This window comes from Pipistrellus kuhlii, unplaced genomic scaffold, assembly GCF_014108245.1.
Source record: "Pipistrellus kuhlii isolate mPipKuh1 unplaced genomic scaffold, mPipKuh1.p scaffold_m20_p_88, whole genome shotgun sequence".
Classification (NCBI taxonomy): domain Eukaryota; kingdom Metazoa; phylum Chordata; class Mammalia; order Chiroptera; family Vespertilionidae; genus Pipistrellus; species Pipistrellus kuhlii.
In genome coordinates this window covers 38,386-181,411 of record NW_023425593.1, presented here as the reverse complement: position 1 = coordinate 181,411, position 143,026 = coordinate 38,386, and the positions used below count along the sequence as shown (strand labels likewise).

Sequence of the window (143,026 nt, the reverse complement as noted above, 5' to 3'; positions counted from 1 at the left end):
CTCCCCTCCCAGGCCCATGTCCACATCCAGTGCTCCCCTCCCTCCCCGACCCACAGCCCACAGCCAGTGCTCCCCTCCCTGACCCACAGCCCACGGCCAGTGCTCCCCTCCCAGACCCACAGCCCACGGCCAGTGCTCCCCTCCCAGACCCACAGCCCACATCCAGTGCTCCCCTCCCAGACCCACAGCTCACGGCCAGTGCTCCCCTCCCAGACCCACAGCCCACAGCCAATGCTCCCCTCCCAGACCCACAGCCCACAGCCAGTGCTCCCCTCCCCGACCCACAGCCCACATCCAGTGCTCCCCTCCCCGACCCACAGCCCACATCCAGTGCTCCCCTCCCAGACCCACAGCCCACATCCAGTGCTCCCCTCCCAGACCCACAGCTCACGGCCAGTGCTCCCCTCCCAGACCCACAGCCCACAGCCAGTGCTCCCCTCCCCGACTCACAACCCACGGCCAGTGCTCCCCTCACTGTCACGCCCACCTGACGCGCCGTGCGGGGGAGAACACAGCTCCTCTCTCAGTGGCTGGAGATTACACATCTACCAGGGAGAACATACACCTGGGAATGGTGTAGATTCTCAGTGATTTATCCGGGGATTTTGCTAATTCCTAACTTTGAAAAGAAATTGTTACCATCTACTATCACATTGTATAATAACAGAATAAAAAGATTTAATACCAAAGACATGTTAAAGAACATCCTTTACATAAAACACGTTTAGCTTTACTAGTAAGACTCACTCCCCTCAGCCCCCGCAGCCGGGTGTGGTCCAGTCCTCACCCGGGCAGGCACCAGCCCAACCCAGAGGCAAGTGCTGCTCTTTGCCACCTTTGCCCAGAAGGCGAGGAGTTCTCCAGGCGGCGGCCCCGGCCAGCTCCCGAGCCCCTCCTTCTCAGAGCTGGGGAATCGCAAGTGGTTCCAGTGTCTCCCTTGGGGTGGGGTGGCAGGACCCCCATGGGTCAGAGGAGACAGTGGGCTCCAGTGACTTGCCCAAAGTCGTATGGCTAACATGTGGTCCCAGGTCCGACCAGACCGCCCTGCCTCTGAGACCTCGGGTGTGAGATGCGGCTGCCTCTCTGGCTAAAGGACTGGGAGTGAATTAATGGATCATCCAGTCCGGGATTCCCCAACTTAAACACAACAGATCAATCAACCTCCTGAAAAGTAATTATATACTTTAATCTTTTTCTCTGGAAAATGTTTTTTAAAAACCTCTGACACCGTTAATGCCATTCCATAGGAGAAAGGCCATGTCAAGACTAGGATAGAAGGAAATAGTTCATTCCTTCACTAGCCATTCATCAGGCGGCCGCTGGGTGCTGGGGCCTCTGGGTGCCGGTGGCCGGTGGGTGCCAGTGGTGCTGATGGCCACTGAGTACCAGTGGCCACTGGGTGCCGGTGGCTGCTGGGTACCAGTGCCGCTGGGTGCCGGTGGCCTCTTGGTGCCGGTGGCCTCTTGGTGCCGGTGGCCGCTGGGTGCCGGTGGCTGCTGGGTACCAGTGCCACTGGGTGCCGGTGCCGCTGGGTGCCGGTGGCCGCTGGGTGCCGGTGGCCGCTGGGTGCCAGTGGAAGACAGAACAAGAAAACGAGCCATGCGGTGGGAACATACATTCCAATAGCACATCTCTACGAAGAGCTCCTTTCAGTGAGAGAACTGCCCTCGACGAAAGGTGCCTGGACCGGCCTTCGTGGTCTCTTCATCTCTGTTAATTACCTTGTCCTGTGTCATCCCCGCCCAGCCAGCGTTGGGAAACTGAGTCTGACACATCGGTCCACTCCCAAGGAGAGAGCCCGGAGTTCCTCCCACGGAGGAACCCAGATCCAATAGAGCTGCAGTCTGAGCCCTCCTGGGCCTGGGTCCGAGGCTCAGGTGGTGGGCGGGGCCGGCACTGCACCACGGGTGGGCGGGGCCGGCACTGCACCATGGTGGGCGGGGCCAGGACTGCACCATGGTGGGCGGGGCCGGCACTGCACCATGGTGGGTGGGGCCGGCACTGCACCATGGTGGGTGGGGCCAGGACTGCACCATGGTGGGCGGGGCTGGCACTGCACCATGGTGGGTGGGGCCAGCACTGCACCATGGTGGGTGGGGCCGGCACTGCACCACAGGTGGGCGGGGCCAGCACTGCACCATGGTGGGTGGGGCCAGCACTGCACCATGGTGGGCGGGGCCAGCACTGCACCACAGGTGGACGGGCCGGCACTGCACCAGAGGTAGCAGAAGCCAGAGTTCTGTGCAGGCAATTTTGGGCGTGTGGCTCAGCCAGTGAGGGGACATTTCCCGCCTCACTCTTTGCTGCGTTTTCTACATCCTTTGGTAACCCCAGCGTCTGAGCAGCCTCCTCAGCTCTCAGAGCTCACTAGCAGCCTGGGAGGCAGGTCCATTTCACACTTAGAGGGACTCAGGCCCTGGGAGAGGTCACCTGGCAAAGCAGAAATGGTGCCAGGACCCACCTTTGATCCGCTTCCCCTCCGTGGCTCTGCGCGTGGACAGGCGAGAGCCGGCCGGTGGAGCGGAGCAGGCCAGGGGCACGTCCTCCCGGCCGCTGTCCCGCCGCCTGGCTTGTTCCTGTCCCTGCCGTCTGGGTGGTGCCTCTTCACCATCACCCTCCCCACGGCCTGAAGCAGTGGCAGCTTCAGGGAGACAGGTCTGTGTGGCTAATACGCTACTCGCTACTCGCTGAGCTGTCCAGCAGGCTCAGAAATGGCGACAAAAGGACTCAAACACCCTGGAGCACAAGGAAGAGAGAGGAGAAGCAGACGGGAGGTCTGAGGCGGGAGGCTGCTCACTCAGCTCCCCAAGGCCCCGGAGTCCCGGATGTGAGGAGGCCCAGGCCTGGCTGCAGGCTGACAGCCGGACAGCCTGACAACTGGACAAGGAGTGCCGGTGTCCTCCACGCTGCCTGAGAGAGGCGTCCGGCTGGCGGGGTCTTCATGTGTCAGCAGGTCTCCCTGGGCCTCAGGCAGGCCCTCTGCAGGCCCCCGTGGCCGCCTTTGGGGGTGCTTCTCTCCCTGGGCCACTCCCTCGCAGGCTCTGCCCAGCCACCGCCCACGGAGCCTTCCTCGCTGGCCGGAGGGTGGCGCCCTCACCGGCTTCACCTCGTTCCTCTCCCTTCACTGTCGTCATCATCTGAGATGCCCTCCCCGCCGTGGTGCTGGGCCTGGGTTAGTGCCCCACCGAGACCTTTCCGTTTCGCACAGGGAAGTGTCCGTTGCTTTTTGAAGGAGTTGCCTCACCTTTTGTTTAATTCCTCAGGCAAAGGTGCAAAATGAATTTGTGGCCCTGAGCCCATAACAGCAAAGCACAGATGAAGAAGCCGGGCCTGGCTGGGGTGGCTCTGTGGCTGAGCGTCGGCCTCTGAAGCAGGAGGCCACTGTTCAGTTTCCAGTCAGGGCACATGCCTGCCTGCGGTGCAGAGCCGATCCCCAGAGGGAGGTGTGCAGGAGGCAGCTGATCGATGATTCTCATCGTTCACGTTTCAATCTCTCCCTCTCCCTTCTCTGAAACCAACACAAATATATATTTTTTAAAAAGATGAAGAGCCCTAGAAAGCATGGCTGGGATGGAAGCAAGACCCTTGGAATTAATGCTTGGCCATGCAGAACCTTCAACATGTACAATCAAGAGGTAGTTTTGTTTTAATTGTAGAATTTTAAAATTACTTTTATATTGAGATCTGACACATTAAGAGTACATTGGTTTCAGGTTACAACATGATGATTTAGCACAGGAATGTACTGTAAAATGACCACAAAGGCCTGGATAACATGCATCACCTCACATAGTTACAAATTGTTTTTCTTAAGAACTTTTAAGATCTACTCTCTTAGCAACTTTCAAGTGTACAATGCAGAAGTATTAACTATAGTGCTTATACTGAAGAGGTAATTTTTCTACATGGCATTTATTGTGCTATCTATACTAATAAAAGGGTAATATGCTAATTAGACCGGGAGCCCTTCCAGATGTCCTTTTGGACAAAGTCATGGTGGCAGGGCCGAGGCAGAGGCGGTTAGGGGCGATCAGGCCAGGAGGGGAGGGCAGTAAGGGGCAAGCAGGGCTGCAGGAGAGGGCAGTTGGGTGGGGGGACCAGGCTGGCAGGGAGGGCAGTTGGGGGTGATTGGACTGGCAGGGAGGCAGCTAGGTGTTGATCAGGCTGGCAGGCAGAAATGGTTAGTGGCAATCAGGCAGGCAGGTGAATGGTTGGGAGCCAGCAGTCCCGGATTGTGAAAGGGATGTCCTACTGCCAGTTTAGACCTGATCCCACATCCCCCGAGGGGTCCCAGATTGGAAAGGGTGCAAGCTGGGCTGAGGGACACACCCCCATGCACAAATTTCATGCACCGGGTCACTAGTTTAATATATTTGCCCATCTATGTGGCTAGCTTAGTTTCTGTTACCAATAAATGTTGGATTGATGAGTTAATCAGTGCATGCATACAGTACATATTTCTATCCAGCATTTTTCAGACCGCATTTGGAATTTTATGTTCAGTTCAAGGCAGGCAACTCCTTAAGCTCAGAGCTCAGTGCGAGAGGGCTAAGACAGGTTCTGGGACAGTTAGTCTTGGAAGAGGATGCTCAGAGAAATGGTAGAGGGTTTTTTATGCCTGGCCGGCGTGGCTTGGTGGTTGAGCATCCACCTATGAACCAGGAGGACACAGCGCGATTCCCGGTCAGGGCACATGCCCAGGTTGCGGGCTCGGTCGCCAGTGTGGGGCCCTAAGGAGCTCAGAGGCTCAAGGCCCTGCAAGGGGAAGGAACTGCAGGTGGCGGGGTTGATCTGCAGGGCCCTTGCCACGCCCGTAAACAGCCGCAGGGGTCTGTCTAGAAGCAAATGGAGTTTTCTGACTGATCACTTCTTTTTGGAATCGGCGTGCGTATTTCCACCTGCCTGCGTACGTGGTCGCTGGCTTCCTCTCTCAGGGGGTGGCGTCGGCACCAGGTGGCTGGCTCCTCTCGGCGGCGGGCAAGAGCCTCCAGGTGGACCAGGGCGGTTGGTAGCGGAGCTGGCCGGGCTTTGTCAGCTCAGGGCGGCGGGCGCAGGAAATGTCTGGAAATGGGCGGCCTCCACAGAGCCGGGCTGCCCAGGCCCCGCAGCAAACAAAAAGCGGCCCGGCGCTTTCTCCTCGCGCACCAAGTCTGTGCAGCAGCAAAGTGCAGGCCCTGACAGGAATTTCAATTATTTAATCAGAAAGAAAATGAAAGAGGTCTTAAGTGTTGTGATGCGAAGACAGCCTTTTCATAGACCAATCTAGTGTGCGCTCACAGTGAATATGAAGCAAAATGGGAAGGAAATTAAGGCAGCTTCGGCTTAAATCATGTGATTGCAAACAGTAAATTAGTTTCTCGATGTTTTCATTTAAGTGTTTAAGTGGAAGGTTTTATTCCTAATGTAGTGCGGTGACACAGAAGAGCGCCCGCAGCCAGTCCCAGCCCCGCCCGCCCGCCGAGCGTGTGCCCCGGGAGGATGGAGAGGGAGGATGGAGAGGGAGGGCGGGCGCAGCCTCTGCACGCTGAGCTCCTTTTGTTTCAAATTGCTTCCCAAGTCTGCTTTCACAGCCAGCTCATTAATCGAGCAGATGAGCAACGTCTGTTGAAAATGTACTAAGCGAAATGCTTTTAATTTGGAAGGGAAATCAGGAACTGCATTAGTCAGAGCATATAAATGGCAGCACCACCCGTTCAGCTGCTGTTTTGTTTGCCGGGGGCCCGCTGCACTTGTTCTGAGGGACGAGGGCGAGGTAAATGGGCGCCATGAGCTGGAGAGAAGCCTGCGCTCGGCTCTCAGAGGCCTCTGGGTGGTTTTGCGGGGCCAGGCCTGGGGCCGCTGTTGGCGGGGATTGCTCAGAAAGCACTAATTGGGTTGGACTGCGGTGACCCCTGAACTGGTGCAACAAGTGGAGGGAGGACCTTCCTTCATAAATGAGCATCTCTCTGTGTTTGCGATTAGCTTTGATCGTTTGGCTGGGAGCTCACAGGCTGGGTGGAAGGTCAGGCTGTGGTTCATGCTATACAACAACAGTGAGTGAACTTTTACCTCTAGGTCACCCTATGAGGCTGGGACCCCTGAGGGTTTGAGTGACAGGCCCCCCTGCAGCTGCGGGGGGAGTCGGTGAAAGTGTGCCTTAACTGGCTGCTGGCAGCCCTGCCAGGGTTACCAATGCTGGTGGCTCTGCCAGGGTTACTGATGCTGGCTCTGCCAGGGTTACCGATGCTGGTGGCCCTGCCAGGGTTACCGATGCTGGTGGCTCTGCCAGGGTTACCGATGCTGGTGGCTCTGCCAGGGTTACCGATGCTGGCTCTGCCAGGGTTACCGATGCTGGTGGCCCTGCCAGGGTTACCGATGCTGGTGGCCCTGCCACGGTTACTGATGCTGGCTCTGCCAGGGTTACCGATGCTGGTGGCCCTGCCAGGGTTACTGATGCTGGCTCTGCCAGGGTTACCGATGCTGGTGGCCCTGCCAGAGTTACCGATGCTGGTGGCCCTGCCAGGGTTACCTGCCACGGTTACTGATGCTGGCTCTGCCAGGGTTACCGATGCTGGGGGCCCTGCCAGGGTTACCTGCCACGGTTACTGATGCTGGCTCTGCCAGGGTTACCGATGCTGGTGGCCCTGCCAGGGTTACCTGCCACGGTTACTGATGCTGGCTCTGCCAGGGTTACCGATGCTGGTGGCCCTGCCAGGGTTACTGATGCTGGCTCTGCCAGGGTTACCGATGCTGGTGGCCCTGCCACGGTTACTGATGCTGGCTCTGCCAGGGTTACCGATGCTGGTGGCCCTGCCAGGGTTACCGATGCTGGTGGCCCTGCCAGGGTTACCGATGCTGGTGCCTCTGCCAGGGTTACCGATGCTGGTGGCTCTGCCAAGGTTACCAATGCTGGTGGCCCTGCCAGGGTTACCGATGTTGGTGGCCCTGCCAGGATTACCGATGCTGCCTCTGCCAGAGTTACTGATGCTGGCCCTGCCAGGGCACGCTCAGTTTGATTCCCTCAAGGCCCCCTCCAGGAAGTATTCCTTGCCAAGAGACCTTTTTTTTCTCAATTAAACTCCTAGAAAGCTTCTGATCTATGTTTCTGTGCTGGTTTCTGGACCCTGGGTACGGAGCAGACACTAACTTTTATTATTGTTCAACTTTCTTTTTATGGTTGAATGGCATTTTCACTCTTTTTAAAAAAAAATTTTTTTTTTAATGATTTCAGAGAGGGAGAGGGAGAGAGAAACATCAGTGATGAGAGAGAATCGTTGATTGGCTGTTCTCCTGCACGCCCCCTACTGGGAAACAAGCAACCTGGGCGTGTGCCCTTGACCAGAATCGAATCCGGGACCCTTCAGTCTGCAGGACGACACTCTATCCACTGGGCCACACCGGCTTCAGACTGCTTTTCCATCTGTTGCATTTTCTGTAACTTGCAGTGGGTGAACCTGATTGGATGCTGGCTAAACATTGGTGGGGGCTTCCTAGGTGCTGGTATGCCCTGAAGCTTGCACCACGCTAGGGCACCCTGATGTCTGGCTGTCCTCGTCAGGGATGCTCACGTTGGTCACCGGGCCAAGTGGTGGCCTCCTGCTCGCTTTATATAAAGTCGTGCTTCCTTGTTTGGGAGCAGCAAGTAATGTACAGATGACACTGTCATTCTGCGTCACCCAGCTTCTCTCCTTCCACAGCCATGACCCTGCGAGGGCCTGGCCTGGCCCTGGACAGTTACTGCTCTGGGCGGCTCCTCGTAGTGCTCCTGTGCTAACACTGAGTGCTCGCCGAAGGGGTGAGTGAACAAATGCACGCATGAGGTTCAGAGTGAACAGAATGAGGTTCAGAGTGAACAGATGACAATTTTAACTGAGTGAGGAACTGCAGACCTGCCTGTGGTGGCGGCGAAGGGCTGCCACGCTGTGCGGGGAGGAAATGCTGGGCTGCCTGCGGAGCGCTCAGGGCCTCCAGCCTCAGCTTTGCAACTACTTTGCCACGTGACAAACCGCTTACCTTTTCTGGAACCTTTTTGTACAACAAGGAATACAAGAAACAAACAAAAACAAACCTGTAAGGTTCTACCAGCCTAAGTATTCTAGAATTCTAAATAAATACAAAGAACTATTGGATATATAGGCCAGGAACGGTAGATGGAGCTGACAGATCTTGCACTCACTTGAGTGTGGGGTTCCTTGTGCATTCTAGGCTCGTGGTGTTTAATAAGCTTACAGGTTGTCACAGTAACCACCCTCTCCACAGCTTGTTATCTAATAACCAGCCATCTCAACCATTACCAGCTGGGGTCTTCGCCCCATTTCATATTTGTGCCATTTTATAAACAATAGGAAACACTTGTTTCTTTGCCAGCAAAGTCTGCCGGCTGGATCACCTGAGTGGTTCTGTCACTGATGCGTTTACTTTCCTATCCACTTATTCAGTCAGTGAGTCCATTTGTGAGCTCTTACCATGTGCCAGACATTGAGCTAGGTGCTTGGGATATACAGTTTGATCTTCTGAGGGAGAGAAGTTCTTAGAGGCAGTTGCCCTGGTCAGAGTGCCAAATGGTTAGAGCATCGGCCTGCATACTAGAGGGCCTTGGATTCAATTCCAGGTCAAGAGCACATACCTGGGTTGTAGATTCGTCTCTCTTCTACCCGCCCCCCCCCCCCGACCTCCCCAATTGGGACAGATGTGGAAGGCAACCGATTGATGTGTCTCTCTCACATGGATGTTTTTCTCTGTCTTTCCCCCTCTCTTCCACTCTCTCTAAAAAAATCAATGGAAAATTTTCCTCACTTTTTGGATAAGGATTAGTTGCCGTGCAGTGAGAAAATATTATGATGTCAGAAGTAGATGGTGGCATAGAGACAGGGCCCCTGACACACCTGGGCCTTTGGGGGCCTCCAGGAGGAAGCGATTTCTTTCCACGGAGGATTGTATGGACAAGCAGAGAAAAGTGAGTATGGCTAGATAAGAAGTGTTCCTGGCAGAGGGTAACATGTACTGGGACTCGGGGATGGGAGAGAATATGACATGTTAAAGAGCTTAGAGCAATGAGTTTTTATTTTTATTTATTTATTTAAAAATATTTTTTATTGATTTTTTACAGATAGGAAGAGAGAGGGATAGAGAGTTAGAAACATCGATGAGAGAGAATCATCGATCAGCTGCCTCTTGCACACCCCCTACATGCCCTTGACCAGAATTGAACCCGGGACCTTTCAGTCCGCAGGCAGACGCTCTACCACTGAGCCAAACTGGGTTTCAGCTAGAGCAATGAGTTTTTTAAACGTTTTTTGTTGTGGTAAAATACACATAAATACTATCAGAGGATTTTAAGCCCGGACCAACGTAACCAGATCTGCATTTGAATCATGACCCTGGTCCAAAGAAAGGACTGGGTGACAGAGGGAACAGAGACAGTTAGCAGTTAAGACCGTGCCATTGTCATGGGCTGGAATGTCTTAAAGCGGTTTGTACCTTCTGAGCTGCTGTCGTGCACAGAATAACAGAGATATTTGTTGGTTGTTTGTTGGCTGAATGGACTTACTTCTGAAAACACAAAAAACTTACTTTCTGGACTTTCCAGGTCCTTTCCTCTAAGTCTTCATGCATAGAGACTTGAGCTGAAATTTCCTAGGCTACACCTCTGCTCACACACCCTTCACTGGCCCCTCTGCTCACCCCACTATCCTCAGAAGTAAAAAGAAAGCCTCTGACTCTCTTTCAAAGTACTTACCAGCAAGACCACAGCTACTTTTCAAAACATGACTCCAAATCCACGCCCGTGATGCAAGCTCAGGGGCTGCAAACAGTGTGTTCGTCCTCCCACCCTGTGTGAGTACGTGTGCAGAGCAGAACTACCCTGAGCAGAACAGTTCCATCGCCTCCATTTCACCCGTACAAACTCCTCCGCCCTCAATGGCCCCACTCTAATACTGCGTCTTGCATGGAGCCTTCACTCATTCCTTATAACTGATGGATGATTTCAATAAAATTTTATAAAAATTAAAGCAAATCGTTCTTCATTGAGAGTACATAAATTTCCATTCTTTGCATCAATGTATGAGAGTTATTCTTTGCTAACAGAGTGGATTTTAAATCAATCAGATTAAAAAATTTAATTCAGTAATTAATGATGCTGAGTGTAATTAAACTTTTATTAGTCTTACTTTTAGTATTATCATAGTAGCACTTTAAAAATGTTTAATGGCCATTTATATTTTCGTTCCTTTTAAATGTATTTTTATTGATTTCAGAGAGGAAGGGAGAGGGAGAGAGAGATCAAAATATCAATGATGAGAGAGAATTATTGATCAGCTGCCTCCTGAACACCCCCTACTGGGAGGGGACTGAGCCCACAAACTGGGCATGTGCCCTTGAACCAGTGTCTGCTGGCTGATACTCTATCCACTGAGCCAAACCAGCTAGGGTCATATTTTCTTTTTTGTGCGAACTGTTTTGTGTTTTTGTTGTTGTTTTCGTTTATACTTTGCCCATTTTTAAATGGTGCTCTTGATCTTTTTCCTTACTGATTTGTAGTAATTTTTAAAAAATATGTTTTTATTTATTTTTTATAGAGAGAAAGGGTAGAGAGAGAGACACATTGATATATAAACATTGATAGGCTGCCTCCTGCACACCCCCTACTCGCGATCAAACCTGCAGCCCAGGTATGTGCCCTGTTGGGCAATCCAACGGAGATGATGTTCAACCAATTGAGCCACACTGGCTAGGGCTGCAGTAACATTTTATGTATAACAGATTATTCCTGTGCCTGGGATATGAGTTGCATATATTTTCTCCCAGTTTATTGTTCATCTTTTTTTTCTTTGCTATTAATAGCTTTGCCATAAAGAATTTTTTAAGTTAATATAGTTAATTTTATTAATATTTTCTCCTATGGCATCTAGGTTTATATGTTATACAAAAATGGCTTTTCCTATTTTAAATTTTTAAAGAAAATCTCTCCAATATTTTTCTTCTGCTTCCTTTTAAAATTAGCTACCATCTTGATCATTGTAAGACAAATTCAACATTATACTCTAATAGTGACAACATTAAACCTTCCATTATTACATATATTTTTGGTCCACTAACTCCACTGTGTTAAAAAACGAGAGTTAGAAGAATAAAAATCAATTTGAACTCATGAACAGTATTTTCAAACAAAATATAAATGATCTAGCATTTAAACAAAAACATACCAAAAATTTAGTTCTGCACATGAGATCCTTTTTGGGAATGTTTACCAGCTTATCTTTGTACCTAAAAATAGAGTTTGAAAAGGTCTTACAATCTCCTACATCAGAAATTTACAGTATATAGTGGTAGCAAGGTATACCCTGTTACTTTCTTTCTTTCTTTCTTTCTTTCTTTTTTTTAAGTATTTTTATTGATTTCAGAGAGAAAGGGAAAAGGAGAGATAGAAACATTAATGGCGAGAATTGCCCCTTTACTTTCAAAACTATGCATACTAGTTTGGTATCACTGTTAAAAGTACATTGTATCATTAAGTGCTAATTTTTAACTCTGATAATAGAATTTGCTTTAGAATGGAAGAAAAGAATATTTAAAAAGCATTTGTGTTAGCTTATTGTTTGTTTTTTCCTGATAAATGTATTTGGCTACTCTTCTGAGACTTGAGGAAAATGATAGAATTCTAATAGGAAACTGATTTAAAGGTCATTCAGACTCTACTATATACCTCTTAGAGGATTAATGCTGCTATACGGCCCTGGCCAGCTTGACTCAGTGGCTAGAGCATTGGCCCGCCTACTGAGAGATCCTGGTTCCATTCTGGTCAAGGGCACATGCCCGGGTTTCGGGCTTGATCTCCAGTAGGGGGCGTGCAGGAGGCAGCTGGTCAATGATTCTCATCACTGAAGTTTCTATTTCTCTCTCCCTCTCTCTTTCCCTCTGAAATCAATGAAAATAAAACAAAAATAATAAAAAATAGAAAGAAATGATGCTGTACAATCTCTCATATTTCAAACCTTTAATTACTTTAAGGTCTTTCTTTCTATCACAAACTTAATGAAGCATGTTTTGAATTGAGATGCCAAAGGCAGTATAGAAAACTTCAATAGGGGGAAAAAAAAAGAGAGAAAGTTTTTGATCTTAAAGACTGGCCCAGTCCTGAATGAGCAAACTGGACGGGCTTAGTCCTCCTTATCTGAGGAATGCCGTGACTTAAGTGCCCTCTCCTTGAATGTGCTCTCATGTGAGCTCACATCCCATTCCCCAGTGTAAAAGAAGATGCATTTGCAGGAAGCATTCATGACTCCATTCCTTCTCTATACATGTCATCCACTTTGGTAGTGCTTAAGTAAAGTACTCAGATAGAAGGTAAGTTGAAACAGGCAACAAGCAATATAATACAAAAATGTTAGGAGTAAAGTGTGTTACTCAGATGCCTCTAAAATACATTTCTCCCTTTATTTTGAAGGCCACAGTGTAGGCAACTTGGCTAATGGAACCAGTCTTTTCCTTTGATCATCAATAGGGTTATCTCTTCGGGAAACCAAGTCCCAGCTCAGAGGACAGTTTCAGACGAGACTGACATGAAAGAGAGTCCTGTTGCTTAATTATTTGATCCCTGAGAAACATCTTTCTTCTCTTTAAATTAATTAGTAATTCCTCAGCTGAAACTATAAGCAGTTCTATCATGTCTTGCAGATCGGGGTGGGAGAGAAGTTATTTGATCTTTTCTTTTTGCTCAGAGCAGTGAACAGAATCTGATTTTATGTGTCAGCGACAGCTGGTAGTGGGTGACAGACTTTTAGTCCAACGAGAATAAAAGATTAATGTAATGTGAGTGAATTTATTGAGTCTCCTGAGGTTGGGAAGATCGTGGTGAGTAGCCTGGAATATAGTAGATGTTTAGTAAATGCTTGTAATTATCTAATATAATGGACGGAGGAATGGCAAGCATTGACAATGTCTGGACTAGCTTCAGAACTGCTTTCCATTTTCCCTGTGTATGTCAATCTGCATGGAGAGGGAGAAAAGGGATTGTGACAGTTAACTGGCCATGGGCTGTCCAACAGGTAACCAAGAGCCACAGGTGGCTATTGAACACTTGAAATCTGGCTGGTCTGAACTGAGATGTGCAGAAAATGTGAAATACACACATTTGCTTCCTGCAAATGCATCTTCTTTTACACTGGGGAATGGGATGTGAGCTCACAGGAGAACACATTCAAGGAGTTTGGAGATTTATTATTAAAAAGAAATGCAAAAGAATCTCATTAGTAATATTTATATTGATTACATGTTGAATAATAACATTTTTTTGATATATTAGGATTAAATAAAATCCTATCTAATAAAAGGGTAATATGCAAATTAACCGTCACTCTGTCACAAAGAGGCAGCACCCATAGCCACAAGATGGCAGCTCCCAATCCTCTCAGCCCTGCTCAAGTCCCCCAGTCCCAGGGGGGCAGCCACTGAGAGCCGGCAGTGTGAGCAGCCTGGTGGAATACTTGCTTCGTTGCCACGGTGACAAGGCAAGCATTTCACCCTGGCTGAAGAGGGCCTCTGGGCAGCGGGCGCCATGGAGCTGCCAAGTGGAGAGGAGGCACCCGGCTGTGGATGGGCCTCTGGGCCACAAAGAGCCTCTGGGGAGCGGGTGCGGAGAGGCCAGGCACCACAGAGAGCTACTGGCGCACAGATTTGTGCGCAGGGCCACTAGTATATCAATATTTCACCTGTTTCCTGTTTCTTCTTACATTTATTTGTTTGTTTGTTTGTTTGTTTGTTTTTGAGGGTGGGAGGGGGACAGACAGAAAGAAAAAAGCCAATGGGTTGCCTCCCCAATGCAGCCCTAGGGGATCGAGGCTGTAAACAAGGCACATGCTCTTGACCAGAATCAAACCTGAGACCCTGAGGTCCCCAGCCTAGGCTTTAGGCACTGAGCCAAACCGGCTAGGGCTATTTCTTCTTACTTTTTAAATGTGACTAGTAGAAAATGTAAAATTACCTATGTGGCTCATATTTTTATTGAATGGTGCTGCTCTAGACTTTATAGACAACCCAGGCAATGAAACACTTCTGCATTTAAGGGGCAAATTGAGGTCCAAAAAGCCAGGAAGTGTCCTTATGGTGTTGGGGCTACTGAGCAGTTACAAGCTATCTAAAAATGTGACATTTACCTTTTACCTGGCTGCCTCTGTCACCCACTGCAGAAGTAGGAGGCCGGCATGAGTCCCTTGAGAAGGCGAGGCTGGGCTCTGCGCATCCCGGAGCTTCCCCTGCTTCTGCTCAGGAGCCCCAGCACCATAAGGACACTTCCCACCTTCTCGGACCTCAAGATTTCCCTGAGCGCTCTGAGGGGAATGTGAGGCTCAACCCCAAAGGAACCTCTCCAGGAACAGGACTTGCCTGGACACCTGCCCACCTGAGTGCTGGGCTCCGGTCCACAGGCCATGGCAAGCCCGGCTGTGGTTACCGAAGCATCTGGGCGGAGGGGGTCTCCCTCATCCAGTAGGGTGTAGACTTAGGAATTCCTGTCTGCCTCCACTTCCCATGGATCCCCTATTCTCGCCTCGGTCCCCCCCAGAGGCCTGCTTTGGTGCTGCTGGCTGTTTACCTTCTCAGCCATGAGATTCATTCATTCATTCACTAGGAGCCTGGTGCACAAAATCTGTGCTGGGTAGGGTTCCTAGGCTTGGCTGGCAATCAGGGCCTATCTGTGGGGTGACCAATGGGATGATCAAACCTTCCCCCCACACACCTGCCTTGGCTGGCCTGGGGCCAGTGGGCTGTGGGAAGCTCCTGCATTGAGCATCTGTCCCCTGGTAGTCAGTGTGCATCACAGCAATCCTTCATTCCAGTGTTCAGTAGATTTGCATATTTTTTAATTATATAGAATTTATTTGTTTATTTATTAAGTATATTTTTATTGATTTCAGAGAGGAAGGGAGAGGGAAAGAGAAATAGAAACATCAATGATGAGAGAGAACCATTGATTGGCTGCCTCCTGCAGGCCCCACACTGGGGATTGAGCCCACAGCCCAGGAATCAAACTGTGACCTGGTTCATAGGTCCATGTTCAACCAGTGAGCCTAGGAGCTTTTGTAAAAATTAAATTTATTGGGGTGACATTGGTCAACATGAATGTAGAGGTTTCAGGGGTGGGTTTCTGTTGCAAAATCTGTGTATTGCACTGTGTGCCCACCACCCAAAGTCACATCTCCTGTCATATATTAGGACCCCCTTCTCCCCTATCTCCTCCCTCTGGCAGTCCCCACACTCAGCCAGGAAAGGGGGAGGGGAAGTATAATAGAACTCCCCTGCAGTCCTCAGGTCCCGCCCCTTCCCATAGCTATCTAGTTCTCACTTCTCAGGTTCCTGCTGAGCCGGCGGTGCTGGGCTTCGGAATCCAGTCCCAGAAAAAGCAGGACCCAGAGAGAGAGAGTGAGGAGCGGCCTCCTCCTCCCCTGCAAGTGGGCAGCGCAGGGCCGGGAAATAGCCTCAGCTTGGGGGAGACCGGGGAGCTGAGTCCCCAGTGGGTGAAATAGGGGAAGGAAAAGGACCCAGAGGACCCCCTCCCCTCCCTTCTCTTCCCTCCTCCGATACTGTGAACACTCTGAAATGCTTTAGTCCCCCGATCAGCAAACTGCGGCTCACGAGCCTCATGTGGCTCTTTAGTCCATTGAATGTGGCTCTTCCACAAAATACCATGGCCTGGGCGAGTCTATTTTGAAGCAGTGACATTAGAAGAAGTTTAAGTTTAAAAAATTTGGCTCTCAAGAAATTTCAGTCCTTGTACTGATGATATTTGGCTCTGTTGACTAATGAGTCTGCCAGCCACTGCTTAAGGCTAAATTCTGAGAAAACGTCTGCAGTGCCTTGGGTCAAAGGTAACTGTCTCCCAAAGACGTGTTTACTGGCCCTGCTCCCAAACAGACACTTAACAGTCTTCCCTTTGCACCATCCGAGCAGAAGTTCATCCCCACCCCAATGAGGCTCAGTTCCCATCTCCAAGGCTGAATGCAAAGCCGCACTCTTCCTCTGCGCTGGCACAGAGAAGAGGGTGAGCAGGTATGTCCTCAATAGCCCCTCAGCCTTTAGGGTCTTAGGAGACAGGAGTCTGAGCCTCCTCAGCTTCTCTCTAGCGCTGTGGGGGATGACTGGACGGGACCATGGCTAAGGACTACAGCGCAACTGCTGGAGCCTGCATTTTCCCTCTCAGTGGCCTGCTCTCCATCTTCGGCTCTTACCATGATGAACTTAAAACAAAAATCACATTTCAGACTTCAGGACAAAGCACTCTGACTTTATTTAGTTGCCTACCTGCTAAGATCTCATTTTAAAGTTATTTCCCACTTCTTTCTCCTTCCTCTGGCTCTTCTCTTCTGTTTACCATTTTTACCAGGTCATCCATATGGAACACAGAGCTCCCACTTCCTGCGGCACTGTAGTTTGGGGCCTAATTGATTCCGGTAATTAATTTGTTTTACCTGCTAGATCAGACAAAAATTCTACCCAGGCGCCCAAGGATTAGCACTTGGCTCTCTAACGCCTCCTCTAATTATCTAATAGCATGGGTTGTGAGGACTCGGTGTCTATTAAGACACTTTTGCTATTAGCAGTGGTGATTGGAATTGTGATGACAACTAGATTTCAACAAATTAGAGCTTAAAAATGGGGAGATGGAAGAGAAGTGGCTTCTTTTAATTTCCTTGAGTTTAACACCAATAATTAGAGCAATTTTTGGAGATGGAAGCCAAAGTTAGCCCGGCTGTGCTGCAGATGATCAACTTCATTTTAGCAAATTGACTCAAGGGAAATAAATGTGACAGATTAGAAAAAGACAAACAGGAAAACAAATATCGGGAGGGAGGGAAATGAAAAGAAAGGCTGGAAAGGGAATGGGAGACAAAAAACCCTAGCATAATTATACTAGTACTAGTGGCCTGCTGCACAAAATTCATGCACATTAAAAGGGAATTAATTAGAGGAAATATTTTAATATTGCTATTTGCCTTTTGTCTATAATAGAAGTGTCAGAGATGAAAGAAAATTAGTAAAATGTATATGAAAATCTCTCTCCTGTCAGAGTCTGGGGCATTCTGTGGGACTCAGAGTCATGTTCCCGCTCACCCACATGCTCCTAGAAATCGAGCAATACCCAGACCCTGATCCAGCTGGCCCCACCCCTTCAAGCCCCACCAGGCAGGGGGTGCAGCCTCAGGTCCCCCGACACACACCAAGCAGAGTTGTTGCCTGAGATCCCCTGGCCTGGCACCCAGGCAAGAGGTGTGCTTTGAGGTCCCCCGTCAAGCCCTGCTGCATGGGGGGCATGGCCTGAACACTCCCAGCCCGGTGCTGGGGTCGGGGCATGGCCCGAGGTGCCCCAGCCCAGGCTGAGATGGGGCACGCCTTGAGGTCCCCCATCAAACCACGCCGGGCGGGGCATGGCCTGAGGTTCTCTGGCCCGACCTGGCACCACACAGCCGCAGGTCCCTGCAGATCACTCGATACAGGAACCCTGCCTCCACTGTGGGTGCAGCCATCTTGTGTTATAGGAACCTGGCCTCCGCTGTACGTGCCACCATCTTGTGATGGCATTACAGTGTGAGGGTCAATTTGCATATCACCTCTTTATTATATAGGATGTGTGTATGCGGGAGGGAGGGGAAGTTGAAAAGGGTAAGTCTAGCAGAAATAGCAAGCCCTGCGAGTGGAGGGAGGAGAAGATAATGAAAATTTGATAGGAGGTGGAGACTGGCGATAAGAGTAGCCATGGACAGCCAAGGCCGGTTTGGCTCAGTGGATAGAGCTGACTGAAAGGTCCCAGGTTCGATTCCGGTCAAGGGCATGCACCTTGGTTGCAGGCACATCCCCAGGAGTGGGTGTGCAAGAGGCAGCTGATCAATGATTCTCTCTCATTGATGTTTCTAACTCTCTATCTCTCTCTCTTTCTCTCTGTAAAAAATCAATAAAATATATTAAAAAAAGAATCCCTCCCTTCTCCACATTGATCAAAATTTAAAGATTAAATAAAAAGAGTAGCCATGGACAGATTTACACAGACCATATTACTTGACTGATGCAGATATAACTTACCTCACACCACTCTCTTTAACTGAGGCAAAGAATATTATGATCATCATTTTATTTATCTACCTCAATAATCTAGTCATCCCTCAGCCATCAATTTAAGTTGGGTCTATCAGAAGTGACTCTCTTCTCACTTATCCTTTGCTTTCATTTTTCTAAATATTAATTTTTTAAAAATACATTTTTATTGATTTCAGAGAAGAAGGGAGAGGGAGAGAGAGAAACATCAATGATGAGAGAGAATTGGCTGCCTCCTGCATGCCCCCTACTAGGGATCACAACCTGGGCATGTGCCCTGAGCAGGAATCAAACCATGAGCTCATCTGCTTAGTCACACCCTGCAGGGCCATTTTTCTACATTTTTACAACTCAGACCCGAATGCCAAAATAAGTGCCTTATCCCTATTGCTTTGGGCCTTTTAAGTGCTTTTAAGAGGAGTTGTCCGAGGACAGAGACTTTGTCTTTTCAGCTTTCTTTAAAAACAGCTGGGAGCAAACAGCTCCTGCAGTTGGAGGGCCAGAAATTAAGGTGGGAAATTTAGTAGGAGCAAGAACCTGGTCCCCTTGGCCCTCCCGGTCCGGAAGGCCGGATTCAGCACCGCGGACAGCTCCCCGCCACGCCCCGCGTCAGCGCCGCCCCTCCGCTGCTGGCAGCCTCGCCATTGGCTCTCCTGGCTCCCTCTCCAAGCTGCCAATTCTCCTACTCTCAGACCCAACCTACCCAGGAGCTAGTCCTCTCGCCTCCAGCGCAGGGGTAGCCCGGGACTGGGACGGAGAGAGCCTGGAGATCCGAGCCTCGAGGGGTGGTTGTCGGCTCCGGCCAGGCGTGCTGAGCCGCTGCTTGCTCCCTGCACCTCCTCCTGGGCCTTCTCTCTGTGTTGGGGGGCTCGGATCAAGATGAACCTCAACTTCACCTCCCCGCTGCACCCGGCATCCTCTCAGAGGCCCACGTCCTTCTTCATCGAGGACATCCTGCTGCACAAGCCCAAGCCGCTCAGAGAAGTGCCCGCCGACCCCTTTGCCAGCTCCCTGGCCTCCCGGGTGCCTCTGCTAGACTATGGTTACCCCCTCATGCCCACCCCCACCCTCCTGGCCCCTCACCCGCATCACCCTCTGCACAAGGGAGACCACCACCACCCTTACTTCCTCACCACTTCGGGTAAGTGACAGGGGGTCTCGAGTGTGGGGAGCAAGAGGGCGGGCCTCCTATCGCAGACCCCAAGCCGGGAGCCCAGAGAAGGCCGCAGCAGGCAGCCTGGCCCTCGCCTCCCTCCTGGAGAGAGAGGCAGCAGCGAGGGCTGAGGCTGGGGCCAGCAGAGCTCCAGGAGGCCTGCCCACCGCGGTGACTCCTCTCACCGTGCTCTTCAGGATGATGGGGGAACAGCGGGCGAGGGGGGCGGGAAGGGGTGCTGCTCTTGGTGGCAGGCGGTGCCAGGGTCTTCCTGGCCACCGGGTCCAGCTCTCAGTCCCGCCCCATGCCTGCCTGTTCCGAGGGAGACCAGGCCTGTCACCCTAGCACAGACCTCAACTTTGTCATCAGACGCTCGAAGGCCCCTCGGTGCTGGGCGCTCACCATGCAGCCGCCGCGGAGGGAAGGAGGGGGGATTCTGAGGACCGATGTCTGGGCGCCGAATAAGGGAGAAAGGGAAGGAAAAAAGAGGGAGCGAGGCTGCCGGGGTCGGGTTCATCTTGATCTGGCTGCTCGTTAACTCTCTTACTCCCCACGGCTGCCTTTCCGGGGTCTTAGCTCAGCTCCCTCCGCGCTGCTGCCGGGGAGCTCGGCTCCGAAGCACCCTGGGCCGGAGCCGCAGGCCCAGCGCTCCGGCCGGTGCAGGTGCTGGGCGGGTGCCCACGCTGTGCGGCCTCTCTCCGGGAGGAAGGCCGCACCGGCTGCCGCAGACAGTCTTTCCTGAGCCCGGGGCCCCAGACAGGCCTTCCTGCGCCCGGGGACCGGGGCCGGGGAGACCAGGCCGCTGTGAAGCGCAACCACAGCTCAACGTGTGTGCGAAGCGGGACCCGGCGAGGGCCCGGGTCGGAAGGAGGAAAGCCCGCAACCAAGCCCCAGCGGCTTCGGCGCCCCCCGCCAGCACCTGTGTCCCCCTACAGGCGGCCCGTGCCCCCCCCAGGCAGCTGGTGACCCCCCGCTAGCGCCCGTGTCCCCCTGAAGGCACCCGTGTCCCCCCATAGGCGGCTCGTGACCCCCATAGGCAGCCGGTGTCCCCCCGCCAGCACCCGTGTCCCCATACAGGCGGCCCGTGTCCCCCCATAGGCGGCCCGTGCCCCCCCATAGGCAGCCGGCATACCCCCGCCAGCACCCGTGCCCCCCATAGGCGGCAGTGTCCCCCCATAGGCGGCCAGTGTCCCCCCATAGGCGGCCAGTGCTGGGCGGCTGCCCCTCCGTTTGTCCCCGAGCCTCTCCGCTGGGAGCCTCTCCGCCCGGGAGCCTGGGCCCGGGAAAGTGCCAGCCTTCGCTGGGGTCCGGGAAAGAGTGAGAAAGCGGTGAGCACATTAGAAAGAGGGGCCCCGGCGCCCCGAGTCTGACCAGGGAACGCGCGAGGCGGGGCTGGTCTCCGCGGCCCGGGGCCTCGGCCGCAGCGGGAGGCCCGCGGCTTCGGGGCGGCGCGGTGAGTCTGGGGCGACACGGCGGCCGCGACCCGCCGGCCTGGAAACCCTGCGGAGGCCAGGGGGACCGGGATGCGGAGGGAAACGGCTCCGCGCCGCCTGATGTTTGCCAGAAAACTTGATGTTTGTCAGAAAACTCGGGTGCGGCGGCGGAGGACTGGAGCGCGGGTTAGGAGAGCTCAGTAGCAAGTCCTCGGCTGACCACACGCCCGTTTCCGTCCCGCCGCCGCTGTTGGGGTTTCTAGCTGGACCCCCGCTAACCGTCACCGAGGGCACACCCCCCCCACCTGCCCCGCGGCCGCAGGGGGCTGGGGCGCGGGCCGAGGGTGTGTGTGGGGAAGTGCTCGCCCTGACGCCCCTCTCCCCGCAGGGGTGCCGGTGCCCGCGCTGTTCCCGCACCCGCCGCCCGCCGAGCTGCCCGGGAAGCACTGCCGCCGCCGCAAAGCCCGCACGGTCTTCTCCGACTCGCAGCTGTCCGGCCTGGAGAAGAGGTTCGAGATCCAGCGCTACCTGTCCACGCCCGAGCGGGTGGAGCTGGCCACGGCCCTCAGCCTGTCCGAGACGCAGGTGGGCGGGGGGGGGGGCTTCCCCCTCCCCTCCCCTCCCCTCCCCTCCGCTCCGCTCCCCTCCCGCTTCCCCCCTCCCCTCCCCTTCCCCCCTCCCCTCCGCATCCTCCTCAGCACTCTCCGCACGCGCTCACCCCGCACCTGCACCCACGTGCGGGGCCGCCGCTGGCCCGTCCGCGGCGCTTCCTCCGGCGGGAACCGCGTTGGGTCCTCCCGCCGTCCGGGAGCCGCTGGCCGGGCCGGCCTCCCGCTCAGGGCGGGCAGAGAGGGCCCCGCGCTGGGCGACTCGCAGCCACCGGGCGACGCCGCCCCCGCGCCCCGCGCCCAGGTTAGATCTTCGGGGCCGCGTCCGCGCAGCGGGGAGACCGCGGAGAGCGCCCCGGTCCGCCCCCTGACGCCCAGAGCTCCGGCCGCCGCGGGCGGGAGTGACGGCTCTGTGTTCTCCCGGAAACCAGGTGAAGACGTGGTTCCAGAACCGGCGGATGAAGCACAAAAAGCAGCTGAGGAAGAGCCAGGATGAGCCCAAAGCGCCGGGCGGGCCCGAGAGCCCCGCGGGCAGCCCCCGAGGCCCCGACGCCGCGCCCGCCGGCCCCTTGGTGCCCGCGGAGCCGGAGGACGAGCTGGACATCGGGGAGGAGAGCGCGGCGCCGCGGGCGCTCTGAGCGGCGGAGGCGGGGGCGGCCGGGCCGGCGCGCTCCCTCCGCCCGAAGGCTCGGCGGCCCGGCGGCGGCTCCGAAGGCAAATATTCGCTCCTGTGGCCCCGCCACCGCCACCTCCTCCCGCTCTGCCCCGCGGTGCGTCCACCGGCCGCTCCTCCGCGCCGTCCGCGTGCGCATCGGCCGGCCGGGCTCTCCCCGGCCCCGCCAGTCCCCGCCCCAGCCCCGCGCCCGCCTTCTCCCGGCCCCGCGGGCAGAGCGACGGCCGGCTGGCGGGCCTCCGCTCCACCGGGAACCGCGGAGCCGCGACCGGCTCCTTCTCGGTCCGGACGGGGCGGACGCAGGATGCTCGCCACCGGCCCCCATCCGGGCCCCGCCGTCTCCAACCCAAACCCCAAAGCCTCTCCTCCTTCCGGCGAGGCGCGTCCTTCCCGCTGCCATCTCCTCGTGCATGTGGGTCTGCCCGGCCTTCCCGGCTCGGGGTCGGGCGCCGGAGCTCCCCGTGCTCTCCCCACCCGCTGGGCCCCGACCCCCTGGACCTCCCCACCCGCTGCGCCCCGACCCCCTGGTCCTCCCCGCGCGCTGCGCCGGGCCCCGCGGTCCTCCCCACGCGCTGCGCCGGGCCCGCGGCTCCGCGGTGAGCGGCCCCACGGGGAGCCGCAGGACCTTGAGCAGGAAAAACGCATCGAGCGGGTTTGCTCCCCGACTTTGCTACGCGCCGGTCCCGCCACTTCCCGCGCCCCCGGCTCCCGCACTCCTAGCGAGTGCCCATCGGTGCAGGGGACGCCCGCTCCTTCTTCGTCTGAGGGCACGCGGAGCTTCAGGGAGGCCGAGGCCGCGGGGGCTGCCCGTGGGGTCTACTGCCGCCCCCTTCCCGCCCCGGACGTCGGCTCCTCCGGGCTCTGGGGCTCGCGGGAGACCGAGAGGTCTGGGAGCCGCTCGCCACGGCGTCCAACCGTGCCGCTTCTTCCCGCCGCCCCAGGGGCTCCGCCCCGCCGCCCCGCCGCCCCGGGGGCTCCTTCCCGCCGCCCCGCCGCCGGGGAGGCGCCGTCCCGAGCCCCCTGCAGCCCGCCCGCCCGGTTCCCATTCCATCGGGTACTGTCTCCGCTCCGCCCGCGCGGACGGGGCGGCCAGGGAGCCTTTGGACTGGAAGGCTGAAGAGACAGGACGGTCTCCGGAGTTTGGAGCTGAGCTGGGGATTCCCCACCAGGTTCCTCTGCCCCGGAGCAGCCGCCTCCGCCTCCCGCTCCCCGGGGTGCGCGTGCGGGGGAGTGAGCCGAGGCCGGAGCGGCGCTGCGGGCGGCTCCGCGGGGAACGCCGGCCCCGGGCTCCGCGGGGGACGCCCTGAGACGCGGCGGCGGTCCGGCCTCGGGAGTCACCGGAGCGCAGCGCGTGGGACCCGCCGGCCGCTGCGAGGCCTTGGCTTCCGTTTGTAAAAAAAACGCCAGGACCCTGAAGCGCAATAAAATGGGGCGTGCCTGTCCGTAGACAACAGCGGTGTGAGTTTACATTGCATTTAATCTCTTTTGGGTTCTCATGTCTCTAAAACGGTGAATCCTAAAGGTCCTTCTAGAAGTTCTGTGAGCTCATGAGTGTAGGAGCAGTTTTTTTTCTTTTTTTTTTTTTCTGTAGGCTTGTTGGGGGGGAATCATTATCTTAGGCAGAGATAAGTCTCAGAGTGAGACCTTTATTCGTTCTGCATCACTTAGGAGGTAAAACTGTTGCTTTAAAAACATAAGCATCGTATAGCTGCTTCTATTTCCCAAAGTTCTTTCTAGCTGTTAACAACCTTGTGAGTCACAGGCAGCAAGGTTATGTCCCCCTTTCCTCCGTGAGGGAATGGAGGCTCTGCAAGATGGTCGGATTTGCCCACGAAGTCAGGACCAGCTGTATATTCTGACTCCTGTTCATCCCCCTGCCCAGTCCATTTGTTTCCTAGTAACGACGCATTGATTGGCATTTTGCCTCTATCACTTTATAGGAACACCTCTGTCGTTTATTTAGATTGGGTAGATGCGTTATTAAAATAAATGTAGGCTCAGATTTCTCTTTTCTTTTCTGTGCAGAGGATGACAGTACTGTCTTAAAGCAGGGGTTTTGACAAATGCTTTATAATAACACAAACAACTTGGTCTGAGGAAAAGGTGGTTTGTGAATAAGAATGTTCCTGGTAACCTGGAAGGAAAATAAATACTGTTACACCGGAGCAGGGGGACCTCAAATTCTTCCAATCCCAGGAAGAACAGCTACTAAAAGGGATTTGGGGAGAATTTTTAAAGTGAACATTAAATAATTTTTATGTTTTGAGGGAAATTTTACAAAATGAAATTAGATGGTTAACACTCCCCCCCGCCCCCCAAGCATCAGAAATTCCTTGTTTCCTTCTGTCCTCACAAGAAGGGCAGGACTGGCTTTGGGTCTAAGGAGCAGGCAGGTGGCCAGGAAGCTTTGTGAGCACGGGCACAGCTCTGCTGACGGGCAGGAGCCCTGGAGCTCAGGAAGTGGCTGTCCGTCCTTGTCAGGAGCACTGACCAGAAAGATGCTCACTCCTCCACCCGGTCCGCCCTTTGCTGCTGTTCCTGGTGAGATTCAGTGGGAAGCGAAGAGCTGTGACCTGGAGCACCACTTTCTCGCCAGATTCCCTGAGATGGTCGGCCAGCTGTTCAGCTGCAAAGTTCTCTTAATGGTTCTTCTTTTTTCTTTTCTTCTCTTTCCTATTCTCTTCTTTTTCCTTCCTTCCTCCCTCCTTCCCTTTCTCCCTCCCTCCTTCCTTCTCTCCTTTCCTTCCTTCCTTCCTTCCTTCCTTCCTTCCTTCCTTCCTTCCTTCCTTCCTTCCTTCCTTCCTTCCTTCTTTCCTTCCTTCCTTCTTCCTTCCCTTTTTGTTTCCTATACACAGGGGGTTAGTGACAGTAGGGGCTAGACACAATTTAATGTAACATGATCACATTTTTATTTTTGGCCTTCAATACTGATTAAGCCTCTATAGGCTGAAAAAGGTGTTTTGCCTGAATTATCCAGTATTTTGCCTAAACTCAGTTTCACTTGGTGATGAAGATCTGACAAAATCGTGTTCATTACAATACACTAAAGAAAGAAATACATAGTTAAGTCTGATTCTGAAGGAGCAAAATACCTTAAAATAGCCAAGGAGGGAAAATCATTCTATATGTAATCTTAATTTTAGTAAATAATTTCTTTCATATTTGTTCTTAATATTGTTTGTGATGGATTTCATTTCATAGATTTCAGAGAGGGGCTCTTGATAATATTTCTACTCACATGACATAATAATATAAGAAATGAACAACACACCATTTAGCCCAGTATTAAGCTGATAGTGGTACTAAGAAATATTAATTGGAATCCATGACACCACTTGTGTGGATGTATTTGATAACTAGAAATAAAGAGATAAGAAAACAAAGAGCGAACAGAATGCTTCCTGGTGCTAAGAGAATCATGCAATAAACATATTTAGTTGAAGCAGTGACTCCTGGTTTTCTTGAAGTGGGCTCAATATATGCGCAAAAATAATAAGTTAATTAAAATACTTTATATTATGCTTGTTATATTCTTGGAATCACATTTTTAAAGAGAATGCTGACAAGTTAAAATTCATCCAAGGTTCAGGAAGCTGGATAGTAAAAGGCGTGGAAAAAACCAAATGAAGGAGCATGAGCTTTTAGCTTGGAGAAGCAAAGCCTTGGAGAGGATGGGTGGGTGGTGGTGGGGAGTAGCTGTGGTAGTTAGTTGTATTCCAATGGTTGCAGGCTCAAGTATGAAGGGGCATATATATATCTATGTTGGCACGCTGAGAGAACAGAACAAGAACCAACGGGTCGTTCTAGGAAAGCAAGCTCCTGAACGACATTTGAATGCCTTCTTCTCTGAAACCGGCTAACGCCGCAAAGCTCTGCACTCCTTTCACTAGGAAAGCTTGAGCAGGAGTTGGAAGGCAAAACATTCGGGATGTCCTATTATGGACTTCTTCCTTAGGGGGAGACGGGGCTGAATACCTTGTGTGGTCCCTTCTGACCTTTAAGATCCCAGTATTCTATCATCTTTTTATTGGAAAGGAAATATCATTTCCAACTTATCAAAATTACTTGTCATCTCACTAAGAATAAGATTTAAGGTTATACACTCTTATTTAAATAACTATATCCAGAACATTTAGAAAAGCCAAGAGACACACACACACAAAGAAGAAAAGTATATTCTTCATTAAAGAAATCTAAAAATCTCCATTCTTGAAAATAAAACAAAGTGACGTTCCACTGAGTTCAGTACAAAGATATAGTCAGGAAGACATCGTAAATGTTAGAAGAGACATTTGACAAACTCTGAGCCCTTCATTTTATAAGCAAAGAAATTAAGATTCAGATATAATGAATATCTTGCCAAGGTCCAATAGACAGGAGCAAAATTAAAACTAATGGCCAATTTTAATGATCACACCTTATAACTAATTCATGTTTTGATAAAAGTGACAGTAGGACTATTGTCCTTGTATTATGTAGAGAAGAGGATTTTGCATAGCAATTTTAAATGTAAAATTTAAAAAGATTTAGCTTGAAATTATCTGGTGAGATCTTGGATCAGTTTATGAAAAAACCATCTGATTAAGAATAACCCGAAACTTAAATGGTTTCCTAGAAGGCACTGAGTACATGAGCCCTGTTTTCTCTCAAGCCAAGAGAGAAACCAGTGGACTGTTTCAGAGAGCCTCATACATTCAGAAGGATAAGCTAGATGATCTCTAAGCTATTTCAAATCTTGACATTTTTATATTTTCAAAATGTTGGCCTACTCTCCTTTAATTGCAGACGAGGCAACCAAGGGCAGAGATGTTGACTTGTCCAATGTCATACAACCTACTAGTATGGTGAGTTATAGAATTAATACATGTAGAGGTCAGAAAAGTGACTTTTAATAAGTATTTAGGAATGAGATGAAAATCTGAAATGATTCTCATGTTTTCTCTCCAGTCATATTCTCTCTGTTCTATTTTTTTGTGTTTTTAAAAATAAAGGTTATTTTTATTAGAAACCAAGAGATCAGTTTTTTAAAAAACTTTATTTTCATTGTTGACACTGTCACAGATGTCTCTTCTCTCTTAGAATTCTTAGTGTGCATACCAGATAGTTTTTCCTCCGTGGTTGTGTTTATAAAATCCTTTTCTTATTACCCTCTTTATAATATTGTGTAGCCACAATCGGATTTGGCATCATAGCCACTGGCTAGATGGCTTAGCTTAGAGTCTTAAATTCTAATCTTACTTTTGTTAATGATTGAATTACATCTCTTACTTGGCATCTGAAAAACAAAGAGAGTGCCTTATAAGTCAATACAGAATGGAGAGGGGAGCCCTAGCTGGTTTGGCTCAGTGGATAGAGCACTGGCCTGTGGACTAAAGGGTCCTGGGTTCCATTCAGGTCAAGGGCACATGCTTGATCTCCAGTAGGGGGCATGTAGGAGGCAGCCAACCAATGATTCTCCCTCATCATTGATGTTTCTATCTCCCCCCTCTCTCTTCCTCTCTGAAATAAATAAAAACATTTTTTAAAAAGTGGAGAGGGGATGAGAGATAAGAGACATGAAAGTACCTCCTGTGAGATTTTAGAAAGTGCTAGAGGAAGATCATGAAATACAATATGCATCTGAACATATCAGTTTGGTTCTTGACATGATACTTCATAGAACTATTGTAAGAACATGGTTAACCAAAAGGTATTGGTCTTGTGCTCCATTACCAGTGCTACAAAAAGGGTTACTTGTCTCTTTCCAAGGAATGTTTTTTGGAAGTTCATCTTATTTCCTTTGTCATTGTCCTCCTGTGTGGACTAAAAGAGGACATGCGGGCGCTGGATGAAGCAGGAGTCAGAGGTGCCATTGAGGAGCTCCTGTTACTGCCCCTCACCTCGCCCACCCACACCCTGCCCAGCATGTTGTTACCCCTGACAGACATGGTCCCGTGGAGGGAGGGAAGTGAGAACTCATGGGAACCTTCCATTGCCTGTTCCTATACAGAATCTACCAGGGAAATCCAGGTTTTAAGCTTCCATTAAAAAATTTTAGTTTAAAAAGACACAGCTTATATACTTCTGAAACAAGAGTAAGCAAAAGAGTTGTTTAAAAATATTGACTAATTTAACCTTTGGGGATTATCTGAATATTTGGTGCATCCATTCTCTCCCCAGACTCCATGGCTACTCATAAAGGGGTAATTAAGTGCACCTGCCAATATCCCAGCCAGAAGTGAAAGAACAGCTAACTAGACTGTCTTCTTCCTCAGCGCCTGACCTGGGATGAGAAATGGACTGTAGAAAGCAATAGGAATAAGAGATAGAAGGAGCTCCATAATTTACAGGCTAAAAGCAAAAAGCGAATATGTTATGCTTGCTCTGATCTTTTCCCATCTATTTTTTCTCCTTCAATTCCTAAGTTCTCTAGTTTTAACTTTAAAATATGTGAGTTTTATCATGCACTTGCGTTTGTGTATTGATGTGCAGTGCTTGAAGAGTCACAAAATTCTGCAAGGGCTATTGCAACAGGGAAGCAATCCCCTGTCCCTCCCTATTCTCTCCACACAGGCAACTGGTCTCACTAGTGTCTGATTATTTTGGTATCTACTTTATGTTTCCAAATTATTTCACTGAACTGATGCTTTTTGGTATTTTTATTTTAGGAATTATCTAGTACTTTATGTCATAAAAACAAAGATTTAGTTCTCTTTTCCCCATGCTCTCAATATTGCAATTTTAGTCAGATCATAATTATGACATGTAAGTGTAATCCTCAAGGAAATGAGGTAATCAATTATGGTTAGTTTTCTTGTTCTGCAAGACTTTTTGTTTTTCTTGGAGTTAATACTTGTCCTGTTTTATTCTTAAATTTTAGTACCTGCTACTAATTTAACTCCAAGCTCTTCACATTTGTCTATATCCTCCACCCCCCAAGATATTCCCGTGTTGCCCTAGCCAGTCTGGCTCAGTGGACAGAGCCTTAGATTCCAGTCAAGGGCATGAACTTCAGTTGCAGGTTCCTCCCTGGACAGAGCCTGGTCAGGGAGCATGCAGGAGGCAACCAATCGATGTGTTTCTCTCACATCGGTGTTTCTCTCTCTTTTCTGCTCTCTTCTACTCTCTCTAAATGTCAATCGAAAAATATCCTTGGGTGAGGATTAAACAACAATAATAAAAATAAATAAAAAAGGCTCTGTTTATAAAAGAAAAAGATATTCATGTGTTGTTAACATTCTGTTTACCTGAATAAATATCTCTCAAAGCCTCTGGTCTGCTTCCTTCTGGGTTCTTGTGTCAGTGCATCTCCCGTCCCTCCATCCTGGGGATGTCTTTCACTTTATCACTGCTCCCTTTGATTTCCTCATTCTTGGTTTAACCCCTCATTTTGGTGATGAGCAGCCTGTAGTTTCCCGATTGGTGTGTGAAAGGCAGGTGTTTTGAGACCACCCTTCTCTAAAATTTTCTTTATTCTAGTTTCATGCTTTATTATTATCTGGCTAAGTATAGAATTCTAAATGAGGAATAATTTTTGAATACTTTTGAATAAATTTGAAGGTATCATTCACTTGATTTTTAGCTTTCAGTTGCTGTTGTGAAGTCTAAAGCCATTTTGATTCTTGATTCTCTGTGTGTCTTGTTTTATTTACTCACTAGAGACCCGATGCACAAAGTTTGTGCAAGGGCCTTGGCCCCCACCGCCGCCGCTGTGGTTGCCTCTGCCTCCACCCCACCCACTGCTTGGCTGGGGCGCCTCTGCCTGTCCCCGCCCACGGCAGCTTTGTCCAGAAGGATGTTCGGTCTAATTAGCATATTACGCTTTTATTATTATAGATTGTATTAAGGTCTGTAGAATACTCTATAGCTATTGAATTGAAATTTTATAATTATGTGTCTTGTTTGGAGGACTATTTTTATTTACTGTCTGGATACTCAATATGCCCTTTCACTCTGAAAACCAATTTATTTCAGTTATGGAAAGATTTCTCAAATTAACTCTTTGATGATTTCTATTTCTCTTTTTCTATGTTTGTTCTTGTTTGTTTGTTTTTTTTTAAATATTTTTTTATTGATTTTATACAGAGAGGAAGGGAGAGAGATAGAGAGTTAGAAACATCGATGAGAGTCATCGATCAGCTGCCTCTTGCACACCCCCTACTGGGGATATGCCCGCAACCAAGGTACATGCCCTTGACCAGAATTGAACCCGGGTCCCTTCAGTCCCCCAAGCCGACGCTCTATCCATTGAGCCAAACCGGTCTCAGCTCTATGTTTGTTCTTTATGGAACTCCTATTATTTTGATTTTACCCCCTGGATATATCCCTTAAATTTATTACTATTTTGCTTTCTGGGAAAATTCCTCAATGGTATGTTCTAAGCTTTGGGTTTTTAAATTTCTGCTACTATATCTCTAATTCACAAGATCTCTTCTAATTTCTTTTTCCTCCTGCTTCTTTTTAGTCATGTTTTGTCCAATATTCTCAGACGCTCGGGAATCTCTGGGTGCATGCTTGTGTTTCAGTGGGAGAAGCAGGAAAGCTAGCAGGAAGCGGTGGCTATGTGGTGGGACTTGCTGACTCTGAGCTTTCCTGGAGGACCTCCGGCGTCAGAAGTTGTAGGTGTTTTCTCTCAGGCTGGTCAGATTCCCGGAGAAGAATTTTCCGAATTCCTCTTTGTAGGCTGAAGGCATTCTGAGGCAGTGGCAGAGATCGCCATTGACCTGTTCCACACTGGCCTCTTCACAGCCCCTGTGCCTCACTCCTGCAAGGTCCCCTCAGAGGGCGGGAGCTGCCATTCATTTAGCTCTGCTCCCCTCCTCTTACCCCCACTTCTAGTGATAACTGACACCATGAGAGCCTGAGCATTTGGGGGTATTCTTTAGTGTAAATCAGATTGATTCTTGGGTGTCCCTTTTGCAAGGTTAAAATTTAGTATTTTTGAAGTCTGCCAATTTTTTTTTTAAACAACCCATTTATCTGTTTTTCCAGTTTTCAAAATCTGGTGTCCCCTTTCCTGTTTTTTGTTTGTTTGTTTGTTTTGTTTTGTTTTGTTTTTTACGTGCTTATGCCTTACAAATACTGTTTACTATGATTTTAGCGGGAGCTTGCCAAGAGAATGAAACAGATTGTATGTGTTTGTGTGTGTGCGTGTGTGTGTGTGTGCATGCATGTGTGTTCAGTCTACTGTATTTATCCAGAAACCTCATCATTTGAATTTCCTGATTGTTTTGCTCTGGCTTTTACTTTGAGTGAGGGAGGTGTTGATCTTTTACCTCGATGTTTCTTTTCTGAAACTGGACTCGTTGAGGTTCAGGAGGATTGCACAGTTAGAGGAGATAAAAACGCTGACTTCATTGCCAAACACAAAGCCATCTTGCCTACCCCGCCGTCAGCGATGCAGCACAGTGGCTCGGGATCTCTGTGTTAGCGGGCATTGGAAGTTAGCGTTAGTCCTTAAGGATCTTTGTGGAAGGTCCCCAGTAATTTTACAGGATATTCTTTAAAATTTCAAGGTGAGGGAATTTATATTATTTCATTTTCCTTGGTTCAGATTAATTTCAAACCTAGGTTCCTAATTCTCTGAGTAAAGAAACAGAAAGAATGCTCAAAGAAAGTAAGACAGAACTACAGAAACACAAGCACACACAGACACACATCACACACACACACACACACACACACACACACACACACACACACACACACACACACACACACACCACACACACACACATCACACATGCTTCTAATGAGAATGTTACAAACAGGACAGGAGAGCTGGAAGGTGATCACTTAAGACATTAAGTGTTTTGTGACACATGGGCACGTCTGCATTTTGCCATGATAACTAGGCCATCAGCTCATTTTCAAGGGCTGCTGTCTTCTTCAGCTCCATCCGCAGATCAAAGAAATGCTGCCTGCCTGCATTTTCCAATCAGAATGGGGATGCTAATTTATACTCTTAATGTGTGATGGCAAGAGACTCCTCCAATTAACTGAGTTCTATAGCCAGCAAAATAAAAGGTATACAAAGAGGCCCAGGCTGAAAGAGCCGAAATTCTCATTAAGTCAAAAGGTCCAGTATTCATTACCTCATGCATCTGAGGCTAAACACTAAATATGGGGATCATCAAAGGAAGTTTAATGGGTTAAATTGAGAATATAATCTAATTAAAATATTAGACACGGCTAAATTGTTCTTTGATATTCATCTAAAGGTTTCATTAGAAATTGGTGCTTGAGGTTTGTGTGATGGAGATCGTCCATGTTACGTAGAGACAACAAATTAGGGACTCCATCAGCCCCGCTTCCGAACGCTGCCTCTGTCTCAGCAAGGCCACCCAGGCTTCCAGGGGGTGACTTCGGTGGATGTTTGGAAAAAGCAGAAGCATAAGGTTTAATCTGTGAGACAAATGCACCATCAAGGAAACAGTCCATTGGTGCCCAGATTACCCCGTGCAGAGAGCCAGGCCGGCTTTATTCACTGTGTGCTCATCCGTTCGTTCCGCTCCCTCCTCCTGTGAGCTTGTCGGATGCTGACTTCCTGAAGGTTCCTTCCTTCACTGTCAGATTTGCCCATGATGGTGTCTGCTATGTGGACATCTCCCGCAGGAGCCGGGACCGCCCTGAGCCCAGGCTGGGCTCAGGCTGTCAGCTTAGTAAAGGCCATTTCTGCAATCTTGTCAGATATCTCCAAGGTTTCACTGAATATGTTTGCGGGAAATGCTCATATCATTGTGATCCTCTCAACTTGTTAGACTATTGAAATGCAGAAGACCATTTATGTAGCTTATTGAAAATTAATTACTTACGTTGCAAAGGGAGAGGGAAAGGGCAATGGAGAGGCAGCAGGGAGACAAAGCCAGCCCCCCCCCCCCCCCCCACCCCCCCCCCGCCCCGGGCATACCCAGAGAGCCCCTGTGTTGAGGAGCAGAGAACTGAAAAAGCTGGTATGTGATGCTTTCCTACCATTTGGGGAAAACCCACTTTCCCAGTTATTTCACTAAGCTGAAATTAAGTAACCAAACCTGAGGAATCGGAATCTTAAGACGGGGAATGAAATAAACAAAGAAATGAAAAAATCTGCTCTCCAAAACCTTTTGCTTTTCATTGACCGAATGTTTGCTTGGAAAGTGGGTCTGTTTTGTTTTCTTATACCTCTGTGAGGAAGCTGGGGTTTTGCTTCATACTCTGCGTACTCGCTCTACAGGGAGAGTAGAGGAAAATGTACTTAGTCTGGAGGCAATGGGGTGAAAGGACAGCTCTGATTGTCAGGTTTTTAGCTATTCTGAGATCCCACTTCAATATATTTTAAAAAGTGGAATAAATGTCTAAATAAAAATTTTATTAGGATACATATTTCTCCTTTTATTTTGCTTTTATAGTATAAAGTTTTGTCTGGCAATATAGACAACTCCTTATAATCAGGGATAGAGAGGGGAATGAGCCACTATGGATAAACAAAACCCACAATATTGAAGGAATTTCACTTTGTGCTATTGTGTTAAATCTTCCCTGGGAAAACAACTAAAGAGGGAAATGGAGTATTCATGCATCTTTTTGTCTCCGTTCTTACCCATTAGGAATAGAAGTTATGAAAACACACTTAGCAGTAGGAGATGTCCTGTAGTGAGCCTATGAATTCTTGAGAATTAGATGAAATATGTATCATTCAAGGTTCTTACTCTAAAAGAAAAGGGAATCATTTAAAAAGATGCTTTTAGGAGAGCAATTTTGCTTTTTCCTTAAGAACTTTATGTTTTCAAATGCTGCTTCTAATATAATGGTCATAGATGTTTTGAAGTACATCTTGGAATTAGCCAAACTAGCACTGATATCTGCAGACCGTCATACAAGTTTAATTCCTTTTCTGCTGTTTTTCAATAAGTAATTAAATAGAATCCCCCCTGAATTTATCTAGTCTGCTATTGTAGACCATTTGCTGTAAACTAAAGTTCTCAGTGAGGTCTAGTGCTTTTATAATTACTGCATGTGTTTCAAACAACTCCCAGATAATAGCCCCCCGGGGGAAGGGCCATTTTCTCACTAAGACGAGGCTGTGCACGTGCATGCTTGTTCTGATGTTTTTTTGTTTTTTTTTTAATATATTTTATTGATTTTTAACAGAGAGGAAGGGAAAGGGATAGAGAGCTAGAAACGTTGATGAGAGAGAAAGATCGACCAGCTGCCTCTTGCACACCCCCTACCGGGGATGTGCCCGCAACCAAGATACATGCCCTTGACCGGAATCGAACCTGGGACCTTTCAGTCCGCAGACTGACGCTCTACCACTGAGCCAAACTGGCTTCGGTTGCTCTGACGTTCTGACGATAGTCCACTAGCCAGTAATAAGGCCCCGGTTGGAAGCATCAGGCATTGGCGCCTCTGCTAGGCTTACCTTTTATTCACTCCTCAACATTGTCTTTTCTTGAGTTGGTTTCTAGATAACTCCCAAGAGTCTCAGTTCGGTACAAAACAATACCATGAAGAGAGCTGTCATTCAATTCGCTACTTGTCGAAAAGGCCCCTGAAAGAGGATGTGCTCAGTGGAAACTCCAGCTGAAACAAAAAGGTGCTATAGTGAGATGATATGTATCATAGTTTAACGGTCCCCGTTCATGGTGATTAGGCAGACGAGGCACGGCCATATATAACGTTTGGTAAAATACAGGCCCTCCATCATGGTATCTCTTAAGTGTAAAGTCCCTTGCTTTCCAGTAGGCATATTGTTTTTACTTCTTAAATATCTGGAACAGAAATACTATAGAAATTGGTCACTGGTCCACATGGGTCCACGCAAGATCAATGTTATTGTCATTGATACAATTGACTTCAAAGAAGCGGCAAACATTGTTTGTCATTCACTGGTTTTGCGGACTCTCTTCCTGCTGGATCATATCGCTGTGAGGTGACTGGAGTCCAGATGAGGGATTATTTTCATCTATTCTGTGGATCAACCGCAAACATTTAATGAATATGCCCTATTTCTTTTTTTTTCTAGCCAAAGTCATTTTAGATGCCATTTGTCACTATTTATTTACAAAAAACTTTGATGTTTTATAGTCTTTTGATAAAAACTTGCATTGGGAGTAAAGATCCTTTGAAATGTTGCTTGCCCATGAACTGAATTATATAACCTGCTCTACCTAAGTGTGGGGTAATGTGTGAAAATGCTGGAAGGACTTAACAATGCTTAGGCTAAGAGAGAAATAGTTAAGGAAAGGTTTTTAAAGTTCTGGGAAAAAATTGAAATAGTATCTCTTTAAATGGTTAACAGCTGAGTTGCTTTATACATGTCTCTTAAACTTTATCAGTGTAGTACTAACAAAGTTGCCAGATTGTACATGTTAAGACTATGATAACATGCGTAGTAATGCAGATTTCTGACTATGGAATTAATTACAGACCTTCAGGTCTGAAAATGAATCCATATTAACTACATACTCCTTGCCCACATGTAAAACAAGAACCTACTCTTTCCATGGACAAATAATCCAGCTGTGCTGTCCTTGGTGTTGAAAGATCAGAATTTAGACCTGATTGCTCCTCCATGACTAGCACAGGGACTGACAGCCCTCAGTCATGCGTCCTTTCTGGGTCTCCATTTTCTCTTCTGAAAAATGGACAATTGAACAAGAAAAACCTGTTTCAAGCTCTAAATTATTTTAAGATACTCTAATAGAAATGAAGTATTTTAAAAATTTACCCTGTCTTTTTAATATAGAAATATGGAAGTGTCTCTATGTGCTTATATTATCTTCCAGAATAACTTTAAATTTAAGGCCGTAAAAATCATTTTATGTTACCTTTCTAAGAAGTCTTTACTATGTACCCTGAAGGTTCCTATGTATTCCTTCAAAATACAAATATATTTTGAAGCCGCTTGAGCTTTGATTTTTCTGAAATAACTCTTCATGTATGACACCAATGAAACATGAGTTGTCACTTTGGTGTTTATCTTCGGATACTTGTTTTCTTTCCATATTTGCAATTCTAATTGCTTCCAGTTTTAAGAGAAGGTTAAGTACAGGCAGATTTTATACCACATCATGGCTTATGTAAAATGTATACAACATAGGAGTAAATCTCCAAAGCTAGTCCTATGCTACCTGTGCACATAGTAGGTCTGTCTTAAATCATTGTTAAAATTGTCCATTTCTGGATATGGTCATCTAATAATGTAATGACTGTCTAATACAAGCAAATAAGAAAAAAACTTAAATCATCTAGAATTATTTAAGATCTGGGAATTTTATAATGGTCATTCAATTTCAAAAGATTAAAAAAAAGTACAAAATATTCATTGACATTCAGTAGTAAACTTTGGAATGCTTTTGTCTCATGTAATTTTTTTGTGTAAAAGCACATATTTGATAATATTTTAAGATATTTGTGATGGCAAAATGCCTAGCAAATTTATATACTTGGAATAAGTAGCTTTAAAAAAATTTCTTTTGTTATTTATTTTTTTGAAATACGTTTTTATTGATTTCAGAAAGAGGAAGGAAAAGAGAGATAGAAACATTAATGATGGGAGAGAATCTTCCAGCATCTGCCTCTTGCATGTCCTCTACTGGAAATTGAGCCTAAAATCCAGGAATGTGCCCTGACTTGGAATGGAACTGTGATCTCCTGGTTCCTAGGTTGATGCTCAACCACTGAGCAACACTGGATGGGGGCCATTTTAATTTTTTAATTATAGTTGGTATACAATATTACATTAGGTTATTAGGCCTTATGTAACTTACTAAGTGATCATCCAGATAAATCTTATACCCATCGGACACCATACATAGTTATTACAATATTATTATTATTATTTAAAAAAATATATTTTATTGATTTTGTACAGAGAGGAAGGGAGAGAGACAGAGAGTTAGAAACATCGATGAGAGAGAGTCATCGATCAGCTGCCTCTTGCACACCCCCTACTGGGGATATGCCCGCAACCAGGGTACATGCCCTTGACCGGAATTGAACCTGGGACCTTTCAGTCCCCAAGCCTATGCTCTATCCATTGAGCCAAACCGGTTTCGGCCATTACAATATTATTGACTGTATTCCCTATGCTATACTTTATATCCCCAATGGCTATATTGTAACAATCAATTTGTACTTCATAATCCCTTAACCCCTTCCATCTGTCAACTGTCAAAATGTTCTCTGGATCTATGAGTTGGTTTCTGTTTTGCTTTTTCATTTATTTTGTTTGTTTTTGTTTTGTTTGTGTGGTTTGTTTTTGTTGTTGTTGTTAATCACCATCTGAGGATATTTTTTCTTTAAAAAATATATATTAAATATACATATACATATACATATATGCTTTCAGAGAGGAAGGAAGAGGAAGAAAGAGATAGAAACATCAATGATGATAAAGAATCATCGATTGGCTGCCTCCTGTATGCCCCCTACTGTGGATCAAGACTGCAACATGGGTTTGTGCCCTTGACTGGAATTTATCCTGGGACCCTTCATGATCCAGGCTGATGCTCTATCCACTGAGCCAAACCAGTTAGGGCATGAGGATATTTTTTTCCATTGACTTTTTTAGAGAGAGTGAAAGGAGGGTTGGGGAGATAGAGAGAGAGAGAGAGAGAGAGAGAGAGAGAGAGAGAGAGCGAGAGAGAGAGAGAGACAGACATCTATGTGGGAGACATTGATTGGTTGCCTCCTGCATGTGCCCAGACAGGGGCTGGGAATTGAACCTGCAACCCAGGTATGTGCCCTCGATCAGGAATTGCACCCATGACCTTTTGGTGTGTCAGCTGATGCTCTGATCACTGAGAACACCAGCCAGGGCAATTTTAAAATTTAAGTTGTTGATAGATGTCTTTATTGCCATTTTATTGTTCATATTTTTAATTGTTTTCTTCTTATTAAAGAAGAGCCTTTAACATTTCATATAATACTGGTTTGATGGTGATGAACTCCTTTAACTTTTTATTGCCTGGAAAGTTCTTTATATATCCTTTGATTCTAAATGATAGCTTCCTTGGGTGGAGTATTCTTGGTTGTAGTTCTTTGCTGTTCATCACTTTGAATATTTCTTGCCACTCCCTTCTACCCTGCAGAGTTTCTGTTGAGAAATCAGTAACTAACTGCTTTTCTCTTGTTGCTTTTAAGATTCTGTCTTTGTGTTTAACCATTTGTACCTTACTTATGATGTGTTTTGGTGTGGACCTCTCTAGGTTCATCTTGTTTGGGACTCTCTGTGCTTCCTGGGCTTATATGCCTCCTAGAGGCCCATGCACCAGTGGGTCCCTTGGCCTGGCCTGTGGCTTCTCACAATCCAGAACTCCTTGGGGAATGTCAGACTGACAGTTTCAGCCTGATCCCCACAGACCAGGCCGAGGGACCCCACTGGTGCACAAATCTGTGCACCGGACCTCTAGTGTGCATATAAGATCTTTGGTTAATCTCTTCCGGCCCTCCCTGTGCCCCCTTCCCCCTGAGATTCATCAGTCTGTTCCATGTTTCTATGCCTGTGCATTGAGTGTCTGCCCCCTGGTGGTCAGTTGCATCATAGCTACCAGTCAAACAGTCAAGTGGTCAGTCACTTAGGTTTATATATATATTTCCTTCACAGGTTAGAGAAGTTTACTGTCATTATTTTTCAATTTCTTGTTTTCTCTCTTCTCCCTCCACACCCCATGATGCAAATGTTAGTACACTTGAAGTTGTCCCAGAGGCTACTTTCACTATCCTCAATATTTTCTGGTTTCTTTTTTCTTTCTTTCTTTCTTTCTTTCTTTCTTTCTTTCTTTCTTTCTTTCTTTCTTTCTTTCTTCCTTCCTTCCTTCCTTCCTTCCTTCCTTCCTTCCTTCCTTCCTTCCTTCTTCTTCTTCTTCTTTCTTTCTTTCTTTCTTCTTTCTTTCTTTTTTTTTTTTTTTTTTGGTGCTGTTCTGATTGGGTGGTTTTTTGTTTGTTTGTTTGTTTTTGCTTATATTCCAAATAGCTTATTTGGTTCTCATTTTCATATACTCTACTGTTAATTCCCTATAAATTATTCATCTGTTAGTATATTAGTGTATCCTTTATTTCTGACATGGTCTTCCTTTTTTTTTTTTAATTCTTCATATCTATGGATGAGGACAATAGGGGACGGGGAGGGGTCCAAGGGTGGGGTGGGAACCTGGTGGAGGGGGGAAGAAATGAGGAACCTTTGTAATAATATGAACAATAAAGATTGATTTTTTTAAAAAATTCTTCATCTGTGGATATTTTTGCATTGTTTTTATTTTAAAGAGAGTGGAAAAAGAGGGAAAGACAGAGAGAAACATTGATGTGAGAGAAACACATTGATTGGTTGCTTCCTGCACACGCCCCAGCCAGGGCATGGGCTTGGGGGGAGTCTGCAACTGAAGTATGTGCCCTTGACTGTAATAGAAACTGGGACTTTTTGGTCCATAACCAAACCACTGAACCAAACCAACCTCATTCTTTTTTTATGGTTTCTATGTCCTTTTTCAAGCCTTTGAAGTTCTCACTAAGTTCCATGAGCATCCTTATAACCATTGTTTTGAACTCTGGATCTGTTTGCTTGCCTCCATTTCATTTAGTTCTTTTTCTGGAAATTTCTCTTTTCTTTCTCTCTCTTTTTTTTTTTCCATTTAGGACCTGATTCTTTGTCTCTGCATTTTGTCTGTTTTCTATGTGTTAGGTAGACCTGCTGCATCTCCCAGTCTTGTTAGAGTGGCCTGTGTAACAGGTGTCCTGTAGGGTGCAGTGGTGCAGCCTCCCCAGTCACTTGAGCGGGGCGCTCCTGTGTGGACTGTGTGGATTGTCCTGTTGTAGTTGAGTCTTGAGTGCTGTTGGTGGCATTGGGAGGGATTGAGGCCCAGGCCCATAAGTTACCAGATACAACTACAGCAGAGGAACTTCTGTTCAGGAGTTGAGCCTATAGAGCAGGACTAGCTTCAGTGGGGCTTTGGTGCCCACCAAGTCTGTCCCCTTGAGTGTGTCACTTGTGGAGGTAAACGATTAATATCTGGTGTGGTTTGAAGCTGTCTACCAGGTGCGAGGTCTGCCCATGGCCTGTGCCCTCCCTGGGGCCAGCCGGCACAGCTATAGAGTGATATGCGGATAGCCACCTGTGCTGGGCTGGGAGGTACCCAGGAGGTGCTAAGCTGCCACTGTGTCAGGCTTGGGGTAACTTATTGAGAGGTATGGAATACACAGACACCAGATCTATTTGTTTGAGAGATTTTAGAAAAGTCCAAATCATGAGGCACGAAAGGCCATTTGTATGGGAAAGCCACTTGGAAATGGTTTGGGCAGGGCAGGATCTCAGGGAATCTGGGCAAAGAGTGTGAACCTGATTGATGGAGATCCACACATAGTGCCCATCTGCCAGCTCTATGGGGGGTGGGGTCTCCAAAAAGGAACAATGGTCACTGCCAGAACATTATTCTGGCAGAAATTTTCCCCTCACTTCTTGCTCTGATGTCAGACAATCCAGTTTCTCCCTTTATGTCCCTGGTTCCTTTCAAGCTGCTGCTCAGCACTGGAGCTCAGAGGGAGTGAGTCTGAGTAAGTCCCTGTGTGAGCCCTTAAGGGGAACTGTGTGGGACTCCAGCAGCCTGTCTCACTCAGCCACGATCCCTGCTGGTTTTCACAGCCAGAAGTTATGGGGACCTCTCTTCCTGGCTCTGGGAATCCTCACTCCTCAGGGGGGACCTCTGTAGCTGAGACATCCCTCCCAATCTTATTTTATTTAAAAAATCTTACTGATTTTTTTACAGTGTGAGAGTGAGCAAGAGTTAGTGTGTGTGTGTGGGGAGAGAGGAGAGGGAGAGAGAGAGAGAGAGAGAGAGAGAGAGAGAGAGAGAGAGAGGAGAGAGAGGAGAGAGAGAGAGGAGAGAGAAAGAGAGAGAGAGAGTCATCAATTTGTTATTCCACTTATTTATGCATTCATTGGTTGATTCTTGTATATGCTGACTGGGAAAGGAGCCTGCAACTTTGGCATACGAAGACAATGCTCTAACCAATTGAGCTACCTGGCCAAAGCCCTCTCGATTTTAAACCACCACACATGTGTGAGGGACCAGCCTGTCCCACATCTCTGCCACTCCTACCGGTCTCAATGTGGCTTCTTCTTTAATCCCTAGTTGTATGATTTCCATGCAGCTAGATTTCAGGTGGTTCTGAATGATGGTTGTTCCGTAGTTTACTTGTAGTTTTGATGTGGCTGTGGGAGGATTCAGGTACCACATGTATCTATGCCGTTGTCTTCACTAGAAGTCTGGAGTAAGTAGCTTTGACAAAGTGTGGCTCAAACTGCCTGAGCTGGTCTCTTTGGACTTGGAGGATTTCTAATTATAGTGATGCTCTTTAATTTTATAGTTTCTATATTTTTTTAAATCAATCTTTATTGTTCATATTATCACAAAGGTTCCTCATTTCTTCCCCCCTCCACCAGGTTCCCACCCCCGCACTGTCCTCATCCATAGGCGCACAGTTTATGTTGAGTCTCTTCTCGCATCCACCACTCCCCTTTTCCCCGAGAATTGTCAGTCCACTCCCCTCCCGTATTTCTGATTCTATTATAATCAACAGTTAATATTTTTCATAAGGTTTTTAAATTTCCTTTTGTTGTTTTTGTTGTTTTTTTAATTAATAAACTTTTATATTTTTAAGAATAAATTTTAAAATCTAATAATTTTAAACCTTGTTTTTTCTGCTCTGGGAACTGAGAAGCAAACTTGTTTACATGTAAACTCGCCCTTGGGCTATCAAAGGGTGTAGCCATTCAAATGTAAATGAATACATTGTTTAAAGATAGCTGCTGGCTGGAATTGGATTACCTGTTCTGGGTGGGAAGGGCTTGTCCTCCCCTTTCTCCATTAAAATTAAGGTGTTAGCTTTAAAACTTCTTTTTGGCAAGAGACCTTAAACTTTCAGAACTTTAAATTTTTCAGGTAGTAAATCAGTTACTTAGCATTTTCTCAAATCAATAATACCTCCACATGCCCAAGGTTACACTTCACACAAAAGACACTTGCAAATAGATCAACCAACCTCATCCAGACCCTACACAAGGCACTCACAGATCAACACCCCAGCGCTATAACAATTCAACACATCCAGATCTAAGCCTTCATCCCTTGATTCAGCAGACCCTCAAGTTCCCCCAAAAGTTTCCAGCCATGTCTGAGAGGCAGCCCTATGGCATGGGCAGGTGAGGAGCGAGCTGTTCTGGGCCCGGCTGCTCCGGGCCTGGCCTCTGTTGCTCTGATCTGTTCCACGACCAGCTGCTCCTGGCCTGGCTGCTGCTGCTCCAGGCCTGGCTGCTCTGGGCCCGGCTGCTCCGGGCCTGGCCGTTCCCAATCTGGCCGCTCCCGCCTGGCTGCTGCTGCTGCTTAGTGATGCTCTTTAGCACAAGGGATTGTTCTACTTGAGTGGGCATACCTCCATGTATCTGCACTTGTAATTTTACTTACTTATTTTTATATTTATTTATTTTTCATTGGGATAATTTTTAGAGAAAGGAGGACACACACACACGCACACAGAGAGAGAGAGAGGGAGAGAGAGAGAAACATTGATGTGAGAGAGAAACATTGTTTGCCTCCCACATGCGCTCTGACTGGATTGAACCCGTATACTGGGTTTGTGCCCTGACCAGGAATCAAACTGCCTTCTCTTGTTGTGTGGGATGACACTGCAACCAAGCAAGCCACCCAGGCCAGGGCTCTCCCAGTTTCATATGTGAGACCTTGGCTAAATTTAAAAATGTTGTAAATATTTTGGAAATGGTATCTCAGAATATACTGGTCATTAGTCCAATTTGAGTACATCTTATAGAAACTGGAGAGTTCCTGCTTTTTCTTTATTACCAGGGATGTAAAAGAGAGAAACACAAGTTGATAAATTTATTTTTGGGTAACTTCATGGTTTTCATTGCTAAGGAAGGGTGCAGATTGTTTAAGAAATAAAAAGATCCCACATAAAACCCAAAGGCCTTATTCTCTGGTTCTTACTAGGCCCAAAGTTCAACTGATTTGAAAATAAATAATTAAACAAAATTTCTTCCTAGAAAGTGCACTCTGGCGCCACGATAGAATAGGGTCCACGTTTTAAATCCTACGCAACACACACACGGACTGCGCCTGTTGAGACGGGTCACCGTGGAGTGGGGAGGCTGGCTGCGCGTCCTCGCCCTGGGCCAGCCCTGGGGTCCCTCCGGCGCTACACGATGTGCAGGACTTTGAAGGCGGCCACGGCCTGCTTCTCCCGCTCGTGCCTGCTCTGCAGGATGCCCAGCAGGGAGATCTCCGGCAACTTGTCTTCTCCAGCAGAGGTTGGATTTTTCTTTTCCTTTGACGCCTGGTCAGCCAGATTTGAAGGTTTGGGTTTGGGGATGGTCTTAGCGTATTCCAAAGCCTGAAAGCATACAGGTGAAATTTTATTTGAAATGGGAGTGAGCCCTGGATTCCTTAAATTAAATGTGGTCTTAGGGAATATTTATTGATAACATAAGGGGAGGCTATTGCTACAATAATGTGGTAAGATGTGTATGGACTTGGAGATCAAATGGAAAATGCAAATAATGCAGTATAATTTACAGCTTAAGCAACATAAACCAGCCACACAAGAATTAGCGATTTAAAGTACCTTCTGTTGTTATTTATAAAGCACAGTCTTATTCAGTGCTTGAAAATAGATTTGCCCTGCGTTTGACCGAGTTAGCTCTAGCAGTCTCGATAAAGCCAAACTTGTCACAAGGAGATATTACAGACCTTTCACCCAAAGAGGACTTGTTACCAATTTAGACCAAGATTTACTCTGAAAATCGCACTGCCATTGTGACACCAGCTGCTCATGCCCCTGGCCTTTCAGAAGTCTGGCAAGTACTTATTAGAGGTTAGAAATTGTTATTTTTCCTTTTTCGTATACTGTCTAAACATGGATACTGGAAAAGGCAGGTTTTCTTTCTTTTCTTTTCTGAGCGATGCCAGTTCTGAAAGGCATTACAATAAAATGTTATCTCTAAATGTGATTTCTAAATCTGCCTTTATGTCAGTTTTCTATTTTCACCAGAGTTTGTTGGTGGCTACCACAGGAAGGGATGGGACGGAGTCCTAGAAGGGGAAAAACGCCCTCAGGAGAGAGAAGCTGCAGTCCTCGCTGTGCGGCAGCGCCCCTGTGAGCCCCTCAGGACAGACGGGCTGCCTGGAATCCCGTGTGCAGCATTAACGGGGTGGGGAAGGAGAGAAAAAGGGGCAGCAGGGTGACTCCGCGGAGGAGGCGCAGGCCTGAGGAAGGCAGGCGGTGAATAAGACAGGAGCTGGTCTGAGAGAGAACATGCACGCACTCCTGCAGGCACCAGGCCGGCCTTCCCGGGCCTGAGCAGGGGCCTGTGGAGCAGGAACCCTTCCCTGCAGGTCGTGCCTGGGTTGGAGGAATATGGCTGCGAGAGAGAGAGAGAGAGAGAGAGTCTGCATTTTATGAAATCATTTTCCTTGGATAGAGGGAGCTGTACGTGACCACCCCCGGGGAGAATGTAGGAGAATGAGCTTGAGAGAAACAACGAAGGACTTGGTTTGGACACGGGCCCCATCAAGAGCACGAAAACACCACTGCCTGAAGGCTCACTTCACTGCAGAGAAAAAACCGACAGCAGAAACCACCAATCCCGGTTCACTAAGAAACCAAACCCCTGCCGGGACCGGTTTGGCTCAGTGGATAGAGCGTCGGTCTGGGGACTGAAAGGTCCCGGGTTCGATTCCGGGCAAGGGCATGTACCTTGGTTGCAGGCACATCCCCAGTGAGGGGTGTGCAAGAGGCAGCTGATCGAAGATTCTCTCTCATCGATGTTTCTAACTCTCTATCCCTCTCTCTTCCTCTCTGGGAAAATCAATAAAATATATTAAAAAATAAATAAATAAAAATGAAATCCAAACCCCTGTTTGATCTTCATCGTGCGGCAATCCCTGAACACTATAGTGAGAAGGAAGCTGATGAGTGAAGGCAATAACCTTGCCGCGCCCTTTGTGTGGCTATCACGCTCCATCCACGCTGTGATGACGGGCAGCTGCAGGAACGGCAGCAGCTAAAACACGCCCTGTGCCCAGCCAGCGCGTGGCCCACTGAGTTGTGAGGCAACAAAGGTTTCCTTTCATTCTAGCGGAGAGGGCGAGGGCGCTGCCCCCGTGGTCTCACCTTCTGCCGGGAGAGGCCGGGGCTGTTCTCGGGCTTTGCCGCCGGCGGGTGGGACAGGAGGGAGAGGGTCTTCATGTTGTACTCCTTCACCTGCTTCGCGTATTCCTTCTGCTGTCTTAGTTTCTGCATCTTTCAGAGAAACAGAGTGACAGTGATGGCTGCTCCTGCCAGCTCCCTGTTCGCTATTAAAGAGTCCCTGGCATTGTCTCAGCCACACAGGGAGGGCGGGCAGTGGAGCAGAGCTGTCTCCACGAAACATCAGACTAGATTAAGATGTTTCCATCAGTTTGAAGAATATCTTAATCAAGCTGATGTTTCTCCCAGAAGCAGCCTCTCCAGGGAAAGGGGTGTGTGTGTGTGTGTGTGTGTGTGTGTGTGTGTGTGTGTGTGTGAAGGGGGGCACGTGGCTGCATACACACCCAGGGGTCCCTTCATAGCGGCTAAATCACATTCAGCCTCTTCTTTGTTGCATTTACCCAATTTATTTTCATTTTTGCTTCCAACTTTGAACTGTACTCTCTTTTTATGCCTTGAGTGCAACTGCAGTTAAAACACATTAAGTGAAGATCTCCTTTCACTGCGGAGAGAATAAAGTGGGTGCACTTCCTGGGCTGGGGCACTCTCACCCTAAGTGTCTCCCTGCAGCCGCCTCGCACAATTACCAGCCGACTCGGGGGAAAGCCCCGCACGCGTGCACGCACGGCTCTCTCCACGCGCCCCCCTTTTCTGCTCGGGCCTTCAAAACCGAACGGTGGACGGATACGAACACAACCTTGCTGAGTGATTTTATTTCACAGCGAGAGGAATGCCCGGGTCTCTGTTACTGGTGATATTTCAGAAGTGTCTCTATTCAGAGTGAGACACTCGAACGAGGGCTGGGTTCTGGGAGGGCATCTTATACAATTTTTGCTAAAAGACAGATGGGCAAATCCCAGCCTGAAGACACACTATATGCATGCCACACTCACTTTGTCTCTGATGGACTCAAGGTCAGGTCCAAGGCCTCCAAGCTTCACATCTCCTTTCTGATAACCTTTCAGCTTGGGACTCTGGAACACATTCACAGAGACAGTTTCTTTTAAGGACTTGTCCGCCCTCACAGTCCTCACAGCCACCACAGCAGGCAGGGGAGGGGAAGGGGTGTATTTCCTGACAGCCCTTCCGCTCCAATGGGAGTTATGGTAATAGTTTCGTTGGTGTTTTGTAGCTGGCTAGCTAACATGTTTTCACCTGTCCACTTCTAAAATTAAATATTTGAAATCTGAACGTCATTAATAAAAAATTTCAAGTGAGCAAAGTGCTATTTTGGTGTTAACATGTTTAATATACTGGTAACATGTACATGACCACTTTGCTGCTGCTGCTATTAATTTATGTATAGTCTTTTAAATATATATATATTTTTATTTCAGATAGGAGGGAGAGATAGAAACACCAATGATGAGAATGACCGATTGGCTGCCTCCTGCACGCCCCCTACTGGGGATCGAGCCCATAAACCAGACATGTGCCATTGACCAGAATCGAACCTAGAACCCTTCGGTTCGCAAACCAATGCCCTATCCACTGAGCCAAACCAGCTAGGGTAGCAAGTCGGTTTTAATGTCAAAAGCATCAGTTTGAAGAATATCTTAATCTAGTCTACAGTCAGGAGAGTATTTGAGTTTTTCCTGCCTGTTACTGTGTTCAAGTGTCATCATCAATTGCCTCATGTTACTTCATGCCTTCAAAGATAAAAACATTAATAAGAGTTAGGTAAAATTAATCAAATCATTTAAAATATCCAACTCACATTGAATCAAAGGAGTTTCTCTGTAGGTCATGCCTAGACTCTTACTGTTTTTTGAATATTATAACATCACTAGAGGCCGGTGCCTGAATTCATGCACAGGTGGGGTCTGGCCGGCCCTGCCCCTGATTGGGGTGGGTAGGGCCAGCCAGGGGTGGGGCTGTTGGTGGTTGGCCAGCAAGCCCCACCCCCTTGTTGAACTCGAAAGGACAATTTGAATATTACTCTTTTATTATATAGGATATTTCTATTTCTCTCTCCCTCTCCCTTCCTTTCAGAAATCAATAAAAATACATATATTTTAAAAACAAACAAAAAATTGACATGCTGCTTATAGCAGATGCCCTTGTGGGGAAACTAAATCTTTCTTTTTTAGTTTGTGAGTTTATTTAGCTTCCTTCCTTGGGGAGGGTAGAGGACAATGCCCAAAGATGGCGTGGATGACAGTACTTCTCTCAGGGCATGTCCGGGCTGGTGCTGCGTTTGGTGGGAGAGGGAAGAGCAGCCCACGGAGGTGGTGGTGCTGTGGGGCCGGGAGGGCACTGTCTGTATCTCGGGACCTGGCATGGTGCTCTTCTCCTTTTGAAAGCTCCTGTGAATAAAGTCCTAAGGCACACAAACACCCAGTGTGCCTTTCCATAGACAGAATTTGGCAGATAGTCCAGAGGCGTAACAAACACCACCTCCATTTCATCACGTCAGATACAGTCACTGTGTACAACTCTCAGACCTCAGCAGTGAACTCATGTCCACACAGGCCTCTTGACGGACTACCCGGAGGTCATACCCATTCGTGTCTCTGCTGCCATTTCCCATTTTGGAGGCTCAGAGCCAAATACTCTTTTCACAAAGACACCGAGCACCGAGCACCGAGGTCTGGCCCATGAAGTATGAGTGACAATTTTCTGGGTTGGGTGGAGGGGACATCTGAGAGAGCTTTTATGTGGCCTGGGGCAGCCCACCCCTTTCCCTTCATCTCCGGTGACATGTGATGTGAATTCTGCGGCCGGAGCTTCAGAGGCAATCTTGCAGCCAGGAAAAGGAAAAAGAATTATACAAACACTCGTTCTGATGTTTTGAGACGTAGAACCACTATGCTAGCAACTATTGTACTTCCTTGCAGGTTAGTTGTAAGGAAAATGAACCCATGTGTTTGAAGTTGCTGTTCATGTTAACTCTGAGACTCATAGCTGAAGGCCACATTTCTATGGTACCACATTTCTATGGTACCACGACACATTTCTATGGTACCAAGGCCACATTTCTATGGTACAGTACCACGACATGTCCATGGAGAGCCAGCAGCATGTGCCTCCGAGGCAACACTTCTACACTGCCAGGGGTGAAAGCTCTGAAAATGGAGCCTGCCCAACGAGAATGACAAATATTTAGTCAAAACTCTTTCTGTGCACTGAATTCTAAAAGGTGAGAGAAGATACTTTCCTAAAGAAGCCTTCGGACCACCGTAAAATCATTAAAAACCAACAACATTGAGGTGAATATTACTCATTGACTGCATTTCAAAACCACACTCTCCTTAAAGAGAGTCACCCCCCCCCCAGCAAAACCACCACAGCTGTTTCTGCCCTTTAGATCTATTTGTTCATATTTTTATAAAATTGCCACCATGATACCATTTATTTAATTTTCTTTTCACTAAGCAGTTTGGCATTACACTGTATTTTGCTATCACTATGTTTTTGAAAATGTGCCTTTTTTGTTGTTGCCTACAAAAGGCATTTACAAAAATTTAAGAATAGTTGGTATATAATCTTATATTGGTTATATTGGTTTTAGCGATTAGACATTTTTATACCTTACAAAGTGATCATCCATTAATTATAGTATTTATCTGTCACCATGCCAACTTATCATAATATTATTGACTATATTCCCTTCCCCTTTTCACCCATCCTCAACCCCCTCCCTTCTGCTTACCATCCCTTTGGTCTGTTTCTATGAGTGTTTTTGTTGTTGTTGTTGTTTTTTCACTTTAAGATTCCACACATAGCCCTAGCCAGTTTGGCTCTGTGGTTAAAGCATGAGTCTGCAGTCTGAAGGGTCCCAGGTTCAATTCTGGTCAAGGGCATGTACTTTGGTTGCAGGCTCCTCCTCTGCCTGGGCCCTGGTCAGAACTCATGCGTGAGGCAGCCAATCAGTGTGCTTCTCTCACATTGATATTTCTCTCTGTCCCTCTTTCTTCCACGCTTCTTCTGGCACCCCCATAATTTGGATGTTGGTACACTTGAAGTTGTCCCAGAGGGCTCCTTCCACTATCTTCATATTTTTGGATTCTTTATTCTTTTCCAGTTGGGTGTTTTTTGCTTCTTTGTATTTCAAATCTTTGACTTGATTCTTACGATCCTCTAGTCTGCTGTTGGATCTCTATATATTATTCTTTATTTCAGTCAGTGTATGCTTAATTTCTAGTTGGTCCTTTTTCTTTTTTTTTTTTTTAAAAAAAAAATATATATTTTATTATTTTTTTTTATTGATTTTTTATAGAGAGGAAGGGAGAGAGATAGAGAGCTAGAAACTTCGATGAGAGAGAAACATTGACCAGCAGCCTCCTGCCCACCCCCCACCGGGGATGTGCCCTCAACCAATGTACATGCCCCTGACCAGAATCGAACCCGGGAGCCTTCAGTCCCTAGACCAATGCTCTACCACTGAGCCAAACCGGTTTCGGCTAGTTGGTCCTTTTTCATATCCTTGAACATCTCACTAAATTTCTCAGAGGTTTCTAGAAGATTCTTGAGTAAACTTATAATCATGGTTTTGAACTCTATATCCAGTCTTTCATCCAATTTTTTCATTTGTGACTTGTTTCATTATCTGTTTATTTTTGGCTGCTTCCCTGTGTTTGTTTCTATGTACTGAGTAGCTGCTAAGTCTCCTTGAATTGATAGAGTGGCCTTGTGGTAGGTGTCCTATAGGGACCAGTGGCTCAGACTTCCCAGTCATGTGAGGTGGACACTCATGGTGCACCCCTTTGTGGGCTGTATGCACAGTTTTATTGTAGTTAATCCTTGATTGCTGTTAGTATTACTGGGAGGAATTGACCTCTAGGACAATTGGCTTTGATGACCAGCTGTGTCTACACTGGAAGATCTGTTGTGCAGGAGACACCCGTATGGGGCAGGACTTGCTTCAGTGGGACTTTGGTGCTCACTGAGTCTGTCCCTTGAGTATCTCTCTTATGGATGTGAAGAGTTGTAATCTGAATGGTCTCACATTGACCACTGGGTACACTGGCTTTTGGATCTCCAAGGTGGTGCAAGGTCAGCCACTGTCTAGGGTCGCCCAGCAGGAGCTACAGAGACATCTGTAGATTCCTTCTCTTTGTATTGGGTTTAGAAGTGCCCAGATGAGGTCCAGCTATGAAGCAAGGCTGGCTGCTGCTGCTGGGCCTTGGGCCTTCTTTTAGAAGCTCTGGGGCTCTCTGACCCAGCTGCAGTTTGACAGGTTTTAGACAGAGAAAGGACAGGCCATTCATATGCAAAAGCTGATGTGCACAGCTTGGGTGGGGTTGTAAATTGGGTGGGTTGGGTCTCTGGGAGTCACTGGGACAGAGCAATGGCTGTCAGTCAGCCCTGCACCAGAGAGGTCCCTGCGTCTCCACGTCCAGCACCCAACAATGATCACTGTGAGCACCTCTGAGAAAGCCGCCCTCATGTTCCCAATGCCAGACGGTCCAGTTTCTCCCCGTATGTGTCTGGGTCCCCCAGAGTCTCGCCCAGAACTGGAGTTCAGAGCAAGCAGTAGCTTGTATCTCCCTCCCAATGAAAAGAGCAGCACATCCAGGTGCCAGCACTTTCTGTGCCGTGCACCTCTGACCAGCCTCACTGTGCTTTCTTCACCTCTCTAGTTGTGGAACTTCCACTCAACCAGCTTTTCCGTAGTTCTGGGTGGTAGTAGTTCTGCCTTTTAGTTGTAAATATGCAAATTGATCATCATTCCAATACACAAGATGGCTGCCCCCATGTGGACACAAGATGGCCACCACAAGATGGTCAGCAAGGGGAGGGCAGTTGGAAGGGACTAGGCCTGCAAGAGAGGGCAGTTGGGGGCAATCAAGCCTGCAGGGGAGGGCAGTTAGGGGTGACCAGGCTTGCAAGGGAGGGCATTTAGGGGCAATCAGGCTGGCAGGAGAGCAGTTAGGCATCAAACAGGCTGGCAGGGGAGCAGTTAGGCATCAATCAGGCTAGCAGGGGAGTGGTTAGGGGGTGATTTGGCTGGCAGGCAGAAGCGGTTAGGGGCAATCAGGAAGGTAGGCAGGTGAGCATTCGGGAGCCAGCAGTTCTGGATTGTTAGAGGGATGTCCAACTGCCCATTTAGGCCCGATCCTGGTAGGATTGGGCCTAAAAGGACAGTTGGACATTCCTTGAGGGATCCCAGATTGGAGAGGGTGCATAAATTTTATGCACCGAGCCTCTAGTATTTTAATAACTATGTATGGTGTTAGGTAGGGACTGGAAATAACAGGGGAACACTTTGTAAAAGATATGGTGTTTTATCACTATGATGTACACCTGAAAACAATCTCTCTATATAAAACCCTAGTACAGTGGTGCCTCACACAACGAACTTAATTCGTTCCAGGAGCAAGTTTGTTATGCGAAAAGTTCGTTATGTGAAACGCGTTTTCCCATAACAATACATGTTAAAAAAAATAATTCGTTCTGTAGCATAAAATATGCTAAGATAACATAAAAAAAGATAATTTTTTTGTTATTATTTTTATTTAGATACATCTAAAAACATAATTTTTTTTTTAAAAAAAACACACATTTTTTTAATTTTAAGACAGACTAAGTAGAGTCTACCGAATCTTGCACATCTTCATCCATTTTCTGCTTTTTGGCCGATGGTTTCATGAAAAACCTGTCCAAAGTAGTTTGTTTTTCTCTTTTCTCCAACATCTGCTGGAAATAACGGACAAGAGTATCGGAGTAAAGATCGTTGATCCTGTTTGCTTCAGCTGAATCCGGATAGTGGGCATTGGTAAACTCCTGAACTGCTTTCCATTTGACCAGGATGTTCTTGATGTCAGCAGTTGGGATTGGTTGATTGTTTGATTGTTGCTCCTCATTATCAGATGACGCTTCCCTTTGAGCATTGTCCTGTTGCTGGACCAGAAGTGCTTGGAGCTCTTCAGTTGTCAGCTCTTCTTCGTGTTCCTCAATAAGCTCCTCTACATCCTCTTCCTCTACCTCTAATTCCAACCTTTGGGCCACTGTGATGATGTCCTTCACCACTTCTGTGTCATCAACTACTGCTTCTTCCTGGGTCCACGAAGGCACAAGCTCGGGCGAAGCAGTCGTGGAAGCTCGGGCAAAGCAGTCATGGAAGCTCGGGCGACTTCGTTGTGTGAAACGAAGTTCGTTGTATGAATCATGAAATGAAGTTCGTTGTGTGCAGCGTTCACTGTGTGAGGCGTTCTTTATGCGAGGCACCACTGTATGCAAATAGACTGAACAGCAGAACAACTGAACCACCAGTCACTATGATGTGTGCTGACCACCAGGGGGCGCGCATGGAACATGGTGGGTGTTGGTAGCAGGTGGCAGAGCACCGAACATGGCAGGCATCGGCTGAGGTGGGATGGTGGAGCAGGTGAGTGGGGGCACCAACCAAGGCGGGTCGCCGGCCGCTGTCATTGGGGTGAGCCTCTAGTGGTCACTGAAAATTCTTTGCTCCCATACACTGTGGTCCCACCAGGCCTTCATACCTGCTGCTGGCGCCAGCCCCACTTGCACTTGCACCGTTGTCGGTGCCCAGCGTGGGTCCCAATCACTTGGCACTGTCAGCGTGTGTGAGTGGTGGCTGCTGCCCCGATCGCCCCTTAGGAGCAGGGAGAGGTGAAGAAGCCCTCAGGGTCAGTGGGAGGGGGAGAAGCCCTCAGGGTTAGGGGGAGGTGGAGAAGCCCTCAGGGGCAATCGGGGCCAGTAGCCAACACTCCAACCCACTGATGGCGCCAGCCCCACTGGCACCTGCTGCTGGTGCTGGCCCCAATCAGTCTGCACTGTCGGCAGATGAGCGGGGTCGGTGCTGTTAGTGCACGGGAGTGGCAGCAGTGGGGGTGGGGCTGTCGGCAGCAGTGGACCAGGGGCCTTAGTGGGAGGGGCTGGCCGGGGGTGTGGAGGATGGGCCGAGATATGGCCCTTTGCCCACCGTAGACTCATGGCCCACAGTACCTTTCAAGGTACACAAATTCATACACTGGGCCTCTAGTACAAAATAATACTAAAAGTAATCTATAATTGAAAAATGTAAAAATAAAAAAATAAGTAATACAAATCATATGGTATTTAAAAGGCAAAAAATGAAACAAAACAAAACCCTAATGCTCTTTTGGTCTAAACCTGGATTATCTGGGTACTATCACATTTAAAAACCTTTGTTAATTTTTAATAGGTGAGTGAGCTCCTATCCTATATAATAAAAGGCTAAAATGCAGATAGACCAAACGGCAGAACAACCGAACACCTGGTTGCTATGATGTGCACTGACCACCAGGAGGTGTGCACAGAACATGGCTGGTATTGGCAGCAGGCAGCAGAGTGTGGAACATGGCAGGTGTCAGGATGGCGGGATGGCAGAGCAGGTGAGTGGGGGTGCCAGACCAAGACGGGTCACTGTCATTGGGGCAAGCCTCTGGTGGTTACTGAAAATTCTTTGCTCCACGTGCCGGAGTCCCACCCAACACTTACACCGGTGCTGGTACCCGGTGCTGACCCTGATCCTAGGTGCTGTCAGTGGGTGTGAGCAGCAGCTGCTGGCACCTGCCCCAATCACTCTGTTCCATCAGCAGGGCTGCTGGCAGACAGGGGATGGGGGGGTAGGGGGAGACTGTGGCAGGAGGGGCCTAGCCAAGACCTGCCCCAGTGCCCACCGCAGCCTCCCTGCCCACAGTTCCTGTGAAGGTGCACGAATTCATGCACTGGGTCCCTAGTATCATATACTTTGCAACTGCAAATTTGTTCTTTTTCTGACTTGTCTTCTGAACCATTGTTTTGCAATCACCAAGTTGCTGTCTATTTGCCAAAGTAAACCAGTAACAAAAGAGGAGGAGAGAACCCCACTTGCATCCAAGTCCTAGATCCAATTTGTCCTAGCGGATGAGAAAAGTGCTGGACCCATAATCCATTCTTCGTCTGAGCAGCTCAGCTTTAATCATCGCACAGACTCACAGGTCTGTCGTGGGGTGTGAATAATCGCTCGCTGCTCCCCAGTCCCGGCTCCCACTCTCGCCAGGAACACACACGCCTTGGTTGGCGCAGAGAAACAGAGCCTCATTGACAGGCAGGAAGAGTGTGGGCCCAAGACTCTGTCCAAAGCTCCTTGCCCTTCCAGGAGCAGCCGCCAGCAGAGCGGTCTGGAGGGAGAGCGGTGGCTAACAGAGTTTGCTCCGGGTGACTGGCCATGAAAAGCCCGGATTTACTTAACTTTGGGTCCAGTAACCTTGACTGGCGCCCAGCACTGCGTGTTTGTTTGATCTCTTTCCACGGAGGCTTTTTAACAGCTTCTCTGAGGTATTTCACGCAGCACAAGACTCACCCATTTGAAGTTGCCCAATTCGGTGGTCACTCAGCCTACCACGGAGTGGTGCAAACATCCCACAATCCGATTGTGGAACACACTCACCACCCTGAAAGGAAACCCCGCAGCCAGGAGCAGTCGCTCCCCTTCTCCCCTACGAATCCAGCCCCAGGCACCCACTAATCTACTTTCCCCCTCTTCAAAGGCCTTTGTAACAAAATAATCCCTAGACTTTACTTTGATTTACTTCTTGGCTGTACAAGACTGGACATTCACAATAGCTTGATGCACTCCCCCCCCCCCCGCACTCCCCCCACCCCTCACACACACACACAAAAGACCAGCAAAGACAGAGCTGTCAGGTTCCACTCCCAGAGGCAGCCACAGTCCCAGCTGTCCCTGCCCCCACCTGGCCCCCAGCGGCTTCGCTCTGGTCTCCTGCGGAGGCTCTCCTGACCTTTGCCAGTAACTCAGCACACTTCTCCCACTGGAGGAGCAACGGACTATGAACTTGGGCGAAGTGTGCCCGACTGGAAACGACTGAGGAGGACATGGCCCTGCTTGGGGGGGGGTGGGGGGGGAGGCACAGCAGGCTCTTTCTAAACACCCTCAGAGGTGAGACACAGGACAGATCAGGCTCAAACACTGTGGGGGGGGGGGGGGCACAGGAAGGAAGCTGCTCTGTGGCTGCTACACTCAATCCACAGAAACCCCTTCTCGGGAGCAGGGAGCAGCGGTGCAGCGACGCCCAGGCTGTGCGACAGCAGCCGGCCCATCACAGCTGCCCAGGGAGCAGCGCAGGGGGGGGGGGGGGCAGCGCACCTGGGGCAGCGGCAGGTGCTTTGGGCAGCGTGGTCATCTCTCCCACTGGCGTCTGGACGAGATGGTGCGGACAATGCCTGGACTCATACGGAAGTGAGGAAAAGGCCTATTATCTACGCATCCTCAGATTTTTAATGGGATTCAGGCCGATTCCCTTGGAGACCACAGATTGCTGATCAGCAAACGGGCAGGACCTGGACAGATCCTCTGTCTGGTGCCTGGCCGCCTGCTGTCCGCAGGGCTCCCTCTGCACCAGCCCAGCTTTGGAGACGCTTCGGGACCAAGGCCGGGGAAGGCAGGCGTGGGTGGAGAAGGGGGACCTGGAGGGGTTGCACCATTTTGGAAGGAAGGCAGGAGGGAGGGGTTTCCAAGCGGGGAGCGGGCTGGGGAAGCAGCACAGGCACTTCCCTCCTCCCTCCTGCCCGTCCCAGCCCCCTGGCCCTGCGCTGTGCTGGCACTGGGCTGCGCAGTGAACAGTTTAGACCATTGAGGAAGGAAGGACGTCCGGCTGCTGTTTGGTCCTTGCGAGCAAAGGCTTTCCGTCATGTAACTTCATCACCACCCCAACCCCACAAAGGCAGGGCAGTCCTGACTGCGCACGTGAGGAAATGGGAACTTAGGTGGATGGGGCACTCGCCCAAGCCCCAGAGTCCCTGGTGCTGGAGCGGAGATGGGCGACGGGAGATGTGAACTCCCACCGGTGGCCGGTGGCCGTGTCCTTACCCCACTCACCCACCCAGCCAGCATGGGGGGAGCTTGCATTTTCTTTCTTAGGCTGGCACTTTCCGCAGCAGGCATGTTTAATGAAGGTGTGTGCACTGTGTTGGATAACACTGAAGGGCCTAAGTCTAGTGTAGACATGCCTTCCACATGCACAGGAAACCAAAGGCAGCCTGTGGCCGGCAGGGTGGCGATTCTTGGCTATTGGGGTGGCCTGAACCTGCCCCCCTGCCCAGGCGTGCCTGTGCCCTGACCAGATCTGCCTCCCTCTTCCCTCTGAGGACTCTCCGGCCCCGGCCCTCCTGCATGATCCGGGTGAGTGCAGGGGAATCTGTCCTGACGTGAGCCAACTGGTACCCCCAGGAAGGACATCGCTACCTTCCCTGCAGCAAAAGCGCCCTCTTTCAGCAGCCTGCAGCCGGCAGGCTGCCTCCGGTCCTCCGATGCGTGTGTGTGAGCTACGTTAGCCCTGGCAGCGGACTGCGGAGGACACAGGCATGCCCACGTGGAGGGTGTGGTGCCCGAGCCCTGGGTGCACTCCCCAGGAATGAGCGTCTGGCTTCCTGGTCTACAACTGTGCTGTTTATGAGGTGCTTCCCGTGCCGATGGCACCGCAGAGCCCACCGTGCAACGATGCTTCTGTGTGTCCTGGGGGGGGGGGGTACTTGTGATACCAGAAACACATTTCTTACAGTGAAACGGGGTCACCCAGCTCCTCACTCCACAGCCAAGGCAGGAAGCACGGCCCAGCTAAGCAGAGGGTGGGAGGGAGTGGAGTCAGGATGAGGAGCAGGGAGGCCCGGTGTGGCTGTGAGGACGCCGGTGGGGCCTGCTGGGCGGTGGGCTGGGCAAGCTGGTGACTGCACCGCGGGCCTGAGGGGTGGGGGGTGGGGAGGCAGGAGTGGGCTGGTGTTTCATAGCCTCAACCTCAGCCACACCGCAGCCAGGCCAGGCTTCTCTCTCTAACGGACACACGGTCTGCCTGGCCCAGCTCTCTGCTCCTCAGAGCAGCCCTTTCCTTTCTTCTGGAGGCCCCGCCCGAGGGTGCACTGACTGTAACCCCCTGCGGGCTTCTCCTGGCTGCTCTGGTCACGTTAACATTCCTCTGTGCCGTCCATCCCCCCCCCCCCCTTTTTTTCCCCTTGATTTCAGAGAGGGAGAGGAAGAGAGAGCCAGAAACATCAATGGTGAGAGAGAATCATGGATCGGCTGCCTTCTGCACGCCCCCTACTGGGGATCAAGCCTGCAACCCAGGCCTGTGCCCTGACGGGAACTGAACCTGGGACCCTTGGGTCCATAGGCTGACGCTTTACCCACTGGGCCACACCGGCCAGGGCTGAAGCCCTCCTTTTTCAAACGACAAACAAGCTCCCTGGACCCGGCCACCTGCCTCCCCCCGTCCTCAGCCCGGGGCCAGCCCGGCTGCGTCCTGCGGGGCTCCCTGCGGCTGGGCCTGCGCCCGAACGCTCCGGCAGGCTCTCCTCTGCCCATTCTCCATCATCCTGAGACTGGCTCACAGCTGGCTCCTGAACCTGCCCACCCCAGCGAGGCGTGTCCGTCTTCTGGCTGAGACCCCTCAGGCATCTCCCCCCATTTAAATTATTTAAATTGCCACGTTGTGCGGAAGCCCTTTACACGGTGCCCCCTTCCCTGTGACTGAACCTGCCGCGACGGCCACGCCGCTCCCTTTACACCAGCACCCCACAGCTCCCCGCTGGGACCCCACGAAGGCGCGTCCAAGCCGAGTGAGGGAGCGCCCCACACGCTGGTAGGGTGCCCCCCTGGGGTGCTGTGGTGAGGTCACAGCTGAGGCCTCCCAGCCTTCCCCAGGGCCACTCAATAGCCATGCTGGTCCGGGTGGGTCGCCAAAGCGGGGGCCTTTGAGGACCCCTCGCCTTTGAGGGTCAGCCCCACTCAGACCCCTCAGCGGGGGCTGCAGCCTCTGCTGTACTAGCATCACCGCGCCCGCTCGCCCCGCTCGCCCTGCCCCCTCCTTCCTCAGTGACCCCGCCCACTGCCCACTCCCTCCTCAGTGACCCCGCCCACCGCTCACTCCCTCCCCAGTGACTCCCCACTCCCTCCTCAGTGACCCCGCCCACTGCTCATTCCCTCCCCAGTGACCCCGCCCACTGCCCACTCCCTCCCCAGTGACTCCCCACTCCCTCCTCAGTGACCCCGCCTACCGCCCTCTCCCTCCTCAGTGACCCCGCCCACCGCCCACTCCCTCCTCAGTGACCCCGCCCACCGCCCACTCCCTCCTCAGTGACCCCGCCCACCGCCCACTCCCTCCTCAGTGACCCCGCCCACCGCCCACTCCCTCCTCAGTGACCCCGCCCACCACCCACTCCCTCCTCAGTGACCCCGCCCACCACCCACTCCCTCCCTCCTCAGTGACCCCGCCCACCACCCACTCCCTCCTCAGTGACCCCGCCCACCACCCACTCCCTCCTTAGTGACCCCGCCCACCACCCACTCCCTCCTCAGTGACCCCGCCCACCGCTCACTCCCTCCTCAGTGACCCCGCCCACTGCCCACTCCCTCCTTAGTGACCCCTCCCCTCCCACTCCCTCCCCAGTGACCCCGCCCACTCCCTCCTCAGTGACTCCGCCTCCCCCCGCCCACTCCCTCCTCAGTGACCCCGCCCACCGCTCACTCCCTCTCCAGTGACTCTGCCCACTCCCTCCCCAGTGACCTTACATCCACATCTCCATCCCATCACAGGCCTCTCCAGGGAGAGCACCCCCTAACACAAGCACCCCCCAGCTCCTCCTGACTGCATCCCCTGAAGCACGTGATCTTTCCTGAGGGTTCTTGGTGCTCCCAACGGGATAAAGCTCCTCTCAGGCCTCATTTCTTCCGAAACATTGCACTTTGCCGTTCCCTCCCCTCATTTCCTTTCTTTACACAGACTCAGCCTTAGAGATGTGGTGCACAGAGCTGCTAGTGCTGCTGAGTCTTCCGAGGGAAGCCCGGCATGCCCCCTGCCATGGGCTCCGGAGCCGCTGAGCGGAGGGCCCGCTGGTCCGGGGTGGGGAGACCGTGGGTGGAGGGGACTCGCAGTGGCCACACACTTCCACTCACTCAGCCACCTCCTCTTCTTGGCTGAGACTCAGCCCTGACTCGGGGTTAGGCGGGGTGTGGGTGTGGGGCTTTTCTGAGGGTGTGATGTGCAAGTGTGTGCCAAAAGGGGCTGATGCCTCTGCAGGTGCGGCCCTTCCCGGGATGGAGAGGAAAGAAGCTGGCCATGGGCATTCCTGTGCAGCAGCCTCAGGAAGGCGCGGGGGAGCGGGATCCGGGGAGGAGACTCCGCTCAGGGGTGACCATCCCCACCCCAGGCTGTAAGGATGCGGCTGAAAACCAAGGTATGAGCTCAAGCTAATGGTTATTTGGTCAAAGGCTGTGATACCTTAATGCTGCGCTTTCTATTCTTTTTTCCTTTCTCCAGTTGAAGCAGATAGCCTTCGGAATTGGTGCGGCTTATTTTCAGCTGGTTCCTTCGGCTTTTCTCTGAGTTGAGTTGGGATTCACTTTCTGTTCTTGGCAGAATGGGTGGGAATATGACCCTGGCCGAGGCCCCTGCGCCGGGCTGCACCTCGGCCAGCTGTGCCAAGGCTTGCTGGTGCTGCTCCATGAGCCGCCCCAGCCGCGAGCCTGGGGCCTCCTCAGGGGAGCTGTCCGGGGAAGGATGGAAGTTCCTTATGGGGAAAAAGCACAGATCTATGAATAAGACCTGATACGCACATAGCACAACACTCTTTAGCAACCATTATTTTGATGTATTTTTTACTCCATAAATCACTTTAAAGACCTTTTCATACATTAATTTCTTAACTCAAAATACATACATATATATATATTTTAGGGGCCCGTCCGGTGCATGAAATCCATACACTCAGGTTGGGGGGGGGGGGTCCCTTACACAGTCCAGGAGCCCTTGAGGAATGTCCAGTTGGCTAGCGGGCCTAAGCTGTCAGTCAGACATCCTTAGCACTTCCATGGAGGTGGGAGAGGCTCCCACCACCACTGTTTTGCTTTCCAGCCATAAGCTCAGCTTCTGGCTGAGCTCCTGCATTGATGGTTTGACCCCTGGTGGTTAGTGCACATCATAGCAACTGGTCGTTCTGCCATTCAGTCAATTTGCATATTAGCCTTTTATTATATAGGATTATTATTGATTTCAGAGAGGAAGGGAGATGGAAGAAAGAAACATCAATGATGAGAGAGAATCATTGATCAGCTGCCTCCTGCATGGCCCCTACTGGGGATCAAGCCTGTAACCCGGGCATGTGCACTTGACCAGAATCGAACCTGGGACCGTTCAGTCCACAGGCTGATGCTCTATCCACTGAGCCAAACCAGCTAGGGCTATTTTTATCTTTAGATTAATCTAGCTTTTATTTATAACTTTCATTTATTGCACTTTAAAAATAAAAAAATAAAAACCACACCATTTTGGAAAGTGAAAGAATTTTCCACTCCAAAATACCTAATAATGCTGGATTAAATGAAACAAAAATCCTTTCACAAGTAGTTGAATTCGTATGAAAAGCAGGGAATCTTCAAAGACAAATCAAACAAAAACAAAACCCTAAAAGTAAAGCAGATTTTGCATAAACTGAAGCTATTAGGTCCAAAACGTCTCCTGAGTTTTAACGTTTGACACGAGCTGGATATGGGAGACCATGTGTGACGGGGAATCAGGTCGGAGATGCCTGTATGAAGCTGCAGCCCTCAAAGAGCTGCACCTCTACACAGAGGCGGCGTGCTGAGAAGCTCATTGGCCAGCCATGACAAACAGCAGGGCAAGCCTACCTGTCTCGGTCTAAGCTCTGAATTGGGGAAAAAAAATTTTCTGTGAATTTCCATGGGAAAATATTTAGGTTAAATTTTACTTTATATAATCATGGCAACTTAACACAAAGAAATTAACATAAAAATGATCCTGGAATCAGGGTGCCTCTGTAGAAATGGGGGAAACAAAATAAAAAGGTTCTCTGGAGGAATACAATGTCACCCCAGGCTGCCTAGCAGTCTACAGACAAGATGGCTGAGCATAAGCTGGCAATCCCAAATCCTAGGATAGATGAGGACATACTCTACCAAGTATGAGAGTTAGCAGACAAATATGCACACACACAAAGCAGTAGAATATTTCTAAGAACTTCAGATAATAGAATGTTAGATAACATTCATAAAGTAAGCATGTTTAAAATCATTACAGATATGAAAGAAGAAATCAAAACTCTGAGAAATATATTTGGAAAAAAAGAACAGGAAGGTTCTAATCAGAACCACATAAAGATTCTCGACAGAAAAATACCCTCATTAAAATGTATAACTCAATGGGTATATTCTCCCAGCTGAGGAGAGCTACTGCACTGCAAAACTCATCAGAGGAAACTTCTCAGAAAGAAGCACAGAGAGATAACAGCTGAAAAATAAAGAGTTAAAAAAGATACACAGTCTAGAATAAAAGAATCTAATATACATGTGTTTGGTGTTTCCAGAGGAAAAATAAAGCAAATATGGAAGACATAATATTCAAAGGGAAAACTGGTGGTAATTTTTCAAAATTTATGAAAGAGATGAATCCTCATATTTAGGGATCATAGAAGAATAACAATTAGGATTTAAAGTTTCATACCTAGATAATTCACTGTGAAACTTCAGAATACTAAAAGCAAAGGAGAGACCTTAAAAACAACAAGAGGAAAACAAACAGATTCTAAACAAAATGAATAATTATATTGATAAAAGACTTTTAAAAGAACACAAACTAGGCGATAGAAAAATAATGTTTTTGAAGAGGTTAATTCTCTATTCAGGTTAAACCAGTGTTTCCCAACCTTCTCTCATGATGAGAATCACCTGGTGGAGTTGTTAAAACACAGATTCCCGGATCCCAACTAAGAAGTGCTAAACTAGAATTTTTGGGAACATATAGGTAAAATTGCATACCTAACTTAGTGCTCTGTATATAAAATCTGTCTTAGAGCACTAGTTAAGTATACAATTTTACCTATATGTTCCCAAAAATTCTAGTTGAGCACTTCTTAGTTGGGATCCAGGAATCTGTGTTTTAACAACTCCACCAGGTGATTCTCATCATGAGAGAAGGTTGGGAAACATTGGGTAAAACTATACTTTCAGATGAAGGATAAAGTGACTGCAGGTAAGTTTACCAGCGCTGGAGGCTGATTCCAGCAGGTCATAAAGACAATCAATGTAAGTAGTCAAAGTTCAAATCTGCCTACAAACAATAGAACAAAGTGAAACAAAAAGTACATATAACTTGAATAGTTTTACAAAAAATTCTATGAAATCTTTAAGTAATGGAGGTATCCCGAAGAATGCAAAATAGGGGCATACTCCCCAACTCCTTTTATAAGGCTGGTATATCTTCATAATCCAGGGGAGATGGGGCCAGTGGCAGATAGGGAAATTCTAAGCCTGGGTCTTTTGTCTTTCTCTCCTTCTTCCCTCCCTCCAACCTCTGGCTTAACTAGAGTGGAGGAGACAGGGAAAAAGAAAAAATACATCAAAAGTGGACTATTTTAGGCAGAAATTGGAGCCAAGGATGGTGTTAGGTAAATTTTTCCTTTCCTCTGACCATGCCATGACCCTTCCACCCCCCACCACTTCCCATCCTTCGGTTCATGTCTTTCTCCTCTAGAAATCCACTTTCGAAAACAGCATTCTTACCATAATATTTCCAAGTTCTTATATCCAGCCTCTGGGTAAGTAGGTTTGGGTTGCTTCTTATTTTCAGTTGCTCTGCTAACATTTACTTTAGAAGCAGACTGAGAGCCTTTGTGACGCAGGGGCACTTGTCTCTTAGTGAGTCCATTAGGGTAGTTCAAGTCCATATGGGCAAGAGTGTTCATGTGTAGCTGCTGGTATAAAATTCTGTCCTCTTCTTGATCTTTGCGTCCTCTTTTTTTGTTAAAATTCATCACCGAGTGGTAGCCAGGAGCATTTTTGTATAATAACACCTTGTCAAAAGTCTGCTGCGGTGGAGTGAATCTGTGGGAGGCTTCATGGGGACCCTGGCCCCTAGGAGCCCCTGAGTGTTGCAAGTCACCGCGGGGGGCAAGCGTGACTGCAGCTGCCTCGTGCCTTCTGGACGCCTCCCCAGGCTTGTTCTGAGATTGTCGTCTGGGAGTGTTTTTCGGGTTCCCCTGACTGAAAACCAGCTCCTCCGTCACCGAAGACTTCCGGCCGTGCCTGTGCTTCTGCTGTGTGCGGGCCCTGTGCCCGGCGGCTCTTCTGGAAGGCTGCTGGCCACGGGCGGCTTCAGGGGGTGGCCCTCCGGGTTCCTGACTTGATGTCGCACTTTCATAGTGAGACCAGTGTTCCTGGTAATGCCAAAAAGATAGTTCTGGTTAATGTGAAGTTAAAAGATCGGCCCTCCATCAGCAGATGATTGGATCCAAAAACTATGGTACATCTACACAATGGAATACTATGCTGCCATAAAAAAGAAATTCTCATCATTTGCAGCAACCTGGATAGAATTGGAGAACATCATGCTGAGTGAAATAAGCCAGTCAATGAAAGAGAAACACCACATGACCTCACTCATATATGGATAATAAAGAACATTATAAACTGAAGAACCAAAAGATAGATATAGAGACAGTAAAGCAACAAGCAGTCAAATTACAGCAGGTAGGGTAGGGAGATCTGAGGGAGATAATAGATCAACCGAAGGACTTGTATACATGCATATAAGTACAACTAATGGACACAAAACTCTGGGGAGGGAGGGCATGTTTGGGGGGGAGCAATGGTATATGTACAAAGATAATAATTTAATTAAAAATTTAAAAATAAAAAAATAATAAATAAATAAATAAAAGATGGGCCCTCTTCACACATTTAAATGACTGTTTCATTGGGAGCTGAGACTCGCAGGGAGGTGACCGTGGCGTTGACAGGGGACAGACTACAGAGCTTCTTTCCTGTCTCCGGCCATGAGAGGAGATGGCCGGCGACTCCTCCTGGGATTTTAGAGTCTACATTTTTTAGAGAAACAGAGAGTTTAGAATGGACTTTCTACCAAGGATAAGACTTTGACTTAAAATCTTATAAAATGAAATGTTACTAAGTTTGGGTGGGGAGAGAAGCTTTACTTCTAAAGAGCTGCATACAAAGAAAAAGCAAAATATTTAAGTTTGTTTATTTATTTATTTATTTATTTATTTATTTATTTATTGTTAATCCTCAACCGGGGATATTTTTCCAGGTGAGGATTAACAAATTTTCGAGCGGGTGGACAGGAATGGGAGACACAGAGAAAAACATCATTGTGAGAGAGACAAATCCAATGGTTGTCTCCCACATGAGTCCTGACGGGGCTGGGATTGAGCCTGCAGCCAAGGTACATGCGCTTGATCAGAATTCACCTCGGGACCCATTCAGTTCGCAGGCTGATGCTCCAGACCGGGTAGGGCAAGTTCACTTGAACGAATATGAATATTTTAAAAATATTAACCAGAAAGAACATGATTTGCTTTACCAACCAAGCACAAGTTTAGTATGAAATACACTTCACTTATCATATCTTTTACTCATGTAGTTCAGCAGCTAGAAATGACCTCTTCACCAAATGGAACAAATTGGATTTTGTAAGAGTCTGCACTCTGATAGGACGTCTGTGAGTCCACAAGGGCTGTTTTGCTTCTGTTCCTTAATGTAGCCTGTACGTAGGCAATCAAACGTCTGGGGGAAATATTTCAACTGCACAACAGTCTTCATGCTTTTCAAAGTCTTGTAACAACAAAATGTACTCCTGATATAATAGGTACACTACATACTAAGTCATTTAGAAATATTTTTCAAGGAATAAAGCACTCATTACTTTGTGAAAAATTCGCTGAGCTAAGAAGCCATTGCAAAGAATGAATAACTGCTCACTGGAGACAGTCGGGTGGCCATATGCATCCGCATGGCATCTACCTGTGCCCATGCCTCCTTCCTGAGCACACGCGTGTGAAAGCTTGTGGTCTGAGTCCACAAAACATTCATCCAAATATGCATGTTTCCAGGATCATTTGAGAAAAAAGGCTTAGAGTAAGTAAGTCATGTTTTTGCTTAAATGGTTTACCCTGCTATGAAGAATGATCAAAGTATTGCAATGAATTCAACTTTTATTTCACTTTCCTGGTATAATTGCTAAGACTCTTTCTATACTGTATAATATTAGGTGGTATTCTATTTTGAATGAAATCTCATTATAATGATAAGGGGGAGACTAAAACATAGAAGAGAGTTTTACTTCTTACCAGATTTTTAAAGTAAGAATGGCTTATATTTTGAAGTTTAGAGTATGTTCTCTTCCGAATTGGAGATTTCTGGAGGATTGGCCAAATTCTGATTAGCTCCTCTAAACTTTAATTTTTTAATTTTTTTTTTTTTTAACCTGTGATGCTCCAAAAAAGGAAAGGTCCTTTTCTGTATTCCAGTTAAGACAGGCTGTGGCCCTGGCTGGGTAGTTCAGTTGGTTAGAGGGTTGTCCTGGTACACACAGAGAAAGGTTGTGGGTTCGAGGGCACACGCAAGAATCAACCAATGAATGCATCAATAAGTGGAATGACAAACTGATCTCTCTCCCCTCTCTCTCAAATAGATGATTTAAAAAGGAAAGACAAGTCCTTCCTCCCAGTCAGTGCCTTGAGCTGCGTGGGAATGTGGGCGAGAAGGCTCTGCAGGTGCCCGCGAGCACCCTTCTTTGCAGTGGATCTGGAAGAAACCCGTTGTTTAGTCTCACAGGTGTGTGCATGAAGCATGTGGCTCTTTTCATGGCTGGCATCACTGTCCGTGACAGGCAAGAAGACCGTGTGCTGGGATCTATAAACATGTACTGATGCTGATAAGGTCGTTCTTTGTCATATCTTTTCAGACTTTTAACTGCTAGAAAAATAAGTGACCAGAAACTATTTTTGCTGCCATCCAACTATACTTCCTTTAGCTCTCTTTCCTCATTTCCACACACACAAAAAAATAAATAAAATAAAATAAAATAAATAAATAAATAAATCTATTAGGAATGTTTTTTCCTGGGTACAGACATGAAATCTCGGTGACAGCAGTGTTCCTCCCAGGGTGCACTGTCAACAGGTCAAGGACTCATCGTTTCACGGAACTTCGTCTCAAGTGTTAAATGTGCTATTCACATAAATGTAAGTGCCCAGAGGTGGCATTTTAGTCCCCAGGAAGGATGACACTTATGGGCTTGATGTGATTTCTCTTACTTTCCCTGTAGCCTACTTGAGATCTGTGGTTTACCCAGGACTTATTAACCTACAATGGAGGCATCAGGTGTCACACGTTAGGTGGTAAGACCTGAGTTCCCTGAAGTTAATACACGAAGCCATTCTCAGGCCATTTAATCTCCGTCAGCACTGAAATCCTCATTTCATCTGCTCTTGCTGGGGTTCTTTTGTTGCCCGCAAGCACAGCCAGCCCATGCTGCATGCACTCAGAGCAACTGCTTAATGGCTGGAGGCTTTCCTGGCGCACACAGAGCGGGGTCCTTCGGCTGCACTGTCAGCGCCCGGGCATCCTGGTGCCTAATGCCAGGATGATGATTTCTTGGTGAGACCCGACCTTAGTTAATGTCTGTTCCCACTGGGCCATCTGAGAGAAGTTCCCCCAGCCCTGTGAAAGGCGGACTAGATGTTTCATCTTTCGTGGCTTTGCTGTTTGCGTGGCACAAGCAGAGCGGAGAATATATGCTCTGATCTCAACCAGGAAGTTCATCATTCAGAACAGGCTGCAATCTAGCTGAGGGGAAGGCCTACAAGTAAGGGTATAAAAAAAAAGTTACACGAGGCGGGTAAAAGCAGTAGGAACATGGAACAGGCTGGCCCCACAACCACATATGGTGATTGAAAAATCAGGAGGGGTGTCTTGGATGTGGAGGTCCCCACTGAGGAGCGAGGGGTCTTACCCCACACCAGATCCCCCAGCCCGGGCTCCAGCTCCAGGAAGGGAAGTCCCCATAACTTCTGGCTGTAAAATCAGTGGAGCCCAGCCGGTATGGCTCAGTGATTGAGCACCAACCTATGAAACAGGAGGTCATGGTTTGATTTCCAGTCCGGGCACATGTCCGGGTTTTGAGCTCGATCTCCATTGTTGGGCGTGCAGGAGGCAGCGGATCAATGATTTTCTCTCTCATCATTGATGTTTCTCTCTCTCGCTCCCTCTCCCTTCCTCTCTGAAATCAATTAAAAATATATTTTTTTTAAAAAATTGCTTAAAATTAATATATATAAAAAAAACAAACCAGTTTCAAGGTGGCAGTAGAGATTTTGGCTGAGTGAGGCAGAGGATGCTGGAGTCCCTCTTAAAGGGCCTGCACACGGCCTTATTCTGCCTCACTCCCTCTGAGCTCCGTGCTGGGGAAGCAGCTTGAAAGGCACCACAGACACCTGGAGGCGGCGTTCTCCCAGACAGAAGTGCTGGCAGAGGCTATTGTTTCTGTGCTTAGACTCCCCCAGCAGAACCAGCAGGCAGGGGCCATAAACTGAGTTTCCCTCAATGTCTCACACTGTTCACCTTGCCCTTGTGATTCCCTGATACCCCACCCCATGCCCCCTGCAGGCCCACCAAAACCACCTCCAGTGGCTTTTTCATACAAACAGCCTGGCTCGGCTCATGTGCGGACTTTCCTAAACCATCTCTAAGGTTCACGCACCCCAAACAAGCAGGTCCTGGCTTCTTGGTGGCCCCATGCATCTTGTTAAGTGGCCCCAGGTCCAGCACTAGCAGCAGCAAGCCTTCGCTCACAGCTTGGCTTGGCCTCTCCTGAGCACCTCCATGCCCAGCACAAGTAGCAGCCATCTGCACGTCACACTGTGGCTCATGCTGGGTGGCTTACCTTGTCCTGCACCTCCCAGGAGACCCCAGAGCCAATGTACCTGATGGACAGATTCAGACTGTCCACCAAAGCACTATACAACCACTTCCCAAGCAACACATTCAAGGGGAGGTGTCACCAGACATAGAACTCAACTGAAGCAAGTCCTCCTACATGGGGTGAGGCCTGCACAGCTGATCCTTAATTGTGGTCTCACCACGCCTCAAAACCAATAGGCCTGGAGGTAAACACCTCCTATTGGTGCGCCAACAGCAATCAACGCTCCAACAACAGGATGGTGCACACAGCTCACAGAGGGGTCATACCTGGCGTGCCCAGTCTGAGTGACTGGGGAGGCTGTGCCACTGGACTCCACAAGACACCTACTACATTAGGCCACTCTACCAAGACCAGGAGATACAGCACCTCTACCTAAAACCAAGAAACAGACACAGGAGGCAGCCAAAGCGAGGAGACAAAGAAACCTGTCCCAAACGAAAGAACAGAACAAAACTCCAGAAAAAGCACTAAACAAAATGGGAAGCCTTGAGTAGATGCGGAGTTCAAAACACTGGTTATAAGGATGCTCAGTGAACTTATAGAAAGAATAAATGAACTTAGTGAGAACTTCAACAAAGATAGAAAACATGGAAATGGAGACAGGAAATATAAAAAAGAATCAGTCAGAAAAAAAGAGTACAATAACTGAAATGAAGATTATATTACTCCATAGAGTAGATGGAGTAGAAGATGAAATCAGTGATTGGAAGATAAGGAAGCAGAAAACACCTAATCAGAACAGCATAAAGGAAAAAATAATCCAAAAAAACAAGGATAGTTTTAGAAGCCTTTGGGATAACTTTGAGCATCATGGGAGTGCTGAAAAGAAGAGAAGAGAAGAGAAGAGAAGAGAAGAGAAGAGAAGAGAAGAGAAGAGCAGAGCAGGGGAAGAGGAAGAGAAAGAAAGAGAAAGAAAAAGAGAAAGAGAAAGAAATTAAAAACATATTTGAAAAAATAATGATGGAAAACTTCTCACACCTGGTGAAGAAAAAGACACATATGCCCAGGAAGGGCAGAGTGTCCAAAACAAGATGAACCGTAAAAAGTCCACATCATAATTAAAATGCCAAGGGTTAAAGACAGTGAGAATCTTAAAAGCAGCAAGAAAACAGCAAAGGAGATCCCATAAAGACCCAGCTGATTTCTCAACAGAAACTCTGCAGGCCACAAGAGATTAACGAGAAATATTCAAAGTAATGTAAAGCAAGGATCTACTGTACACTCAAGAATACTGCACCCTGTAAAGCTATCATTTAGAATCAAAAGCCAGATAAAGAACTTCTGATACAAGAAAAAGCTAAAGAAGTTAATCACTACTAAGACAGTATTAAAAGAAATGTTAAATGGTTTTCTTTAAGAAGAAGAAGAAAAAAGATGAAAATCCTATCTAATAAAAGAGTAACATGCAAATTAACCATCACCCTGCTATACCCACAAGCCACGCCCACCATCCAATCAGGAGTGCGTATGCAAATTAACCAACCAAGATGGCTGCAGCCATAGAGCAAGCAGGAGGCTTGGGTTTCCACAGCAATGGAGGAAGCCAAGCTTTCTGCCTGCCTTGGTGGGCCCAGGCCTCTACTCAAGGCTTCAAAGTTTCAATTATAGAAGATAAATAAATCCCAACAAAAATGGAAGTAGCAATGGAACTGGAGAGAGCAGAAGGCTTGAGTTGCCCCTGGTGATGGAGGATGCCAAATTTCTGCAGCCCTGGCCTGCGTTGGCCTCAGCTCAAGGCTACAAAGTTTCAATTATAGAAGATAAATAAATACCAGATACCAGTGCCTCTACTTGGGTCACCAGGGGGTGTGGCTGGCCTGCAAACCACCACAGGCCCCTTGCCCAGGCTGCCCCACGCCCCAAGAGAACCCCCACCCTGATCTGGGACACCCTTCAGGGCAAACCAGCTGACCCCCACCCATCCACCAGGCCTCTATCCTATCTAATAAAAGAGTAATATGCAAATTGACCACCACTCCAACACACAAGATGGCTGCCCCCATGTGGACACAAGATGGCTGTCACAACATGGCCAGCAAGGAAAAATAGTTGGGAAGGACCTGGCCTGCAAGGGAGGGCAGTTTTGGGCAATCAGGCCAGCAGGGGAGGGCAGTTGGGGGCAATCAAGCCTGCAGGGGAGAGCAGTTAGGGGTGACCAGGCGGGCAGAGGAGGGAAGTTGAGTGTGATCAGGCCTGCAGAGGAGTGCAGTTAAGGGCAAACAGGCTGGCAGGGGAGCAGTTAGGCATCAATCAGGCTGTCATAGGAGTGGTTAGGGGGGTGATCAGGCTGGCAGGCAGAAGTGGTTAGGGGCAATCAGGAAGGCAGGCAGGTGAGCAGTTGGGAGCCAGCAGTCCTGGACTGTGAGAAGGATGTTCAAATGCCCATTTTGGCCCAACCAGGATTGGGCTTAAACAGGCAGTCAGACATCCCTCGAGGGGTCCCAGATTGGAGAGGGTGCAGGCTGAGCTGAGGGACACCCCTCCCCCTGTGCATAAATTTCATGGACCGGACCTCTAGTATGAATAATAAAATGGCAATAAATACATAGTTATCAACATTTACTTAAAATTCAAGTAGCTTAAATGCCCAATTAAAAGACATACAAGAATTGAATGGATAACAAAACAACACCCATACATATGTTGTCTATAAGAGATCCACTTCAGATTGAAAGACACACATAGAATGAAAATCAAGGGATGAAAGAAGATATTTCATGGAAATGGGAATGAAAAAATTTTTAAAAGCTGGGGAAGCAACATTTATATCAGAAAAGTAGACTTTAAAACAAGGTATTATAACAAAAGATAAAGAAAGTTCCAGCAAATCCACTTCTGGGTATGTATCTGAAAAACAAAACAAAACAACACAAAACAACCCAGAACACTAAATTAAAAAGACATTCATATGTTTATTTATAATAGTCAAGATATGGAAGCAACCTAAGTGTCCATCATAGATGAATGGGTAAAGAAGTTGTTCATTATATACAATGGACTATAATTCATCCATAAAAAATAATATCTCGCTATCTGCATGGATAGACTAGAGGGCATTGTGCTGAGTGAAATAAGTCAGAAAAAAATAAATGCCATATGATTTTATTTATATGTGAAACCTAAAAAACAAAATAAACAAACATGCAAAACAGGAACAGACCCATAGATACAGATAACATTTTGATGGATGTCAGGTGAAAGAAGGCATTGGGGTGGGAGGTGTCAAAAAAGAGAAGGGATTAAGAAGTACAGGTTAATAGTTACAAGATACTAATGGGTATATGTAAAGTACAGTGTAAGGAATCCTATATAATAAAGAGGCAATATGCAAATTGACTGTCACACCATCACATAAGATGTCTGCCCCCATGTAGTCACAAGATGGCTGCCACAAGATGGCCAGCAGGGCAGGGCAGTTGTGGGTGATCCGGCCAGTGGGGGAGGGCAGTTAGGGGTGACTGAGCCTTCAGGGGAGGGCAGTTAGGGGAGACCAGGCCTGCATAGGAGGGCAGTTGGGGGCAATCAGGCTGGCAGGGGAGTAGTTAGGTGTTGATCGGGCTGGCAGGGGAATGGTTAGGGGGTGATCAGGCTGGCAGGCAGAAGTAGTTAGGGGCAATCCGGCAGACAGGCAGGCAGGCAGGCTACCAGTTGGGAGCCAGCAGTCCCAGATTGTGAAAGAAACAGCCCCCTCCCCCAGTGTAGTTGATAATATTGTAAAAACTATGTGTGGCATCAGATGGAGACTAGGTTTATTGAAGTAATTACTAGGTTGTACACCTGAAAATAATATAATATTGTGTGTCAAGTGTAATTTGAGACAGCATGGAGGGACCTGAAAAGTATTATGCTAAGCAAAATAAGCCAGTCAGAGAAGATCTCAATTATATGCAAAATCTAATGAACAAAATGAACTGATGGACAAAATAGATGCAGGGACATAGAAGCATGGAACACTTCCCTAATCTGGTGAAGAAAAAAGACTTTCAGAGGGAAGGCAGGGTTTGGGGTGGGGGTTGGAAGAGATTGACTGAAGAACATAAATGCCTATGTGCATAACCCACGGTGCAGTGAAGGCCCAAGGGAATGGTGGTTTGGGGGCAGGAGCAGGGTGGAGGGGGTCAGTGGCAAAAAAAAAAAAAAAAAAAAAAAAAAAAAAAAAAAAAAAAAAAATTAATATTTTCAACAATAAATATAAATTTAAAAAAATTATTAAAGAAACAAATACATGAGTACTTTGAAGTTGGGTTATAAGTTCACCTGATAATATTAAGAAAATTTAGAGCATACTTATCAACTGGCTCTAATATTCAGCATCTGTTCAGATTTTAGAAGAAGGTGGTGTTAGAGGCAAAACCAAATTAATAGCTCTTTGGAAACGTGGGATGCTTACATAGGATATGATCCCAAAGACTGTGAGATTAGTCAAAGATCCTTCACACCTTTTACACTACCACTCATTTTCCTCGCCTACAAACTCGAGAGTAATTTAAGAGTGACATAAAGGAAAATATCCTCTGGTTTTCTCTAACTTTAAAAAAATATCTTTATTGATTTCAGAGAGGAAGGGAGAGGGAGAGATAGATAAAAACATCAAAGATCAGAGAGAATAATTGATCAACTGCCACCTCTACGCCCCCTACTGGGGATCGTGCCCACAATCCGGGCATGTGCCCTGACTGGGAATCTAACTGATGATGTTCATAGGTTTATGCCCAAACCACTGAACCACACCAGCTGGGCTTATTTCATCCTTTTGAAGCTTTTCTTAACTGGAGAATTTCCTATTTCTTTGTTGACAACATGTTCTTTGCCTAGGAAGGATCTGTTGGTGGAAGTGTGTTCCATTTCACTGACCTGCAAGGGTCAGACCCTTCGCTAAGTACTGTGTCTAGTTCTGGGTACACACGGAAGTGGATTTTGGAAGGTCTGTGACAATTCTCAGGACACACAGAATGATTCAGGACAGCAAGATCTACATGGAAAGGTGAGTGCAGAGGGATTGCGTGGCTTATAAATAAGAAAAGAAGATGAGAATGAACACCAATTATCAGTATTTTAAAAATGAAAATACAGAGGCTTAAATGGTCTCAAGGACTGATTCCTTCATGACTTCTTTCTTCCCATGCCCTATCTCTACTTTCTCACCTATTTTTCAGCATCTACATGTTACAAAGAAGAAAGAATCTCTCACTTGATCTCATTTTCCGCTAAAACTTCCCTCTTAACCCACCGTTCAGTACCTTGAAAATGTCAGCACTCCATTCCTCATCTCACATCTCCCTTCTGCACCTGAAGCCACTCTGCTATTCCCACCTCCCATCCGAGCTGCGCTGCTCAGGTCTCCAGTAACCTCTCATTTAAAAAAATGTATTTTATTGACTTTTTTTTTTTTTTTTTTTTTTTTACATAGAGGAAGAGAGAGGGATAGAGAGTTAGAAACATCGATGAGAGAGAATCATCAATCAGCTGCCTCTTGCACACCCCCTACAGGGGATGTGCCCGCAACCAAGATACATGCCCTTGACTGGAATTGAACCTGGGACCTTTCAGTCTGCAGGTGACGCTCTATTCACTGAGCCAAACCGGTTTTAGCCTCTTAGTTGTTAATACTATGGGTATCTTTTTCTTTAACTCTTTATTTTTCAAACTTCAGAGTTATTTTAAAAGTTAGATCAAACCATGCAAGAATAGCACAGAGAGCTCCTAAATATTTTTACCAAGATTCACCAATTTTTAACATATTGCCACATGTTATCATTCCTTCTCTGTCTCTTCATATATAGATAAACACACACACATTTACATATATTATTTATATTATTGTTTGTGTTATTGGTATTCAGTTTTCTCTGAATCATTTGAAACTCGAATCTATGAAGTGCACATATCACCCCCTTTTCATGGCATGTTTACTTGTTGTCTCTGCAGTTTGACCTTGACCTTGACCTTGCTCACTGATTTTTCTTTCTTGAAATTTCCATGTCTCCTGTTTTATCCTAGTCAGCTTATGACCTCTCTGGCAATTCCTTTGTAGTCTCACCTTCTGCTCTCTACCTCTACCTCTGCTCACTCTTAAACGTCTGCTGTTCTTTATAGGGCCTTGTTCTAGACCAGTGTTTCCCAAAGTGTGGTACGCGTCCCCCCAAGGGTACGGGAAGAGTTTGGTGGGGGTACACGTTGCACCGGAGTTTGGTGGGGATATGCACTGCACCGTGTTTAGCTGTGCCTAATTCTACGTTCTCACGAGTACGAGGGGTACTCAGCGTTACGAAAATTACAGAAGGGGTACACATGTCTCTCTTCTTCCACTACCCACTGGGGGCATTTTAGCAATTCCGGCAGCTTCAATGCACCAGTGAATTCTAATGACACAGCATTGCTCGCTCCCATGCTCTGTGCCCAGACCAGATACAAGCAACTCCAAGCTCCACACCAAGCCCCCATCCTCACGCCCTCCCCCTTTCAGCCCAGCACCAAAGCCCGGGCCTTTTCCTCCTCAGGGCACTTGGAGACTTAGCTTTTGCTCTCGGGGCTAGCCCTCAGCCTGGGCTCAAATAAACTCCAAACCGTTCCTCTGTTTGATGATGTGCGCAGGATTCCAAAGAAACCCCAGGACGGCCCTGCGGACACAGACCTGCTGCTGGTCCCACAGGGGCCCGCTGTGCTCACTGGCTCCGGGCTTCAGATTGGTGGCCTCGGGCGAGGTCTCTCTTGGAATCCCAGACCTTCCTGCTTTCTGTTGCAGTCCTCACTTTGCTTTAGTCACTCTTAGAAAATCCTCGAGGTGGCACCAGAAGACAAGGGTTGGTTGAATTAAAATTAACCCAGAGAAAGGAGAAAGGGGTGTTTGTTTTTATGTTTCAGTCTTTCAACTGGGATTGCTTTTTAAGAGTCTGAATAAAAAAAAATCTTTGCTAATTAAATGAGAGGGACACCTATTCCTTCCAGCCCCAATGTTGGGCAGTCTTCCTTAACTGACATCACAGGGGCGTCTGGGAAACCTCAAGGCACGAAGTGACCTCACAGGGACACCCAGGACAGTGTAACAATAACTGACTGGTCTGAGATCGCACACATGGGATTGTCACTCAGTGCTCCCAGCCCTGGCTGTATTAGACCGCCAGAGGGACACCAGGCACAGGAGAGGCCCAGAGACTCAGGAGGGGAAAGCCCCAAGGAAGTCAACCCACAAGCAGCACTCTGTAACCCACAACATGGTATTTCTAGAAGCTCATTCGGATTCACAGATTCAAAAGCTAAATTCGAAACAGGAAATGGTGCCTCCACGGCCAACAAGCCCCAAAGGGGCAGCCACTTAGCAGCACTCCTGGAGGATTCGCATACAATCCATGCAGAGCTTCATTTGTAAGTATTTAAAGAAAAGAAAAGATTTAACTCAAAAATGATCATAGGTGAAGATGACTAAAAGGGGGAACTTTTGATATGTTCAAGTTGATTTTTATGCATGCACAACTGGAAAAAACCAGCTCTAAAATGAAACAAAATGAATGGGAAGCTTACTTTGACTGAAAATTAGGAGTCTCAAGACAAGGCACAGATAAACTCTCTTTCCCCCAGGAAGTTGGTAAAAGAGTTTGAGGCTGTCTCTGAATTAAAAATGGCTTCCAACCCCACTCCTCGCTCTTTTCCAACCACTCCACCCTGTCCTTTACGCTCTGAGCTTTTCTGTGTGGACTTAGACTTATTCCCCCCCCCCCCCCCCCCCCATTTCTTCTCTTCCTTCTCTCCTGCCTTCACCTTCCCTGACTGCAAAAGAAACTACAAATAGCTGAGCTGCGATGAGCTGGAAAGACCAGGCATTCTGGTGGCTCCCTTTAGGGAAAGGCCAGTCCCAGGAAGGGGAGGACCAGCAATAACTTGTGTGACCTCGAGTGAAAAACAATTAAGAAATTTTGCTGGAGATCTTCCCCTGCCCCCTCCACGACCTTCAGATTGCAAGGAATTTGGTGAACAATTAGGACACAGGACCCTGGCTCTTCAGACCTGTCCCAACTGATTCACCTGCTGGTTTCTGAGAGGAAGGCAGCACAGACGTTACATGAGGCTTGTTGGGGAAAGCCTTCGGAAGGCTTTTTAAGACAGAGAACAGGATGAACACAGGGAACCAGCCCACTGGCTTTACCAAAGCCCCCTCTTAGGTGCCCCCAAAAGGGACTGGAAGGAAAGCCAGCAATGTAAGGGAGACCTGACGAAACCAGGCCTGAGTTCTCCGAACACTTTAAGAAAACTTTCAAACATTCAGCTCTGTCTCCAGGCAACTTTGATAATCACCGAAATTATCCATTTCTCAAGTTGTCATTTTTGGAAGGATTAGATGAAGAGTTTGTAATTCTGGTTGAACAGCATAAATTAAACTGGCCTACTATGCATGCTAATAAGCTAGCAGTTCTGGCTGATGAATTATCTAAAACTATTCAAGAGAAGGAAAAGGAGGAAGCTACTAAAATCATGAATTTACAGCTCCAATAACGAAGCGACCAGGGCAGACCAGGACTCACCGGGGAAAGAACCTGTTTCTCCAACAATCCAGGACATCTGGAGAGAGAAGGCAGAAAACCGGAATGGCATTTAGAAAAAAGAAAAGAAAAAAGGGAAACAGAAGCAAGCATAAGGCTGCTCCAAAAATCATGAGAGAGCATTTCCCCTTCTTACCAGTCTTCAAAGGAAACTGAAATTATCACAAAGGGGGAAATTACCGAGGCCCTTATCCATGCCAGGACTGCTTTATCTGTTTTCTGCCCTCTCCCTCAAAGTAAAACTTCTAAACAAAGACAGGGATAGCTAACTAATTACATCTTTTTAATGCAGAATCTGTTCCCTTTCAGCGCGGGAATGTTATGGGGCAACATATATTTTTACTGGTCGAATCTGCCTCAATACACCTGGTAGGACAAGACTTCCTTGAAGCTCCTGACACCCACATATCCTTTTCTCAGAAGGGCAAGTGAATTTAGAAGTAGGCAGATCAATTGAGAAAGTAATGCTTTTAAAGGCACCTCGAAAAGAGGAAACTGCCCTGGCCAGTGTGGTTCAGTGGGTTGAGCATCATCCCGTGCACTGAAGCGTTGCCAGTTTGATTCCAGGTCAGGGCATGCTCCAGGGTTGTGAGTTCCAGCTCCTGCCGGGCTGCACACAGAAGGTGGCCTGTTGAGGTTTCTCTCTTCCTCTCCCTCCCTCTCTCTCAAATCAATAAAAGCATATATATATAAATTTATTTATTTTTTTATTATTTTTTTTTAAGAGGAAACTAATCTTGAGACTGAACATTTATCACAGGATGTCCCCATGAGCTCTGGGATCTTTCTACTCTGGATATTGGCAAGATTAAGTTGGCTACTCCTATCAACCTAACTATTGACAATACTTTGCTTCTACCTAATATCTTTTTGTCAATATCCTTCAAGACCCAATGCACTGGCCATAGTAAGCCCATTATAAAAGATTAATTAAATAGCGAGCTTATACCTCCATGCACAAGTCCCTGTGAAACTCTCTCCAGTAAAGAACCCCAATGGGAAAGGATGGGAATCTGTACCAGATCTCAGAACTACAACAAAATTGTTATTCCTAGACATCCAGTGGCCCCAAACCCATGCAGGCTCTTTCTGCCATCTTGCAGATTGCCAGCATGTTTCAGTAATAGATATATGTAGAGACTTTCCAGCATTTCTGAGGAAAAGGACAGTCAATATCTTTTTGCAATTCACTGGGACTGTAATGCCCCCAGGGATGTATAGAGAGTCCCACATATTTCTCTCAGAAACTAAAGGTTGATTTAAATGATATTGAATTTCCTGGAGATTCCACTCTGAGCCCGTAAGTAGATGACTTATGCTTCCGGACATTATTAGACTTCCAAAAGGACACAATCAACTTGTTACAACAGCTGGTGATAATGGACAAAGCTTCAGTTCTGCTCACCCAAGGAGAATACCTTGGCCATCTTCTAATTAACTACTAGTCAACCCTCCAAGACTCACAGCAGTTCTAGTCTTTCCTCTTCCAAAATCTAAGAACAGCTTAGAGGATTTCTAGAGCTGACTGGACATGGTTGCAACTGGGTCTTAAAGTTTTCATTAATAACTCAACCTCTATATGGATTATTAAAATCACATCAGCCTGATCCAATCCAAGGGAAACAAGCTATAGAAGCTCTAAGGAAGAATTATCTATAGCTCTCCTTAGGGGGACTCTAAGTACAAACTTCCTTTCTTCCTTTTTACCCACGAAAATAAAGGAAATGCTTTAGGAGTTTTAACTCAGAACCATGGAGATCATTATGGACACTCAGGAATCAGAGACAACAATTAGACTCGGTAGCAAAAGAGCTCCTCCTTGAATGTGGGCCATCCCTGCTACTGCCAAGTTATGCAGAAAATACAGGAGATGGTTATGGGCTCCCTTCAACCATTTGCCTTTCTCATGCTGTTGAGTCTTTCCTAAGCTCTTATCTCACTCAGAAATGTTCTGTCAGCTGACTGACTTCTTATGAAGCACTGCTTTCTGCATCTAATATTCCTTTTGCTTGATGTAACAGTCTTAACTCAGCAACTTCACTACTTTCTTTATAAAATGAACACCCACAATTGCTCTTAGGAATGATTTGCAGGGAACTCCTGCTGACAATGCTGACTTAATTCGGCTTGCAGAAAGGTCTCATCTCAGAGATGAGTGGGGATACTACCGAGCTGGATATGCAATGACTTCCCTGGTGGATATAATGTAGAGTTCTTATTGACCTCAAAGATCTGCTCCAAAAGTTGAAATAAAGGCTCTAACTCAAGTTTGCTGATTGACCAAAGATAAAATAGCATATATATATATATATTCCTGCCTGGCTTTTAAACATTAAATTTATTAGGGTGACATTAGTTAATAACATTATATAAGTTTTTAAAAAATATATATTTTATTGATTTTTCACAGAAAGGAAGAGAGAGGGATAGAGAGTTAGAAACATCGATGAGAGAGAATCATCAATCAGCTGCCTCTTGCACATCCCCCACTGGGGATGTGCCCACAACCAAGGTACATGCCCTTGCCCAGAATCGAACCCGGGACCTTTCAGTCCGCAGGCCGACGCTCTATCCACTGAGCCAAACCAGTCCTGGCACATTATATAAGTTTCAAGTGTACAGTTCTATAATGCATTATGTATATCTTGCACTGTGTGCTCACCAGCCAAAGTCCAGTTCCTTCCTGCCGCTATATGTTTGACCCTCTTTACCTTCTTCCTCCTTCCTCTACTCCCTTTCCCCATTGATAACTTTCATGCTGTTGTTTGTTCACTTGTTTGTTCATCTGTGGCTTTCTGTTTTTATATCCCATATATGAGTGAAATCATATGGCTCATCTGACTTACATTGTTTAAAATAGTCAATATTTACACTGATAATCACAATGCCTTTTGTGTAGTTCATGACTTTGGAATGTTATGGGAACAAGGGTTTCTTAAGGTCCTCAGGGCAGCCTATGAAGAATGGATAACGGGTTGCAGAATTATTAGATGGTACACATTAACCAAGACAATTGGCATTTATCAGAATTCCAGGCCACCATGAAAACAAAGGGAATCATGTAGCGAGGATGTAGCTAGACAGGCAGTATTAAACAATCAAATTGTCCCAACTTGGGAATGTATCTTGCTCCTTATTAAATCAATGGAACACTATCTTTTATAGTTCAAAAGGAGAGCAACAGAAGAAGAAGAAATGGCAACAAAAAGGGGGATCTTTGACCCAGACAAACAAATAGGGTTTGGGCCCAATAAAAAGGCATCTTATCCACAGGGCTCAACGGCCTGCCCTCTAACATGGACATGAGCTAACAATCGGAGTCCTGAAAAGATGACGTCACGGAGAATGCAATATTATTGGAAACCTTCTCCTACTGCACTGGTAGCTTATAAAGTACCGTTTTTTCCGGCATATAAGACGACCCCCTAATTTTACAGTTAAAACATAGGTTTAGGCCTATATTCGCTGCATAAGATTACCCCCCACTTCCGAGGCAACACCAGTTCTTTTTTTTTTTTACAATTCTTTTTTTTTAAAATATATATTTTATTGATTTTTTTACAGAGAGGAAGGGAGAGGGATAGAGTTAGAAACATCAATGAGAGAGAAACATTGATCAGCTGCCTCCTGCACACCTCCCAATGGGGATGTGCCCACAACCAAGGTACGTGTCCTTGACCAGAATCAAACCTAGGAACTTTCAGTCCTCAGGCTGACGCTCTATCCACTGAGCTAAACCAGTTTTGGCAATCTGCTGTATTCTTGGGAAGGCTCTGTTGTTTTTGCTTATCAAGCACAAGTTCAATGACAAAATCATTCTAGATTTCAAGATGGTTAGCAGACCATCAAGCCCAGCACTGGGCCCTTCTGAGTGTGGGGCCCAGAAAGCCGCATGGATGAAGACCCATGAAGCTGGCCTGGGTTTTCTTGAACCTTATCTCTTCTGCCCCATTCAGGCTATTGCTTTGTCCAGACTCTTATCACCCCCATCTGCCCTTTGCTTCCAGGAAGTCATAGACACAGTTCTTATTCCTATCATCTGCTTAATGTTCAAACCAGGACCCTGAACATCATTCTGCATTTTCTCTCTCTCTAAAGTTGACATCCATTACCAACCTCTATTCATCCTCCTGCCCAAACCCGTCTTGAATCTTCATACTTCCCATCTCCGCTGCTGCCATCAGGTTCAGCCTGCAACCCTGCAATCACTGCCTAATGGATTTCCCTGCTCCCTTCTAATGGGATCCCCAGACAACAGCCAGAATGAGCTTTCTAAGAATACAATCTGATCAGGTTACTTTCCTGCATGGTTATTTTCCTTCAATGGCTCTCTGGTTCCTCAAGATCAAGGCTTATTTTGACCATGGCTAACAGAGTCCTTCTGGGCTGACTCCTGCCTGCCTTTCCAACATATTTATCACTATTCACCTCTCATATCTGGTGCTCTAGAAGAGATAAACAATGTACACTTCTTTTAATAACTCTTGCTCTTTCCTTTTCTCAGCCACTCTTACTGATTCATTCAAGTCTCAGTTATGTTTCCCTATTGCCATGCCTATACCACATCCCTCATACCACACGTTCAAAGCTATATCATAATTATTTATCTGTGTCTCTCACTAGATTCTGAACTCTGAGCAGGCAGGGGTCTTGCTTAGATTACTACAGTGTCTCTAGCACACTGAGTGCAGTGAGTATCATGTAGTTATCACTCAATAAAAATGTGTCAAAAGCATAAGCTCTCCCTGGGCCAGCTATATCCTCACGTCACAGTCCATCGAGATAAAAGCTCTCAAGAGGGTGATATGGTGAGTGGAGTGGTACCCACCCATCTCCTCATTTCCCTGGGGTCATTCTCTTTGCTAATTTATTCACATTCCTTGGCAGGCTGTGCCTTATTCTTTATGTGCCTAATTCTTTATCCTTCATTTTCTAAGCAAATGTTTAGTAACTTCCCATTTATCAGCAACAACCCAGGCAGCTGGAGACCACTAAGACCAACCTGTATGTGAAATCAAGATTTTCAGGTACAACCCCTTAGCCTAGAACATACTCTTGTTTGGCCCAATGCATACTCTCATTTTCCTAAGCATGAAGAAATAATAGAGAAGGAAAAGGAAGTAAGGTAATCTTTGTGATTTCCATAAAAAAACAAACAAAATCAATATTGACCACAGAATAGTTAATCAGAATGAAAGAGCAACCATTTGCTCAAAATGATTTCTCTTCTCTTAAAGCAACTGCAATTGTTGCAAAACATTTCTGTGCTATTTTAAAAGAAAAGACAGGGAAAAACAAAAGTACAGCAGTTTGGAGTTGGGAACAAAAAGTCCCAGAATAGTTTCATTTCCACACCACAGTCACTACAAAACAAACCTTTGGAAAATGCTTTTTCGCTAACAAGCCTTCTGATGTGTCTTGTTGGGTTCCTGCAATGATGCAGAAGTTCCTTGCAGCCTTCCACAGCAAGTCCAATTTCCCTGTATGCTTTTGCAGTTGTCCTGGACTCAGCCTCCGCCCCTCTCTCTCACATCCGAGGGTCCCAGAGTGTGCAGGCTCCACTCCCAGGAGCCCATGTGGTCTTCGTGACTTCTCCCAGGGCATTCCCCACTGTAATGAGCTCAGTCTTTTCTCTCTGGTTTCCTCTGTAAAGTTTCTCTTTGCCTTGGGTATTTTGCAGTTTCCTTGTAGGTCCAGGCACCGCCAGCGACTGTCTTCATGCAGGATCCACAGTGCCAGATCCCCACGGCTCGCCTCTTCATCTTGGTTTTGCCACAGAAGGAGCAGGTGTACTTGGCGTGCTGGCTGATCTCAATCTTCTTCACCATTTTCCGGAGGGAGGCGCCATAACGGGTCCCGTATTTACCGACGATTCCGACCTTCTTGGTGCGTTTAGCCATGTCGCCGTGCGAACTAAGCCCGACGTCGAGAGCCCAGTTCTTTTTTTTAATAGACCGCCTCTCTGACTCTGGCCAATCTGAGTAGGCTTTTTACTAGAACACAGTGTACATGTTCTTTAGCGGAAGCTACACTGTGTTCTAGTAAAAAGCCTGCTCAGATTGGCCAGAGTCAGAGAGGCGGTCTATTAAAAAAAGAACTGGTGTTGCCTCGGAAGTGGGGGGTAGTCTTATGCAGCGAATATAGGCCTAAATCTATGTTTTAACTGTAAAATTAGGGGGTCGTCTTATATGCCGGAAAATACGGTATGTAACACACGCTCTATTTGTCAGAATATAACCATGGAAAACCACTCCACTGCCCTATAGGTCAATTTGTGATATGGCAATTGCATTTTATCCAAGTGTCACCATCACAAGGATGAATGGAAGTCCTACAACCAGTGAAGTAAAGTAGAAAGCACACTAAGACTGGTAGGAGGGGTGGGGGGCTGGTCTGACAGCCACGTGTGGTGTATTTTTTAATTGGGAAGGATATGGTCTCTACAGAGGCTGCTCATGAGGAACAAGGGTTCCCAACCCCACACGAGACCCCCAGCCCAGGGTTCCAGAGCTGGGAAGAGAAGTGCCCACAACTATGGGCTGTAAAAACCAGCAGGGACATGGAGGCTGCTGGAGACCCAGGCATTCCTTTTAAAGGGCCAGTGCACCAACATACTCAATCCCTCTGAGCTCCGGCACCGAGCAGCTTTGGGGGAATCCAGGGAATACAAGGATGAACTGGACTGTCTGGCATCGGGGCAGGAACTCAGGGCAGCTTTTTACCAGGTGGGGTGCTCTCAGGAGTCATTGTTCCTGTGCTGGGACCTCCCCTATTGCAGGGCTGACTGGCAGCCATATCTGAATTTCCATCAAGGTGGCCCACATTGTTGCTCTACCCTGGTGATTCCCTGAGATGCTTTCCCATCCAATTTGCACCCCCCACCTAAGCTGTTTGCAGCAGCTTTGAATGGCCTGTCCTGGTTTAGGCTTGACACTTTCCTAAAATCTCTTAAATAAGCTGCAGCTGGTGATGTTGTACCCCAAACCAACCTATCAATAAGAGGCCCAAGACCCAGCACTAGCATCAGCCTGCCTTGCATCACAGCTTGGCTTCACCTGGGCACATCCAAGCCCAATACAAATAGCATCCATCTGCAGATACCTCTGTAGCTCCTCTCAGGTAGCCCCAGGCAGTGGCCAACTTCGTACTTCCCAGGAAGCCAGTGCACCAGGTGGACAGCTTCAGACATAGCAGATTACAATTCTACACATTCACAAGCAACACACTCAAGAGGCAGACTCAGTGAGCAGCAAAGCCCCATTGAAGCAAGTCCTATTTCATAAGGGTGTCTTCTGCACAACAGCTCTTCCATTGTAGATTCAGCTGGTCATCACAGCCAACTGGCCTGGAGGTCAACTCCTCTCAGTGATGCCAACAGCAATCAAGGCTCAACTACAAGACTGTGCACACAGCCCACACAGGGGTACACCTAGAATGCCCATCTCAGGTGACTTGGAAAGTTGAGCCTCTGGGCCCTACAGGACCCCTACTACACAAGGCCACTATACTAATTCCAGGAGACATAACAGCTCATAACCCAATACAAAGAAACAAACACAAGGAAGCAGCCAAAAAGCAGAGACAAAGAACACATCACAAATGAAAGAAATGGAAGCAAGCAAACCACTGAATACAGAGTTCAAAACTGTGGTTATAAGGTTACTCAAGGATCTTCATGAAAGGTTCAAGGGAATTAATGAGAGCATCAAGGGACTTAGTGAGACTTTCAAGGATCTTGGTGAGAATTTCAAAGACATAAAAAAAGACCAGCCAGAAATTAAGCATACACTAACTAAAGTAACAAATAGTTTACAGGGATTCAACAGTAGAGTAGAGAATTCTGAGAACCAAATCAACAATTTGGAATACAAGGAAGCAAAAAACATCCAATAAGAAGAGCAAAAAGAAAAAGAATCTAAAAATATGAAGCTAGTGTAAGGACTGTCCGGGACAACTTCAAGTGTAATAACATTATGGGGGTGCCAGAAGGAGAATAGTGAGAGCAAGATATTGAAAACCAAGTTGAAGAAATAATGACAGAAAACTTCCCCTACCTGGTGAAACAAATAGACTTACAAGTCCAGGAAGCGCAGAGAACCCCAAACAAGAGGAACCCAAAGAGGACATTCCCTCCCACCTGGGATGAACTGCTCCTTTCAAAGGAAACCGACTAGGAGCAGCACAGAAGTGGACGTATTTCGGAACTTCTTTTCCCTGCATTTTCTCCATGCTTTTCTTCTCGAAGGGGTTATAACTTTGAATGTGTAGAGAGTGACATGATTTTCCTCTAGGAAAAATGGGTCCAGTTGGCGGGCTGAGCAAGCACTGGCTCCTCTGAGCAGATGCTAGTGTTACCCCTTGGAGGGTGGGTGACTATTGTCAGGCATAAGAATAAACCCTACGTGACAAGAAGTCAGTCACAGACTTGGCTTATATTCAGCAGTCACCCGGGAAACACATCTAAACTTCAGTTCGGCAGTATTTAGCTGTTGGGCACTTGGTGCCAGTTGTTTTCAGGATCGATGGCAGCACTTCCCATCTCTTCGGCACTCTGGAGAGACGTCTTGTCCATTACTCAGATTGGGGAGATCAGGAGGGTGAAGCATGTAGCTGGCCTCGGGTTAGTCACAGAACTGTGGGGCTCCAGTTCCTAGGAAGAGGGCTGGTTTTATTTTCAGTTTATTTTAAGGATTCATGTTCATCTTCAAGGACCTGACTGTTCCCAGGAGAAAGGGGAATAAGCGGTTTTCTCTCTCAGGCATGATCTGAAGATTGGTGCCCTGAGGCCACACTACTAATTATTTTAAATGCTCTCCTCACTCAGAGGACCCGGTCTCACAACAGTTAGCTGAACCAGATACTGCAGATGATGTCTGAGCATGGGAGACAAAGCAATATAACGAAGCACCCTTGCAAGATGGTAACAACAATAGAAACAACGATAGTATTTAATATACAGTGAATGCCTACGTTATGCGAGAAGCTGCCCCAAGCACTTCACATCTATCACTTAATCCTCAAACAACCTTATCAGGAAGGCGTTATTATTAGTGCCTGTTGGAAAAGAGAAAAACCGAGGGACACAGAGGTAAGTAACTTGCCCAGAATCAACAGCTAGGAAGTAAGTAGTGAAGGCAATGTAAGCCCAGAGTCTAAAAGCTTGGCTAAACTAACTCACTTATTAGAAATGTCGTCTCTGACTGGCAGAATTTTTTGGGTTTGGCACTCAGTGAATTTGAAGGACATAGGTCAGTGGCTCTCAACGTTAGTAAGATATTAGAATAAACTAGGAAGTTTAAAAAAAATATCAGTGCAACACCACCCCAAACCAATGAAGCCAGAACCTCTGGAGTGGCCCCACTCAGCGATAGGCCTTAACCACCACCCCTTATGCAGGTCTAACCTGCAGCCAGTGGGAACCACTGATAAATGCAGCTTTATAAGACGTGGGTCTCCAAATTCTGCAGGCCCTCCACTGGCTCTGTGAGCTACTGTTCTAAATTACAGAGCAGGCCTGCCTCTGTCCTGTGGAATGCTGGGCCTCAGGGAGCATTTCAGAAGCAAAGTATAGTTACACAGCCTTCATACTGGGAAAGATTCTGCAGAGGCTCCAGGAACCGCTGGCCCTTCTGTGCCCTCTTGTAGATGCTCACCCATCTGCTGCTAAACGCATGCCCTCTCCTGGCAGAAGTTACCTGTTAGTCAGTGTTAGTACAGCTTTAAGGATCCTCAGGGAAGGAAGGAAGGAAGGAGGGAAGGAGGGAGGGAAGGAAGGAAGGAAGGAAGGGGAAGGAAGGAAGGAAGGAAGGAAGGAAGGAAGGAAGGAGGGAGGGAGGGAGGAAGGAGGGAGGGAAGGAGGGAGGGAGAGAAGGACGAAGGGAGAGAAGAGAAAAAGGTGTTTTCGAGTATCTCCTTTCTGTTGAAAAAACTTGGTCCTTTCCACGGCCCCTTGGAGTGAAATGTTCGGTTCTTAATCTCACTTCAGGCGATGAGCACTGATTCCGCCCGTGAGCAGCCCACATGCCACAAGGCTCCTCCTGTGAGCGGAAACCCATCTTCCTCTGGCTCCTGTCCCTCTGTCCTCCAGATCACGTGGAACAAGCCAATCTCTTCGGCAGAAAGCAGCCCAGCATGCGGGAACCTGCCCCAAGCCGCGGCCTCGGATTCCTGGGCCTCCACTCGCGCTGGGCCCTGGCTGCTGGGCCCCATCCCCTGCCATGTGGCCTCCCCTTTCCGATGTGATTGACTTCAGAATTCCCACTCAGGAGTTTATCTGGGTTTTGTGAGCTTTCCCTGTGGCGTGAGAAGCGGCAGTAACACTGGGAAGAACACGCGGTTTAGAATCTGTCATGTCTGTGTTCAGTTCTCCCTCTGCTGCTTCCTGTACCTCTCATTATGCAGACTAGTATTCGGTATGAAAAGAAGCAAATATATTTATTAAGTGTTAGAAAGCATTTGACATTGAAGACAACCTCATTCCTCCCTGCTCACAGGGAACATTTTGTTTCCTTTATTTTAATGCAACCTACTCTACCTGAATGTCTACTTATCACAATTACTGTACTCACATACATACATGTATGTAACATATACACACACGTGTGTGGCGGACAAATAGGAGGTGTGGAAGTTTAGATACTTAGAGGTTAATCTGAAAGTGGAAAAAATAAAACTTGGTCATGCTTGAGTTTCCATGGTCACTCCCAGCTCGACATGAACTAGCTGACGATGCATTTTCCTGATTCCCAGGGGAGCAATCAACAGGCTCTGAATGGTCACCTGCTCTGCAAATGGGAAACGTCACGTGACAAGGGAAGGCATGCTGAGATGGAGAGTTTAGGAAGACAGGTGCTGCCCAAGGTCTGCCCACCTCTCCTGCTCCCGCCCCAGGCCCCCGCGGGGCAGGGCCTGGGGGAAACTCCAGGCGCGTTAGAAAGGACCAAGTTTTACATCTTTGTCCTCATGATGACAGTGTTCCAACCCCTCATCGTCACGGCATCACAGGGAAGCCCGCTCACTGAACAGGACAGTCACCTCTGTCTTGGGGAAGGGAAGGCTAAGGTTGTGAGAAAAACAGAACCCACTGACACAGGCAGCCTGAATGGACAAGGAAACAGCCCTTTCTGAAATAGGATGAATTCAAATTCTAAGCAAGGTTACAGGCAGAACTTCCTTTTTTTCATTAAAGAGCCAGCCCTATGTGCACTTAGAGGTTATCTTGATGCTGGCCTCAAAAACAATGCTGTTCTATCCAATTAAAAAAAATGCACCTGGCATGGTATGGGGACTGTGGGCATATCTGGTCTCTGGCCTGCAAGGTCAGACAGCTAAGTTTATCTTCATCATTCTTCAAACGGGCTAAAGCAAACTAGAAAGCAACATTTTATCTAGGAAGAACAGCAGAAAATTCCAAACAACAGTTTGTTGTAGAATGGGGGTTTTCCTTCTCAGAACCTTTAAAAATAACTACCTGCCCAAGCCTCGCAGTCATGTAGGGTCCGCCTGTGTGTGGTGCTCTTGCGGCTGCCCTGGCCAGTTCAATAAATTCTTTGCTTGTTTTTTTTAATTAATCATCAGCCTCCAGTGGTCTTATTTTGAACCCAGGGTTCGACCCCACAACACTTTCCAGACCCTGGACCCCAGGTCCCGAGAGCTGCTGCCTGGAGCCCCGGAGACAAGTTGGGCGCGTACCCAGCTCTGCCGCTGGGCAGTCACCCTGTGGCTGCTGTGGAGGGCATGTCCGTTATCCCGGCCTTCCCTGGTGACAGGGCCAGACTGGCAGTGATGGGGTCTCCGCGTAGCTTTGGTAAAAGTTTACAAACTGAAAATGCACCGCCTGACGCTTCCTCCCCAGAGAAGGGAGGACGCAGGGCGCCTCCATGGCGCCGTCTTGTTGGAACTTGGGTCTGAGTCGCCCAGCGAGAGTCCCGGGCAAGCAGAGCATGCTTCTACATTATCTCTTTGAAAGTGGAGTGGGACACAACCTCTGCCAGCTATTTTTTTTTTTTTTTTTTTGTGAACCATTCTATTAATACCAATCAAATTGAGAAAATGATCAAATGAAATTGCATTTTGAGCATCATAAGCTGTGTAATGTCTATTCTGTTAAATTGGGGCCTATAATTGCTTCTCTACTGAAAAGATACAACAAAGACAGCAATCATGGCATGTCATTATCCCAGACTGGAAAACGGCCTTTGCTGGGAGGACTTCAAAGGCTCGTGGTTCTCGAATTGCATTTGGCTGCTATTGTCGAAGCGCAGGCAATCTCGATGAGGTGTTTACACCCAGGCAAGGCAGGAGCAGAGCCTGAGAGCCTGGGTCTAGAGCCATTAAAAAATTGTACATTATGTTCCTCGCTTTGATGTGAGGGTTTGTAGGTAGGAAAGCAACTCAGAGCGAGCACAGCTGAGCTAGATTGGCTGCTGCTCTCTCAAAGGAGCTGGTCGGCTCCCGGGAATCAGCACCGCGCAGGGGAGCGGGTGCTTCGCCGGGAGCTGTATGTGAACCGGTGTGTCTGCACGGACACATGCAGAAACATGTCTAATAGCATGTTGCCACTGGGGTCCGCCGTCACCGGAGAGCTGGCCCCTTCTTTCCTGTTCAGTGTTGTGACCGACCTTTACTCCGATGTCGTGAGGAGCCACACATTGGTAATTGAGGTTCCTTACGATTCTCATTCCTTGATGGCGAGAACAACTGGCACATCTCCAAATAAAGACAGGCCAGATTCTGGTTTTTAAAATGTGGTGTTTGCTTACCATGACTCCAACACACCTCTTATGATTATTTTAATCTTCATTGGGGATATTTTTCCATTGATTTTTTTTTAGAGATTGGGAGAGAGAGAGGGAAAGACAGAAACATCGATGTGAGAGAAACACGTAGATTGGTTGCACAAGCCAGGAACCAAGGTAAGTGCCCTTGATCTGAGTCAAACCTGGGGCCCTTCAGTCTGCAGGCCAACACTCCAGCCACTGAGCCAGACAGGCCAGGATGAGCACACTTGTTCTTTCACCCCCTCTTCAGGGCTTCCTTGTTAACTTGCCGAACGAGGGTCTGCAGTGTGCACTCTCTGCTTGATTTCTAACACATGATGCATGTTGGCTAGTCCCCAGGGCGGCAGGAGGCCAGGCAGGGCGGGCAGCAGGAGGCAGAGGTAGGGCCCGGCGGTGGCAGGAGGCCAGGCGGGGCAGGCAGGGTGGATGCGTGAGGCTCCATGTGCTATTTGGCAGCCTTTGGCTTCACCGGGGTTTCCACAACTTCCTCAGCCGTGCAGAGGCAAAGTACATGAAATAGTGGGTTCTGCAGTTGGCCACGTTCTTCATCCTATAGAACATGTACTAGTGTCCTCGCAGGCATGTGCTCACTAAAAACTGGACGGCAGGGAAACCTTTGGCTATATTATGTCTTACACTCATTTTCTGTATGAGACTGTTGAGATGTACAACCTAAAGTTAATTATGCCGTCGCCGACTTAAAACTTCATTGCTTTTCCACGGCCCCTGGTCTTTAAAGATGTGGAAAGCCCCCCTCACACGGCAAACACTTAACATTAAAAGTGCATCAGGCCCTGCCCCCTCTGCTCTCCAGCCTCCCCCCCCCCGCCCCTGGTTCTGTGTCCGTCCTCCGGGGGCCCCGGCGTGGTCCTCGGTGCTCTAAGCTCAGGCTGATCTTCGTCTGGAACCCCCTCGCCCACACTGACTCTGACCAGTCTCGTCCCCCGGTCCAGGTTTGGCTGGAATAGAACTTCCTCCCTGACGCCCGGATGCGCCTGAGCCCCTGGCCTTACAGGTTTGTGCTTTCCCTTCCGTAACCAGGGCCGCCCGGTCATCACACTCGTGTCCCCTCTGCCAGAGGCCCAGGAAGCAGAAGAAGGGACTCTGGCGGCTGCCGCGCCTTCAGCAGCAGGCATGCTCCGCACACGCTACCCAGGGGCTGTGTATGCCGGGCACATACGTGCTCAGTATTATTGGGTGAAAAAAATCCATGCACGTTGCTCACTGAACTCAGAGTGCATGCGATCCACTTGTTTATCTGGCTAGGTTTTTGTTTGTACAGCCAGGTAGCCAACCGTCAACAACACAAAAGGAACGTAGGGCTCATCTTCCGTTTTTTCCCCTTGTTCACTGGCCCCAGGCCCTTTGGCCCTTTGCCCTTCATATTTGCTGCTCCCTTTTCCAGCTCTCTCGCCTCCTTTTTATTTTCCCTGATGCCAACAGCCTTACCCCTCTGCTCGGCTTCATCTCTCTCCTTAGCACCTCCATCACATCCCAGCGCACCGGTTTTCCTGGGTGCCTATCGTCCAACTCCTAACGGAAGGCTAGCCCCACAGGATCTGGGGTTTTCGTCTGTTTTGTCCAATGACACATTCTAATGATGTGTCCTCGTGCAGTGCCTGACACATAATAAACTCTAAGTAAATAAATGCTAACGATGAAGAAATTAACATTTTCAAAAACACGAGGGAGTTTCCGGAATGTCTCAGGTAACCTGCCTGAAGGTTGATTACAGCAACCTGTGACAGTGAAGACCACGTGTGACCCGTGGGTGGTCCCAGCACTCGGCCTGCCCGTCGTGGACATCCTCCGGGGATTCCACATCAGGCCGAGGAGAGGCTCCACCCTTAGCACAGGGCTGTGGCTTCTTTCACTCACTATGACTTTGTGCCGAAACCGGTTTGGCTCAGTGGTAGAGCGTTGGCCTGCGGACTGAAGGGTCCGAGGTTCGATTCTGGTCAAGGGCATGTACATTGGTTGCGGGCACATCCCCAGTGCGGGGTGTGCAGAAGGCAGCTGGTCAATGTTTCTAGCTTTCTATCTCTCTCCTTTCCTCTCTGTAAAAAATCAATAAAATATATTTTAAAAAATATGACTTTGTATCCAGCAGAGTGGTTAGATAATCATATACTTTACTCACCATTCTGACAGGTCTGAGGTGATATCATGGGGGTTTTAATTTGCATTTCTCTGATGATTAATAACAACAAGAATATTTTCAAACATCTATTGGCCATTTGTATGTCCTTTTTGAAGAAATGTCTATTCAGATCCTTTGCCCATTTTTAAAATTGGATTTTTTTATTATTATTATTATTTTTTTTAGTATAGAGTTGTACAAGTTCTTCAAAAATTTTGGATATTAACCCCTTATTGAATATATTATTGGTGAATATGTTATGTTGTTCAGTAGGTTGTCTTGTCATTTTGTTGATGGTTTCCTTTGCTGTGCAAAACATTTTAGTTTGATGTAGTCCCATTTGTTTATTTTTTTTTCTTTTGTTTTCCTTGCCTGAGGAGAGACATATCAGATACAATACTGCTAAGTTAAATGCCAGAGGTTTTTTAAAAAAAATATTTTTACTGATTTCAGAGAGGAAAGAAGAGGGAAGAGAGAAATAGAAACATCAATGATGTGAGAGAATCATTGATAAGCTGCCTCCTGCACACCCCCTAGTGGGGATTGAGCCCGCAACCTGGGCATGTGCCCTTGATCAGAATCAAACCCAGGACCCTTCAGTCCACAGGCTGACACTCTATCCACTGAGCCAAACCAACTAGGGCTATTGTCTATGTTGTCTTCTAGGATTTTTATGGTTTCGAGTCTTACATTTATGTCTTTGTTTTGTTTATTCTTATATATAGTGTAAGAAGGTGATCTAGTTTCATTTTTTGCAAGTTTCTGTCCAATTTTCCCAGCACCACTTATAGAAAAGACTATTTTTACCTCATTATATGTTCTTGCTTCCTTTGTCAAATATCAATTGACCATACAGGTGTGGATTTATTTCTGGGCTCTCCATTTTGTTTCATTGACCTACATGTCTGTTTTTATGCCAGTAGTGTGCTGTTCTATTACCATAGCCTTGAAGTATAGTTCGATAGAGCGATACCTTTTTTCTCAAGATTGCTGTGGCCATCGGGGTCTTTTGTGGTCCATATAAATTTTTTGGAGTTTTTGTTCTAGTTCTGTGAAATATGTTATTGGTATTTTGATAGAAATTGCATTGAATCTATAGATTGCTTTGGGTCTCACGGACATTTTAATTATGCAAATTCTACCAATCCATGAGCACAGTATGTGCTTCCATTTGTTTGTATCTTTTTCAATTTCGTTCTTTGGTGTCTAGTTTTCTGAGTCGAGGTCTTTTACTTCCTTGGTTAATTTTATTCCTAGGTAGTTAGGTCTTTTTTTGTTTTGTTTTGTTGCAATTGTAAATGAGATTGTTTCTTAGTTTCCTTTTCTGACAGTTCCTTACTGGGTTATATAAATGCACCAATTTCAGTTCTAGTGATTTTTTTGGTGGAACCTTTAGGGTTCTCTATATACATAGCACCACATCATCTGAAAATAATGACAGTTTTACTTCCTCCGTTCCAATCTGAATGCCTTTTACTTCTTTTTCTTGTCTGATTGCTGTGGCTAGGACTTCCAGGGCTATGTTGAATGAGTGGAGAAAGTAGACTTCTGGTCCTCTCCTTAAGCAGTTTACTGGATTAAGCAGTACTTTCCAGTCCCCCTTCAGATGTCCCAGACAACACCCACAGCGGCGTGCCCCTGGCTGATCATAGGATGCCTTTGTGCTTCCGTCTCCACCAATTGTGTTTGCCAAGCGTCTTTCACTTTTGTTCCCGAACCTGTTTGTTCCTATTGAATGTATTAAAACTACAGAACTTATTTAAAGATTAGATCATGTGGAGAAATTTTAATGTGAATGGAGTTTTTATTTTCATGAAAACTAAGTTAAATAATTTAGAATGTCTCAGAAGCAAATGGCAAAATAACAGGTGGAGGGGAAAACGGTAAGAGATTGGTGGGAACATTCACAAAAGCCTGTAAAGACGCTGCTCTTAGATTGTTTCCTTAAGGTTTCACTTTCCTTTGAGAAATCAGTTGGGAATTTAGGTGTGCTCAGACCGATGGAGGAAGGACTGCACGGCTCCGAGCCATGGGTCTGCCCTGACAGAACGGCTTGCCTCCTCAGGAAGAAACTGGCCAGTGCATGTATGATGTATTCTAAGTCATATAGTTACCAATCGTCATTCTGCTTTAAACACTTTGTTTGGGTAATTGATTATCGGTTCCTAACCAGTGCGACAGGCTCGTGCTGAGTCAGTGTGCTTCTAGCTCCAGAGTATCCCATTCCTGCCTTTGTACCCCCGCTCCTGCGCCCCTTGCCTACAACACCTCTGCTGCCCACCTACACCTGTTGCCTTCTCCTTCCTTTTTTTTTTTTTTTTTAAGATTTTAAAAATAAATTTTCTTAGAGAGAGAGGAAGGGAGAAGGAGAGAGAAACATCGATGTGAGAGCCAAACATCCATCAGCTGCCTCCTGCTCACTCCCTCCCTCCCCGATTCAAGCCCGCAAACGGGCATGCACCCTGTTCAGGAATCAAACCAGCGGCCTTTGGGTGCACAGGATGTCCAACCGATGGAGCCTTACGGCCGGGGCACCTCCTGCTTCTTTTAAAGAAACAGTTCAGTGACTGCCTCTTCTTCAAGGCCTCTCTCGCCTCCCCTGACAGACAGAGGCACTTTCTCTCCTGGGTTCATCCTGGGTTCATCCAGCGCGCAGGCATCACTTGGAACCACTGCTTCCTGCCGGCTCCCCACTGAGCCAGAAGCCCCGGAGAGCAGATTCAGCCTCAGCGCAAAGTGGCCCTCACTGAAGAGGACAGTGTGCCCAGGCCGGGGAGCAGCACGGACGGCAGGGCGCCGGGCACAGTTTGAGAGCTATCCTTACAGACAATTAAGCACCTTGTTGTGATTCTGCAAAGGCCATGCACTAGTCACGTGGAGAGTTTTCTTTCACGGATCCGAGGCCAGTGATGCCGCAGCGACCAAGTACCGCTTTATCGATCACACAAGTCGGGAGCCAGGCTGCCACGTGCTGAACGGCGCAGACAAGAAAGACCCTTAACAAGTCGTGAATGGAAAGTTCCATAAAGTTCAATGTAAATTACGCTTCATGAGTGAGCTCTCTTGTAGCTGCGCAGGGCAGAGAAAAACAAGCCTAGGAATCAATGAGCATACAGCGTACTCACTCTGGAGAACAGTATTTACAAGTAGAATAGGAGAGTCGGGACTCAAAACCCCAGCACGCTGGGAGAATTCTATATTTCCACCAAATGTGATTAGAAAATCATAATTTAGGTAAAGCTTAATTTTATAGTCAACAAAAAGTTTCACCGAATTCAAAATCATGGAAAAGGAGAGCAATGCCTCACTCGGTACATTCCCACAGGGCACCCGGCTTGGTCAGCGCCGGCTCCTGCCTCTGGGGGAGGCAGCGCCTCGGGCTGCTCTGGAGGGGAAGGCGGCCCCAGAGGGTCTGGGACTCCCTCCCTCCCTCACAACCGCCGTCAGCAACCGCAGGCCCAGCCAGCCTTCCGGTGACAAACCCCGGGACTTCGTCAACGGCATGAGCTCCAGTTAACTCTCTTATCTTTTTATTTGGAAAATAATAAAGTGCTGGACCAAAGAAAGAATTTTGTCAGAAATAGCACCTACTGCGAGCCGCGCGCTGGGACCCGGGGTCAGCCCATGCTGGCGGAGCTGAGCAGTGAAGCGGGCAGACAGGGGACCAAGCAGTGCCATGCGGTGCCCTGGGGTCTGTGGTGAGGAGGGAGGAGGGAGGTGGGCAGGGAGGACAGAGCATCTTCAGAAGGCAGAGCCTCTGGGCGGCACTGAACAAGCCGGCAAGAGCGGTGCACCCAGGCCCAGGGGCCGGGCGGGGCCAGGGGGGTGAGGCTGTCAGCAGGAAGGGCCCCAGCTCCACTCTGAGGTGTGAGTCTGAAAGACAGCATGTGAGGGGACTGGCATGTGAGGGGGACTGCTCTGGTGGGGGGCCTGGCATGTGAGGGGGACTGGAAGGTGAGGGGGACTGGCATGTGAGGGGGACTGGCATGTGAGGGGGACTGGCCCGGTGAGGGGGACTGGCCCGGTGAGGGGGACTGGCCCGGTGAGGGGGACTGGCATGTGAGGGGGACTGGCATGTGAGGGGGACTGGCATGTGAGGGGGACTGGCCTGGTGAGGGGACTGGCATGTGAGGGGGACTGGCATGTGAGGGGGACTGGCATGTGAGGGGGACTGGCCCGGTGAGGGGGACTGGCATGTGAGGGGGACTGGCCCGGTGAGGGGGACTGGCATGTGAGGGGGACTGGCATGTGAGGGGGACTGGCCTGGTGAGGGGACTGGCATGTGAGGGGGACTGGCATGTGAGGGGGACTGGCATGTGAGGGGGGCTGGCATGTGAGGGGACTGGCATGTGAGGGGGACTGGCATGTGAGGGGGACTGGCCCGGTGAGGGGGACTGGCATGTGAGGGGGACTGGCCCGGTGAGGGGGACTGGCATGTGAGGGGACTGGCATGTGAGGGGGACTGGCTCTGTGAGGGGGGCTGGCATGTGAGGGGGACTGGCATGTGAGGGGGACTGGCAAATGTGAGGGGGGACTCGGCTCTGTGAGGGGGACGGCCTGGTGAGGGGACTGGCATGGTGAGGGGGACTGGCCAGTGAGGGGGACTGGCCTGGTTGGGGGGACTGGCATGTGAGGGGGACTGGCCTGGTGTGGGGGACTGGCATGTGAGGGGGACTGGCCCGTGAGAGGGGACTTGGGCATGTGGAAGGGGACTTGCCTGTGAGGGGGACATGGCATGTGAGGGGTACTGGCATGTGAGGGGGACTGGCATGTGAGGGGGACTTGGCATGGTGAGGGGCTGGCATGTGAGGGGGGGGACCCCTGGCCTCGGTGAGGGTGGCTGGCATGTTGAGGGTGATTGTCATGTGAGGGTGCTTGCTCTGTGAGGGGGCATTGGCATTTGAGGGGGACTGGCATGTGAGGGGGACTGCCTGTGAGGGGGACCTGGCATGTGATGGGGACCTGGCCTGGTGAGGGGACTGGACCCGGGTGAGAGGGACTGGCCTGTGGAGGGGGACTGGGCCTGTGAGGGGGACTGGCATGTGAGGGGGACTGGCTGGTGGAGGGGGACTGGCCTGTGAGGGGGACTGGCCTGTTAGGGGGGACTGGCATGTGAGGGGGACTGGCATGTAGGGGGGCTGGGCATTGAGGGGGACTGGCCGTGAGGGGGACTGGCCGGTGAGGGTGGGACTGGCATGTGAGGGGGACTGGCATGTGAGGGGGACTGGCCTGTGAGGGGACTGGCATGTGAGGGGGACTGGCATGTGAGGGGACTGGCATGTGAGGGGGCCTGGCATGTGAGGGGGACTGGAAGGTGAGGGGGACTGGCATGTGAGGGGGACTGGAAGGTGAGGGGGACTGGCATGTGAGGGGGACTGGCATGTGAGGGGGACTGGCATGTGAGGTGGGACTGGCATGTGAGGGGGACTGGCATGTGAGGGGGACTGGCCTGTGAGGGGACTGGCATATGAGGGGGACTGGCATGTGAGGGGGACTGGCCCGGTGAGGGGGACTGGCATGTGAGGGGGCTGGCATGTGAGGGGACTGGCATGTGAGGGGGACTGGCATGTGAGGGGGACTGGCATGTGAGGGGACTGGCCCGGTGAGGGGGACTGGCATGTGAGGGGGACTGGCCTGCTGGGGGGACTGGCATGTGAGGGGGACTGGCATGTGAGAGGGACTGGCATGTGAGGGGGGACTGGCATGTGAGGGGACTGGCATGTGAGGGGGACTGGCATGTGAGGGGGCCTGGCATGTGAGGGGGACTGGCATGTGAGGGGACTGGCATGTGAGGGGGACTGGCATGTGAGGGGGACTGGCATGTGAGGGGACTGGCATGTGATGGGGCCTGCATGTGATGGGGACTTGCATGTGAGGGGGACTGGCATGTGAGGGGGACTGGCCTGGTGAGGGGACTGGCATGTGAGGGGGACTGGCCCGGTGAGGGGGACTGGCATGTGAGGGGGACTGGCATGTGAGGGGACTGGCATGTGATGGGGCCTGGCATGTGAGGGGGACTTGCATGTGAGGGGGACTGGCATGTGAGGGGGACTGGCCTGGTGAGGGGACTGGCATGTGAGGGGGACTGGCCCGGTGAGGGGGACTGGCATGTGAGGGGGACTGGCATGTGAGGGGACTGGCATGTGAGGGGACTGGCATGTGAGGGGGACTGGCATGTGAAGGGGACCGGCATGTGAGGCGCACAGTGTGTGCCGTTAGCAGGCAGCCTTTTGGAGTCTCCCCTGGAACGGGCACTGGACTTGTTGGTGCTGTTCATTGGGAGACACTGGTTCTCCTCCCTGGAGGCCTATTTCTTTCCCCGAAGACACTGGGGCCTAGAAATGGGGCCCTTTGAGAGGGGCAGTTCCCAGAGTGGGTCCCTCCCGGCTTCCCTCTGGGTGCCGGGGCGCCGTGGTCGGGATCGGGAGCCCCCAGGGTACCCTGCCCCCGTGAGAGATGACGCCGAGCATGGCCAAGGCCACCTGCCCCAGGTCTGTGCGGCCGCCTCCGGCCGCTGAGCCCGGCTGTCCCCACGGCCCGCCTGCTCCTCCCGGACCTGGCCCCCCTCTGGGCCACACCCCGGCTCCCCCAGAGCCCGCCCGGAAGCTCCCCGTCTGGGCTCCATTCCGTGTCACCTCAAATAAGGTCACCCGAGCAGCCTCCCTGCCCTGGCCACCAGGTGCACCGCTCACTGTTAATGGAGTTCCTCCGCCCCTGTGCGCCTGCCTCCCTCCTCCCAGGCAGGCTGTGGCCTCAGCGGCTGGCGGTGAGCACCTCTGGGCCCTGAGCACCTGGTGGAGGGAGAGCTCGGGGAGGCCTGGCGCCTGCACAGCTCCCCGCGGTCCTGCCCCGCAGGCTTCTACAGCGTGGGAGGAGATCCAAGACGACGGTGGAGTAGGTAGACCCTGCTCAGTCCAGGAGCAAACGTGAATTAAACTGAAATATGGAATAACCAACCAGAACACCCAGCAGAAGACCAGCTGAACGCAAATCTCATAGCCAAGGATGTACAGAAGCCGCATTGAGATAGTGGGAAAGGCGACACATAAAGGGCTGGCCCGCTCCCACGGGAAGGCTGAGACTCTGAGGGGCGCCTCCGGTGCAAACGTTCCCCCGAGGAGCGTGGGTCGCAACCCCCTGCCAGGCTCCCCGCCCAGAGCCCCAGAGCCCCCCGGGCCAGGCTCCCCGCCCAGAGCCCCAGCGCCCCCCCCGGGCCGGGCTCCCCGCCCAGAGCCCCAGAGCCCCCCCCCCCCCCCCCCCCCCCCCCCGGCCAGGCTCCCCGCCCAGAGCCCCAGAGCCCCCCGGGCCAGGCTCCCCACCCAGAGCCCCAGCACCGGGGTGAGGCACCCACACAACATCTGGCTGTGAAAATCCGCAGGCGCCTCTCTGCCAGGGAGAGAGGGGAGTCTGCGAGAGACACGGGCACCCTTTGAAAGCCCAGTGCACACAGTCTCATTCGCAGCCACTCACCCTGGGCTCCACAGAGGGCTGGCAGAGGAGAGGCGGGGTTTGTGGCTCTGGGAGGGAGCTGAGGGGACACAGCCGAGATCCCACAGATGGAACCATCCTCCCTCTCCACAGACGCCATCTTCCTTGGGTGGAGCACTCCCTCCTGCACATCAGCCTGAGGAAGCGATAGTCCACCCTCCGCACCCCCTGTGGCCTCACCCTGTGGGGTTGCAGCCTGCTGAGGGGCAGCTGCCTGGGCAGTCTCCTGGGTGTCAGTGACTGAGCCGTGTGGCTCTGGGATGGGGCTATTCCCCCACTTCCCTACGCACCAACTGGTGTCTCTCCTCCGTGGGAGATGTGCTAGCCTCACCCTGCGGTGTTTGGTGGCCCCACCTTCTTGACTCTTGGTGGCCTTGCCCTGTGAGGTCTGGGCAGAAGCCAGGCCAGAATGGGTTAAGTGGCTCTTGGGTGTGGAAGGTCACTCCAGTCCTTCCCCCCACCAACTTCTATGAAATCTGACAGGCACCTCCCCCTTTCCCGATTCCCACTGGCTCTGCCCTGCTGAGATAGGCTCTTGGCAAAATCTGGGACAGAATAAATTGTGTGGCTGTAGGATGGGGAAATTCTTCCCTTGCACAACCACATGGTGGACAACCTTCCCTCACATGTCAAATCTTGGTCTGTTTGAGCCAGATAAACTGGACTCCCTGACCACTTCCTGAGACCCCAACTCACCACAAAGACATGCAAGCACCCAGTGGGTGGCAGCTAGACTTGGTGTACCCTGCCTGAGCTGCCCAGCACTGGCATCTAGTCTAAACCTGTATAGATCTGATGAAAACCTCTTGCAGGGAAGGCCACAAACTATGGATAGCTTTGTAGCTCCAAACAGGTTGTCCAGCACCAGTCACAGGCAGTGACTGCCATTGGCCTGCATCAGAGTCTCCCAAAAAGCCCGTGTCCAGCATCAGACAACATCAGAGCAGGATCCATTAGGATCACAAGCAGCACATCCACAGGGTGATCATGGCAGGAACAAGACCCTGCTAAGGCGAAAGCTGCTCTGTGAGGTCAGCATCTGCACAGCAGCTTGTACACTGTGGTTGGAATAGATCCTCACAGTCAGCCAGCCTGAGAGTCAACTCCATGCCTTAATGGGCCAATAGCAATCAACACTCAACTGCAGCAGAAGGTCCCACATAACCACACAAGGGTTATTCATGGAGCACCCAGCACAGGTGACCAAGGAGACTTCCATTGGGTCCCACAGGACTCCTATTTCATAAGTCCATCCTACCAAGACTGGTAGTCATAGCAGATCTACATAGAAACAAACACACACAAAAAAACAGTCAAAATGGGGAGACAAAGAAACATGCTCCAAATGAAAAAATAGAAAACTCCAGAAAAAAGCTAAATGAAATGGAGGCAAGCAATCTAACAGATATAGAATTCAAAACAATGGTTTTAAGGATGCTCAAGAAACTTAAGGGGAAAATGGATGAAATCAATGAGAACTTAAAAAAAGAGATAGTACACATAAAAAGGATATAAAACCATAAAAAAGAACCAGTCAGAAGTAAAGAATACAATATTTGAAATGAAGAATACACTAGAAGAAATAAAGTTGGGTGGATGAAGCAGAAGATAAAATCAGAGATTTGGAAGACAAAGTAGCAGAAAACACCCAATCATAGCAGCAAGAAGGAAAAATAATTCTAAAAAAAAAAAAAAAAAAAAAAAATGAGGTCAGTTTAAGGGAATTTAGGGAAAATATAAAGCTTAAGAATATATTCCTAATATGAATTCCTAATTCATAAAGAGAAGAGAAGAGAGAGAGAGAGAGAAAGAGAGAGAGAGAGAGAGAGAGCAAGTGCAAAGGATCAAGAAACTATTTGAAGAAATACTGACTGAAAACTTCTCTAACCTGGTAAGAAAAAAGGCACACAAGTCCAGGAAGTGTAGATAGTCCCAAACAAGATGAACTCAAAGTGGTCCAAACCAAGGCCATCAGAATTAAAGTCACACAGGTAAAAGACAAGGAGAGAATCTTAAAAGCAGCAAGAGAAAAACAGTTAACTACAAGGGAGTTCCCACAAGACTGTCAACTGATTTCTAAATGTAAACATTCATGCCATAGTGATTGACATGAAATATTCAAAGTGATGAAAACCAAGGACCTACCACCAAGACTACTTTACCCAGCAAGGCTATCATTTAAAATTGAAAGAAAAATAGACTTTTTCAGATAAGAAAAAGCTAAAGGCACGCAATTTATTAGCACCCAATCAATATTAGAACAATTAAAAGATCTTATTGAAGAAGAAGAAAGGGAAACATAGCTACTTAGTTTAAAGAATAAAATGCCAATAAATATGTGTCTATCAATAATCACTTTAAGTTTAAGTAGCTTAAATGCTCAAATCAAAAGACATAGGGCAGCTGAATAAATAAGAAAACAAGATATATATATATATATATATATATATATATATATATATATATATATATATACACACACATAGTCTCTACAAGAGACCTACCTGAGAATGAAAGATACTCACAGACTAGCCGAAACCGGTTTGGCTCAGTAGTAGAGCGTCAGTCTGCAGACTGAAAGGTTCGATTCCAGTCAAGGGCATGTACATTGGTTGCGGGCACATCCCTGGTAGGGGGTGTGCAAGAGGCAGCTGGTCGATGTTTCTCTCTCATCGATGTTTCTAACTCTCTATCCCTCTCCCTTCCTCTCTGTAAAAAAATCAATAAAATATATATATTAAAAAAAAGAAAGATACAGACTAAAAATAAAGAGACGAAAAGTGATATTTAATGCAAATGAGAACAACAACAAGCTGAGATAGCAATACTATATCTGATAAAAAAAGACTTTAAGACAAAGGCTTTATAGTATTATAGAAGGTCACAACACAATGATAAAATAAGCCAAAAGAGGATATAACTCTTGTAAATATATTTAGAGACACTTAAATATGTAAAGCAAGTCTTTATAGAGAGATTGACAGTAATACAGTAGGAGACTTTAATATCATATTGACATCAATGGGTAGATCTTCCAGACAGAAAATCAACAAGGAAAGAGTGGCCTTAAGTGACATACTAGACCAGATGGATTTGATTGATATCTTTAGAGCATTTCACCCCAGAGCAGGGGAATATACATTCCTTTCAAGCACACAAGAAACATTTTATAGGATCGATAACATGTTAGGACACAAAACAAGTGTCAATAAATTTAAGAAGGCTTCAATTGAAGATGGCTGCTGATGGGAAGGCAGGCTGCAAGACAGTATGTGAGTGAGAGGATGAAAGGAGAGTGTGTGGACATACAGGGGCGTGTCTATTTGTGAGTTATATTCCAAGGGACTGTTGGGGATTGCTGGACAGGGCTCCGCTGACTGGGCAGCCTCCACTGCTGCTGAAATCTCTCCCAGAGCTACCGGCTCTGCCGCAGAGACCGCGTCGTCATCTTGAAGGGGAGAGTGGGTGTGATCAGAAGCCTAGTCTTACCTTCAACCGGGAAGAATCAGAACCTCCTGGGACCCTACAACCCCAACACCAAGGGACCAGCTGTGAATCCATGAACACCGGGTCTCAAGCAGCCCAAATATTCAGACTCCAACAAGCTCTGCACCTTCTCACAGAAAGGTCAGATTCCGCCCAGAGAGAGGTGAGGTCTGTGATCCAGGCTGGAGGGAGAAACGTGCACAGCGAGATCTGGAGATTCAGAGCAAGTCTGTGCCCACAAAATCCACGGCCGTTGGGGCCAGGATAGTCCACGAATGTGGAAGGAGGTCTACAGGGCTGCTGACAGAGGGGAACTCCAGAAATCAACCCATAGTTGGGTGGGGCACAAAAAGGCAGTCTGAAGTTCTGGCAGTAAACCGGCTGCGTTGTGCCAGTGGAAAAAGACATGGGCAGAGACATGAGCAGAGTTGCGTGCAGTGCCGGGTCGAAAAAAATCACAAATTTGCTGGCTTACTCTGGCTCTTTTTTCTCTTTAAATCCTTGCTTTTGATTACTAAGCCCAGTGCGTAGGATCACCCAGTTAAAAACACTCTCAGAGACTGCAGGGGAAAGCTGTTTTTGTGGAACCTGGGGGTCAGAGCGGGGAGAAACTATCAGAAAACCAGCTCTGGGGAAGTCCATTCCCCCAAACCAGTATTATGTGCGGCAGGGAAAACAAATTCTAAATACTGGGTAGAGAGGAACTTATAGCCCTGGATGTCAATACAGACACACTGCAACCCAGGGATTAAATCACAAATTGACTCTTGTGTAAATTTAACTAACGGCAGGCTGAGAAACAAAGAAATACTACCTGCTTGAAAATAGTATTGTGGTTGACAACACAGAGGAACAGTGGAATGCAGGGAACTTCAATACTGTCCTGACTACCTGACAGGAAACAGGTGTGCCAAACATAACAGTGGAGGAAATGAGTGACCTTCACTACTGCACATTTTCATTTTTTATCTTTTACTTAAGAAACTAAATTTTTTTCTTACTTGATTTTACCCTTTTAATGACTATATTTTTATTTTTAATAAGTATTATTACTACTATTATTTTACCTTTTTTAAAGTTTCATTTTCTTTTCTTTTATTTTCTTTTGGGATTAATGTTCTATATTCTATTTTCATTTTTCCTTTAGCATCATTTTACTCTATCTCAACTTTACCTTTATGCCAATGCTCTCTCCCTCACTTTTCCCCTTTGTTGTCCTATTTCTCTTACCCTATTCCTGCTTTAGATTTTCCCTATTCCTTCTTTTTACCCCATTAAAAATTCATCCTAACATATCTAATTTCAAATCCTCTGCTCCAAGTCTATACATACTTCTCTCTTCTCTTTCTTCACTATCCAATTTTCTCTCTCTCTTCCATTTTTTTTGTTTTGCTTTTTAAAAATGTTTTTTGTTTTATTTTGTTTGGTTTTGCCCTTCTTTCTCTCTATCCTATTGTTGCTGTTTATTTGATTGTTAATTAGATTTTTTTGTTGTATGTCTGATTGTCCCTCTTTTTTTTTTTCCTTCTGTTTTTCCTCTCCTCACTTGGTATTAGTTGTTGTTTATAGTTTGCATTCATCTCTGGTGTTAGTTGTTTGCATTTTTTTTGATTAGTTGTTCTACTGAGTTTTCTCCAAATATAAATAGTTTTTTCCCCTTCTTTTTTATTCTCTTTATTTTTTTCTCTTACTTTTTTTCCCCTTTCCTCAATATCATTTTTGCAGTCTCTTTTGTTTTGTTGTTTTGTTTTTTATCCCATAATTCTCTTTTCTTTGGTGATCACCTTTATTTGGGATTATTAATATCATGAAAGCATTTGTGTTCAGTGTCTTCTGCATTTTGCCTTGTTGTGTTGTATTTTGTTCCTTTATGTCAATGCAGGAGAAAGCTACATAACCAGATACCCAGAGTGAAGAGATCATGGAGAGACAAAGAAACAATCCACATATGAAAGAATAGGAGGCATCATCAGTAAAGGAAGTAAACAAAATGGAGGCAAGCAATATGTCAGATAGGGATTTCAGAGAAATGGTTATAAGGTCGCTAAAAAGGTTGGAAAACAAATTCAACAGTATGTGTAAGAACCAAAGGAATGAAGAAGAACCAAGAAGTGAAAAATGACATCACTGCAATAAAGAACTCAATAAAGAGCATCAACAGTAGACTAGAATAAGCAGAGGACTGCACAGTGAGCTAGAAGACAAGGTAGGAAAAAATACCCAAGCAGAGCAGCATCTAGGAAAAAAACTTGAAAAACAGGAGGAGAACCTAAGAGAACCTTAGGGTAACCCAAAACAAAACAACATTTGCATAATAGGGGTGCAGGAGGAGAGGAAAATGAGCAAGGAATAGAAAACTTGTTTGAAGAAATAATGACAGAAAACTTCCCTGATATTGGGAAGAAAAAACCCACGCAAGTCCAATCTCACAGAGGTCCAAACACAATGAACCCCAAAAGACCAATGCCAGGGCACATTATCATTAAATTGGGAAACACCAACAACAAAGTAAGAATCTTAAAAGCAGCCAGAGACAGAAAGTTACCTATAAAGGATCCCCCATCAGACTAGTGACTGATTTCTCAATAGGAACACATCAGGCTAGAAGGGAATGGAATGAAATATACAAAGTCATGCAAAACAATGGTCTTAATCCAAGAATACTGTACCCAGAAAGGCTATCAATCAAAATTGAGGGTGAAATCAGGAGCTTCACAGAAACAAATGACCAGGGGAGTTTATTATTATACCACCAAACCAGCAATGCAAGAAATGCTAAAGGGCTGCTGTAAAAAGAAGAAACAGGAAGGGTAGAAGAAACACAGGCATAAAGAATAAAAATGGCAACAAACAAGAACCTATCAATAATAACTTTATTTATTTTTTAAATATATTTCTTTATTTATTTCAGAGAGGAAGGGAGAGGGAGAGAGAGAGATAGAAACATCAATGATGAGAGAGAATCATTGATCGACTGTCTCTTGCACATCCCCTATTGGGGATTTAGCCTGTAACCCAGGCATGTGCCCTTGGCTGGAATCAAACCTGGGACCCTTCAATCCACAGGCTTATGTTCTATCCACTGAGCTAAATCAGCTAGGGCAATAATAACTTTAAATGTAAATGGATTAAATGCCCCAATCAAAAGACATAAGATAGCTGAGTGGATAAGAAAACATGAACCATATAGCTGCTGACTACAGAAAACCCACCTCAGAAAAAAGGACTCACACAGACTGATGGTGAAGGGCTGGGAAAAGGTATTTCAGGCAAATAGAAATGAAAAAAAAGAAAAAAAGAAAGCTGGGGTAGCAATACTTACATCTGACAAATTAGATCTCAAAGTGAAGGATATAGCAAAAGATAAGGAAAGCCACTTCATAATACTAAAGGGAGCAATCCAACATGAAGAAATAACTCTGATAAACATATATACACCCAATATAGATTAAAAAAACTTCTGGAGTAAGGGTGTCGAACTCAATCAGAGAAGGGGCCAAAATCTAAAATCCAGCCTAAATCGCGGGCCGAATGGTTTACTGAACAGTCATAAACTGTCATTGTGATGGAAACGCAGCGGAGTGCAGTGATGACAGCGCGGTGCGGGCCACATTGCAAGGCCTGACGGGACGGATTTGGCCCGCAGGCCTTGTGTTTGACACATGTGTTCTGGAGGATATCAAGGGAGAGATTGACAGTAATACAATCATAGTAGGGACTTTAATACTTCACTAACACCACTGGACAAATCCTCTAAACAAAAACAAACAAACAAAACAACCCAAATACACTGATAACTACCAAATAAATTGAAACAGTGATAAAAAATCTTCCAGCAAGCAAAAGCCCTGGTCTGGATGGCTTTATAGGGGAGTTCTACCAAGCATTCAAAGAAGAACTAAAACCCATCCTCCCCAGACCATTCCAAAAAACTTAAAAGGAAGGCACACTTCCAAGCTCTATCTATGAAGTCAGCATTACCCAAATCTCAAAACCAGATAGACACCACAAGAAAATAAAACTATAGGCCAATATCTTTGATGAACATAGTTGTTAAAATCATCAACAAAATTCTAGCAAATTGGATTTAGAAATACATTAGAAAGATCATACACCATGACCAAGTGGGATTGATTCTGGAGATGCAAGGATGGTACAATATCCACAAATCAATAAATGTGATATATCACATAAACAAACTGAGAGACAAAAACCACATAATCATATCAATTGATGCATTTGACAAAATCCAATACCCTTTCTTAATAAAAACTTGAGAAATAAGAACAAAGTTGGAGGTATCATGGTACCTGATATCAAACTATACTACAATGGCATAGTAATCAAAACAGTATGGTGCTGGCATAAAAACAAACATACAGCCAAAACCGGTTTGGCTCAGTGGATAGAGCGTCAGCCTGCGGACTGAAAGGTCCCGGGTTAAATTCCAGTCAAGGGCATGTACATTGGTTGCATGGGGGTGTGCAAGAGGTAGCTGATCAATGACTCTCTCTCTCTAGCTCTCTATCCCTCTCCCTTCCTCTCTGTAAAAAATCAATAATATATATATATATATATATTTACATACATATCAATTGAAGAGAATATAAAGCCCAGAAATAAACCCACATCTTTATCATCAATTAATTGTTGACAAAGATCATACAATGGGGTAAAGACAGTCAAGATCATACAATGGGGTAAAGACAGTCTATTCAGTAAATGGTGTTGGGAAAATTGGAACTAGACCTCCTTTTGGACAAGGGAAACAAAAGAAAAAATAAACAAAGGGGACTATATCAAACTAAAAAGTTTTTGCAACAGCAAAGGAACCATCAACATAATGAAAAGACAACCTACTAAAAGGAAGAACATACATCTAATAAGGGGTTAATATCAAATTTTATAAAGAACTTCTACAACTCAACACCAAAGAAAACCAAACAATCCAATTAAAAAATGGGCCATCCCTGGCTGGTGTGGCTCAGTGTCATCCTGGATGACACATCATTTGGAATGTCATTCTGTATATCAAAAGGTGGTGGGTTTGATTCTTATTCAAGGTGTGAGAGACAATGCTCAATGTTTCTTTCTCACATCCATGTTCTTCTCTCTCTCTCTCTCTCTCTCTCTCTCTCTCTCTCTCTCTCTCTCTCCTCCCCCATTTTTCTCTCTAAAATCAATTTTAAAATGGGCAAAGTATCTGAATAGACATTTCTCCATAGAGGACATACAGATAGATGCTCAATAGACATATGAAAAGATGCTCAATGTCACTAATCATCTGAGAAATTCAAATTGAAATTACAATGAGACATCATCTCATGACCATCAGAATGGCTTTCATCAATAAATAAAAAACAGGTGTTGGTAAGGATGTGAAGAAAAGGGAATTCATGTGCACTGTGGTGGGAATGCAGGCTGGTGCAGCCACTGTGAAAAGCAATATGGAATTACCTCAAAAAATTAAAAATGGAACTGTCTTCTGACCCAGAGATTGCACTTCTGGGAATATATCTGAAGAAACCTGAACCATTGATTCAAAAGAATATATGCACCCATATGTTTCTTGCAGTGCTATTTACAAAAGCCAAGATTTGGAAGCAGCTGAAGTGCCCATTAGGAGATGAATGGATAAAAAAGCAGAATGGAATACTAGTTGGTCATAAAAAATTAAAAAAAGAAAAGAAAAGAAAGGAAGAAAGAAAAGAGAAAGAAAGAAATCTTAACCTTTGCAACAGCATGGAAGGACCTGGAGAGGATTATGCTAAGTGAAATAAGCCAGTCAGAGAAAGACAAATAGCATATGATTTCACTTATATGTGGAATCTAATGAACAAAATGAACTAACAAAATGCAAACTGACTCATAGATACAGAGAACAGACTGATAGCTGTCAGGGGGAAAAAGATAAAGGGTTGGGTAAAAAGGTGAAAAGATTAAGCAAAAACAAGAACAAAACCGCATAGACAGAAAACAGTATGGTGATTACCGAGTGAAAGAGGTGGGGTAAGTAGGCGAGGGTAAAGGGGGTGGGGGTGGTAAATGGTGATGGAAGGAGACAACACAATATACAGATGAAGTATTATATAATTGTACTCTTGAACACTACAAATTTTTTATTGATTTTTTTTTTTAGAGAGAGAGGAAAGGACAGAGAGAAGGGAAAGATGGAAGAAGGAAGGAAGGGAAGGGGGGAGAAAGAGAGAGAGAGAGAGAGAGAGAGAGAGAGAGAGAGAGAGAGAGAGAGAGAGAGAGAGAGAGAGATCAATGAGAGAGAAACATCCATCAGCTGCCTCTTGCACATCCCTTACTGGGGATCGAGCTTGCAACCTGGACATATGCCCTGACTGGAATCCAACTGGCAATCCTATATAATTTTATTAGATAATGTCTTAATAATAAATTCAATTAAAATAAATAAATATGTTTTTTTAAGTGGTTGGGAAGGAATCAAACAACGAATACTGTAATTTCATAAATTACATTTCAGAGTATTTCAAGAGGTATGTATACTTAACCCTATGGATTTATACCATTTTCTTATTTAAGAGAGATTAGCATTTTAGAAGTACGAAGCTAAGAATTTTTGGGTTTGAGTTTACTCATGAAGTAATTGATTATTGACTTAAGAATTTTTTGTATTACTTGAAAAGTTCAACTGGTTCCTTTGTTTATTTTTTTATATGTTGTTATTAATCTTAAGAGAGAAAGAAAGGGAGAGGGATAGGGAGAGAGAGAAATATCAATGTGAGAAAGAAACATTGATCCAGCTGCTTCCTACATATCCTCTAATGGGGATCGAGCCTGCAATCTAGGCATGTGCCCTGACCCTGAATCAAACCAGCGACCTTTTGGTGCATGGAATAATGTTCAACCAGCTGAGTGAGCCACACTGCCCTGGGCTGTTCCTTGTTTAGGTTTCAAGTTCTGAAATATATTCAAAGAAACCAACTGAGTCGTTAAGAAAAAGGAAGAAAGAAAAATGAAAGGGCTCTGTATGTCTTGTTTTCAGTTACATCCCCAGCCCTGGGGAGAGTTTGTTCGCTGACCCACCTGGTGTCTCAGCAACAGCCTCAAAGGTGGGTTGATTCTCAGAACGGGAAGTGGAGTCTAGCTACGGCTTCCTATTGCCTTGAAGACTAAGGTCTTCTATTTCCACATTTGCAAAGAGAAGAATAACTTGAGTAAGGGCTGCCTGCTCTTTTTTGAGCCCACACTAAATTCATCCTCCTCAATCTGCAAAGTCACATTGGAATCCAGATGGAAAGCAAGGACATTTTTCAAGACAGTCTCCTGTAATGGTGACCATAAATCGTCTCACATTCTAAGGAGTTTCAGACAAAGACTTGTGGCGACTGAACAAATCCTAAAGGAGAGCCAGCAGGAGCATTCACCAGCAGAGCGACTGTCCCAGTGCGATGCTCAGGTGCCCTCTAGTGTGTGTTGGTTTGTGCAGCAGTTCCTTGCTTCACACATCATATGACTAAGATCCTGTCATGTCTTCTAAGGTGACTTTCCCGGTGCATTTTAATGTACAGTTGATAGATCTATGAAAAATGGCCAAAGGATTGTGGAGCAATTGAATTTAAAAATCAATGTTTCTCTCTCTAATTCGTAGGAGCCATTATTTACAGGCAAAAAACCCCTGCAATTTTGGTAACTGAGCAATCAAGGGAGTATGAAGTTACAAGGATTCCTACGAATGTTGTAAACTGTAAATACACAGGCATGTTTTAAACGAAGAGATATTGAAGTGTACAGAGTGCCCCACCTGTTCCTCTCCACTTTATACACTAACCATCAATTATCCTCCCCAAGTTTTTTTTATGTATACCCACCAAATATGACACATATTTTCTCCTCCCCACCTCTTTATACTGCATATACTATATACAAAATATAGTATATACAGTATAAACTATCCTGCACCTTTAATTTTTCTCTTAATAATAAAGCCTGGTATGTTGTCCATAACAGTTCATAAAGATCATCACTTATTTTTTAACAGCTACAGTTGTATTCTATTGTGTGGAGACACTATCATTTACTTAGTACTCCCCAAATGGTAGACATTTGGGTGATTTCTAATCTTTTGTTATTACAAATAAGGATGAAATAAATGATCTAACACAAAAGTTATTTCAAAACTGCACACATATAACTAAGATTAAATTCCTAGGAGTGGAATGTGTTGGGTAAAACAAAAAAATAATTGCTAACATGTATATAGTGCTTTTTATAAACTAGATTTTGATGTAAAATGTGTAGATCATATATCCCACCCCTTTATTTAACCTTATTTCTGTATTCATTATCCCGTTTTAGAGATGAGAAAATGGAAGCACTGAGAGGTGAGTGAACCTGCCCACAGACAGACAGCTAGCAGGCATTAGTGTTATCCAACCTGTCTCCAAAGCATATACTCTCAGCCATTATATCTTATTTTATCAAGGGCTGTATGTGTTTGTATTTTAAATAGGTTTTAATACATACCCCCATACTGGTATACTATTTATTCTCTCACCAGCTTGACTGTACTCTTTGCCTATCAGTTCATCAAACTTGGAGGATTTTGTTGTTTAGTTATCAGTGAGAAATGGAATCCCAATGTGGTATATTAACTTGTATTTCTCTTATAATACCCTGAAATTGGATATATTTTCATATGCTTAAAAGCCAAGTGCATTAACTTTTCTGTGTATTATCTTTTCATATTTTGTGTATTTTTATCCTGGAGTATTGGTCTCCTTATTGATTTATAGGAGCTCTTTAGATATTTGTGATATCAGTGAATTGTCTGTGATATAAGTTTAAAATATTTTCCCTAGCTTGTTCTTTATATTTTGACTTTCATAAGCTTTCTTCCTATAGCAGTTTTTGATATTGTAGTCAAATTTACCAGACTTCTATAGATTATAGATTTCAAATAATTTGAAGATAATAGGATAAACTTCCCATTTTCCATAGTTTTTTTATGATTCACTTTTTAAAAATTAAATATCTGATTCACTTAGAATTATCTTGTTAAATGATATGAGATATGGATGTGACTTCATTTTTCTCCAGGTGGCTTACCCATTGTTACCCTTGACTTGAGATACTGCCTTTATCAAATCCAGTTTCAGACCTTACATTCCCATATGTAACTGGGTTTTCTATATTTTCTATTCAGTACTTCCATTTTCTGTCTGTATATATACAAAATATTACCTTAATATTTAATTATTGAGGCTCTATGCTATACTATATTACCTAGTAGGGCTATTTTCTTTAATGATGACTCTTAATTCCAGAGCTTTCTTTTATTATCCATGCCAATTTGTCTTATGAACTTCATAATCAGCCTGTAAAGTTTTATTTTAAAAATAACTATTGGTATTTTTATTGGGATATTAACTTCTTAGATTTACTTTCAAATCTTCCTGAACACGATACACTCCTGAGGAGCCTTAGTCTGCTGCAGCCTGGCCTGGTGCTTGCAACAAAACAAAGTATTAAAAAGCTGGGTGTTTTGGTTGTGTGCATGGTAACTGAGATTTCTGTTTTCATTCAGTTCACAATAGATGTTATTTATCCTCTCAGTGTCCCTAGTTTAAGACATCTGTCATCTCTTTCAAAGATTGGAAGGGGAAACAGATCGTTGGAACGGGAAGAACCTCCGGAGGATGCTGCCTCACTGAAACAGCAGCCTCCAAGCCATTCCTCCTGCCTCCACGCACGGAAGTCACCACGCTTCGTGCTTCACTGCCCCAGGTGGCTTCAGGGCCCTGATAAACACGTCATGTTCTTTATATCCAGCCCTTGCTCCTCTTACAGAGATGCACTCTTGACTCAGCCGAAAAGTCTGTATTTCAGGAAGACCCTGGGGAGCTCATAATCATTTTCAAGTTTGAGAAGCAAAAGACTCGTGGTTCTTAAAGTGTGGGCCTAACTGCAGAAGCGGCATGTTCTAGAACAGTGGTCCCAACCTTGTTTTGGCCATGCCCCACCGAAGCATCGCTAAAATCCTGATGCCCTCTCCCATGCGCCTCCCCTCCCCGCCCCTCCCCCCGTGACACAGAATTCTTATCATTCAAAAAGTGACTCCTACTCACGTGGAGGAGGCCTAAAAGGCCGTTAACTGGGCTAAACAAGCTTCCAAAGAACATGGCGTCCATGAAGAGAAAAATAAAAGAACGAAAGGACAGTTGAAGTACTGAGGAAGAAATCACTAAGAAATTGTGAAAATAATAATATGAAGTGATATAAAAAAAAACCCAGCAACTAAAGTTTCAAAACATAAAATAGAGAACTGAAATGCACAAATATGTCACACTATATAGCTATATACTGTGTATGAGGCCACTAGGACTATAAGAAAGGCTAAAAAATTCACTGTTAATAACTCATTCTTAAGTTGCCCTCCTTCAGAGCAAATTGCCCCGCATTGGGAACTGCTGATCTAGAACCAGGAGCAAATTCAAACTCTTGGGCCCAACCCTCACCCCCTAAGGCAGCAGTGCCCGGGTTCCGCCCAGGAGTCTGGTCTAAGTGGCTCTCAGATGCTCCTCCTGGTGCAGTGACCGAGGCCCATGCTCCAGGTCGGGGATGCAGTCCTGGCCAGCCGCTGGGGTCACCTGGGGAGCTCTGACACCGCCCCCCCAATGCACCCCTAATAAACCACATCTGAATTTCAGGGCTCAGGCCACGGAGTCAGTATTTTTAGTTTCCCAGGTGATTCCAACGTGAAGGCCAGGGTGAGGGCTCTGCTCTGCCTTGAACAATATTCTCAGCCCTGGCTCTCAGAATCGCCGGGGGTCTTCTTTCAAAAGTATTGATGGGGCCCTAACCTAGAGCATCTGCCTGCGGCTGAAGGGTCCTGGGTTCAATTCCGGTCAAGGGCACGTGCCAGGGTTGCGAGTTCAGTCCCAGTGAGGGGTGTGCAGGAGCAGCCCATTGGTGATTCTCTGTCATCATTGATGTTTCTATCTCTTTCTCCCTATTCCTTCCTCTTTGAAACCAATAAAGATAAATTTAAAATAATAATAATAAATAAGAAGTACTGATGCTGAAGGTCTCCTTCAGAGATGGAAGTTGGTCTGGATAAAGCAGAGAATCACTTTTTAAAAATGTGGTTTCTCGGGTGATTCTCATATCCAGCCAGGATTTCAAACCACTGCTCTGGGAATACTGTTTTCCACCACAAACTTCCAGTCACACCAAGGAAAACAAAGTTTGGATGCAGTGGAAGAGAGGCACTTTCCAATTCTCATATATTTACGGCGTCTGTGCAGTGCCTTAGGCTAGTTACTGTGAAGATTAAAAATAAGTGCAAAGCATAGCTCCTGGCCCATAAGAGAATAAACAACCTGTATTAGCAGAAAAGACTATGCATTCCACATGTAAATAATTATTTAAAGGTAATATATTCTATGCTACTGACTGTAACATAATTTTAAAAGTTACATATATCCTTATATCACTGTTAGGTCAAATTAATTTTTATTGTTTTTAAAAGAATAGGAGTAAAGATGAAAGAAATATATGTTAGAAATGATTATGAAGCAATTTTGAATACAATTAGCAATCAGCCCTTAGATATTTGAACCTGGAAAAAGCAATGGACAAGGTCAATGGCCAAAGAATAATTCATGAGCTCAAAGCCAGGATGTGTTAGAGTTTCCTCCTTGGCACAATGAACACTGTGCTATGGCACCACCGACAGTCAATGCAACCCAACAGTGTTTAGTAAATGAAATGGTTTGCAAAGAACTTAGATGCATAATACATAACCCTGGACACAGACAATAACTACTAAGATAAATAGCAATTAAGATATCAGCAATTAAAGAGTTTATATTAAATATTTTCTCTTTTATAATTAGAAATACAACTATTTATTTTGGCCTGACTATTGGCCTCTCCTATACCGGCTTCTTTTGAGAACACATTAAAAAATAATGAAACGTATCCTAGTCTGAGAGAAATAACAAGCTATAAATATTTTTCACATATATTGGACTATAAAATGTATTTATAATTTTAAATGAGCAGTCAAAACTCAAAATTTCATGGATGTTTTATGAAACAAAAAGTTCATTAAACATCTAAAACGGGGTCAAAATCTTGAAGACTCTATTTGAATTCAGCTACTTGTTTTGATAATTTAGCTAAATATACTACACCCACGCCTTCAGTTTATTATTAGCTACAAAGACAGGGATGTGACATATGCTTTAAGACTTTAAAAGGAGTTTCTTTTTCTTTCTTTAAATATGGGCATCTCATTGGCTGTTTTCAGTGATTCGTGAGTTGGGCAGATCCATCTAGCAATGGAAAGGTGTTCCCTTAGGAATTTCTGAATCAAGAAAACAATCACAAACGTTCATCCCCTCTCTCTTGTACCACCAGGAAGTACAGATTAAATGGGTTACAGCACCTTCAATGACACCAACTTAGACCTGGAGGCCTAAGGGAACCCCCATTTAATGTAATAACCTCTCCTTCATATTTGAAAATGACCCCCAGTAGAAGATGGCGAATCTCAAGCTGTCCTCCCAATAAGGATGGTGGATATACCAATCCAGCCATACTCTTCTCTTAGTCCACAGACACACTCAATAGGAGGAGGGCTGATGGGTCTTTCTGAGTGCCCACCAGACAACATTGTTTACTGGCTTCAGTCTGAGGAAAACAAGTATCACATGATCTGGTGCATATGGGGGTGATTGAAATGGATCCAGAGACATGGAGGCCCAGGACAGACTGATGGGCCTCAGGGACAGGGGGAGTGGGGAGTGGAGAGTGGGGAGAGACTGACTGAAGCACTCACATGCATAGCCCCTGGGTACGGACAATAATTCGGCGAAGGCCTTGGGAGAGGGGAAGGGGGGAGAGGGGGAGAGGGGGTCAATGGAGCAAAAAAGGGGGACATGTGTAATGCTCTCAACAATAAAGATACATTTTAAAAGCTTACTGGCTTCAATAGATTTTACACCCATTATCTGGGATAGAATTTATCTTCAAAACGGTCAGAGGAGAAAGGGAGGACATGGATTATTGTTCTAACTTTACAGACGGGAGACTAAGGCTTAACAGTAAAGGGCAGTGCTGTGGGTATCCGTGGGGGTATGAGAGGCCGTCTGCCATCTCCCCACGGCCACCCAACCGGCGTCAGCTCTGACCAGTCACTTCTGGGTGTGAGCTGCTGTGGGTGAGTGTGTCCTGCCCTCTGACGTGCTGAGGGCCGGGGCAGGGCTGGGACCCAGGGCAGTCTCGGAAACCAAGGCAACCGACATGGAGTCAAACCTTAGTCCATTTCATCTCCTGGAGCATGCGTTTAAATGCCTGCGGGCCCTGGAATAAAAGCATTTTGGAGATGATAATAGAATTACAGTGGTTACAGGCTGTAACATTCATGACTTTTATTTTGCTCTCAGGAACTTGTGGGATGATTGCCTTCATTCCCCAAAGAGGGGCAAGGGGCAGGGCATCTGACTTCCCCCGCTAGGGGTTCACAGTGACGCCACCACCCCAGAGAAGTGCTCTCAGCCATTCAGCACAGGGAATGCCAGTCAGCCTGTCAGATGACACTGAAGGGAGCTACGTACCTGTTCCATGCGACTCTCCTCCCTTCTCTTACTGTGAAGCTGAAGATAAGAGTCCACTTTGGGGGTGGGTAACCCCAAGGTCAGCTTGTTTTTTTCCACAAAAAATTGTTTGGCCTTCCTTCGCCGCGGGCCCCGTGACCTGGGCCAGAAAACCTCGTTGTGTGAGCTTGAACTCCGCACGCACTGGGAGAGGTTGCTGGACGTCCCTGCCAGGCCCCGGCCGCTCAGCCCCGAGGCCCGCGTGCTGTGCTGGGCCCCGTGCTCGTAGCTCGGACTCACAAACTCACTCCCGAGCAGAGAGGCGTCGCTGGGCGGGCTGGGGTCCTGCGGGCCGGCCCCCGCCGTTGGGCCCGGGGACGCCTCCGAGGGGAGGAGCGGGCGCCCCTGGGCAGAGCCGCCCGCGGACTCCGGCGACGCCTCCACGGCCGGCACGTGCCCGGCCCCTCGCTTGCTCCTCCAGTTGGGGTCGTAGCGGAGGTCCGAGTACTTGTCTTCTTTGGACGGTGGGCTGCCCGGGGCAGAAAGAAGTGTCAATACTGGATCAAGATAAATGTGCTCACTATGCATTATGTTCAGTTGATCATTTAATGTGAAATCAATCTCAGCCTTCCTCCTATAACTTTCCTCTTTTTTTTTTAATATATATTTTATTGGTTTTTTACAGAGAGGAAGAGAGAGGGATAGAGAGTTAGAAACATCGATGAGAGAGAATCATCGATCAGCTGCCTTCTGCACACCCCCTACTGGGGATGTGCCCACAACCAAGGTACATGCCCTTGACCAGAATCGAACCTGGGACCTTTCAGTCTGCAGACTGACGCTCTACCACTGAGCCACACCGGCTTCGGCTATAACTTTCCTCTTACTGTCGGCACGGTGAAGACCTCGCCCAGGCTCACACGAGGCCTCACGCTGCACAGGAGGGTGGAAAGGTCCTCACTATCGCAGTTTATTAAAACAGGGGGTGAGCCAGAACCGGTGTGGCTCAGTGGATAGAGCGTCGGCCTGTAGACTGAAGGGTCCCGGGTTCGATTCCGGTCAAAGGCATGTACCTTGGTTGCGGGCACATCCCCAGTGAGGGGTGTGCAGGAGGCAGCTGATCAATGTTTCTCTCTCATCCATGTTTCTAACTCTCTATTCCTCTCCCTTCCTCTCTGAAAAAAAATCAATAAAACATTTTTTAAAAACACGGGGGATGAAGCCAGGCCAGTCAGTCTCTAACGGAACAAGCGTCCCTAACACTAAACCAGCAGCGCCTGAGGCTCAGGACCCTCTCGCTGTGCCCGCCGAGGACTTCCTGCAGATACACTGACTTCTCGCTCCCGTGGGTCAGACACACATTTATTTGGCTGCTTATCCAGGGTGGTGGTCCCCTGGGCACCCGTCTCCGTCTGCTCCCTTTCAGGGCAAAGCCAGATGTACCCCCACTGAGCTCCTACTCAGATCCAGCCCCTGTTCAGTGACTGCTTTAAAAAATGATTTCAGAGCGGAAGGAAGAGGGGGAGAGAGATAGAAACATCATGATGAGAAATAATCGCTGATAGGCTGCCTCCTGCGCACCGCTTCCGGGGATCCAGCCTGCACCTCGGGCAGGTGCCTGGCCAGGAATCGAACCGTGACCTCCTGGTGCATAGCTCGATGCTCAGCCCCTGAGCCACCCTGGCCAGGCCGAGGATTTTACCTCCCAGTGCACCTTGTGTTGGTAGAATGTACCACGTACAGAGAGCCCCAGCCCTGGAGCCAGAAGGCGACTCACTGCAAAGCGCTGGGGCCACACTCAGGCCGTCAGGTCTGAGCACGGAGCCCTGGGCGACGGGGTGGCTGAGCCGGACGCTGCAGGCAGCGCTGTTCCAGCAGAAGGGCCAGCAGACGGCCCAGCCGAGGGAAGTGACCTGGAGGGGAGGCCACCCAGCCCACACGACCCCACGGCCTCCCCTGCCCCCAGGGCCATCTCAGTGCGGAAAGCACCTCCGTCTCACCCAGAGGGAGAGGGACCTGGGGACAGGGCATGTGTAATGGGCCCTTTGATCTTCAAAAGCTAACGGAGAGATTTTCCTCCCGCGAGCTCAGTGCCTGCGATTCTCTAATCCAGAAGGAAATGTAAATCAGCCAGCTTTTATGCCATTCGGTGCTCCCGTCACAGAGGACGTAATGTACGCTGGGTAAACAAACGGATGGAGCCCTGGATGCTAATTGCCTCTCCTTCATGTGCACCCAGACTTCTTTGATTTGATGGAAAGCAGACAGGGAGGCGGCCAAAGCCCGGGCCTGCTGCTTGCCCTTTCTTGGCTCTCACATTGAGGTGGAGGACGGCTGGGCATGCTGCTCTCCTCTGCCACCGGGGGTGGGGAGAGGGCACTCTCCTCAGCCACACGCCTGGACGACACGGCTCTCCCCTCTCAGGGCGCTGCTATCCAGGTGTGTGACTCCCCTCGCTGGGCACCTCGACGTCCACGTCTCTGGGGCGCCCGGGAGGGTCCCCTGTGGCTTCCCAGGACCCGAGCTCACAGTAGTTTGGGGCACTGCCACTTGCCTGTCCTAAGGGCCCCTGGGCATGTGCTAGGGGTGGAGCGGCCCAGCAGGGCACAGCGGACAGACAGGGGTTGAGTTCTGGTCTGTCCCTCTGGCAGAGCATGCCACCTCCGAGCCAGCTTCCCTCAGGGTGTGTCACATGTGTTCTGTGGATGGCTCAGACTGCATCCGGGGCTCAGTGTCCATGTCACTCCTCTGTGCTCCCCTCCTTTCCCATCGCCCTGTGGGGACCGGTCTCCTCCCCCAGGCGGGCTGGGCACCAGGACTGGCGTTACTCTCCCTGGCCTGCCTGGCACTCGCCAGGGCTGTAGACGAAGCGTACGTGTTTCTCAAATGATCGAGCCTCTCCCTGTGGCATTAGGCATTCTTTCTTTAAAAGCCGGTGGTAGTGACCGAGAACCTAAATGCGCAGGAAAGTGTCAGGCATTAGTGACTGGCTGAGGGCTCCTCTGGCGCTCAGTGACAGGGTGTGTGTGTGATGTTGTGTGTGTGTGTACGCATGTGACGGTGTGTGTGTGTGTGAGACGGTGTGTGTGTGTGTGAGACGGTGTGTGTGTGTGTGTGTGTGTGTGTGTACAGGGTGGTTCAGGTGGAAAGGCAAGGAGTGCCTGGGAAGTGAGGGCCCCTCTGGCACTCAGTGACGGTGTGTGCGTGTGTGCATGTGTGTGTGATGGTGTGTGTGTGTGTGTGTGTGTGTGAGAGACAGTGTGCGTGTGTGTGCGTGCACGTGTGTGCGTGCGTGTGTGTGTGATGGTGTGATGGTGTGTGTGAGAGAGAGACGGTGTGCGTGTGCATGTGTGTGCGTGTGTATGTGTGATGGTGTGTGCGTGTGTGTGTGTGAGAGAGACAGTGTGCGTGTGTGTGCGTGTGTGAGCGAGCATGTGTGTGCGTGCGTGTGTGTGTGTGATGTTGTGTGTGAGAGAGACGGTGTGCGTGTGCGTGTGTGATGGTGTGTGTGTGTGTGAGAGAGAGATGGTGTGTGTGTGTGTGTGTATGTGTGAGAGAGACAGTGTGCGTGTGTGTGTGTGTGAGAGAGAGACGGTGTGCATGTGTGTGCGTGTGTGATGGTGTGTGATGGTGTGTGATGTGTGTGTGTGTGTGTGTGTGTGTGTGTGCGCGCGTGCGCGCACGGGGAAAGGCAAGGAGCGCCTGGGAGGCCTTCAGGTGAACGCTGCTGCCAGAGACCATTCCTGGGGAGAAGGCGCTGTCCCTGCAGACCCGGTGCTGAAAGGAAGGCAGGAGTGGACTTCACCCTCCTCCACGATTTGCTGGACGCGGCAGAAGGTGCCTCATCCATTTGCTGACTCAGCGGTTCCACAGCTGTTTCCGGGGTGCACACCAGGCTAGGGGGGTGCAGTGGTGGGCTCATAGCTACAGAGGGTGCAACAGAGAGCGAGGGAGCCCTGATGAGGGCCTGGGGCCTCGGGCGCGGCACCCAACCCCCTGGAAGGCCGGGCCTCAGCGGAGGCAGCGGAGGCCTAAGGCTCGGGGGCCAGCCTGAGCGAACAGCGTGTGAAAGGCACGGGGAGGAGGCCAGGGCACTCCCCAGGGACAAGGCCGGCCCGGGGATGGCGGCGGAGGGGGAGGCAAGGAGCAGACTCGGAATGGAGGAGAGGTGAGAGCTCGAAGGGGCTGTAAACTCTGTGAGGGGTTTGGCTTGGCCAAGCTCCTATGAGAATTTGATCAACAAAAATAATTCACGGAGAGCAAAGTGCTAGTAACGCAAATGCTCCTGGGTGCTGGGAAGGCAGTATCTACAGAGCCGGGAGGGTTGGGGAGCAGGCAGTGCTCGCGCTGTTTGAAGCAGGCGCTGGCAGCCTTCCAAAGTGGTGGGTCGTTGGGGATCCCTGCCTGCTCCGTAGGCTCGGGCAGGACGCGGTGCTGGCTGGACCGGGGAGACGGTGTATTCCATGGCATGCCGACCGAGGGAATGCTTCCAGCCAATCGCTGGTTTTTCCTTAGAACAACCCTATGAGGGAGGTGCTATTTTATCCCCATTTAATAGATCAATCAACGGGGGCTGACAGAGCGCGTGTAGCTTTGACAAGGTCGCAGAGCTAACGAGCGGAGGGGCTGGGACACAGGCCTGGCCGTCTGTCCCGGCACCGGGCTCCGCATCCATCCGGTTGCCCTTTATCAGGCGGCTGTTCCCACAGGCGGTGAAGCGCACGCTGTCCACGGGCCTGCCTCATGGGAGCTAGTGAGCTGCCCGCTCAGTCACGTGGCCAGGAAACAAACAATACTGAGCAGCTCCCCAGCGCTGGCACTGCAGACTGAGGTGCGAGCAAAACAGACGCAGGCCGATGGACCTTCCCTGCCAGTGGGGAAGATAGGCCTGTTCTACCAATGGTGATAACTAGCTGACAAGTGAGAAACGTGAGGAGATACAGGGCATTATGGGTATTTAAAACAGGAGGATGTGTCACTGGAAATGTGTTAGCTTCTGATCCCCAGATTCACTTGCTAAAAGATATCACGAAGTCCATTCCAACGCTCTAGCTCTAGAATCCTATTATAAACTCACAAGAGACTCCATACCTGAGGAGTGTCTACATTACAAAAACTGGCCCTGGTTGGTTTGGCTCAGTGGATAGAGTGTTGGCCTGGGGACCAAAGAGTCCCAGGTCCCATTCTGGTAACGGTACATACCTGGGTTGCAGGCTGATCCCCAGTGGGGGGCATGCAGGAAGCAGCCAATCAATGATTCTCTTTCATCACTGCTGTTTCTCTCTCTCTCTCTCTCTCTCTCTCTCTCTCTCTCTCTCTCTCTCTCCCTTTCTCTCTGAAATCAGTAAAAATATATTTTTTAAAAATTAGGTAGTCTTCAGTGACTGACAGAAATGGCTGCCTGACTCCCATCGCTGCAGGAATACTAAAAAACTGGCCCTCGGATTGGTCGTCACATTTAACCAGCACTAACGAGGAGTGGAGCAATGTCTGCAGCCACAGGGAAGCCCATGGTGCTTTGCTTCTGAGGAGTAATCTGGAGTGCTCGGGTTCTGAGAAAAGGGATGGCAGAGTGTCTAAGGATGAGGGTCTGGAACCCACTGCCTGGCTCGTGCCTGATGCTCCCAGGACTGAGTTGTGTGGACACATTATTTACTGTCTGTGCCTCAGCTTCCTCGTCAACACAGTGGGATGGGTAACAACAGCAGCTACCTCATGGTGTGGCTGAGCGAATTAAGCAAATTTATATAGAGAGGGTATTCCAAAAAATGTATACACACATCGTGAATAATTATAAAGGCAGTGTTCATAAAATACTAGAGGCCCGGTGCACGAAAATTCGTGCACTCTCGGGGGCGGTCGTGGGGAGTCCTCCTCAGCCTGGCTTGCACCCTCTTGCAGTCTGGGACCCCTCGAGGGATGTCCACCCACGGGAATCGGGCCTAAGCTACAGTCAAACATCCTTAGCTGCGGAGGAGGCGGGAGAGGCTCCACCACTTCCGCTGTCAGCCGGCCTTGTGGCTGAGCAGAGCTCCCCCTGTGAGAGTGCACTGACCACCAGGCCTCGGCTCCTGCACTGAGCATCTGGCCCCTGGTGGTCAGTGTGTGTCATAGCGACCTGGTTCTGCCATTAGGGTCAATTTGCACAATTTGCACACTATCCTTTTATTATACAGAGCATTTCATTTTCAAAATTGAGCTATTGAACTGTGCATACATTTTTTGGGACACCCTGTGCACGCTTAGAACTATGCCTTTCACACACAGCGAGCACCGCAGGATGCGCTGGGCAAGCGCCAGGGAGGCTCCTGGCTTGGGGCTGCCTGCTCCCTCCCATTGCCGTGACGTGACGAGTGACACTGCTCGGGCCGTGCTTCCTGCTGGGCCCGCACAGGGCTCTCTCCCAGGGCACACGGTGGTCTCCGAGGCACCGAGCGCACATCTGCCAGCAGCCTGTGGTCTGCCGGGACGCGGGCACCGGGAGAACCTGTGTGAACTGTGGTTCGGGAAATGAGAGCAGGACAGGTCCGTGTCCCCCCCGATGAAACACCTCAAGAACTCTGAACACTGAAGAGGGTAGACTGGCAGAATCACTCGCTTCAGACCTTCAGAAGGAGCTGATTCCTCGTCTCCGCAGCGCCCGCTCTGAAATGCCACAGGAGGACATCACCCACAGGGAAGACAGGGCGGAGCGGGCCCAGGGGAATGCAGACGCTGTGACACAGACCAGACGGCATGGGAGGCCTCGGCTAAGAAAACGCCTCTGAACCGGCTGTCGAAGAGGCACCCTTCCAGACAGAATCTGAACGCGGGGCTCTGAGAGCACTGATTGCAGGGCGCCCCCCGCACCTACAAAGGCCCCCTACAATACCACTCCCCCTTCTGGGTGGAAGTCGTATGTTGAAACAAACGGGGGTTATGTAATGCCAAACCACGAGCATGGAGCCGAAACCCTTTGCAGAAGCAGACCTGATGGCTGAGCGTGAAGAGCCATTGTGCGGGCTTGTGCGGAAGCAGCTGATTGTCGGTGGCCAGGTCGGCGGGCAGAGAGAGCGAGGAGTGCTCCTTCACTAGTGCCATCTGCGTGCAGCGCCCTCCCCGGCGACAGAGAGACGCCCGAGGACAATGAGGCCGCCACGCCTTTGTCGCTGCTCAGGCCCCAGGCGCCAGGTGCCCCTCAGGTGCTGGGCGGGGAATGGGCGGGAGGCCGGGGGCATCCTGGAGCCTGTGCCAGGATGTCTGCTGGCCCCAATGGATCCCATTTGGTTACTGACTGTGACAACTTCACACAAAATAAAATAAAATCCCCATTAATGAAGAGCCTCATCTTCAGCATAGTATTCAATTAAAAAAATCGCTAAAATCAGAGCATATTTCTAGCACAATTAACATGCTTTGCACACATAATAAAATATTCAATAACTGGCCACTTTGCCTGTTGAGGAGGCGAATGAAAGCATTGCTGCTAATCACTGAGCAGTTATTTATTTGCTACTTTATTTTAAGTAGCCGGTTAAATTGAAACTGCACATGTTATTATTGATTGAGGTTTAATTTAATCCTTTTAAACAGAACAATTATTGCCAATTTATATGCCATTAAATCTTTCATGCATATGAACAGCAAATTCAATTTTTATTTAAGTGTAAAGTTTTTAATGGCTCTTTAAGAACTATAAAATTGGCAATTGTTTCCAAGGATTTCTGATTTGTATGCTCATCTTAATCTTTTATCAACAGCTTTTAAGTAAATAAAAATGCCAAAGGACTGAAAAATCACTTTTGCAAGTATGAAATAAAATGGCTCCTCAAATACACTGGAATGCTTTGGGAAGGTTATCTACAACCCAGAAATTTCATTGAATGTAGGCACTTATTCTGCCAAAAACAACCACATTTTAATAGAAAAAAAAAAGATGGTTTAATGAACTGAAGGCCAAAGACTGTCTACAGAGACACACTAAACTAGAGGGGCTGCCTGTTACCTAGTGGATGTTATTTATAGCAAAGATATAACTTGGATAATTCCAACTGAAATCCTTTCTTAAAATAACCAGATATTTGCCCCAAATTATTAGAATTGTCAGTAACAGCCATGGCTCAAGGACAACCTGTGAGTTACATGAGAACAACATGTGATTACATGAAAACAAATGGTCTGAGAGGGCAGGTATGGCTGCAATGTCACCTTGAGCACCCCCCTTCTGGCAGGTGTGCCTTTTGGGGAGCAAGGACTGCCTCCCAGGACCTGCTGTGGCTCACCCGGGGGGAGTCCCCGGGACGCCAGGAGGGGCTCCTGCGCGTCCCATTCTCTAGAGATGAGCCCAGAGTGAGGGCTTGGTAACACTCCGGGTGTTTCACTTTCCCCAGGGAGGACTTCTTGTATTTTCAATGTCAGACACGCACTCTGGGTTTCAGGGGAGCTGAGACGTCCTGGGACATGCAGGCCTGGCCTCTGGGTGTGGCCCCTGCCACCCACCGAGCTGTGGGAACCTGGGGGCGGAGTGTGCGACTCCAGGCCTCCAGCTCCTCCTCCTCCATCAGCTGGGGCAGGCTGAGGAGCCTCAGCGGCTCTTAAGCCCCCCACGTAGCCCCGGGCCAGGCCTTCCTTTCTTCCAGTCCACAGGAAGTGCTGGGAAAGCATTTTCTTTAAATTCAATTCATCGGTGATTCTTGTTATTAAAGCCTCTATATCTTCCAACTCGTCCCAGAGTAGAACTACATTAGAAAGCAGGAAAGGCATGAACTCAACTGTCTCTTTAGGAACTCGGCAGCAACCTTCCCAGACCTCTTGGTAACTGACAGGCTGGCAGGCGACGTAAATTTAAATTCTTGGTAGAGTTTCAAAATCACTATTTCTTTGCTTGTTTCAGCCCGGTGCTGCGTCCCTGCGCTGCTGGAGCAGCCAGAAAGAGCTGGTGGCCTCCGGGGCCATGGACCTGCCTTCATCAGACACAGCTCCGCCCGGCACAGCTGGTCCTCCCCACCGCTCCTCTGCCGATGGCACCGGGCCTGTTTGGGGGAGGAGTGGGAGCATCCCAGGCTTAGCCACTACAGAACTTCCGAGCCAGGGAAGGTCCGAAAAGCAGAAATGGCTGCGGCCTGTAACCAAAAGTCACGTCTCCGACATAATGATGCCCACGTGACCTGAAATAAATAACTAAAACGCTATGGCCATCCCCCTGACACTGTGTCACCTGGAACAGAGTGCCATGTGTGAGCGGCCAGCATTCCAATCCACCTCGGAGACAAGAGAAGTCAGCGGGGAGGAACCCTGCGAAACCAGGGAAAGGAAAGCGGACCTGGAAGGCCCTGCGGTCCTGACAACACCGTGCTCCCCAGTGGCACAGAAGCCGTCCCTGCGCCTCGGCCTCCGGTCCCCAGCTCCGTGCTCCCCACGCGCTGCACAGCGCCGCCCGCCTGGGACCGAGGGGTGAGGAAAGCACTGCATTTGGTCTTTACCAGACCCAATGGGCTGGCCAGTGCTGCTATTTAAGACCCAGAAATCCTCACTCCCTACTGCACCAGTTCTTGTATTATTGATCTGAAACAACATATAGGGAAGCATTTGAGAGGGAAAAGTACATGCCACCCAAAACAGTAAAAATGCACTTATTGCTGAGCCCCTTTCTTACGTCAGACAAGCCTGAGGAGCCCACTTATTTCTAATTCCTCCTTGTGCCTCTCCTGCCTGGTCACTTCCGGGCAAGGGGGCTTATCGACAGGACACGGGGTCTTCCCTACAGGCTCCGGCCCCCAGTGGTCTGAGGAGGCACCTGCAGACCTCGAGGGGCGGGAGTGTTTCTGTCGCTGAGGGGAGGGGGGCCGTGCAGGGACCTCGCTGCCCTAATAACCTATCAGTCATGCTCACATATTCTGAGGGCGCCGAATCCTGTAAATATTTGTATGGCTTTAATGAAATTTGATTTTACATGAGTCTGTACTCGGGCCTCAGTTTAGTCCACGTTAAATTCATTGTATCTTTAATATTTGTTAGATGGTAAATCGAATCCTTTGTCCAATCAGCCTTTGACCACCTGTCTAGTGACTTGGAGGCTCAGGCTCTGCCGCTGAGTCAGGATTCACACTGGCCCGACTCCCGAAGCTTCACTTCCTGTAGCAAAATGTGGGTAACAGCGCCTCAGAGGGCCCGGGAAGGTAAATGAGATAGTAGGCACAAAGTAAACAGTTTTACAAATGGTAGCGCATTACATTTGAGTGGTCTTGTAAATAAGACTACATGCATACACAAGCACACTTCCTGGGGCTGTGCTGCGGCTCTCGGATGTTCTCAAAGGTTTTGTGAAGGTTCCGAAGGCCCCGGAGGAAGCAGGTCCTTCCTAATGCGCTAGGAATCACACTGATCTCTCTCTGCGTCAGCGCGAGGGTCAGAGGCTGGCTCTGGAGTGGGTTTAAGGATGATCTTGTGAAGATGCTCTCTCTGCTCTTGATTCATTCACTGCAGTCAATGCAGCTCCAATTTCCATTAAGGAAAGTGTCTCCTCTAATCCATTCACAGTGAACTGGCTTTGGTGAGACACGGGGAGTAATTGCTTTGAGGAGGTCCTCGTAACATCAAAACACAAGAGTCAGGCTCGCGTGATTTATCAGCAGCTTAAAAACGCGTCTAAAAGCTGGAAGAAAGAGATTTCCCTTGGTTTTAAGGCAAGACTATGACTGATTTTTGGAACTACCAGTCCCAGAATGCCTTCTATCTTACAGAAGGAAAGCATACTTAAATTTATATTGAAAGACTGGTAGGAATTTGTCTACTTCGTGGTTCAAAAACTCCCAGATCCAAGCAACAATGCACCTGGCCAAGCTTCCCGAGACGCCAGGAGGCAGAGGAAGAGGCATAGCTGCCCCCTCACATGGATACTGTTTTTGAGGCATTCTTCGGCTGAATGCCATCCTTCTGTTTCGCTTTCAGTGGGGAAGTGTCCTCTGATGTTCAAACCATGACCCATTCTCACCCTGGGGACCCTCACCTATCATTAAACATCTCCAAAGCAAGCCATCGCAGGAACACGGCATTCTTTATGGATCTCTGACTCAGAAGACCAGGGCCCTAACCACCATTTTCACTTTTGTAAATATTATTCTTGATTTTGAAACGTACTGAGTGGGATTCACATTGTCCCTGGGTAAAGGGCAAGGTGAGAGCTGGGTCCCTGCACATCGACTCCAACAGGAAAGAAGCAGCTCTGGGGAAATGAGGTCCCTTACCGGGTCCTCGCCTTGGTTTCTCCGTCTTAAAAGTGCAGGCAGGTTGCTGGGCACTGCAAAGCCCTCCCCTTTCTGTAACGAAGCCGCCACCGCCGTTTCTCAGCGGGAGGCCAGGCCTCCCTCCGGCTGGAGCTAAAAGGAAAACGTGGCCTTGGGGTGGAAGAGGGCCATGGTCAGCAAACCGCTCCCTTGACTAAAGAGTTTGCCAACCACTGAGAAAGGTGCTCAATCACAAGGAACAACAACAGCCTGTAATCATTGGACTTGAGAGTCTAGGTCAGTGGTCGGCAAAGTCGTTAGTCAACAGAGCGGCAAACTGTGGCTCACAAGCCACATGAGGCTCGTGAGCTGCCGTTTGCCAACCACTGGCCTAGGGGCTCGATGGTGATGGAAAAATCAAATAAAATAAATAAAAAGAAGGCTTAAAGCATCTGCTCCACACTCAGCAGATGTAAGACATGGGCGTAACGTGGCCTCTTTAAGCCTCATCTTTCCAACGGTGGGGAGCGTGGCCCCTGCCAGGCTGCCCCGGGCCAGGTGCGTGGCACAGGTGAGTGCCTCAGCGCGGGCCCCTCACGAGCGCTCTGGCACCAACTGCTGTTAGAGCGACGGTCGCCGTGTCCACTGCCTGTCTCCGAGCCCTGTCGGTTCTCCCGCTTTGTATGTGTGTTTCCCCACTAACCGCAGCTTGTGGGGAAGAGACCGAGACGAACGAAGACTGCCAAGGGGAATATGTGTCGGCTGCCTCTGAGGAGGAAAATGAAAACTTTCTGCCACGTTGTACGCCTTTAACAAGTGTATTTGACACAAATGCGGTGTCAGGGTTCGAACACTCTTCTCGGTGCTGTTCTGTAGGTTAGAATTTTGTCAGGTTTTTAAAAAGCACGAGATCAACAGCAAAACAACCGATGTCCCCCCCAGCTCTATGCGGTCAGCGTGAGCCTGACCTTGGCTGTGCAGCGGGAGCAGGTGCCAGGCTCTCAGGGAAGAATGGAGTGAAGCTACGGATGAGCCTGCAGAGAAGCTGCTGCTGCTGTTACAGGTGCCGTGGCTGTCGGATTTTACCGCCTGGCAGTCTCTGTCCCTGCGTGGTTTTCCTAATGCAAAGCATGCCAGCCTGCAGCACCCTGCTCCCCACTGCCCTCGACCTCTGCCCTTCCCGGAACCTGCAGTCTCCCGCCAGAGCACCGGGCATCAGCTGAAGCCTTCCCCAGCCCCATGCCCTCAGCCCCGTCTTTCTGTCAGGAGCCGGCTCGATCTGTCTTTCAGAGGAGCCTCCCCGTGCCTGTCCCGGCCTGACGAGGGCCCTGTCGGTGGCCCCAGCTCAGGCCCACTCAGCCCACCCGCCCTACACCGCGCCCAGATGCTCTGCCATCGAGCCTGCCCAGTGTTCCTTACTATGCCGCACACCTCACTCTAATTCTGTTCTTCCCTCTTTTTCTTTTGCAATCCTCACCTGAGGACGTTTCCATTGACTTTCAGGGAGAGCGGAAGAGACAGGGCAACATCCATGTGAGAGAAACACATCGATTGGTTGCCCCCTGCAAGAGCCCTACCAGGGCCGGGACTCGGGGAGGAGCCTGCAACCGAGGTACATGCCCTTGACCAGAATCCAACCTGGGACCCTTTGGTCCACAGGCTGATGCCCTATCCACTGAGCCGAACTAGCTAGGGCTGCTTTTTTTCTTTTCTTGTCTTTTCTTTATTTATTTTTTAAATCTTTATTGTTCATATTATTACAGATGTTCCTCTTCCCTCCTCCCCCGCCCGTTGCTCCCTTCCACCAGGTTCCCACCCCACCCTTTGCCTTTTCCCCACCCCCCATTGTCCTCATCCATAGGTGCACAGTTTATGTTCAGTCTCTTCCCACATCCCCCTCTCCCCTTTTCTCCGAGAATCGTCAGTCCACTCCCCTTCCACACCTTTGATTCTATTATATTCAACAGTTAATATTGTTTATCAGATTTTTTTTTAAATTTCCTTGGTTTTTAGATTCACTTGTTGATAGCTACGTATTTGTTGTTCATAGTTTTTATCTTTATTTACTTTCTCTTCCAAAAGAACCCCCTTCAGCAATTCATATAATTCTGGTTTGGTAATGATGAACTCCTTTAGCTTTTTTTTTTTTATTGGTGAAGCTCTTTATCTGGCCTTCGATTCTGAGTGATAGCTTTGCTGGGTAGATTATTTTTTGCTATAGATTCTTACTATTCATCACCTTGAATATTTCTTGCCATTCTCATCTGGCCTGCATGGTTTCTGTTGAGAAATCAGCTGACAATCGTATAGGTGCTCCTTTATAGGTAACTACCTGCTTTGCTCTTGCTGCTTTTAATATTCTCTCTTTGTCTTTTGCTTTTGGAATTTTAATTATGATTTGTCTTGGTGTGGTCTTCTTTGGATTTCTTTTGTTTGGAGTTCTGTGCACTTCCTGGACTTGTAAGTCTAATTCTTTCACCAGATGGGGGAAGTTTTCTGTCACTATTTCTTTCAGTATGTTTTCGATATCTTGCTCTCTCTCATCTTCTGGGACCCCCATAATTCTGATGTTGGTTTGCTTGAAGTTGTCCCAGAGGTTTCTTACATTATCTTCAACTTTCTGGATTCTCTTGCCTTCTTGCTTCTGCAGAGGAGTGTCTTCTGGCTCTTTATGTTCCAAATCTTTGACTTGATTCTTACGATCTTCCATTATGTTTTTAGGACTCTGTATAATATTTTTTTATTTCAGACAATGTATTCTTTATTTCTTGTTGATCCCTTATTATTTCTAGTTGATCTCTTTTCATATCTTCATAGCTTTCGTTTATTTTATTGGCCTTTTCTAGGAGATTCTTGAACAACCTTATAAGTGTGATTTTGAACTCTATATCCAGTCGCTTTTTGTCCTCCATTTCTTTCGTTTGTGATCTATTTCCTTGTCTCGGCATTTTCGCAGCTTCCCTGATGGTGCGGTGTTTCAGGGTGGAGCCTACAGCCTTGGCTTCCGTCAGCCCCGCCCTATGCGGCTCCTGAGTCTCAGTAATCCTCAGGGTCCTTCGGTACTCGCTGCAAGCACCTCTGAGACTGAGGTGCCCTCGAGTTTCGCCTGCTACCAAACAGCCTAGTCTCTCCCCCAATGAGCCTGGAACTGGGGTTCAGTTCAGTTGGAAGTGGGGTTGGAAGTGGGGTTCAGAGCAGTCTGGGGCTTTTGTCTCCATCCTGCCAGGGCAATCCTGCGGCACAGCCAACAGTCTGTTCTCTGCACACAATGTGCACACCTCCGGGGTCTCTGCCCTTCGCCGCTCCCCTGGGATTCCGCCTCACAGCCCAGGCTTCCTCTGTTTGAGCCTGGGTCCCTGGGGTCTGGTCTAGAACTGGGGTTCAGCGCTGTCGGGTCTGGGGTTCAGCACAGTCTGGAGCTTTTATCTTTTCCCCCGCTAGGGAATGCCAGCCCCTCCTCTCCGGCTCAGTCCTCTCCACGCGCGTAGCGTGTCTCCATACCTTAGGCTCTTACAGCTCCTCCGCTCCTCCTTCTGGTTTTCTCCTTGCTTCTCGTTGTAGAATTTCTAGTCAGTCAATTTTCCTGTAGTTCTGGGTAATGTCCATTTTATATTTTAGTTGTATTTTATTGAAATTGTTGTGTGTGGCTGCAGTTAGGTGTTTACCTGTGCAGCCATCTTGGATTCTCCAGGGCTGCTTTTTTTCTAAATCTACTTTGTCTCCAAAAGCCTACCTGTCCAAGCTCTAGGACTCCCAGTAAACTTTCCTCAACATATTTTACCCTTAATTTTTAAAAATCTAGTACATATCCTATATAATAAAGAGGTAATATGCAAATTGACTATTACTCCAACACACAAGATGGCCGCCCCCATGTGGACAAAAGATGGCTGTCACAAGATGGCCAGCGGGGGAGGGCAGTTGTGGGAGATCAGGCCAGCAGGAGAGAACAGTTGGGAGGGACCAGGCCTGCAGGGAGGGCAGTTGGGGGGACGAGACCTGCAGGGGAAGGCAATTAGGAAGGACAAGGCCTGCAGGGAAGGGAAGTTGGGGGGGACCAGGCCTGTAGGGGAGGGCAGTTAGGGGTGACTAGGCCAACAGGGGAGGGCAGTTGGGGGGACCAGGCCTGCCAGGGAGGACAGTTAGAGATGACCAGAATGGCAGGGGAGGGCAGTTAGAGGTGACCAGGCTATCAGAGGAGGGCAATTAGGGGCAATCGGGCCAGCAGGGGAGCAGTTAGATGTCAATCAGGGTAGTGGTTAGGGGCTGGGACACACACACACACATACACACACACACACACACACACACACACACTGAGTGGCCAGATTAATATGATCTCTGAATGCATAATAATCTGGCCACTCAGTATATATCCTATATAATAAAAGGCTAATATGCAAATTGTCCCCTCAATCAGGAGTTCAACCAGCAGGCAGGCCAGCCAACTGCCTATGTCGCCTCCCCCTGGCCAGGCTGGCCAGAATCACCCATACACTAATTCATGCACTGGGCCTCTATCCTACCTAATAAAAGAGTAGTATGCAAATTACCCATCACTCTGTTATACTCACAAGCCACACCCACAAGCCACACACCATCCAATCAGGGTGAATATGCAAATTAACCCCAACCAAGATGGCTACAGTCACAGAGAGCAGGAGGGAGGCTTGGGTTTCTCAGGCAATGGAAGAGCCAAGCTTTCTGCCTGTCCTTGCCCGCCTAGGCCTCCACTCAAAGCTATAGTTTCAATTGTAGAAGGTAAATACATTCCAGATACCAGAGCCTCTGTTTTGGTCACCAGGGGGCGTGGCTGGCCTGCAAATCACCAAAGGCCCCTTGCTCAGGCTGCCCCATGCCCCAAGGGAACCCCCACCCTGATCTGGGAACACCCTTCAGGTCAAACCAGCTGCACCACACTGAGTGGCCAGATTGTTATGCATTCAGAGATCATAATAATCTGGCCACTCAGTGCATATATATATATATATATGCACCATAACTCTTTAAGGTAGTCATTATTATTATCCCATTGTTACTGATGGGGAAACTGAGGCCAGAGAGATTAAGTGGACTTGGCCAAATGTGAACCGGATGGTCTGTTCCAGACTCCATGCACTTCACCACCACACTGAAACCTCTTTCTAATCAATACCTTTTAACTTCTATTCTCTATGATATCATTTATATTTTCATTACAATTTGTGCAAGTAATAATGCACAAATTTATTCTTATACTTTTTGGTAGCATCTAGCATACAGTTAATGCTCCATCAATACAGATTATTAGAAATTGAATCTTTATATGATTCTGTAAGCCCTGGGAGGTACTGGCATTTATAGCAATCGTGAGAGAAAGGCTGGTTTATTTAACAGGTGAGAAAAAGTGAGATGCGCCCTGGCTGGTTTGGCTCAGTGGATAGAGCGTCAGTCTGTGAACTGAAAGGTCCCAGGTTCGATTCCAGTCATGGGCATCTGCCTGGTTTCAGGCTCGATCCCCAGTAGGAGGCATGCAGGAGACAGCCAATCACTGAACACAACATTGTACACTAAAGAGCAGTGCCTGGCCTGAAGCAAGACCGCCCTCTCCAAGGTGGCATTTTTCTGTACCACCTTCTGGGTGTCTCCAGGGTGAAGCCACAGCAGGGGAGACACTTGGGAGATGGACAGAAAATGAGGAGCATAAGGAAAGCAGACGCCTCTATGAATACTTTTCCTTGTCTTTCGCATGTAACTTTCAACAATAAAAATACAGTTATTACCCTAACTGGTTTGGCTCAGTGGATAGAGCATCAGCCTGGGGACTCAATGGTCCTGGGTTCGATTCCAGTCAAAGGCATGTACCTTGGTTGCGGGCACATCCCCAGTGGGGGGTGTGCAGGAGGCAGCTGATCAATGTTTCTCTCTCATCGATGTTTCTAACTCTCTATCCCTCTCCCTTCCTCTCTGTAAAAAAATCAATAAAATATATTTAAAAGTAAATAAATAAAAATGCAGCTATTCTTGCAGGTGATAGCTCCGCTTATTTATGCACTCATTAATTCGTTCTTGTATGTGTCCTGACTGGAGGTCGAACCCGCAACCTTGGTGAATCAGGACGATGCACTAACCAACTGAGTTATCCTGCCAGGGCTCCTTGTCTTTTGCATTTTTTTTTTTAATTAAAAAAAAAACAACAAAAAAACTGTGACCGATAACCTGGCCCCCATTGTCCTTAGACCCATCTCACACTGCAGGGTGCTCCCCGTGAGCGCCCTCCGCCCTCACCCTGGTGGCACAGTGCCTGTCACCACTTAACAACACGCCTCGGAGACCCCACTGTTAACAAGCCGGTTGCTGACCTGCCGCCCGCGCCCTTGTCCTGGGCACGGCTGTCCTTGCTGGCCGCCTGGGCCGCCTTGCTGCTGGCTTCCTCCTCCGTCTCGCTCAGGCTGTCCCCCAGGCTGTCCTCCAGGCTGTCCTCCAGGCTGTCCCGCTCCATGGCGTTGTCCCGGGTTCGAGCTCCACGCTCGGCCTGAGAGGAGCCCTCCTGACTGAGGCTCTCCGAGTCGGCTTCCAGGGAATCCTTTGAAATCAGAGGTAAGTCTTCTTTCTTAAAAGGCGATGCTGCGGCCTGGGCCTCCAGGCTGGCACGATGCACAGGAGATCGAATGGAGAGCCTGGGAATTAACCTACCATGGCTCATCTTGAAAAAACACAAAAACCACCAGGAAACTCTTGTTGGCAGGCAGCTTCACGTTGTGGCTGAATATTTCGAGCTGTGGTTCACAAGAGCGTTACCTACAATAATGATGTTTCTGTTACTCTGTGATTAATCAAGTCTTTAATGCCCACGTTAGTAACCTGCAGACAGGACAGGAACTGTGTTCTATGGCTGAGGCTTGCTGTGCTCCCTCTGTGTGTGAGGAGGTCTGTGGAGCCCTCTCTATCCAGGTGCACGTCTGAGGCTGGGCTAACCAGCGAGGGTCAAGGGCAGTTCCAGGGCCCAGGGCCGGCAGGCTTGGGCAGGCCATGTGGTAACTTGGCCAGGACTGTGGCACCTGTTTCAATATACAGGGCACAGGTACAAATGTGCCCTATCCCGTTGTATGCCTGGAGGGAGAAACAGGTCCCAGGCTGCATGTGCACAGCAAGGGGTGGGGTAAGTGTTTCCACAGCCCTCACTGCCCGGAGGGAAGGACGCTGGGGCTTTGGCCCACGCCGGTGCCTCATTGGAAGACCTGCTGGTGCACAGGCTGCTGCTGACAGGCGTGTGTAACCAGGTGAGGTTAGTCACGGACTCAACCTCAGCGACTTTAGTGGAAAAACTAGAGGCCCGGTGCACAAAATCTGCATGGGGAGGGTCCCTAGGCCTGGCCTGCAATCGGGGCCAATCTTCCCTGGCTGCCAGGAGCTGGCCCCGCTCCCCACCGACCACATCTGCTACTACCTCCCCTCCGTTGTCTGTTTCCCATCAGGCAATCAGAGCCTGCCGGCCAGGGGGAGGAACCAAGAGCTTGGCCAGCAGGTCCCTATAGTGCAATCGAGGCCTGTGGACTGGGGATAGCTCCTGCATTGAGAATCTGCTCCCTGGTGGTCAGTATGCATCATACTGACAGGTCGTCTGCCATCTGGTTGATTTGCATATTATGCATAAATATATTGATATATATATGATTCAAACTGTTCAACAGGAGTGTGGCAGGTGTGAATGCACCACTGAGCAGTGCAGCGGGGCAGAGGCCCGCCTGCTGGAGGCTGCCCTGGGAGTGCTGTGGGACCGGCCTGGATGGCACTGGGATCTGCTCTAATGGGCGCAGGGTCATTCCCCCCCACCCGCGCCCTCCCTGTCTCAGGGCTGTCAGACCCTGAGGCACTCTGGGAAGGCGCTGAGTTCCCATCAGATTGAGGAGAGTTTGGAGGTGCTTCCTCCCATCTCACCTGGCACTTCTCGCGGCTTCCAGCTCTGCCTGAGGCCACATTGCTCCCTGCGGGTCAGGTGGCGGCACCTTCAGCATCAGGGTCCCTCTAAGTCGTTTTAAGGGCTTCCTCTTGTGTTTTGGCAGATCCCAATTTTAATGTAAACACATGGCCTTATTCGTAGTCTAGCGCTGCTTTGTTGACTCCGTTGCTAGGGAACACCATCTATTCCATGGAGGAAAGCACCTCACTAACAAAACAGACAAAGCCACATATTTACACGTTACTGTCTAACAGCAGACTGGTTTGCTGTATTGAGATTTATTTTAAAAACACATCTATTTCACTCTATTGTATTATTTTAATGCTGGGAAGCCGATCAACTGCTGCTTTTTTAGGATATTTTTACAAAGCAGCAAATGCATCAAGTAACTGAAAGTTTTAAAACACCAGTGTTACCCTAAGACTTCAAGTCACTGTACTTGGGATCTTAAAGAAGCTTAAGATAGTAAACGTTACATTTCAACTTGGAAATGCTCCTTCATGAAATTATTCTCTCCAATTTCCCTTCTTTTCTTAAGTGAGATAGATTAGTGTCTCCTGAAGTTAATCAATAAAAAATGTCCATAGAAGACCGCACTTTTTGGTTAAGGGATTAGGGAAGTTTGGGAGACACGAGGAGGCTGGCCAGCGGAGGGCTGTGCCTGGCCCCGCTTGGGCAGCGGGGACTCACTGGGAAGGGGTGGCCGTGGAGGGTAGTGGCTCCCAGCGGGGCACGTTCCCACTGAGTGTCTGACCTTCTGACCCAGAGGCCAGGGAACGGAGGACCCAGGCCGCGGGCCCTCGCCTGGGAGCCGCCAGCTCCGGCCTCAGGTGGTGCAGCCGGCCGGCCGGCCAGGCTCCAGGGAGGCGGGGAAGGCGCCCGCTGCGCTCGCCCCGGGAGCGGAGGGGAGTGGCTCTGCCCCGGACAGGCCCACGCGGCCACGGGCGCTCGGGTCTGTGCTCTCTCTTCGCCTCTGATGGGCACGGCGGGCGGCCAGGGCGGCATACGCCCGGGGAGCGCGGGCCGGCGGGTCTGGGGCCGGGACTGGCCGGAACCTGTCAGGACGAGCGGCTCGGAAGGGGGCCCCGGAGCCTCGGGCGGGCCGGGTCCTAACGCTCTGAGCCCTTCTCACCCCATCGGTTCCCTCCCTCCGGGCTTCCCGGGGTCCCACCCCAGCCCCGTGTGGTCGCCCTCCTCCCGGGGCGCGCCGCCCGCCTGTTCCGGTGCAACCGCCCGTCACCTGCCCCGCGCTCCGCTCCTGCCGCATCCTCCCGCGCCGCCTGCGGTCCCGCCTCCCCACCCCGGCCCGCGCCCCGCGCCCAGCGCCCCGCGCCCCGCTGCCCTGGAGACCGTGCGCCCCGCCCCGCGCCCCGCTGCCCTGGAGACCGTGCGCCCCGCCCCGCGCCCCGCCCCCCGCTGCCCTGGAGACCGTGCGCCCCGCCCCCCGCCGTCCCGGAGGCGGGCGGCTGGGCCGCTGCGGCCGCAGGGCAGCCCGGCAGGTGTGGGGGCGGCTGCTCGCCCCGACTTTCCCCGGCGCGCAAGACAGCGGCCGGCGCGCGGGAGGCACAAACAATGTTTGCGACAAACAATGCCGGGATCGGTGAGAACGGCAGGTAAAGGAAACAGTTCGGCGCAAGAATGGGCGAACACTGCGCAGGGACTTCACAAAGAAACCCAATGACCAGCGAACACTGGCTGCTGATGGTAAAGGCGCTGCACGCCGTACAAACCGGGGAGGACGGCCCCGGGTACCACTCCGCTCACCGAGGGCAGGGGCGTGGGGCGCTGGGCTCCAGGCGGAGGGGGCGGGCAAACCCTCCGCTGCTGCTGGGAGCGGGGGTGCGGCCACTTGGGAAAAGGGGGTGACATTAGCGAGGATATGTGAACCCTGCGAGTCAGTAATCTCACTTCTAGGTACTTACCCTGAAAAGTGTGTGCGCGCCGAAACCGGCTTGGCTCAGTGGATAGAATATCAGCCTGCGGACTGAGCATATGCCCTCTGGTGGTCAGTGCCATCATAGAGACTGGCCAGACCCGTCGTTTGGTCCTAATTGTCGCTTAGGCTTTTATATATATAGATTGCCTGGAAGGCCTGTCACTAGATCAGGCCTAGCACTCCCAGTGGGAAGGTGGCCTCACTTATCAAGGTCGTGCAGGACAGAATGGCAGTCTACTTTAAAGGGCAAGTGTGTTGGGGTAAAATCAGCACTGGAGCCAGAAGACTCAGGTTCAAGTCCTGGCTCAACACTTTACACCTGTGTGACTTTGCAACCTCAATCAGTGGGCCTTCATACCCGTCCTAGCTAGGCACAGGCTGGTACAGGAGGCAATCACATACTGGGCAAGGAAGCACATGGCGACCTGTAAGGTACTGTGCAAAGATGAAATGAAGCAAATCTCCGGCAAATACTCCTAAGAGTCCTCAATCTTTCTAACATTCCTTCTTCCAAACCTCTAAGCTATCACAACACATTAAAAACTCTTTTTTTATTTTTTAATTTTTATTGATTTTGTACAGAGAGGAAGGGAGAGAGATAGAGAGTTAGAAACATCGATGAGAGAGTCATCGATCAGCTGCCTCTTGCACACTCCCTACTGGGATATGCCTGCAACCAAGGTACATGCCCTTGACCGGAATCGAACCCGGGACCCTTCAGTCCCCAAGCCAACGCTTCTATCCATTGAGCCAAACCGGTCTTGGCAAAAAAAAAACCCCAAAAAACTCTTAAGTGTTTACTAATGAAAAGAAATGCATCATCTTTTAAGTAGTTTCAATGATTTCCCCTCAGACTGTAGAGTCTAAATCAGAAAATCATTTATATTTATGGCCCAATATAATTTCAAAAACTCATCCTAAATCTAATTTACAAATCCCTTCACTCAATGTGAGTGCTTGCAAACTACTTACATTCTTGGAATTTGGGCATTGCAAGAGCAATAAAAATAGATCAATTATTTGCATCTACACTGCGTAAAGCCTTCTATTCCCAGACTGTCAGTTACTGATCCCCAACTCTTTGATGTTTGACATTAGTATTGATCTAATTATAGAATACTTTAATACCATCAAAGGATAAAGCATTTTGTGCATTATATATTAAAAAAAAAAAATGAATGTCACAGCCCTGGCCAGTGGCTCAGTGGTCAGAGCGTGGGCCAGCGGACAGAAGGTCAGATCCAGGTCAAGGGAGGTACCTTCCTTGCATGTTCAATTCCCAGCCAGGTGGGGGCGCCTGTGGAAGGCGGCCAATGGATGCTTCTCTCTCCTCTCCCTCTCCCCTCCCCTTCCCACTCTCTAAAAATCAATGGAAAAAACATCCTCACTCCTTGGATGAGGATTAAAAAACAAAAAGAATGCCACGTTTATTTTGGCAAGTTGGTAACGTCTCTCTCACCCATATCCACACACATTAACTGGAGTGTCCCCAACCCGGAAAGAAGATCCCTGTGCCGGAGGGACGGAGGCGAGGCCTCCCAGGGAGACAGGCAGGGTTAGGAACGCAGTCCACAGCTCCATCCTCCCCCGCAGCGCACCCAGGGGCGGTCACCCACCCTCCCTCCCCACAGCGCACCCAGGGGCGGTCACCCACCCTCCCTCCCCACAGCGCACCCAGGGGCGGTCACCCACCCTCCCTCCCCACAGCGCACCCAGTGGCTGTCACCCACCCTCCCTCCCCACAGCGCACCCAGGGGCGGTCACCCACCCTCCCTCCCCACAGCGCACCCAGTGGCTGTCACCCACCCTCCTTCCCCACAGCGCACCCAGGGGCGGTCACCCACCCTCCCTCCCCACAGCGCACCCAGGGGCGGTCACCCACCCTCCCTCCCCACAGCGCACCCAGGGGCGGTCACCCACCCTCCCCTCCCCCATAACCCCTCGGGCCGCGCTCTCCGGCCACTTTCTCCCAAAGACACGCTCCCAGGCCCGCAGCCGTGCCTTCCCGGCCTGCAGCCTCCCACCCCCCTCCCGCTGCCCCTTCTCCTCCGCTTCAGTACCCGCCCGCCTAGTTTCCGGCCAGGACTGCGGCCCCGCCCGCCGCCTGCGCAGTTACCCTGGCACCAGCGCAGTTTCCTCCGGGAGCGGCCTGAGCAGCGCAATCAGCTCTCCGGGCGGAAACCGAGACCCTGACTTTAGGTTCCGGGCGCCTGCAGCGACCGGGGAGCCAGTGCTCCTTCCCTGGGCAAAGCCGCCCTCAAAGCCGCAAACCCAGGGAGCTGAGCCAATCACACTCTGTTCTGACGGCTCTTAATCCCTTACAAGGAAGATTGCCGCAAGGAAGCTCTCACGCTAACCTTGCACGGGGGAGGCACTGGGTTCTGGAGGAAAGAATGCAGGTTGTTGATTTAGCTCTGGGTTTCTAATCAAGGCTTTCCTGTTTCCTGAAGAATGGGAGCTTTCCGTGGTCCAGTTTTTAATGGGATGGTCAAGAAAGTGACCTTTGAGGCAAGGAAGCAAGAGTAAAGTCAAACATCGGGACTTTTTTTTTTTTTTTTTTTTTTTTTTTTTTTTTTTAACACATTGAGACTTTTTTAAAACACCGCAGGTGTTAAAAATCGGGGCTGTCCCTCCAAAAGCGGGACGTCTGTCACCTTAAGCAAGAGCCCTTTTGGGAACATCATTCCATGCAGAAGGAACAGTAAGTGCTAAGGCCCTGAGTCCTGAGCCTCATGCCGTGTCATTTAAGGATCAGCCAGGAGGGCAGTGAGTGGCTGGAACAATGAGCTGAAGGGAGGGAAGAAAATGTGGTTGGGACAAAATATGTTTTAAGGAATTTGACCTGAGCAATTGGGGAAGCCATTGGAAGAGTTACATGATGTGACTTATGTTTAAGTTACATGATCTGTCTGGTGGGGAAACAGACCAGCCTCTGTTTTGTGGCAAAAGTAGAAGTTGAAAGATACATCAGGAGACTTTTATAAAAATACAAACAAGTTGTAATGGTGGCCTCAACCCAGGAAAAGTAGTGGAGACAAGAAGTAGACAATATCTGGAAATACAGATTTTGAAGGTAGAGCCATAAAAATATACACTGAGTGGCCAGATTATTATGATCTCTGAACACATAATAATCTAGCCACTCAGTGTGTGTGTGTGTGTGTGTGTGTGTGTGTGTATCCTATACAATAAGGAGGGAATATGCTAATTGACTGCCACACACTCAAAGATGGTGGCACCCACAGCCAATAAGGAGGGAATATGCTAATTGACTGCCACACACTCAAAGATGGCAGTGCCTACAGCCACAAGATTTCGGCACCCAGTCCCCTCAGCCCTGCTGGGGTGGCAGGCAGCTGCTCTGTGCACCTGCCTTCAGAGTCCTCCAGTCCTCTCAGTGCCCCAGCTGACCAAGGCCACCCAAAGCTCAAGTAATCAGGGCCGGCTGAGGCTTGCACTGCCAGCAGTGGCAGCAGCAGAGGTGTGATGGGGTGTCAACTTCCCCTGATCACCGGATTGCCTCCTGCCCCTGAGGACTCCTGGACTGTGAGAGGGGGCAGGCCAGACTGAGGGATACCCCACCCAGGTATGATTTCATGCACCAGGCCCAGTGCATGAAATCATGCATGGGTGGGGTCCCTCTGGGTGGCCTGTGGGGATTGGGCCCCAGCTTGGGCCCCCAGGTTCATAGCCCCAGCTTGCACCCTCAGCCTTGTAATCCCCCAGCCCCACCAAGCACTCTGCTGTATCTGGGCACTGCCCCTTCACCAGCTCCACCATCCTGCTGTGGTCCTGCTGTTGTTGTTCTGCACACAGCATAGCACACAGCATAGCAAGCAGACGAACTCCTGGTAGAACAATGTGCATATTAGGCTTTTATTATTATTGTTATTTTACATATATTTTTAATTTATTTTGGAGAGGAAGGGAGAGAGAAACATCAATGATGAGAGAGAATTATTGATTGGCTGCCTCCTGCATGCCCCCACTGGGGATCGAGCCTGCAACCTGGGCATGTGGCCTTGACTGGAATTAAACCTGGGACCCTTCAGTCCGCAGGCTGATGCTCTATCCACTGAGCCAAACCAGCTAGGGCTAGGCTTTTATTATATAGGATACTAGAGGCCTGTGCATGAATTCATGTACAGATAGGGTCCCTCCACCTGATTGGCAATTGGGGGTGACTGGCAGGGAGGAGGGACCGAAGCCAGTGGGGGGCGGAGGGAGGATGGAATTGCAGGAGGTTGGCTGTGGGTGTCCACTGACCACTAGGGGGCAGCTCCATTGTTGAGTTCCTGCTCTCTGATGGTCAGTGTGCATCATAGCTATCAGCTGGTCCGCCAGATGGCTGGTTGTAACAGTTGCTTAGGCATATAACAAATGTACCTGTCATCCTCGCACAGGGGCCATGCTAATCTCTGTATTGTTCCGATTTCAGTACATGTGCTGCCAATGTAATATGTGCTGCTGGCTGGCATGGCTCAGTGGTTGAGTGTCAACCTATGAACAAGGAGGTCATGGTTCCTGGTCAGGGCATGTGCTCAGGTTGTGGGCTTGATCCCCAGTAGGGAGCATGCAGGAGGTAGCCAATCAATGATTCTCTCTAGTCATTGGTATTTCTCTCTCCCTCTCTCTTCCTCTCTAAAATCAATAAAAATATAGTTGAGAAGAAAGAGGAGGAGGAGGAGGTAAGAGAAAGAAAGGAGTCAAGGATGACTTCAAGATTTTGACCATGAGCAACTGTCAGGGAAAGGTGAAGCTGTCATTGACTGATTGTGGGCAGACTGTGGGTGCAACAGTTTGGGAGTGGGGTAGAGAAGAAAAAAAAAAAACACCACTTGATTTTGAACATATTGAGTTAATGATATCTAGAAGACAGCCAGGTAAGATGAGAAGGCAATTGGATATCAGAGGCAAATTCTGCATTGGAGTTATACATTTGGGAGTTATTTCTGTCTTGATCGCAAAGACACTAGATGAGATTCCCAAGGGAGTGGCTCTTAATTACATTAAAGACCCACTTATTCCAGGCAGTGTGCCAGCTGCTGGGAAATGAGGGGTGAACGGGTCAGCATCCCTGCCTTCAGGAGGCTCCCAGTCCCACAGAGCAGTCAGCCTCATTATTTTGTCCGGGAGCTAGATAGATGCTCTTCACCAATGGCGTCACTCCTGTCATTCACAGGCGTGGCTCTGTGCAGCTGCAGACTCTCCAAAAACACCTCACCCACCTTCAAAGCGTCAAGGATTGTCATATGAACAGCTGATCATAAGCCTTTTATTTTCTAGACCACCTCTGATTTTAAATATTGAAATATTAGAAAGGGGCAGTATTGAATGTCCAACTCAATAGGAGTTAGTCAAGCAGTGGTCAGCAAACCATGGCTCTTGAGCCACATGCGGCTCGTTGGCCCCTTGAGTGTGGCTTTTCCACAAAATACCACAGCCCGGGCGAGTCTATTTTGAAGAAGTGGCGTTAGAAGAAGTTTAGGTTTAAAATATTTGGCTCTCAAAAGAAATTTCAATTGTTGTACTGTTGATATTTGGCTCTGTTGATTAGTGAGTTTGCTGACCACTGAGTTAGTGCATTGAACGCAAAGAGCTCCAGACAGCAGGGATTGTGCCTTATTGTTTATTGCTATAAACCTAGGGCGTAGAACAGTTCTTAGTTCCTAAGCTGTGATCAATAAATATTTGTTGAATGGGTCAGTGACTTGGTAAGATTTTTATGATGCAATATATTTTAAATAGGTGACATATTTTGATTGGAAACTTTGGGCATGCGCTCACACAGAAGTGAGTCAGGTTTTTGCAGTGATTCCTTAACAAGAAATTGAGTGTTATGAGCAAAGAACATGTCTTCTTAGACTGTAAGACTCAGAGAGGACTGAGCCAGCAGGGAAGCTGTAGTGTGTATTGCTTCCAACTCAGCTCCTGCCATGTGGGGCCTGTTAGATTGGCGCAGAGGGTTCTTGTCTAATGGACATGATCAGAGGAGGAGACCTCCGGGAGGTGAACTCTGTCTGATGCTGTAGGTAAGAGTCAGTGTGGCAATACTTCTGGAAAACAATTCAGCTA

The 143,026-nt window shown here is 48.2% G+C and overlaps 2 protein-coding genes, 2 long non-coding RNA genes and 1 other non-coding gene across 5 annotated transcripts; 3 read left to right on the top strand and 2 right to left on the bottom strand.

Moving 5' to 3' along the window:
• Positions 1 to 18,779: 18,779 nt before the first annotated feature.
• On the top strand, positions 18,780 to 21,898 carry BSX (brain specific homeobox). The gene is made up of 3 exons (XM_036426012.2): positions 18,780 to 19,207; positions 21,041 to 21,237; positions 21,692 to 21,898. The coding sequence occupies exons 1-3, from the start codon at positions 18,946 to 18,948 to the stop codon at positions 21,896 to 21,898; spliced, it is 666 nt and encodes a 221-aa protein (XP_036281905.1). The 5' UTR covers positions 18,780 to 18,945.
• Positions 21,899 to 42,771: 20,873 nt separating this feature from the next.
• JHY (junctional cadherin complex regulator) lies at positions 42,772 to 136,296 on the bottom strand. Its single transcript, XM_036426008.2, has 8 exons — positions 136,256 to 136,296; positions 133,415 to 133,853; positions 115,891 to 116,398; positions 62,651 to 63,303; positions 59,355 to 59,643; positions 46,044 to 46,124; positions 45,076 to 45,204; positions 42,772 to 43,296 (listed from the first exon to the last, which is right to left on the bottom strand). Exons 2-8 carry the CDS (start codon positions 133,756 to 133,758, stop codon positions 43,102 to 43,104), a joined length of 2,199 nt encoding a protein of 732 aa, XP_036281901.1. The 5' UTR covers positions 133,759 to 133,853; positions 136,256 to 136,296; the 3' UTR covers positions 42,772 to 43,101.
• On the top strand, positions 52,683 to 53,636 carry LOC118712350. The gene is made up of 3 exons (XR_004986015.2): positions 52,683 to 52,725; positions 52,788 to 52,891; positions 53,614 to 53,636. It is a non-coding gene; the product is annotated as an uncharacterized LOC118712350 (long non-coding RNA).
• On the top strand, positions 82,104 to 99,686 carry LOC118712351. Its single transcript, XR_004986016.1, has 3 exons — positions 82,104 to 82,341; positions 89,462 to 89,469; positions 99,675 to 99,686. It is a non-coding gene; the product is annotated as an uncharacterized LOC118712351 (long non-coding RNA).
• Positions 136,297 to 141,307: 5,011 nt separating the features above from the next.
• LOC118712358 lies at positions 141,308 to 141,412 on the bottom strand. The gene has a single exon (XR_004986019.1). It is a non-coding gene; the product is annotated as a U6 spliceosomal RNA (small nuclear RNA).
• Positions 141,413 to 143,026: the final 1,614 nt, after the last annotated feature.

Bases quoted from the DNA above. Each gene is read 5' to 3' on its own strand.
- BSX (XM_036426012.2), top strand. From the start codon at position 18,946: ATGAACCTCAACTTCACCTCCCCGCTGCACCCGGCATCCTCTCAGAGG. The intron at 19,208-21,040 runs GTAAGTGACAGG...CTCTCCCCGCAG, and splicing joins TTACTTCCTCACCACTTCGG to GGGTGCCGGTGCCCGCGCTG. The intron at 21,238-21,691 runs GTGGGCGGGGGG...CCCGGAAACCAG, and splicing joins TCAGCCTGTCCGAGACGCAG to GTGAAGACGTGGTTCCAGAA.
- JHY (XM_036426008.2), bottom strand. From the start codon at position 133,758: ATGAGCCATGGTAGGTTAATTCCCAGGCTCTCCATTCGATCTCCTGTG. The intron at 59,644-62,650 runs GTAAGAATGCTG...TTTCCCCATAAG, and splicing joins AAGAACTTGGAAATATTATG to GAACTTCCATCCTTCCCCGG. The intron at 45,205-46,043 runs GTGAGTGTGGCA...TTTCTCTGAAAG, and splicing joins TTGAGTCCATCAGAGACAAA to ATGCAGAAACTAAGACAGCA.